Source organism: Corylus avellana, chromosome 11 (genome assembly GCF_965113065.1).
Source record: "Corylus avellana chromosome 11, dhCorAvel1.hap1.2, whole genome shotgun sequence".
Lineage (NCBI taxonomy): Eukaryota > Viridiplantae > Streptophyta > Magnoliopsida > Fagales > Betulaceae > Corylus > Corylus avellana.
In genome coordinates this window covers 666,456-807,150 of record NC_142500.1, presented here as the reverse complement: position 1 = coordinate 807,150, position 140,695 = coordinate 666,456, and the positions used below count along the sequence as shown (strand labels likewise).

The following is a 140,695-nucleotide window of genomic DNA, read 5'->3' as shown; positions in this document are numbered from 1 at the left end:
TGCGTTCTCCAGCCGGTGTAAGGAGAAGTGCCAGATCGGTGCGATCGCAAATTTTGTTGAAAAACATGATTCTTGTGTTTTTCAAAAATTGTTTATTACAAGTTTTGGGTATAATGTGCTGCAACAGTTCATGTGATACTTACTATGTCAACAGTAACCGATTCGATTTATGGACCCAATACGTTAAACAAAACACCTTTTAAATGTGGTCAAACTGCAAAGACAAATCTCCCTTTCATATACTTATATAAAAAAAAACAAAATATCACAAATTTCCCTTTGTGCTAGCAATATTCAATTACCTAGTCAACTTATTTGAGGATGGTTTAAGATATTCAACTCGGGCATAGTATCACAATGTTGAAAGTAACACAAATCTCCATCATTTAGATTAGATTAGTTTTCCTTTTCCTTTTCCTTTTCCTTTTCAAATAAGTGATACACTCAGATTGAATTAAACAAGCTTGAAGTTTAAGACAAAGAATTTTCCTCCTTTGTTTTTCCTTAAAATTTCGGAAACTTTGTTGGTTGAATAAAGATTGTGGTGGACTAAATGTTTGATTGTTGGTGGGCTAAAATGTCAACATCTACAACTACATCTACTTTGTGGACGGTGGCTTAAGCTTTTGCATTATTCGAGGTTGCATGGTGTTGAAATCAGAGGCCATAGCGACACTGTTACTCCTTTACTTTGCCGTGAATGCTTCTTGGTGAATTGTCCAAATTGAGTTGCTGGACAAACAACTCTAGAACCAATTTTAATAGGGATTGCAATTTGTTTTTGTTTTGATGGTGGCTTTGCTGTTGCAGGTTGAAATCTTTGCCTATCTTCAAAGTTTAAGTCAATAGAAATAAGTGAATTTGGAGTCCGTTTATTTAATAAAATTGTAATTTTGTAGGTGAAAAGTACGTTTTAAAATAAAATTGCAAAACAAATGTCTCATTTGAGAGTGCGTATTTAAAAAGAGACGGTTTGAAAAAAAATTTACGTGACTAAGGAGTGTTTTTAACTAGATATATTTTGAAGCTCCCCTATTGTTGTAAACTATCTTTAGGGGTCCTAATTCGCCTTAATTACCATTTTGGACGAGTTTGATGAGTTTTGGCCCAACATGACATCTATGGGGCACACAATGAAGTGGCCTAGACCCAATCACATCTGCGAAAGCCCGGCCCAAACTATTATTAGCGATTGGCATTTGGCACCAACACACGCACAAGGGAAACTATGAGAAGCCTAAACAACAAATTCTAAAGCTTGATGGTGATTGGGCCAACAAGATAACCTTATCCACGGCTCCCAACTGGAGAAGCTGCCACGTAGGACAGAGATAAAGATGACAAAACATTTCGACCTCTCATCCCCCTCCCTGCTCCACCACCTCTATCCAAGTCCACCCACCCATTCCCTCTCAAAACTCGTCCCAAAAACCTTCTCGATCAATTTAATCACATTAACAAGCAGTGGGTATAGAGAGGGAAAGAGAAGAAGAGTGAGATATGGCTTCTACATCTGCGGTCTCAATGGCAATGCCATTAAATTATGCCAGCCAAAAGAGGGTTCCAAGCTCGGAGGCTTTCCTCAGGCCACTTCCGGTGAGGCCCTCAAAGGCGGTGGCGGCATCAAAATCAAGTGGGAGGGTTCAAGTGAGGGCTTCTCTGAAGGAGAAGGCAGTCACAGGACTCACGGCAGCTGCGCTCACGGCTTCCATGGTGATACCGGAGGTGGCTGAAGCTGCTGGCTCTGGGATTTCTCCATCCCTCAAGAACTTCTTGCTCAGCATTGTGGCCGGTGGAGTCGTGCTTACTGTGATTGTTGGTGCCGTCGTTGGTGTCTCCAACTTTGACCCAGTCAAGAGGAGCTGAGATAGAACAATTCTGTGAATCCTGGAAATTTATTAATTTTCAGCTTCATTTATCTGTTTGATGTTTTTAGTAATGATCTGTGTATTATGTCTGTAATATGTGACTCTTTCAGCTGTAATTTAGCCAGAAACTGAATTGTGAAATTTTCATTTCCGTCTTTCATATTCTCTGCAGTGTTGGGAATCTAAGCAACCCACTCAGCAATTGGTTGTACAGAAGAGAGACACAAAGTTTAGTTATAAGATCTGATACAGGGCCTAAAACATTCCTATCTAATGTGGCAAAACCACCAAACAACCATTTGGTTGCCATCACGAATATATCCAAAGTTTCAAATTGCTTGTTGCATAGCATCCCAATTCGAATTTACTGTCCTATGGGATGTTTTCTTCCATCGATTTGGGGTGTTTTGGGTTATGCTTATACGAGTAGTCGACTTATATGTGTGTTAGTGGACTGTCGGTAGCGCTCTGAATGTTTTTGTGCAAAAAATGGTGTATTCGTGCCTTTTATGGTGTCTATTGAAGAAAATGAATAACAAAAGTTTTGAGTATGAGAGGCCTTTGAAGGAAATATTAAGTCATTATTTCTCTGTAAGTAAGAAGCAGTATGATGTATGAAATGAAATTATTATCCTACAGAATGAAGAAGTTGGAACACTAGCACAATCCCTATGTAAGGAATTCAACATGAATGCCAGTGTAAGTTTCAAAGGTCAATCAATACAAGATATGGACTTCTAAATCATCAAGTAAACTGGAAAAAGAATGCACCTCAATCCTGGAGTGTGTAGAATTACCGGTGCCCACCCTGGGTCTATGCTTTTGGGAGGGCATATATAAATTTGTATCTGCTGATAGTTATTTATAGAATAACTAACAAGTTCAGTGTCACCTTGCTCACTAAAGCGGTGTCAATCACCGTGGCAGGAAGAAAGCTTCTGCATCCTAACTCATTTATGTTGGTTTATAACTTTATTGCCTAGTAAACTTTGAAATCAGATCAAGCATGTATGTGGCCTCTGAAGAATGGTTCACATTATCGGCCTTAACTACAGTGATCTTCACCCTTTGTTCATCACCATACATTTCCTCTTTGATTTTAAGACGGAAAAGATACTGGTTGAAGAGTCTGCTCTGGATTATTCCTCCAAACCTACCATCGTCCTGCTCTTCATACTTCAACGAATACAACTCCTTGGCCGAGCAACCTAAGATCTCTTCCCCAGATTCCTGGAAAGCAGTCACCCAAGTCAATCCTGTATGGTCTTGAATTTGGGCTTGAAGAAGGTATCTATAGTCACACTCCTCAAACTCTTGATTGCACCTGTCACATTGCCAATTTGCGTTTCCTGACCTTGTCACTTTCTTATTACACTGTCTATCTCCAATCATCAATGGGCAGGCTGTGTAACAGAAAGTATCTGTCTTAATGAAAGATATGGTTGCCTTCACTGTTACCCAATCTGGCTTATCTGATCTTCCAAAACCATCATCCTTGATCTGAGACACTGTTTTACGTATCTCATTCTTAGATCCTCCTGGGATAATTTCTCTAGAAATTGATACAGACGAAGCAGTTTTTCCACCTCCATCAAACCAGTTTCTCAAACCATGGGCCTCAGGCAGATCAGGATTTATGAGAAGCTGTGTCACAGAAATCGTCCCTATTGATTTCCCACTGAAGTCATTAACCTTCCCAGATTTGACAGCTAAAACTGGAAAAACCCCAGAGTTGATCATTTCTTCCAGCTTTTGACCTTCCCTGTTGCAGAATTCCCCCCAAAGGGTTAGCTCAACACTCCTGCCAGATCCATCCTTCAGATTCAGGATTCTTCTCTGAGTTTCCATCCCATTCTTTCTCAAAATGGGCACTGAAGGGTTCACAGACATGACAACACCAATAACATCAAGTATGGAATTGTTTTCAGAATTCTCAATTTCACTGATAGGCCTGAAGGAGAATTGCTGCCTTGGTATAGAACCATCTTCATCTGGGCAAAGCTCCACCGTTGAAGTTGCCTCCAGAAATATCTCCCATTCATTCTTCAGATGGTTATAGTTCTTCTGAGCAGGTTTTAAGCTACCCTTTGAGATCATATAAACTTTACCAAGCTCAATAGCATCATAGAAGCGGTCAAGAACGGCATTGAAACAAGTGACACGTATTTCTCCACCATCAGAGTCGAGGAGGTCAAAAGAGAACACCTTCCCATCTCCCCGGGCGTTGTTGTAGCGACGGATATCGCCTTTTGCAGTAACTCTTGCCTTGATAGCCCATCGTCCCTGATAAGGATTCAAAGCAGCAATAGGAATTATCCGTGCCGGTGCATCATTCTTCAAAATTGGACCGTGACTTCTGTACTTTGGAGGTGGTTGGTATGGAGGTTGAACAGTTGGAGGGAAATTTTGCATGTTATGACCTGGTTTCTGGACACTGAAATTGTTATTGCTAACCGTTGCTGACTGCCCCAAATTGCTATTAATCAATGGTTTTTGAGCTGCGGAATCAGATTCAACCAGTGACTTCGGATTCCCAATTATCTCACAGTCTGGGATTATAGTTTCCAAGTTCAGCACAACAATTATCCTGTACAAATGGTGCCGTTCAAAATTCACTCCACTTTTAAATGAGAGAGAGAGAATAAAACAACCATCAATAAGCATGAAGCTAGAGCAACAAAGTAATCATTTAAAGAGTGTTCAAAAGGTTTTGCTAATTAAACTTACAAAAAAAAAAAAAGTTTGCTAATTACATAAATTTAAGTTTCTTTTTTTTCCTCTACAATGCAAAAATGTCCTTATCATGGCTTATGCTTCAGACATATTATCCAACTTCATATATCTTGAGAGCATGAATTTTTTTTTTCTTTTCTCCCCAGATTCACTGGCGCCAAGACGAAAGTAAGCAAAACGAGTCCAATCAAACAGTCCTCAAATTTTTATTCATACATAGTTTTAACCCTTTCTTTTTAATAATCAATTTTTCCGTAAAAAGACAACCAGTGATTGACTCCAATACATAAGATGGTACCTTAAAATAATCTTCTCAAAACTTTCTTCTTTTATTTTGAAAATAACTTCATCAAATGCCGACAACTTCTAGTTAATTCTCAAAATATAATTCACAACCCATAGCTACACAAGCCCAACAAATAACAATATCCTTCTTCTCAACTTAGAATTCTCCTCTTGATCTTTAAAATAAAGCTCCTCACTTCTTTGAGTAAAATACCAAGCCAAGCTGCAAATAAGTTCTTCCAAAATGAAATATTTTTCTTTTAAATCCTGAATATAGTCAAGCTTCAAAATTTTTTAATTAAACTTCTCAGAGGAGTCAGAGCCTTTCATAAGTATAGTTCACCTGCTCAAACTCACATCTCCAAAAAATCAAAAGCACAGACAACAACTTTTTCTAGCATACATAGACAGCCAATCTCAAACTATACCGTTTGATTATCAAAACAAGCTAATGGCATAGCGGAAAGGATGACAATTGAGTCAATGATCAATTAGCAAAGCAAAAGAAAACGACACCGTTCGATCATCAAAACAACCTCATTGTTATAGCAATAATGATGGCAATCAAGTCGACAATCAACAATCAACAAACATTAAGCTTGATGAAGCGAGCTCACTTGCGGTTCTGGACGGGGCTGCAAATGTACTCGATCAACTGGACGACGGAGCCTTTCCGGACCCGACCGGACTTGACCCGGTCGTTGAGCTGAGTCGCCAGCATAGCGTGCTGAGTCGAAATGGCGTCGGAGAGGAGCAACCGGTACCGCTCCTGCGTGCTCCCAATCAGCTTGATGTCCAGCACCTGCACCAGCGGCTTCGCGTTCACGTCGCCGGACTCTATTGCCGCGATCGCGTTCGGCGTCAGGTTCACCGCCATGGCTCTCGACCTCCGATCGAAGAGAGAGAGAGAAAGAGGAAAACCCTACCCGCAGCGACAGCCGGAGAGGTGGTGACACTGAAACCCTAGAAATGGAAATGAGAGGCAGAGAGGTGGCGGGGGATTGGAAAAGGAGAATAACTGACACGGTGGCGGCATAGATCTGATTTTGAAGGAGTTGAGGAAATTTAAAAAGAAAAGAAAAGAAGTTCGTTATCTCTTTTCTTTTTTTTTTTTTCTTTTTTTTTTTTTTTTCTAATTAGAAGTTCGTTATCTTGCTTTATCTTCTTTTATATCTTATATGTTGGGGGTAGTTGGAATTCAACCGTTGGGATTGAAACACAAGTAATGTTATAAGTCATCTTAAATGCGATGAGGCTTTTAAAATTACTGTTAAATTTAAAATGTGGTTTATTAAACTTTAATTTATTGGTGATTTTTTTTTTTAATAGAGATGATAAGTGATATAAAATTAAAATGAGAGATTAATGTAACTCTTCTTACTCATTTATCACACTTATTTGATTTTTTTTAGGCATTATGTGACGTGCTTTAAATAACTTCTCATGTCAGCTATTTAAATCACATCATATCAACTTATGCGAAATGGCGTTATAAATGGACAATGATTTTTTATATTTCAATTTCAAATAAAATGAATAGCATCTATTTCATATTTAAAATTTAAAATTGGTATACATGATTATTGTTAGATGCACCAACTTTAAATCAATTCTTATTCCATTATAAATAATGGAATGTGAAAGAATAGCGATACTAAATTTAATTCAACGAAAAGTTTATGAATTATAAAAACTTTTTTAAATGTTTAAGCAACATTTAGCTATTGTAACAGTGTCCCCTCTGACAAATATATTTGGCTACAAAGAAAATCCTATTACCAACCAAATCATTGCTCAAAAAAATCCAGTCTTGAAATTAAACCAGTCATAATAAACTAGTAACCCTCAAAACACCATTAGGTCCGCAAAGCCGCCACCAAATTTCCAACCAAGACTAAATGATCTGTGTCGCGATTTTACAATACAAAGAGGCCATATCTGTCAGTTCATTGCAGTGAAATTAAAGAAAAAATTGGTTGCAAGGACAATAAAATAAGAACAATGACAAAAACAAGATATCCGAGGATTATTAAACAATAATAGTGATTTAAGATATACCAAAATAAAGGAAACATCCTAAATGAAATTATATCAAACAACACTTTAACATGTCCTTAGTACCCAAAATTGGCAATAAGAAAACACCAGAGAATTTTGATATCCAAGATTAAACTCTAATAACACAGATGGCTCTAATTCAGAACATAAATTAAGCCACTGGGAGATCAATTTCAGTTGCAACCACCGGTGCACGGAACTGTTCCTCTTCCTCCTTGGGAGTGTGGATTGTAACAAGATCAGGTATGGGCTTGGTGGGGCCGACCTTTCCCTTAGGATCCCAATCAAGCATGATCTTGACCTTGATACCAAGCACCCCCTGTATGACAATTAGATACCTCGTAAGAACCAGAATCACAGAATAGAGAAAGAAATGTAGAGGCAAAAGTTCGGAATAAGTAATGCAAGCTTATTTGGCCAAAGAGAGCACAAACCACTACAAGCAACATGAATTTAGTCAAGCTAACCTGTCTCAGAAGAACATGTCTCACAGCTGAGTCGATATATTCTTTAACCGGCTGACCGGAAGAAATCATGTATCCATCCTTGAACTTCATGGACTTTGCACGTTGTGCCCTAAGTTTTCCACTCACAATAACCTGTTAACGTGCAAATAACATAAAAAATAAAAAATAAAAATCAAAAATTCCAAACAGAAAAATAAAAGTTAGCACTATAAGGGTTAAAAAGGCAGCCTACAAACCTCACATCCCTTTGCACCATTTTCCATGACAAATCTCAATACACCGTAGCAGGCCCTAAATGAAAATAACATCCATCAAGTTAGTTTAGTTCTCAAACCTTTAAGCAAAAAATGTAAGGATGAAGTCAATACATGAATCAAAGTTCAACAATATATGTAACTTATAATTTAAACCAACAACTATATCGCATGCTCAGGTTTGTGATGCAACACAATTCCCACCATTTTCCATTGACTAAAATGCAGTAGCTACCACATTCCAGGATGATATACTCAAATGCAGTAGCTATAACATTCTCAAACTATATTTATCGTTAAATATCTTGGTCCATTTATCGTTAAATACATTGGTCCTCTACACCAGCCAATAACTCACGCACAACCAGAAGGGCAGCATAGTGTCATCCTCCAACAAATACAACCCCAATACAGAAACCCACAATTAAACCACCGCTGGTTTCATATTTTTTATTACTGTGACAAAGAAAACGAAACTAGCAAACCAGCGTAGGGTGATGACTTCTTCAAGATGCAGCTTCTTAAAACCAGATTATTTCGTTGAGAATAACCATAATCTTCTTCAAATAGGGAATATAAAAACAGAAGTCAGACTTTTTTTGGGAAGGGAGGAGGGTTGCTTGGTCGTGAAAACATGTGAGACAGCAGCATGGGTACAAGTGAGTCAACAAAAGACTTGGATAAACTTGGGACAAAAATGAACAATTATGTAGCAACTCCAAGCACACAAATCTAAGCAAATTTTTTGTCATTGTTACAATAGCCTGAGTCGCATCGTCAATATAGTCATCTTCCGACACAAAGCTGGTATGGAATTATGACCTCTTTGCTTTATAGATGACTGGCCATATGGCACAGGACAAATAAAGGACAGAACAATTGATACATACAAGATTGTAAACAAAATTAGTAGTCCAAGCATAGGTATATGAGTTTCACTATGCAGAAAAAAAAAAAATACAGTTTCAGAAGAGTTGCAAAATAAGAGAACAAGAATCAATATATCATGTCCCCTTCCTGAGGTTACTACATGAAAACCAGAGCATTTCACTAGGATGATTGCACAAAGGGGACTTGAGTAATATTACTATAGTCACCTTCCGACACAAACTTGGTATATAACCACCAATATGCTTTGTAGATGACATAAAACCTGGAACAAATTACAACTGCCAGAAAGACACATCTCACAAGAACGAGAACCAGTACATTTCCAACAGAATGATTTTTCCAATTTGTTTACACAGCACAAACGAGGATTCCTAACAGAATTCCAAGGAATACACAAAAACATAAAATCCATTTCCACATACAGCAAAAGATCAACCATGCACATGATTTAAGCACATATTACACGCATCAGAATTGAAAATGAAATTTATAGAGCTTTATATCATATACAATCCACATCACAATCCTAAATTCCACTCACTTTTAACTTCCATTCTATTCAACTAAGAAATCCATATATACTAACAGACAGCAACAAAAAAACCAACCTCCGAACGGCGAGACCGCCGAGGAGCTTGTAGCGGAGAGACTCAGCCTGGGCAATAGCGCAGAGCCCTCTGTTGTTAACCTTCTCGGCGTAGAGCTCCACGGTGTTCTCAGGGAACTTGAACCGCTTCTGCACCAACGAGGTCAGCTCTCTGATCCTCCTTCCCTTCTCGCCTAGAAAATCAAACCCCAGTATACAAAACCCCAGAAAATCAACAGGTTGAAATCACACACAAAACCAAATAAAAAATGGAAACACAGAATAAATCAAGGAAATTCAGACCCAGAACGTTTTGGGTCCGCGTGGCTCTGATGATGATCTCGGTACGCATCGGAGTGACCCTAACCTCCACTCCGGAATAACCATCCTCGGCGAGTTCACGGGTCAGGACCTCGTTAAGCTCGGCGAAGAAGACTCCGTCAGCGACGAACTGAAACCAAAAACCAAAGCTTCAGAAAAAATTATGACTGCTAAAGAGGGAGTGATATTCTGTTTTATTCGTGCTTTTCTTGCGAATTTTTTTCCGGGGAAAACAAACGGAGAGTGAAAGAAAGAGCTGACCTTTCGCTTTTTGCTCATTTGGGTTGCCATTTTCGGGGATCTGAAGCGAGGGTGAGATCTGAGAGCAAGTCGGCTGGTAGCTCTGCTATTTGCAAACCCTAATCGCGCTAGGGCTTTTGGTGGAGAAAGGGGCTTATAAGAAAGATAGGGAAACAATCGGACGGCGGATGTGAAATTAGGGTTTTGTTTGAACGGATGGGATTGTTTTATAAGTTTATTATTAGGATAATTACATTTTACATTTTGGTCGAGTTTTATTTAATTTAAAATACACTTTAAGGCGGAATTTTAAAACTCAAATTTTTTTTACGTAAAATTTTAAGACCTGTGAATAACAAAAATAATCGTCTGATGTTGTTTTGTGGTTTTTTGTTGGTTTGAGGTGATTTCGTTTTTAATTTCATGTAATTTTTTTTTTACATAAAATTGTTTGTTGAGTTTATAATCAGAAATATAGATTAATCATAATATTTTAAATAAAACTTTTTTTTTTATTAAAAAAAAAAAAACCTTACTTATAATATGTTTTGTCCTTCAATTTCGTAGATCAAAAGTGTAATTTTAAATACAATAATAGAAAATATCTACTTCGAAAAAATAACCAGAGTCGAAAATGTGAAAAAGTAAGCGAGGGGTGGATTTTTTAAAACTCGTAATTTAAAAGATTGAACCATACTTTTATTAAACCTTTAATTACATTTTAATAATTGAGTTTTCAATAAAAGCATTTTAAAAATTGTTATTTTTTCAAATACGTTTTAAAATCGCTAAAACAAACCGATATTAAAATCGCTTATTAAATTTGAAAGACTCATTTTGAGAACCAAACAAATGAAATTTTAATCTTTAGAAAAATCATTTTCATTTCTCAAACATTTAGAACTTTTCTCAAATACTGATTAACCAAACAAATTTTTAGTTGTGACGTCTACCGTTAACACACTTTTCAAAACAAACTACACAACTTCAAAACCCAAAATACCTCTAAAAAAAACATAAAACACGACATTTCTCAAAAATTAACGTAGTACCATACGTTTTAAAGGTTGCAAATTGTCCATGTCCCATTTTTTTCTATCCAAAGTGTAGGGGTTGCTCTCATTTTTTTTTTTTTTTAATTGAAAAATGAAAAGGTTATAGGGAAGGATTGTTCCTACTTCTGATCAGAACGAAAGAAGAAGTGAGTGATCCTAAAAATGAAAATAGGGTGGGTTCCCCAACAATTAACCTAAAACAAATTAAAACAACGCATAAATAATTACAATAATTAAGAAATTTGACAAATAAATGACCCGATTTTTTCAGGGGGTCGCATAAGGTGGTTACAGAAGCCAAAGGGGAACAGATTAATGCAAGCCTATCTAAACCCCCATATGGAACCAACAACAACCACCACAAAGAGGTAAAAGTCGAAAATGCATTATCATAGTCCAATGTAGGGGTTGTTGGAAAGAGAGGAACCACGACAAATCCTAATACAAAATTCTCCACAAAATGATATAGAAAATAAACAATTAAGATTTTATAAAAACAAAAACAATTTAGTGTTGTGTTATGGCCACCTTATGGCTTGTGGGGGCAACCACCGTGGGGGTGGCCCTACCGTGGCCATCAACATAATTAGCTGCCCTGTGATGGTTGTTAGTTAGATTTGGGGGTTGGCGGCCACTGTCGTGACTGCCAAAGCACCACCATGATACTTCATTGCCATAGTGGTGCAACACTTTTTAAATTTTCGTTAACTTTATTATATATATATATATATATATATATATATATATATGTGTATAAAATATAAAAATAAAAATAAAACATAAATGCTACTCACACTTCATTCCTACACTCTCAACTACACATTCTTTGACGTGTTATTAAAAATATCATCATTGAATCTAAAATTCAATAATAATCTATCAAAAATTTAAGAGTCTTGCTATGCGGCTGCCCAGCGTAAGACAAATATTAAAAAAATAATAATAATAAGAAATTTTGTTTTTTGTTTTTTTGTTAAATTTTTATGAGTTAATATTTAATTTATAATGCCTCAAAACTTATTTTTGGATTTAAAACTAAAACTTATGGGTGAAAGGTTAACCCTTTGGGATGGTATCACCTAAAAAGAATTTTATCAGTATAAATTTGATGCTAATACTTCAAATTTAGTGTTAATATCTCTCTTCTTCAATTTAAAAAACAAATTAAAAAAAAAAAAAAAAAGCCAAAAATCTCTACTTAAAATTTAATAGTAATTTTATTGTTACATTAAAAAGTATGGAGGTGAGTGACTCACCGTGAGTCTATGTAATCAACAACTATAGGCTATAGCTCTTGGCCCATACAATATCCTAGGCGTAGGAGAGTAGAACACCTAGACAAGTCACTTCAAACTTCACATGATGAATTTTTAACACCACATATACATTGGGTTAAGTAGACCGACGGATGATACTTCCAATGACCAAAGTCAATAAAAATCTTGGAAAAAACTCTGTTTCCTTAATGAGAAGAAGCTCTAAATCAGCACATGCTTCAAATAAATTAGTAAAGTGTTTACCTTTTCTTTTGAACCTTATTCTTTCGAGTCGGAAGCCATGCTTTCCTCGTACAACATTGTCACGTGTCGTCCTTTAATTGAGTTTGTGTATAGTAGATTCATGGGAGTAGAACATCAGCTCTCTAATAACCTCTCATTTGTCACGGGTCATGCGACATTTAACGTTAACCATACCTCTAACAAAATAGAATAGTGTTCTCATGCCCTCTCCGTCATCTACCATTCAAAAAAAAATATGCCGACACATCATGAGTTATTCTCTTTTTAGGCCCTAAAAAAAATTGCGTGCTACGGGGCTATGACAATCTTGATGCAATAAGTTGATATGGTCTCAGCCAATGGTTGGTTGGAATGGACTTCTCAGCAAAGCCCAACAGGTGAAATCTTGAAGTGTATCAATATATAAGGATCACAGTTCACACAACTCAGTTGTCTTGTCAATGGATGGGCTTTTTATTTGTATTTTTGTTTCAACAATGAAACACCATTTTAATTGGATGTGACAATACAAGGATGTAGGTCCGTAGAACATGTCATGTAGCCAACATGTACTTCTACAGAAAATGACATAATCGAACGCATATTAATGCAACAATAATAATAAAAATAATAAATAAAAATAGAAGCCATATTGTATTGACAACACAGAGTAAAGCAAAAGGCCCGAATGTTGGGGCGCATGGCCGGCTGACCCAGATTGTAGGGCCATATCAGTGGCAGACTAAAGGCCTTAAACGCTCCACGAAGGTCGAAAGGGACTAACTGCATTCTGTGAATTATGTCCATGCCACGACTGGTGAGACTTAAAAGATAAGGTAAGTTCACTTTTTAAGTCAATGAATTATTACGTAATTTCATAAGTATTTTTTCAATTTTAAAATATTTTAATTTGAACTATTTAACTTTTAATTGCAGTCAATTTATCTCATTTGTCAATTTTTGCTGTTAAAATCCTTAAAAAGACAAAATTACCTTTTAATTTTCTTTTTATTAAAAAAAAAAATAGAAATTTTTTTTTTAAAAAAAATGGTCACAAGGTGACCCAAGGTTGCTCACCTTGTATTTTTTGTTATATATATATATTTTAATTTTTAATTTGAAATTTTATAAAAAAAGTCATGATATAAACGTCATTGTCTCACTTTTAACGTTTAAAATCTGACGTAGGGGTTCAAATTGACTGCAATTGAAAGTTCATAGTCATTGGTCCAAATTGTGAGGTTTTGAAGTTTCATGGGAGATTTGTCAAATCGCATAGTAATTTAGGGGTTTAAAGTGAAGTACACCTAAAAGATATGTTACACTTAAAAGATTCTTAAACTACTGTGCATTTTGAGAATACTTTCTCAAATCTTAAAAACTCTCAATTTCACCATCTGAACTTTTAATTTGATGCAATGTACCATTCTCGATCAAATTTTAAATGTTAAAACTGATAAAATGGCCTTGATACTCTTATCTTTTTTATAAAATTTCAAATTTGTCCTCAATTTCAAATTAAAAATTTAAATTTTTTTAAAGAAAAAAAAAATCAAAGGGTAATTTAGTTTTTTTAGTAATTTTCGTTAGGAGTTAGCAACTGAATATGACAGAGGAGGGTCATTTGAATCAAATTGAAAGTTAAGGAGATTAAATTGAGAGTTTTTTAAATTTAAGGGTATTCTCAAAACAGGTGATAGTTCGGAGTCTAAAGTGAAGTTTTTCTTCTTATATATATATATATATATATATATATATATATATATATATATATATATATATAATTAATGTAATAATTTGGGTATGTCACTAAACAATTAAATATGTATGTGGTTGATATGACAGTGTTATGTGGACTTTCGTATCAGTTTGTAAGTCCTTACAATTTTATCACAAATTACTTACAAGCTAACGTGTAATACTTCATTAATTTAAGCATCGGAAGTTTTATCAATCTCTCGAAACTAGAAGTTTTTGATGACTCTTTTTCTTATTTTACAAGAGCCCTGAACCGATTGTTAAAAAAATTAGTTGAACAATATGCAAACAAACATTGGGTTACATGTTTCAACAACAACAGCATGGTTTGACTGCCAATAACAACTACCTTAAGTGGAGTGGGGGTCATGGTTAAATTAGGAAGAGAGAAGAAACAAGAATATAATAATGATAGTAATCACTCAACAACCTCAAGGAGACTTCAAAACTAGTCCATCCAACTGATTCACAAGTTCCATCCATGGCAGCTTAGATTTCAAAAGCTTTGTTTGGTCGCAACTCACAATTCCTCAAGAAAGGCAATGATGGGTCAAAATGTTCTTCCACGACAAAATCTCAAAGGTTGAACTACTTTAAAACTTCTAATTAATTTTAGGATGAATTAGGTTTGATTTTGTTAATTTAGTCTATTAAATTAACATTTGTCTTTAGAGCACGTAATTCTCATATACAATTTTCGGAAGATTATCAATCACTTGAATTTTTATATGCATTTTGAAAATCAAGTGTTTTAAAACATATATCAGTTTAATAGACTAAGTAAAAAAACAATTGATAGGCTGACCGACCAAATTGCATCCCAATCACCCCACCTAATGAGCACGCTCACAATAATAATAATAAAAAATGTTTGAGATTAGTAAAGAGTAAAACATCCAAGTTGTATCGATAAACTTGCCAATCAAAAACTGTCATGGGCTACCTAACTAAGGATGTAGATATTAAGTTAAAAGGGCTAAAGGACAAAGTTTTTTATTTTTTTATTCTTATTTTTTCAAATAATAATAATAAAATAAAATAAAAGATTATATCATCTATTAAACTGACATGTGTCATTTATAACATGTAATTCTCACATGACATTTAATAAAATAAATAAAGCACATAGATGTCAATTTAATAGGCTAAATTAGGAGGATTTTCTGGGATTGAGATCCTCTCAGATTTTCATATTTTAAAAATTAAGTATTTCATTTCATCTAACAATCTAAAAAAATGCAAAAGTTTGTGTGTTATTGAGATAATTACTTTTAGTTTTTAACATGTCAAATCAACTTGCGTTGATAACACAAACTTCTGCATTTATTTAGACAGTTAGATGAAATAAATAACTAAAATTTTAGAATATGAGAATCTTATATTTTAGAAAATATGAAGAGATAAGAAAATTTGGAGAATTTTTTTTGTCCAATGTTAAAAGGGCAGTTATATGTCTTTTTGAAGATCAAAATGGATGTTTGTGTATGAGCAAAAATATATATTTTTTTTAAAAAAAAGGAGAAGGATGGTTGCTGAAAATGCAATAATTAATATTATCAGGATGATTATTAATATTGTAATTAGGCCATAATTTGATATTTGAAGCATGGGCATAGATTATTATTGTTGTTGGATCACTGTGTTGGGTCCAACTAATGATGTGGATACCTATAATATCCATTATTATTGTACAGGATAAAGGGGCAAACTAGACTTGGGTTCCTTTCCAACCTATTTGCTGGAAATGCAAGGAACAAAAGGAAAGAAAGGCAAAAAGTAGATTCCCACTTCACATGTTATGTTAAAGCAATGCTTCGTTTGTCTTGGCTTGGTTTAAGAACCAGCTGGTCTGGTCTTCTCCCACTTGATGATAACCTAAACAAAGCACATGATGTATTTTTAATAAAGATGGAGGCCCCTGTACGGTATATTTTTGTTTGATCCCGTTGATTCCACCCTCATTTCTTTATCTGCATTGGCGGCCGGCAGAAATGGATTTTAACTGATCATAAATTGTCTTTTAAAACATTAAATTATTATTATTATTATTTTTTTTTTTTTCAAACGATATGTGTGGTGATTTATCATAATATCATAATAGAAGTCTTGAATTTGAAGCGTTTGCTTTAGGGCCGGGACATTTCATTGTATTAACAACGACGGATTAAAAAGCTGATGGGCATTGTTAGTCGCGGACGAAGAAATGGGTGGTAGAGTGTACTCATATTTCAAAATCTAAACGAGAAACGAGCCATTTGAAGCAATCAATCATGTGGGCCTTTCTCCAAAGATCAGGAAATTAGGTTTCCAAAAGCTGGGTCCACCAAAAAAGACATGTACTCAATCAGAGAAAGAGAGAGACGCCGGGGGAATCATCAACTTGAAGGAAGTCATAAAGGATATTTATTGCATAATGAGAATCAAAAGGGGGAAAAAAAAATTGTAAAGTAAAAGAGAAAGAACCTATGTAGAGGAAGGGATAAGCATGGAGAAGCTCAGTTCCATCTCCAAAAAGAACCTTTGGGTCCCTTGTCATGTTGTTGGGGGTCACTGTTTATACATATCTGTCTGTCTCCAAGAACTGTAGTGCTTTGTTTTAAACCACCTGTAGAATACTTTATTTCCCTACCAATACCATCAGAGAGATTGTCATTGGTTACAAGAGAGATAAAATAATGGTCAAAAGCTCATCATCTCTTATCTGAGATTCTGTTCTTGTGGTGCTGTGTGACTTGGAACTAAAAAGATTATCTAAAGCTGCTTTTTTTCAATTCTTTCAGAGCATCTTCACAGAGATGTATTCTTGTTCACTTCTCCACATACATTTGAACAGAAAATCATGAACAGTAGCTTCTTGGCAAAGAGAAGGGGAAAAAAAGAAAGGACCTTTGCCAAGTGGGTAGATTGCTGAAAACAGTGTCTGAAACCTCTTCACTTCAGTCCTCAGCTAAGGTCTAAAAGAAACAGCCTTGTGTGTGGGGGGGGAGGGGGGAGGTCCAAAAGGGCATAATAAATGAGTCTTTATCAAAAGTAGATGATGATAATACAGGGAAAAGAGATAATATGGCAAATTTGAAAAGCCCCATATTAGATTTCAGCCTTTTCGACAAACAGAAAAAGTTAATGGAAGCTAAAAGCTCTTAAATATCTTTGAAAAGGAAATCAACAAACTGTACATATATATAAATAACAGATCAGCTGTGTGTTAAATCCCTGAGTTAGAAAAATGAATGGGGGTTGGGGGGAGAATAAAGAAAAAGTTCCAAAAAAATAAAAAAAAATAAATAAAAAGAAGAAGAAGAAGCTTTATTACCCATTGTCAAGAACAGGACCAGAAGAAGAAAATAGATGGCACATACAAGCTCGGTACTTTTAAATTAGATCCACAGTTACACTGAGTTACATCGAGGCCAAGTAGAACTTCTGGAAAATTCATTATTTCTCTACGAAATGTAAGTGAAGATGAACTAGACAGTTCACTGATACAAGAGAGTTACAAAATCTAATCATGCTCTACCACCTCAACACGAATTGTGAAATTCTTGTGTTTCCCACACTCAAATTTTCTATGCAGGCCTATTTCGTTTGTGGCCAGCTTTGCCATCTGATTTCAAAGCACCACTAGAATCCCCCTCGGAGGAAGCTTCCACGGATTTGGTAAAGGAACTGGAAAGGTCTGCATAGAGGTCAACCACCCTCCTGATATTGTTGTTGAGCTCCCTAATCAGACCCACATTCCTGCTGAGGTTGTCAGGGATCTTGGACTCATGATTCTGGTTTATCTCGTTGATGAGGAGCCTGTTCTGATCCAAGATATTCTGGACTTGAGAGAAGCTTTTCTGAAATGTCTGCAAGACCTTGCCATCAATCTGGGTGCCATTACCAAGTCCTGAAAATGTGTCACCCTCCATTCTTTTGAGAGTCAGAATTCTGTCGAATCAAAACCAGTCCTGCATCAACCAACAGAAAGAAGAAGAAGAAGAAGAAGATGAGGAGGGGGAGGAGGATAGAAGGAACAAAAGCTGATACAGTCTTTATTAAATTATATAAAAAATCCATTTCTATTAATACCCATAATCATATCTTCTTACCTGTACATGCTTATAGCTTACACAGCTACACAAACCAAAACCCCAGACAAAACATGAGAAGGTTTGGCATTTTTTTAAGGCATTTGTGCACATAAGACAAGGTCTGTGGTAGAAATCATGACCTCCATGGGTGCTTCTTTTTACAAGGGGATCAGATAACCAACATGAATTATTATTATTAGTATTGTTATTATTTATGATGAGATGTGGAAAAGCAGATCCCATTTCCATAAAAGGGAACCTTTTTTAATGTACACAGAAAATACCCACCTAAAGCTCAGAGTCCCAAAAAAGAATCTCTAAGACCCAAAAAAAAATTCCAGTCAATGATGCGGAGAAGATGAGGCCATGAGGGGGTACTACTGCACAGACAGCATTATTGATCTTTACAAGCAAAAATACAAAAAATAAAAATAAAAACCCAGGGAAAATAAGATAAAACAAAACTTAAAAAGAAGGTCCAAAATGTTGAAAACAAAATTAAAGTGAAAACCCATTTAATAATCGAAATGGGTATTACCTGAAATTCAGGAATACCAGAAAACAAGGACCAAATTGGGAATTCATACGTTCAAACCGTACAAGAAAACTTGCAGGTACAGAAGCATAAATTCCTGAAGTAGAAAAAACAATTACTCAGACAAAAATAAAAACAGAAACTCATAACATAATGCCCATAAACATTACCAAAAAGAAATCCCACACCCACTAGCACTACGAAAGATCTTACAAAAAAAAAAAAAAAATTAAAGAAAACCATACTCAATATAATACGTATAAGATTCATAAATATCTTCTTCACTTATTCCTGAAATCCATTGCTTTAGCAAATGAAAATTAACGAACCCATCAAAAGAACTACGAATGAAAACAAAGAAAGTGGAAAAGAACAAAGAAAGAAGACAGATATTTTCTGGGTTTTTTTTATTCCAACATGTTTCCTAACAAATGTTTATTTATATTAATATTTCGTACCTTGAAAATCTGGAACATTATATTCTGGGGGAAGACACAGATTGAAAGAGGGAGACGAGGGATTCCCGAGGAGCAGTGGGAAAGATCGCCGATTCAATCCGAATCTCCGGAACAAAAGCCCTCTGAATTCTGAGAGAGAGAGAGAGAAAGTTTCCAGTCTTTCAGAGAGAGAGAGAGAGAGAGAGAGAGAATATGTAGATTTGACAGTCACGCTCGGACCCCCCTGTGTGTCTAAATATTTTTTTAGCTCTATTCTATAATCCATATCCACCTGTTATTTCGTAATTATTAATGATTTTTTTTTTTTTTTTTTTTTGATTGATTCTGTGGGGGACTGCTTGTGTCTTTTGCTCAGATCCAAGTCCTTGTCTTCTCAAGCTAATTTGATTTATGGGCACGTGGCATTTGATGTATGATGTAGTTGCCATCATGACAAGGACCCACTTCCCGGGATTTCCTAACAAGGTGAGTATGTTAAAAGGTTTCTTCACCTCTTCGTCCACAAGAATTTTCCATGTTTTTTCCTTCTCTTTTCTCGGTACGACTTGATATTATTGTCAAAATTGTTGAAATGACTTGTTGTACAATAATGATCCATAATTTGATTCTGTAATGTTTCCAATTTACAATAACACTTTTATTTTCCATCGGTAGGTGAAACGAAGGGATCATTGAATAATTTGATTCCAACCAACCATATTTTTCATGTATACCCCTAAATAGTTTATCCTCATTTCGCTTGAAATTAAGAGGATTATATTGTCTTTATATTTATCCTTTTTTTTTTTTTTTTTACCTAGTTTGGGTTTTTTAATTGCATTGAAATTGAGTCGTTTTTTTGCATAATTCAAAAGATTAAATGAGTGAGAATCTGCTGTTAATTCAGTACTTATAAAACTTGAATTATTAATTCTTATGAGAATCTATCGAAATTACATTTGACCCTTCATTCATTTAATGGATCATAATCCTGATTTTGTCTTTGTTAGAGAGCTTCTTGTCATGATAGTATAAAGGAGTGTTTGAGAAATCATAATAAAAATAGATTTTATGAATAGTTCATCTCTCTTTCCAAATTCATATGGACCAAATTAATGATAGCTAACTTTGAAGATTCACATCCTATTGGATGCCCAAGTATAATGCCAACAAAAAAAAAAATGGATTGATTCTTAATTTATATTCTACTTTAAAGAGGTAGCAACATAATCAATCCACTAAAGTTTTATTCATTGGATGTCTATTATACATTATTTTATTAAAATTGGATATAAATCTAATCAATTCAAAGTCAAGCAAACTCCTTTTCTCGACACTAATTCACCATTAATTTAAACCAAATCTCCAAACATAGGGTACAAAAATCTCTTGTTCGATTCATACAGTCTAATTTAATTGCTTAAAACGTATTTTGTAATTTAATCTAACTAGCTATAGTATGTGTTTCAAATAAATACTACATAAGACTATGTTTAAATGCGCACACCACATATTTATTAAGTTCACTAAAAACACCTAGCAAGACTTGCAGATCAAATAAGTTAAGAGTGTCACGTCAATAATGAAAACGCATAACAACCCTGAATTTGCATGTATAAGTACATAACACAAATCAAAACCAAATGCATAATGTATAATAATGTTATACATCCCACCTTAATCACACTTTGTTAATATGACATTGCAATTAGTCATTGATTTAAAATAAAAATAAAAATTAACAATGGTTAATGTAATGACTGATTTGCAGTAAAGTAAGATAAAACTATGATTTATAATATTTCTTCATAATATATATATGTGATTAAGAAATGCTATACAACTTTATATCACTTTTATCCTTCTATATGCTCATGTGATAGGGTGTAGTAGTTATTCGATGATCATTTGTTAAAAAAAAAAAATGTTTAAACTACATTTTTATCTCACAATTATTATACAATGTTGACGTGACAATTACAATCAAGTATTTGATCAATCATTGATATATATATATATAGTTGAGACTGTTATATTAACATTGTAAGATGATTGTGAAATAGAAATAAATATTGAATATTTTTTTATAAAAAAAAATCAATAACTATTAAATCCCGTCACATTAACATGTTAAGATAAATATAAAATGAAAGTGTAGAATAAAACATGACTCTATGTGATATGCAGGAAACAAATCACGCTCCAACTCAATCAAAAATATATTATATACAAACCTTGTCCCACTACACAAAAATAACATTGAAAATCACCTTCCAAGGAGATAGAGGACGAATCGTGGGAAAATACCTTTTTTTTTTTTTTTTAGGGTGTCCTTTACCTATGTCACCACAAATGCTGACGTGTAACGAGGCCTAAAATAAATGTTACATTGGTTTCGGCCTGCCCCAAGTCCGCCCGCGGATCTTCGTTTTGGCCGAGAATGGTTAAAATTATTATCAAATCTACCGAACAGCTGTTTCCAGCCAATAATGTAGCACCACGTGCCAAGAGAGGCTCGGAAGATCTACAGCTTCGGGTCCGAGCCTATCCAGATTCCCGAGCCTCTCTGCTGCGATTCTCTTTTCTCCCCCCCAGAGTCGGGCCCACTCCCTATCACGCCCCTCAGTGCAGTGAAAATACACATTGAACAGAAACCCAGTGTGTAGGGGGGGGACACGCTGTCCAACGCTGATGATGTTTTTGGCTCCTGATGGTACCTACGGTTCTTCTGCTCATGTGTAATCTTTATAACCACTTTCATACTTTAATCTTATAACCTAGTACGACATTAAGGTGATTTTAAAATATATATATATATATAACAATTAATTTTGGACGAAATGAATGATTGACTAGTTTTGTTGATTTTTGTTGTTGATGGGTCAACCTCCTCAACAGGTCCATTTCAAAATGTAATATGAATAGTAAATAATTGTTTTCATGTTCTTAAAACTATTTTGTGTTTGAAATAAAATTAACAAACATAGCTTGAGATTTTAACAACATAAATCAAAGTCATCTCTATGTCTATTAAACTAATATCTAATTTAAAAAAATGTAATTTTTACACATTTTTAATATATATATATATATATATATATATATATATATATATATATATATTTTAAGAGTAATGCTAAATTCTATACTCTTATTTTTACTAGGCTGATGTGATAATGTCCATCAGCTCTTATTTATTTATTTATTTAACAAAATTAATGAGTACTGTCATATAAGTCTAGTGAGATGGAGATAGAATAACTGGGCAGTATCTTTTTTTTTTTTTTTTTTTTTTTTCTTTTTTGAAGAAAAACTCTAGGAAATCTCATTCAAGAAGAAATCAAAGTGAGGGGATTTATAGTTCCCTCTCAATAATATCACAGATATAGCTGGAGGTATTACCCACCCCAGTCCTATCTATGAAAGTGTCGATTGCCAATTTAGCCAACGTATGAGCTGCCATGTTTGCCTTTCGATCTACATGTTGACAACTGAAAAGACTTTAGCACCCTCTAGAGATCTTCAATTTTTAATCAAACATATAATTTTTACATGCATTTTTAAAAGTGCTTCTCACATTATCTAAAAACATATGTCAATTTGTAGAGTGTATTAAAAGTTTTTTTTTACTCAATTTGAAAGAAAACTATGTCCATATAGGAATGGCTTCTCGCTGTCACTTTGCTCTAAGAACATTTGTTAGTTTATAGTAATTATACAAGTCTTTTTTATGTCGCTAAAAAAATAAAGTGACTTTTAAAATCACCATTTAATCAAAATTCAATAGTGATTAATTATAAGTCAAATGGTGATTTTAAAAGCCATATTATTCTTGGAGGGATACAAGATAAACTTCTCACATTACTTGTTAGTTTAATAGACTCAATTAAACAATTTGTTTTCAATTTCCATTGGAAAGAAATCTTTATCCATGTAAGAATGGTACAAAGGAATAATTATTACATAAGAAATAAAAGACTCATTGAGCGGGGTTATTAACTAATAAAATAGAATAATTAAAAACAAAACAAAAAACATAGGTTGATAACTGTAGAAACATTATGCAAAAAAAAAGAAAAAAAAAAGAAGAAGAGTTTTGGACATATGCCACAAGTAAACCTTTTAATATTAAAGTGGATTAAGGGAAGGTTTAATTTAGTTCTGTTTCCGTCCTAATTCCGTATAAAACATTTTCTATTGTTGGAAAGTGACGTTATGAAGTGATTAGATTGGATATAAGTGGTGAGAAATAAATAGATAACCAACAAAAAAAAAAAAACAAAAACAAAAAAACAAAAAAACACTATATATATAATAAAATATGCGAATGGCCAATGAAAATAAAGCCTTTACTATCACACTATGTTTGTTTTGTCCAGTTTCGGCCAGAGCTAACTGAGCAGGTTTCATTGTTATTTATTAAATTATATCTCCAAAATCATCTTTAACTAATCTGGGTGTGCTTGTGTACGTAAATAAATAATCTCACCAAATCTCTTCTCTTCTGATTTGCAATTAATTAATTAATTAATTATATCAATTGCAAAGTCTTTTTGTTGTGTAGTCGTGTTAATTCCAACATACAAACCTGATTATGTTATTATTTTGAGAGAAATGCTATTCAGCATATTCCGTCCCATCTCATTCGATTACATCGATGTGTCACTGTTTAATTTGTCTTTTTTTTTTTTTTTACAATGATTGATTGGGTACTGTTACATTAGCTCAATGAAATAATGGTAATCCAATCTTAACTATGTGTATATAAGTTTTTGAGTACTCTCTCCTTATAAGCCAATTTTTAATGGTGAGTTATATCTAATGTTTATATCATTTGATATTAAAGCCAAACACTATGTCACAGGTTTGAGTTACGGAGATGGTGACTTATGGGTTTGATTAAAATACTGATATGTGAGTAGAGCTGCCAAAAGAGAAATAGCTACAATCGGATTAGTATCGATAAAATGGGCCGTCGTGGGTGTCGGCTACGGAAGTATGGTGATATGTTACAATTGTTGTGTCCCACATGGTTTAAATATAATCTTAATCATGCGTATATAAGCTCTCGGATACCTTCCTCTTGTAAGCCGGTTTTTAAAAGTGAATTATACTAAATGTTTGTATCACATTTCTTTATTGTTTTATGAGTAAAGTAATATTACTGTTTGAACTAGTAGCTCATATTAGAACACCAGTGGTTGGCCGAGTAGACAGAGCGGTGTGAATGGAGCGAAGTTATTCTTTGAACTAGTGGCTCATATTAGAACACCAGTGGTTGGCCGAGTAGACGGAGCGGTGTGAACGGAGCGAAGCGACCCTGGGTCATTATTAGTAAAATACAGTCGCAGTCTTAGTGGACGTAGGCACATTGCCGAACCACGTTAAATCTGTGTCTCGACTCTCTCTTAATCTTTCTCTTTTCAATTACATATTATTCATCATTGTTGTGCACGGCAACAACAATTATAAACTATATTTTTTTCACACCACCGTCCTACCCTCATGATATGACAGTCCCGATCAATCCTTGAATTTTATTTTTAATAAGAACTGATCTAAGGATCGATTGACACAAGAAGATAAAAAATGTGGTTTTTAGTATTACTCTTATTTTATATTTATATTGTTCCGGTATTATTGCATGTCCTATTCGTTAGAAAGATATTATTGCATGTCCTAAGTGAGATATTTTAATTAGATTCATTTACTGTGATTAACTATTATTTTCATAAGTTAAACTCGAGTCTCTTTCAAATGAAAAAGGTAAACTTAATTCAATATTAGTTCTTTCTCTATATTACTTTAGTACTTATTATATTGACCCAGCAACTTTATTTGTTTGACATTATTACTGTTATTTGGAGTAATATTATTTGGGAGCGCACTCCCTTAGGCTAAGTGGTTAGTTCGACTATCTCTAAAAGGAAAATGCTATGTGTTATTCTTGTGTTTTCTTGGTTATAGGTGTATATTATTTTATAAAAATTAGATGAGAGAAATAAGGACCATATTATTATTTTTATTTTTTTAGAAAATAATATCCACGTAAGATCGTGAGAACATGAGAAGAACACCAAATATCCTCCTCTAAAATTGTTTTTTGAGATAGCTAAACCATTCTTTTTGCTTGAGGGATGGTCTGGCCACCCTAGAGTCCTCTTAGGTGGGATGGTTCAGCCACTCTCTCTTTATCTTTATCTTTATCTTTTTTTTCTTTTTGTCTGCAAGTTCTTTTTTTTTTTTTTTTTTTTTAAAAAAAAAAAACTTCACTTTAGATCCCTGAACTACGGCGCGCTTTGAGAAGACCCCCAAATTTCAAAAACTTTTAATTTAACCTATTGAACTTTCAATTTGATTCAATTGACCTCACTCTGTCAGATTTTAAACGTTAAAAGTGATAAAAAGACCTCTATACGCCTGCCTCATTTTAGAAGAAGCTATTATTTATTGTGTCCTATACAAAATTAACAACAGTTGATTAAAAGTTAAAACCATCAATGGTTCAGCTATGGTTAGCGCCTCTGTTCCCTAAATTTGATATTTGGGTAATCATAACAACTTGTTAGATACATCTGTCAAGTTCTGATAGAACATTTTGATATTATTAATGCTTATCATAATCATATTAACTTAATTAAATCCCCGAGGGCCATGCCTATTAAATAAGAGTCACTATTAATGCATGTGGGGGCATCTTGATTAAGCAAAGGGAATCTATTGTGCATTGTTGTTTTCTGGGGGGTTTTGATGAAGAATATTAGAAAGAAAGAAAGAAGGCTGCAGTACACATAGTATTGTCCTGTTTTGATACTTCTTCAACTATTATTTAAACCCCCAATGATTTCAATGATTACCTGTAAACCCCCACGACTGGTTTTCTTGATGGGGGACAATCCAAAGACAGATGCTTCGGTTTCCCTCATTATACAAACCTCTCTGTGTGTGTATAGTTGAAATGTGAGTATCCCAGATCTCAAATCTCCTTAAAGTTTTTGATATATTCTTTGCCTCTTCCCAGGTTGTCTTCCATATACATGCATGAGGTTGATAAGCACTTTTTCTATGCTGTGGGTGAGTCCGTTTCACTTTGCGATTACAAAACGTAATGAACGGTTTTTAAAATTACAGTTAAGGGTTCGGTAAAATAAAATAGCAGTTTACCTTTTTTTTTTTGCGATGTGTAAGAAGATCGCGCTTTAGTAAAAAATCATAGTACTAACTGTACTAAGAAATATTGTTACTCTTCACACCATTTATCTAATCTATTTCACATCAAGTGATGTTGCATGTTTTAAATGATTTTCTTTTTGTTTTATTAAGTGATTGAAATGAAAGAAAATCACTTAAAACATGTTATGTCATTACGTCAGCATGTGTGAAAATAGTGTGAAGAGTATAATTACTCACGGTGATTTTATATCTACACCCAATCTACCAAAACATTTTTAGTTGATCAATCTTCATGAAAGCACTAATCCTAACAATGCTTTTAACATAATTATGAAGGCATAATAAAATAGAACATTTTTAATTATGTAGGCATAATAACATTATAAAACTTGTATAAAACCAGTTCTTTAGGTATTTATTGTTTTAAAATGTTTTTTTAATCTCACATGCTCACATGGAACATATATTGTAGTTGGTCTGGTCTTTCATTTAACGTAATATAAAACAATATTAAATGTGGCTTTTTAAGAATATAATGGGTACGATATCAAGGCATTATTGGAGCAAAGCATTTAAAAGTTGTCACACATGTAGAAAATATATTTTTTAATTGGTCTTACGTAAAGGCATCAATTTAAATACTGTTCTTAGCATGATTAAAGAAGCCACGTCTTTAGTGGCAATATATCCTAATAGTTACTATATATACTCATAAATATGCACATTTTTATATAGCATTGCATATCTATATATATATATATATATATATATATATATATTTTTTTTTTTTTGAAATAACTTCACTTAGGACTAATGAACTATCACGCGTTTTGAAAATACCTCCCAAATTATAAAAACTCTCAATTTTACTTTCTGAAATTTCAATTTGATGCAATTGATCATCTCTGTTAATTTTTTTGCCGTTAAGCCATAACAAAAACCACTAAAAAGACCAAATTACCCTTTAATTTTCAATTTTTTTTTCAATTTTCAATTAAAAGTTTTAAAGGTATAAATGTCATTTTATCACTTAACAACATCAATCGGTCAGCCCAATATTGTTCCTTGCAAATTTGCAATCATAGTTTCATACGCTACATAAAATATGTTCATTGTTAATCTCGACCCTCCCAATGCCTATCACCTTCAATTCTCAAGAAGGAAGAAAGAAAGAAAGAATCGCACAGCTCAAAATTAAGATCGAAGCGTCTCTCAATGCTCCTAATCAACCTCCATCGATATGGCTTTACAGGTTCTCTCTCTCTCTCTCTCTCTCATGTACACAGATCAATATGCATATTTTGTTTTTGTATGAAGATTTTGAGACCAAAAAAAAAAACCTTAAAAATATGTTAATTTGATAGATCAAACAATAATTATATAGCTGGTTTTGTTAAATGTGCTGTCTTTTTGAGGTTTTGATTCATTCCGATTGATTCAACCAGGAGGAATTCAAAGAATATGCAGAGAAAGCAAAGTTTTTGCCTCCAACAACAAAGGACTCAGATAAGTTAGCCCTGTATGGGCTTTACAAGCAAGCAACAGTGGGCGCCATTAACACAAGTGAGTAACTTAACTTAGACAATAACTCTTTTGCCGTTGACCTTTTGTCACCATGTTATATATAATTCTTGTCGTACAATGCAGATCGACCAGGGTTTTTTAGTCCCTCGGAGAGGGCTAAATGGGATGCATGGAAAGCAGTCGAAGGTATATAATATATATAGAAATTATAATAAAATAAAACCATATCATATGCTCTCATGAGCTTCAATATTTCTTGAAATAAGTAGAATGGGATTTATCATTTATTTATGTGATGCAGGGAAGACCAAAGAAGAAGCATTGGCTGATTACATCGCGAAGGTGAAGCAGCTGCAAGAAGTAGCTTCCACATAAATGGTTGATCGACCTCTCTCTCTCTCCACATAAATGGTTGATCTTTCTGCTGGGTATGCTTAATTTTACTGTGGTTGTACTTGAAGCTTCTTATATACTATATATAATAAGTACGTCAAGTGATATTGCAATATTTTCATGATTAATTTTAGGCCCATGAAGTCAAATAAGTAAGCTAGCATTGGGAGAGTTGGTCACGAGGACTACTAGATAAGCCCAAAAATCAGGTGCTAGTTATGTGCCCTAAAAAAAAAAAAAAAAAACAATAGCATAGCCCAATTTGGCTTGAGTTCTTATCATCAATCTTAAAGGGCTAGAGTAAACCGCTTTTTTGGTTGTTGTTCGATGCAATGTAAACCGCTTTTCCTTATTTGAATTAAAAAAAAAAAAAATACACACACATGGCATGATGCATCACCGTAGACCATTGTGCTGACAGGGCACCAACGTGATTAATTGTGTGGCATGTTGTCGTGGTATTCAACTTAACACGCGACATGATGATGCATTGTGTGCAATTTTACTAACATGGTATGTTGTCGTGGCATACGGCTTGACACGACGTGGTACCAGGCATGGTTTTGCTAATGCAATTTGATAACATGGTAATGCTGACATGGCATTCGACTTGACATGTAGTATGAGGTGGCACATCTTGCAATTGACGTAGCAATGCTAACATGGCATATCAGCCACTTAGTATCGCAACCATGGCAAGCTCGATCAACCGAGCTTTTTTTTTAACATTAAATTTTCTAAATTTAATTTTAAATCTTAAAAATCCTAGCCAGATTGCTTAAAAAATTGGAGTTTCTGCTTCTATAGATTTAATAATTCTTGGAGCAATTATATAGTTTTTAATGTCACACGGTGTGGTTGGGTTCAAAACTGGGCTAGGCCCATGAAGTCCAACGAGTAAGCACTGGGAGAGCTAGTCACGAGAACCACTAAATAAGCCCAAAGATGAGGCTCTTCTTCTGCGCCTCAAGTAAGTTAACATAGCCCAATTGCTTAAGTCAATTATTTTCGCCATTTTCTTATTAAAATTATAAACAATAATTAATTATGAGAATAATTAGATATTATATAACACCTAAGCTATTACCATTGAGTCATTATTGTTCGGATACTATAATGATTAAAAAAACATATCAAACTTAAAATTATTTAAAACTTGTTAATACGTATCAACGAATTGTAAATACTCTAATTATGTTTTCTAAACACCGAGTTAATAATTCCTAAGCACATGGTATCAACTTATGATATAATTAATTTTTGTGCAAGATTATTTGTATTTAATTAATTGTTTACTTGACCTCCCATCGCTATCAAAGCACCAACGACTCTCAGATGCTCAGTTGCGGATATCCAATACACACAGAATGCTATCTCTGAAAGCCCGCACACTCTTTGCCCCTCCATTTTCCCTCGCTTTCCCGCATCCCAAACACCTCTCCATCGTCAAACCCTCGTTTTCCTTCAAACTCGCCGCCAAGATGTCGTCGTCGTCGTCGTCCCAATCCGTTGTCGAACACGTGGTCCTCTTCAAGGTCAAGGAGAACACAGAGCCGTCCAAGGTCAACGCGATGGTCAGCAATCTCAACGGCCTGATCTCGCTCGACCAGGTCCTCCATATCACCGCAGGCCCTGTCCACCGCACCGCATCCTCCCCCATCGCCTTCACCCACGCGCTCCACAGCCGCTACAAAACCAAGGACGACCTCGCCGGCTACTCGGCGCACCCTCGCCATGTCAGCGTCGTCAAGGAATCGGTCCTCCCCATCGTTGACGACATCATGGCCGTTGATTGGATCGGCAACGGTGACGATCAAGATCTCCTCGTGGCCCCACCGCCGGGTTCCGCGGTGAAACTCACCTTCTTGAAGCTCAAGGAGGGCCTGGGCGAGGAGGTAAAATCTGAGATTCTCGGGGTTATTAAGGGTTTAAAGGGAAAATTCTCGCAGATCGATCAGATTACCTGCGGGGAAAACTTCTCGCCGGCGAGGGCCAAGGGGTACTCTCTGGCTTCGCTCGCGGTTTTCCCTGGAGTGAGCGAAATGGAGGCCGTGGATTCCAACGAGCAATTGGTGAACTCGCAGAAGGAGAAGGTTAGGGATTACTTGGACAGTGTGGTTGTCATTGACTATGTGATCCCGCCGCCACAATCCGCGAGTCTTTAGAATTTGGTATTTATGTTTCCCCGAAAATTTTAATTTGATTAATAAAAGCTTTACCCTTTTATTTACGAAGATCATCTAGAATTTCTCAAATACCCATCATTTTTTTCAAATCAAGTACATGAAATTTTATTAGTAATTACTGGCAGAGGAAAATAGAGGGGAAAAGAGTGCGCGGGCTTTCAGAGAGAGCATTGTGTGTATTGGAAACCATGGCGTCCAATCATAGATTACGGCTACTAGGCCGAGATTGTAATGCTAGTAATGGGAGGTTGGAAGTGGCTCTACTTGTCTAGAAAGGTAGGATTATCTTCATCAATAGCATTTTATCTAATTTGCCTATCTATTTCTTGTCGTTGTTTCTCATCCCGGCTAGCATTGCCAATCAAATTGAGAAGTTGCAGCGGGATTTTTTGTGGGGAGGTATGGTTGAAGAATTCAAATTCTACCTGGTGAGATGGCTTCAGGCCCACAGGTATGTTCTTCAATCATTGAAGGGGGTTTGGGAGTTCGGAAATTGCTTATGTTCAATTGACCTTCTAGGGAAATGGTTATGGCGTTATGCATACGGGGATAGGCTCTTTGGAGAAGGGTAGTGGCTATTGAATATGGCAGCCAGTGGGCGGGGTAGTGCTCTAATGAAGTCTCTGGATCTTATGGGGTGGGTCTTTGGAAGTTCACTAGGAGTGGATGGGAGGAGTTTTCTAGATTCAAGGTAGGTGATAGCTCTAAGATTAGTTGTTTGGCATGTCATGTGGTGTGAAGAACGGCCCTTCAAGGCAGCGTTTCTAAAGTTATATAGCATTGCTTGCCTTAGAAATGCTTTCATGGCTGATCATCTTCAATTCTCTAATGGCTCCTCTTCATTGGAACGTTAATTTTGTTAGAGCAGCAGATGATTGGGAGTTAAAATTCAAATTCTTTTTCTTGTTTTTTGATGAGTTGTGTTCCATTAAGCTGGAACATGATGATGCTGACACACTCTGTTTGAACCCCTCTAAGGGTTGTTTGATGTAAAATCGTTCTATAATGTCTTATGCCCAGATGACAGTAATCCCTTCCCTTGGAGGTGTATTTGGTAGAGCGGGCTTGGGGTTGGACCAATGCCGGTAGATATCAAACCCTGGTGCTCCCAATGGCTAAGCTCTCAGCTGCCAAATATTGGCAAGCTCTTTGTTATGAAGAAGCTACAAGTAAGGCTGTTTTAGGTTTATGATAAGTCTCGTGTTAGATGGAATTTGATCATGTTAATTCGAGAGCTGCAATACAATCCTTCATGGGGAGGCAAGGTTGTTTCGATTAGTCTGTGACCATTTGGTTCTCCAGTATAACCACAAAATTATTCTTTAATTATATTAGCAAAATGTCTTAAAATATCTTTTAAATTTAAAAAATTAGTCAGTAAAGCAGTTTTTTTGTTGCTTAGTGTATTCTGATTTTTTCCATCATTTCAATTACTTCAAGGTGTCTCCTTGAAATGTTGCAGTAAGATAGTTAAGGAATTTTTATTTTGTCCTTGTATTTTTGTTGTTGCTTATTATAATGGACAAAGATTGTGCCCAATCATCAATTACTTTTTGGAAGAAACTTTTTAAAAATTCTCTTTAAAGGTTAGGCATTGAATGATACTCAAACCATAAGACGATTTCATTTTCTCTCAAGGACAGGCAAAGTTTTTCTTCAAAGTAGGATGAAAGAATTTACATAAAAAAAAAAAAAAAAAAAAACAACGCAATACGCCTCTAAATACACAATGAGTATGCATAGGAAAATCCATGTTAACCCACAAAAAAATCCCCATATAAGGACCCTAAAACCCAAAAGAAGCCTAAAAAGACCTTGATACTCAAAACAACCTTAAGCTCACCTAAGCGCCCCCCCCCCCTCCCCGCGCGCCCTGATCCTACTAGAGCCACAATCTCTAGCCACAAAATTAATGGAGCATTCTGAGCTCCCTCTTCCCCTTAGTATTTGAAACAGAAACCCCCTCTTCACCGTACTAATCATCTTCAATGGTTAAAAAAAGATTCAAAAGGCTTTTCTTGTCACTCCCACCAGTCAATCTCAAATTGGGAGCAAATTTCATCGCGTTGAGCACCACCTCGGAAGAGCCCTCTAACCCCACCATCGGAGTATCCACTACAACCTCGGCCAGTAACTTCTTGTTCTTATTCAGTTGATTATCTATATTATTCTTCATTCTCCATGAATACTCCAGCTGAGACATGGATATAGAAGAATAAATAGGTGTTCCACTCTCCATCATTCCAGAATAAGAGAGGTAGAGTCTCATTCCTAGCTCAGTTGCTCCTGAGGAAGAACCACTAGAATAAGAACTAACCCCTATTAAATTGACACATGTTTTTAAAGTATGTGATTCTCGTATGCATTTTTTTAAAAACCTTTGTTTGAATCACATGCTCTAAGAATAGCTATCAATTTAATAGATTGGTTAACTCAACTCGAAGGGAAAGTAATTTTTCTTTTGGTCGAAGCTTATATAATAATGAAGATGAATGTTTCTGAACTTGCTTGTTTGGAGGAAAATGGGTTCACAGAAGTATGTTAGGCTTCATACCAGCAATCTATGAACTCCAACTAGAATTCTCCTTGACTCGTGCCATTTTAAATCTTTAAGCATTTCACCATGGGATTTTAAACAGGTTTCTGACATCAATTATAATGTAGGGTTGTTTAGCATATGAGTAATGTTATATATGAGACCACTATTTTATCAATATTTTCATTACATTGATGTGGCATTTTCAATTCATTCTTAGATCAATTATTATATGAGACCTCTATTTTATCAATATTTTCATTACGTTGATGTGGCATTTTCAATTCATTCTTAGATCAATTATTGTTAAAAAAAAAAAAAAAAAAAAATGAAGAAGAAGAAGAAGAAGAAGGTACTTGAGAATACCAAATCAACATAATGAGATAACGGTGTGACACTCAGAAAACGAAAATGATTGGTTGTGGTCTGTTGTTGGTCATGACTTGATAGGATGTGGATGTGGGAATGGAAGTTTTGTAAACTTATACTCCAATTTTTTATTTATTTTATTTATTTTTTATCTAAAATTCATCATTTTATTGAGGATAACTCTGAAAAGAGAACACAAATGACCAAGGCTCCCTACTACCACATATCACACAATGGAGTAAAATATCTACTTATTCCCTACGTTTTTAAAGGTTGTGATAGATCGAAAAGTCAAGTGTTACGTTGATTTCTTACTTGTCCTTTGATTGTCACAAAAGTATTAATATAAAAGAAAAAAAAAAAGAAAAAAAATAAGAGACTTACCGATTAACATCTAGGTCTGGTTTGTTAAACAACACCAACATTCCTGAATACTATTCATTTCATTCCCCAAAAAAATTAACATCAAAACATTCTCAATTTTATATTAAATCATTCACTTTTTATATCACATCATTTACTTTGGTTATTAAGTATCATGAACAATGCAGTGTTGTTTGCCAAATACACTCCTAGTGTCTAAGCAATCACCATCGAAAGAAAGCAATCACAAGTCTCTCAAAATGGCTTTAAAAGTTGCTAGGGGTTGGGGGTGGTAATTTATGTTCGTGCATTGAATTCGGGTCTAGGTATGAGTATAAGACTACTTAACCTAGTCCATTTAATTAAGCAGATTGGACCCTTCAATCTTAACATGTTAATTTCAAATTAGGTTCATGTCGAATTCACAAGTCATGCAAAAAATTGTTAGTTTTACATGTCACGTGTAGGGTCGTGTTGAGGAACATGTGTAAGATTATATAAATCAATCTTTACCTAGCTCCTTTAATTAAATGGGTTAAACTTATCAATTCTAATATGCTATATATATATATATATATATATATATACACACGAGTGGGAGAATGGGTCCTTGTTTTATAAACTAAAGAAATTTGGAAGTTTGATTAACAGAAGAAGCTATTAAAACCAATGTCCAGATATACAGGCCCAAAACACAACTAGACTGGAATACTAGCCGAATAAAACTCACTCATGGGCCACTGCTGCAGCCCCTGGATTCCCCTCGACAAATAAAAATATAAAATTGAATATTGTTATATTCGGCCCGACTCCACTAGACTAAAGTCCTACTTATAAATGATTAGTCAACGACCACTTGGCAAAGGCAAACCATAGGAAAAGGACAACTTGATTATTAATTTTGAATAATTGGTAAGTCCCATATTACTCCATTAAAACAGGAAGCTGTTGGGTGATAATTTAGGTTAATTAATCATTGATATTAATACTTGTATCAAAGGTGAGCCAGAGTCATCAGCCATCAGTCAACGACCACTTGGGTATTAGTCTGAAATTTGGCGCAGATCTTAATAAGAGACCTTGGCCAATACACTGCAAGTCTCTCTCTTCTCTCTTTTGAGATTAGTTGTGTTTTTGGTGTTTTTTTTTTAATTTTATTTAAAAAGAGTTTTTCATATTCTTTATATCAATACAACATTAAATTAATGAAAATTTGATCCCCAATAATTTGAGATTAGATTTGACAAGTCGACATGTATTATTATTATCACCCAACATGATCTATGATTTCTGACTTTGTTTGAACTTATAATTTGACAGATATTATCAGACTCAGATTCATGACTTCTTCGAATTGAGATTTTCTTCAATTGAAATGGAATTAGAAATTGTCTAATTGTTAATCGCGGTCATTCATTTTAAATTCAATAAACTATAAAATGTCAGCTGCTTTTATATAACTGAGACATTAAATGTTGACTTTTGTTTTACAGAGGTTTAAATGATTTTATAGACCATTAAATTTAAAATAAAGAGCCACAATTAATAATTAAAAAACTTTCAATTTCTCCCCAATTAAAGGGGATCCGGATCTGACATCTTCAAGTCTGATTCTGTTTCCCAACATATATTGCATGGGGAACATGTTTTTAGTTCCCATGAAGATTAAGTGGTCATGCCCCAACCTACCACCATTTGTTATTATTGGGAATTTAAAAAATAATATTTATTTATATATTTTACTTTGGTTGTATTCTTCAACTAAAATGTTGAATACGCATTCTATTTGTTTGGTACAGTAATTAAATCTTCTGAAACATCCTTAATTATAGTACAATTTTAATATAAATTTTAAGGAAAAAAAAAAAAACAGTTATATCATAATAATTATTTTTTAATTCATGTATGAAAATGTCTAAGCAATAATAGGGTGCATGTCTTAACATGTGTATGTGTATACTACTAGGAGTAGTATTGAATATTTAAGTCAATAAATAAATCAAAATGGCTAATGCAAGTAATATACATATTTCAACACTAATTTAATTCAAAAACCTAAGCTAACGGGCTTGGGTCTATTTAAGTATATTAACTATTATTTTTCTTTATACTTTTCAATATGAAACTTAATACTCATACTTTTTCTTTATACTTTTTGGCTCAAGCGTCTCCCAACAGTCGTTTCAATTTGACCTTCTTTAGTGTTATCCTTGCTACTCTGGAGGTTAAGGTAATGGTTGAGGGACAATTTGAAGTTTTTCCTATTTTTATGTTAGTCATTTTCGATTAACTAGGAAAATCATCTTCAATTTTCATGAAATTGGTTTTTTTGTTTTTTTTTTTTAAACGGTAAATCATTTTTCGAGTTTGAGTTTCTCATTCTCAAATCGTTGGGCCATCTCTGGAAGTTGGTAGAAGTCACCGACTATTTTCCACCATTGCCCATTTTTTGTATGAGCCAAACACCTAAAAATATTTTCAGAAAAACATTTTACTTCGAAGCAATGATTGAATCAATCATTTTATATCAGCTTCAGCTTTATTGATTTAACAATCACATGCAAATGATTCAATTCTCAAGTCTTTTCTAAATTAGCCTAAATGATATCTTTTTTAAATTTTTTTGAATGACATGTCAATATTTATCACGTGAAATCGTTTACACAAATAAATACAACAATATTAAATCTTGAAAATGAATGAGAACAATTTGTAGGGAATTATTTGTTTCAGATTTTTTGAAAGGTCGTGGCTTTAGGGCCCCAAAGGATTCAAGGATATCCCACATCTCCTGTCTATCAAGAATGGTATTACATTGTCCTTATCCTAGGATCGAATCTTGACTCTGTAAAATTACCCAAATTTAAATTAAATATTTCATGTGTTGGACCTCACCTATTAAAAGGAAGTTTGATCTTACACGTGAGGTAAAATGTTAAAGTAATGATTAAGTAATTAAATTTATCTCTTCTTATAAGCTTAAGTTTTTAGAAAAACTGGTAACTTAACAATTTATTATAATTTTTTAATTAAAAATAATAATAAATATGTTTTTTTTTTTCCACTTAATAATGGCCCATTCTTTTGATTTTTTATTTGGAGCTCCTGGTTCCGATGTATCCTGCCAATTCATGAAAACAATTGAATTCCTTTTAAAATAGGTAAGATTTATTACTCATTGCGTGTGAGCATGACTACAAGGGAGAAAACGACATGCAGTATAATCATTTAAGGGAAGACCAATTATCTGGCAAATCAAACGTCGTGTCCAAAATTGTTCAAGGAAAAAAGAAAAAAATGATTGCATTTGATGCCGTTTCAACTTTCAACCCAATTGCTCGGCTGGACACAGACTATGCTTTTGTGGTCATTTGAAATGGATCCTCTCACTTTCAAACTCATTTAAACTTAGCGTTTTTAATTTTTTTATCAAACGATCACTTTTTTCTTTAAAAGAATTTTTTGAGTGTTAGAAGCACTTTTAAGCTACTTAAACAAAATCTCAAAAAAATATAAAAATTGGAACAAAATTGTCATCATTTTTTAAAATTGAGATAATTTTGTCTTACTCTTTTGCCTAACAGTCTGAGTTTTTTTTTTTTTTTTTTTTTTCTTAATTTTTTGAAAGATGTTGAGCACCATAAAATGAACAGTCTAAGCACAAACGCTCAACATAATGGATAACATTAACAATACAGTGAAAAACTTCTTCCGTAAGAACTTGTTCCTCAATAAGAGAGGTCGCCTTTTTCGCTAGCGGATGTGCAGTCTTGTCAATAATATCCGTGCGATTATTGAATGCAATTATTAACCGCTATCCTCATATGAGGTAATTAAATGGATTTTGTTGTGTGTAATTAGGCTGCGTTATTCTATTTTTATGATCGAACTCAAAATTATTAATACCGCAACATGTTTATATATATATATATAATATTGGATGTTGAGGATCCAATCAAACAGGAAGCCATAATCTCTACGGAATGTGAGTTTGATTCCTCGTGCAATTCAAGAACATCTCATATATATATATAATATTGGATGTTGAGGATCCAATCAAACAGGAAGCCATAATCTCTACGGAATGTGAGTTTGATTCCTCGTGCAATTCAAGAACATCTCGAAGGAAAAAAAAACATGAAAAATATGAATATCTTTGATCGAAATTGGTCTGAAATGGAGGAGAGATTTGACCCCGATCTCCGGCAGAATCCTGGGAAGAAATTAAAAGACAAAGTGTTTGTCACATGCTATGCTTTTCATATGCTAAAAGATACATAACAATGGTTGTAAATTCGAAAAATAATTGGGGCATTACAAGTCAAGTCTCCATTATTGATTAACTAAACTGACAAGTCAAATATTTTGTTTAATCATTTCGTCAATTCTGGAATGTCACGTTAGTTTGTAAATAACTTACAGTAAAAACTATAATATCCACAGCAACACTCATTTGAAAAACAAGTTATAAAAAAATGTTTGAATCTTATAGTTTTTACTACAACCCTCTAGAAACTCACGTGACAATTCATATGATAAGAGTATTGAGTGAAAAAATTAAACAAATAAATTTAATTATTGTGTGATTGATGTACTACGTGACATGTACATTGGCATGTAATTAATTTGTAAAATAATATTGTTTCCTAATAACAGTTAAAAATAAATAAATAAAACATAATGAAATGAATGGTTTTCTACTCACACACATGATTTTACCTACAAGCTCTATTTTACCGTTACAAGTCAACCAAAGGACAACAATATATATATATGTTGGTTAAAAATAGTTACCTAAACTAGCGGTCCATTGTTCTTATTCAATCGAATTCAACAGCTATTTTTTTTTTAATTATTTTAAATTATGTGTATTGACTAAGAAAACTAAGCTAATCATATTGTAATGCAAACTGGACTTAAGAATCAACAAGATTGGGGAGAGGGGGTGAAGCTTTTGAGGCCCAAAGTCAAATGCCTTTCATGGAGAAACACATCCCTGTGAATGGACCATTTTTTTTTTTTTTTTTAAGATAACATATCTTAAAATATGAACATTTTTTATAAATGTCGCAAATATTTTTTTTAAAAATAAAATATAATATAAGAAATTAAAAATATAAAAATTCAATTTTGAAATTTTATATATTTTGATATACTAAAAAATTTATCGTATATAAAGATTTTGTTTTTTTGTTTTTTAATTTTTTTTTAAATTATGTTTATTTACTTGAAAGACTTTGGAAGACTTTTATTAGAGTAATTCTAGAAAAAAAAAATTTGTGTTATTTTAAAGCTTTTAAAATCATTATTTTATCATTATCACAAGTTCTAATATGATTTTAAAAGTCATATCATTTTTTAAAGACACAAAAATAATTTTTAATATTACTTATTTTATTATGAAAAATGATAAGTGCTTACCTGGGTTTTTTGGGTGTTCTCTTAGTCATAGATGAATATTATTTTTTAGAAATTAAATAAAAAAAATAAGAGCAATTTTTTTTTTTTGACCTTTTTAAAAAATAATATTTATTGTAGTTGTTTACAAATTACAAACATGTAATAAAAAGAAAGGGTCCAATCAAACCTGGGAGACACGTTCTGTACATATTTGCTCATGAAATCAGGTAAGAGTCCAATCAAAAAAGAAAGGGACCCTACTTATAAAAAAAAAAAAAAGAAGAAAGGGACCCTTGCAAAAAAGGAAGGGCCCAATCATTTAAATTCCGTAGAATATTTGCTCATATATAAATCAGACAATCATAGCTACTTTCATTTTTTATTTTTTATTTTTTTTTTTGTAAATTTGTATATGCTATGATGTACCCATATATAGTTAGTCATTTGTATCATTGTACGTACGTATGTACGTATGTATGTATGTATGTATTATTATTATTTTTAAGGAAATTTTTTCATATTCATTCATTGAAAAAGATAAAGAGCATAAAAACTTTACATCAAAGAGTATAAAGTTCTGATAAATTATAGCCAAAGCTATGAGATTATAACATCATTGAGACAAACATAAAAATTTTACAATCAAGTCTTATTTATGACTTCAACATTTGTTAACCCATGTCAAACTTCAGTTATAGAACAGATCTGCTACAGGTAGACTCAATTTAATACATAGGTAGCCCATATTTCTAACTTTTATTTTTCCGGTCATAAGAGCAAAACCCTTACACCGAAACTAATCTTCCTCGACCTAAAGGTCAGGACAAAAACATTCACCAAAAAATCGCTCATGAAAGCAGATTTAAGGAGAAATCAAACTCTTATTCAAAAAAAAAAAAAACAAAAACACAATAAAAAAAAACCAGCAAACGGCTACAACAACCGAGACAAGGGAGTCAGAGCGCACTGGCCGGAGCGTGGCTTAGCAAAACCAGTTTAGGAGACTAGATCTAGATTTGAAAAATTAGATCTAAAGTCTAACCGATTTCGGAGAGGCGAAGAGCGGCGCACCACGATGGCAGGCGGACGGTGGCAGCGTGTGCAATATAAGCAAATGGATGGCTGAAACAACTGGACCGGTCAAAAAAAAAAGAGAAAAACTATTAAAAGAAACAAAAAAAAAAAAACACGCACACACACATGTTCTAATAGAAATAATAAAATATTTAGTGATAAATTAATTATATATTTGAAATATACTGGATCTATCAAATAAACAAGCATGGTGGCTCTTCAAATCATGATCCCCTAGATCGAATGAAGGAATGCTAAGTTTGAAAACTGAGATTTTGGAATTAGGTGAGATGGAAATGCATGAAAATGGTAGGTGAAAGCATGCAGAAGCGGGAAGGATAGATGAGAAGAACCTCCGAAAGCAACTTGTACCCCCACCCCCGGCCCCCCCCCCCCCCCCCCCCCCCCCCCACCACCACCTTTTTTTTTTTTGTTTGGGTGTGTGTTTTAGCCTTGACACATGAATCACGTGCTGATCCCCCATTTCTGTTTATTATTATTATTATTATTATTTTTAATTTTTATTTTCTACTTGTTTTTGATAGCCGTTTGCTTCCAAAAGTAGTATGTTTTGGAAGCAAACGGCTATTAGAGGCCATGCTCGACATGATGTAGACACTTGCTTCTTTTCTTTTTCTTTTTTTAGACCTATTTTGGTATACTAATACTTTTAACAAGAGTCACGTGAGAGTTGTGATAAAGTTCATTCTCCCTTTTGTCTGTGTTAATTGTTAATTGTTAATTTCCACACAATCATTGCAGTGTAAAAGCACTTTGAAAAAGGGTTCTAACCTTAAAGCACATGGATCCAATCATATTCATCAGCCAATACCAAAAACAAAAACCTAGTTAAAAGCACATGGCCGTAGAAAAAACCACAGAGACATATAACGATAGGATTTTTCCATCAACGGTGTTTGCCATTCCCTTTCTGGGAAATAATTGACTGCTCCGTCTGGGACGATTTTCCTAGCACGTTGATTAATGCATGTTGACCTAGAAAAACCCTAACACTCGTGGGAGGAACTTACCGGAGAAAGGTCACATAAGCGCATTAATATTGCAACCGCTAGCTAGTGTTAAGGCAGACTCAAAGTGTTTGGTACTAAAATCGTGGTTCGGTCTTTAAAATCAAGACAAACACGACGTTTTTTGTGATTTTGTTGAAAAAGACGCATTTAGCCTACAAAATCGTAGCATCATCACATTTAGAATGTGTATAGCATTGTAATTTAATAGACTAAAAAGTGCGATTCTAAATCAAATCACATGCAAAAATGTGGATTTATAAAAACGTATGATGTAAAATGTTAAAATTGTGACCGTGTTTTTAAAAATAATAAGTTGTACAAAAAGAAGAATAGAAAGAGAAGACCCAAATGGGCCGACCAAGTAAATGAATAAATGATGGGCCTACAAACGAACAAAAAACCAAAAAAAATATAGTTGTGGGGGCATAATGATTCGAATTGAGGAGGAGGAGGAGAGATACGACAAGCCATTAATAATTTAAGAAGAGAAAGAAAAGAGAAATGGTATACTAAATTTGGTAGGAGGATGTTGCTACTTATGTATTAGATTGAGTTTGTCTGGAGTAAATATGTTGTTACAACTGAAAATTAGTCATGAGTTAGCGGATTTTTATGTCATAGATAAGTCTTAAATGTCAGATTGATATATATGTATCTACGACATATAACCTTGTAGTTTCGACTATGATTTTCTCAGACTTTTTGCTCTATAATGTAAGAGTTTTATGATCGTGATCTTTCATCAATTAATGAAACTAGAATGATTTTTCATTAAAAAAAAAAAAAGAATAATTAGAACATGTATTTTTTTAATGCCAAAAATCTTGATCTAATATGTACGTGCGTACGTTTATATATGGGTCATGTAAACGCTACAAATTAACATTTTATTCACTTCAGTTAAACTTTACCAATCAATATTTTCTTGCAAAAAATACGACCACCTTGCTGCTCGTATCGTGTCGACCGAAGACGGATCTAACCGGTGTCAAAAAATAAACATCCCGATTCCATCCTGGCATCTTGTCATCTACATATATATTGACATCATGCATGAAGTGTGAAACCCTAGTATAGAAGATTAAGAGATTGAAAAGAGTGGAGGTGAAATAATTAAAAAAATAAAAAATAAAAAATAAAAAGTCTCTTACACACGCAATGAGGTTAATTTTGTATGGTTAATAACTTAGAATGCACTTATAGTTGGTGTCTCCAAAACATGCGCGAAATTAAGTCTAGCCTTTCCACTTGTGTATAACAAATGTGAACCAGCTGAGACTGTAGACAAAGAGATTTAAAAGAGTGGAGGTGAAAACACGCAATGAGAGGTTTACTTATAATTAGTTTAATTTGTGATTAACTTTTGTATAGTGTAGGGTAATTAATGTTTCTTACAATGCACGCTGTTGGTCCCTCCCCAACATGTGCCAAGCTTTGTGTTCCTCGTTTATATAAGAAGCTTTCTCTACGACCAACAATAATACAAAGTGTAAGAAACAGAGCAAGCACAAGTGTTTCAACCCGCCTGCTGAGAGAGACAGTGAGAACAGAGCAGAGATGGGAAGGAGGCCATGCTGTGCCAAACAAGGTCTAAATCGGGGAGCATGGTCTGCTCGGGAAGATAAAATCCTTACCAATTACATTAAAATCCACGGCGAAGGGAAATGGAGAGACCTTCCTCAAAGAGCTGGTATGTATTCACACTACTCTGTTTCTGTTTCTGTCTCTGTCTCTGTCTCTGTGGTTTCATTTTGTTTCATCTTTTATAGTTGTTTCACATTCATGGCATGTTTGCAGGGCTGAAGAGATGCGGAAAGAGTTGCCGGCTCCGATGGTTGAATTATCTAAGGCCAGATATCAAGAGAGGCAACATTTCTCCGGAAGAAGAAGAGCTCATTATCAGACTACATAAGCTCCTTGGTAACAGGTACTATTGAAAATCTTCTTCTCCGACATGTTCTTCTTCTAATTTCATCGTTTTCACTCAAAATGTTCACAAAAGAGAAGGAATTCAAGCTAATTGTCCTCAATCGGGATCAAGAGCATCGAGGTACTAGTGTAGTAAGTAAGGGCCATAATTGAAGTCACCTTTTATTAATTAGAAAAGGGAAAAAAAAAAAAAAATTTATTTTTTCTTTTCCCGATTAAAAGAAACAATGGGTTGTGAGGTCAGATAGATTGAAAAAACTGATTTTCGGAATTCAATTATTCAGTGTCTTGGTTAGTAAGTAAATGCCAATTTCTACATGTGAGAAACAACAGGCCAGCCTTTGAAAGCTAAATCCGCCACCTGTCGGGACTCTTCTAGCTTTTGAACCGTAGGATACATCAATGTCCCCATCATGTGAATTGTCTTCTAGAATGGAAAGAAAATATGACTTAATTACAATATCAGAAGTGACAATAAAGTATAACAGTGACATGAATTATATATAAAAAATTTTGCACAAATAAAACGAGTTAATTAGTTTCAAGAAAAAGTTTGAATATGATAAATAATTAATTAATTATCACGCTGTTGTTGCAGGTGGTCACTCATAGCCGGGAGGCTACCGGGGAGAACAGACAATGAAATAAAGAATTATTGGAACACGAATTTAAGCAAGAGGGTGGTGGGTGACAAGAATCATGACATTAATAAACAATGTAGTATGGAGTCGAATCCAGGAACAAAACCAGAAACTCAGCAGCCGGTTATTCGGACAAAAGCAGTGAGGTGCACAAAGGTTATCATCCCATGGCAACTACATAATCATCAAATGGTGGATAAAAATATATTTCCAGTTTGGGATTGTGACAGCCCCTCCTGCTCAGCTCAGCAGGATGACAATTCCTGTGGGTTTCTTAAGGATTTTGATATTAATGATCTTTTGATATCAGGCGTGCTATATTCGGACCAGGATAAAGAAATCATTAATGAATGTGAGATTGTGGTGGATGGAGATCAGGTGCAGGTGCAGCCTAAGAGCATGTCTATCTCATGTCCTGATGATCATCAAGATTTTCCAGTTTCTAGAGATGATCATCGTGATCAAGCCAAGCATGAAGACTCCATAGATGGAGCTGCAGCTGCAAGGCCGGATAATTGGAGGGATAGTCAATGTAGCCATGACCCTTTTCTTCAACCAAATGATGCGTTGGATCTCACGACATTGGCATCTTTCCTAAATTCAGAGGATGAATGGATTAGTTGAAAACAAACCCCACTACAGAAATAATCCCACCAGTTCCATGAATAACTTGTTCCCATTTGTTGTCTTTGTCACCGAAAATTATGGTTTCCAATAATAATTGAACGGCTGGTTTAGGTTAATTAGGTTTTCATCAGTTATATGTCCTACTGTTTTAATGTTGTTCTTCTATGATTATTGCCTTATATAACTAGAAAGTAAAAGTAGCAGTTGAAACGTGTCCATGTACGAGGTTTTCATTAAAAAAAACTTGTTTATCTAGTGTTGTAGTCGTTTTGTAAATCATGCGCAGAGAATTTCCCTTCTCTGCGAGCTAGCACCTTACTCCAATGCTCAAACTTGTAGAGCTTCGCTACTCAAAATCTCACTCTCTAAGCCTCTCAATGTTCAAAATGAGATTCTTAAAACTTGTAAGCTTTACCTACACTTGCAACCTATTTGTAGATTGTGAAAGTCGATGCTACAATGCTTGATCGATTGAGCTTAAGGCTCGGTCGATCGAGTTTACCCATCTCAACTACAGTTTTCTTAACATGTCTCAGTCGATCGAGCTCCACTTTCAGTTGATTGAGGCATGCGTCATCATTAAATCTAAGTTAAACGCGGTCTCACTCAATCGTTCTACGCAAGCTCAGTCGATTGAGCACGTTATAGGTCAATCAAGCATGACTTTTTCTGCCTCAATTCTTTGTTGTGACATGTGACATGTGTCCCTTCTTCGGTCGACCGAGATTTGAACATTGCTGTGATAGAGTGTCTCGAATTTGGCTTCGTGATCATCACGTGCGAAGCTTTTGGCGACACTTTGTGAAACAATGTAATGGTGACATTATGTGAAACAATGTAATTCACTTTGCAATCGAACTTGGTGTGATTGTCCTTGGATCTAGTCTTTATTAAGGAACTTCAAGTTTGAAGCCTATAAGTCTTCCATTTGACTTGAACAACTTATGATCGTGACTGCGATCGAGTTAATTTAAAAATTGATTCTTGAGGCGCGTTGATCTTCTTGTTCGAACGTGCTTACGATTGAGGCATTCTATCCTGTATCTTTGAACATTGTAAAACTACCTCATTCGAACGCCATACAATTGAGGTTGTGAACGAGCTCTTTTGATCTTCAATTTGAGCCAAGTTTTGAACCTCATCTTAAGAACCAACTTCAACCGTATACTTACACAAGTTTTGACACTTAATTTGTCTACAACAAAATACTTAACTAAATATAAGAAATTGTCTAAAAATTATCGTCTTAGGCCTCAGAATTTATAAAACCGGTCTTTTGTCTCTATATCATCTCATTTTACAAATCAACTATTAGATATATGGACCCTACATAAGGCAATGGTGGACTCCACAAATCTAATGGTTAATCTATTGAGTTTGTAGGAGAATGTAGGTAAAATATAGAGAACTTATTGACCCCTAGCAATTTTATTTTTATTTTTATTTTTTTCCCTCTACTCTCATCATTCAGATGGGATATCTGTTTCTGTACTTTTGATGAGAAAATACATTTTCCTACACTTTTATGTAAATGAAATTTATATTATATGCTTGTATATATAAACATAAAATTTTGCATATTTCACCAAAGGTAGAGAGAGAGAGAGAGAGAGAGAGAGAGAGAGAGAGAGTGACATGGAACTGATGGAAGTGGCCCCCGGGCACCAAGCCACCCAACTTTCAAAAGCAAAAGAATGGAAGTTGGGAGAGAGTAAAATAAATGTTGGATAGCTATGTTAACGACCCCTGAATATTTGGACCCCATTTTCAATATATTAGCCTAGCTATTAGGGAGCTCCCTAATCCCAATTATCTTTTATGTACCACTTCATCTCCTCTCCTTTACTCTCAAGTACAGCTGCTCCCTCAACTACTGTACATGTTCCTCATCCAAAGACAAAAAAAATAAAAATTATGATTTGTATTATTCACCATAAACTACAATTTTTTTTTTTTTTAATCTACTAACTTATTATATTCATCCTACAATCTAATATTAGCATCAAAATTATGAGACTAATTTTAACGCTGATTTCGGATTATATATGGATTAATTCAAATTGTGTTGGAAATTAATTTGAAAATTCTATAATTTGGGAGGAACATAAGAATTGTCTTCAAACATCATCTTCCTGCTCAGTCCAACAACATCTACTCCTTTTATATTAAATTTCACGTGCCCTTTATGTTGAACTAGACATAGCCATACCAGTTTTGGGGTGGTCATGATCATGGACCACCTGTCAATTTCACATTCAATTTTGCTTTCTGAACTGTCTCAAGTATGTCAGTGACATGCAGCCACTCTTTGGCACTTGGATCGGTAGGGCTGGAAATGAATTAAACCGTTCGAATTAACTTGACTCGAAATCGAGTACGAGCCTTTTGAAGAAAACTTATAAGATCCTCATATGTCAGTGAAGAAGTGTAGCCGTGTAGGTAGGGCTAGCAAATTAATGGCTTAGGAAAAAAATAAACTAAACACAATCTATAGGGTCCAAGAAAAATGTATCATTGAGTATGAATTTTTTTTCCTAACAATTACCCAGAGCCCTAAATAGCAACAATGCTAAGAGATAAGAGTCGAGCCAAAGAATTTTGCAATTATAAATTAATAAACCATTTAACTTGTGATGTCAAAACAAATATTATAAACTTAAATGACTCAAAATAACTACTCAAAAAACTAATTGCTAGTAGTTAGAAGCCACTTAAAGAACCAAAACTATTTAACTTTGTCTTTCACATATTTGATAAGAGTCCCAAGCCAAATTACGTTTTTGATTATAAATGAACTAGAATAAAGTGGGAAACTAAATGAATTGGGTATTTTAGGTGTTTTTATGTTGAAAGAGGGGGCAAAATTAAAATAATAATAATAATAATAAATTAAAAAAATTAAAAGGGGACACAAGTAATTTTTTTTTTTGGGGGGGCAAAACTAAAAAATAATAATTAAAAGGGACACAAATATTATTTTGGGGGGAAAAACTAAAAAAAGAATTAAAAATGGACACAAATAATATTTTGGGGGGACAAATATATGGTTTTTGGGGTGACAAATTTATAAAATTAGTATATTTGAAGGACATTTATGAAAATTTGTAAAATCTTGAGGGGACATTCGTCCTCCCAACCCCAAGCATGGGTTCGCCTTTGAGGGTGTGTTTGGCAAAGGAGTGGGTCGAACCGAACCCAAAAATCTAAAAAATTCATCTCAATATTCTTACTTTTTACATCACATCAATAACTTTTTATTACTGTCCCCAAGATGTAGCTCGATCGGCTGGGACCACGCCTAATGAAGCGGACGTCAATAGTTCGAATCCCCCTCTTGTGCGAACATGTAAAAATAAAAATAAAATAAAATAACTTTTTATTACTATTCAAATAAAAAAAATCAATACAAAACCTTTTTTTTTTCTATATAAAATATTCTTATTTTTTTTTTTCTCACATCAATCAAATCTGTTACAGTTCTTTTTTTTTTTTTTTTTTTTTTTTTTCAAGCCCTTTACCAAATACAACCTGTTTAGGGTACTAAAGATGCTGGACCAGATGCCCATGGTATCTATTTAAAGGGAACCTCTTGGATGTTTTCTTAGCGCATGCATGTAGCAAACATATTATTATTAATTTATTTTTGGATGAATGATAATATAATTTTCAAAACATTTTATTTATCTCCGATGTCTTTGGAGACCGTCGTGAGTTGTCCTTCTTACTGTCAGTCTTTCTGAGCGACAAGATTGAGGATGGGACCCTTTTTGCATATTGGACGTACACCCAGAGTTTTTGTCAGTTTCACGTTGCATTGTAGGCAAATGTATGGCTCTCAGGACCCCTACGGTTTGATCTTTTCTTTTTCTGTTTGGAGAAATATCTATATACCGTTTAATAAAAACTCTTTTCCCTTCCCTCAAACCAGTGACAATACATTTTCTGTACTTCTGATGAGAAAATACATTTTCCTATACTTTTATGTAGATGAGATTTTTATTATATGCTCGTAAATCTAAACATAAAATTTTGTATATTTCACCAAAGGTAGAGAGAGAGAGAGAGAGAGAGATGGAACTGATGGAAGTGGCCCCCGGGCACCAAGCCGGCCACCCAACTTTCAAAAGCAAAAGAATGGAGGTTGGGAGAGAGTAAAATAAATGTTGGATAGCTATGTTAACGACCCCTGAATATTTGGACCCCATTTTCAATATATTAGGGAGGTCCCTAATACCAATTATCTTTTATGTACCACTTCATCTCCTCTCCTCCACTCTCAAGTACTTCTCCCTCGAGTAATATGGATTAAACTAATTTTAATGCTGATTTCGGATAATATATGGATTAATTCAAATTGTGTTGGAAATTAATTTGAAAATTCTATAATTTGGGATGAACATAAGAATTGTCTTCAAACATTATCTTCCTGCTTAGTCCAACAACATCTACTCTTTTTATATTAAATTTCACAAGCTTTTTATGTTAACCTAGAAATGTCCATACCAATTTTAAGGTGGTGTTCGCGGACCACTCGTCAATTTCACACTCAATTTTGCCTTTTGAATTGTCTCAATATTGTTAGTGACATGCACCAATCAACTCTTTAGCACTTGTATCGATAGGGCCATAAATGAGTTAATTCATTCGAATAAACTTGGCTAAAGAAAACTTAGGTCCTCATATGCCATTGAAGGAGTGTAGGATAGTAAAGATGCAGGACCGTACTGGCCATGGTATCTATTAATTAAAGGGACGCTCTTAATGTTTTCTCAGTGCATGCATGTGGCGAACATATTATTATTTATTTATTTTTGGATGAATGATTATATAATTTTCAAAACATTTTATTTATCTCCCATGTCTTTCGAGACTGTCGTGAGTTGTCTTTTTGCTAGTCAGTCTCTCACTCTGACAAGATTGAAGATGGGACCCTTTTTGCATATTGATGACTCTTGGACGTACACTCAGAGTGTTTTGCCAGTTTCTGTAACAAAAGGAACGTTGCATTGTAGGCCAAGTGGCCAAGTGTATGGCTCTCAAGACCCCTACAGTTTGATCATATTCTTTCAAAACGTCTTTTCTTTTTTCTTTTTGGAGAAATATCTTTATATGGCACCGTTTGTTAAATTCTTTGTCCTCCCCTCAAATACCGAATTTTAAGACCTTTTTTTTTTAAAAAAAATGTTCTCAAACGGGAGAGAGGGAGAGGGTGATTCAAATTAATAACTTCTGCTTCATAATGCGTAGTTTCTACACGTTTGAGTTACTCCTTTGAAACATTTCAAAAGTCATTTTAATCATAAATAATGCTAATTTTTATATTTATTTATTACATTTATTTTACATTGGTTGATGTAATATGTTTTAAGTAACTTTCGTTTTATTTTTTGGCAATGTTAAAAATTACATTTTTATCTCACAATGCTAATGTGATAATTTCAATTAAAAATGTAGTTTATAACATTATTTATATTTTTTTTAAGAGAGCCCATTTTATCAGAATGTGGTGTAAAATTCAATTTTACTGCCTGCAATAAAAATTTGACACATCACATAAAAATACAAAATACAGAAAATACCATAACTTTAATTTCAAATCAATCTCATGAACTTTTCCATTTGTTTTAACCCAACACCCACCACCCACCTACCTCCGAGCTCTCAACTCCAGAGTCTTCAAAACCAACTAAGACGGTAGCTCCGATGGTTTTATCGATGTGTATTTTGTTTATGAGGTATATTGTCAATAGAAGAAAAATTATTTCTTTTAGAATTGAGAAGAAAAATTATTTGATGTGAAAAGCTGTATTATTTTTTGGTGTTTCAAGTTGAAGTGTCTGCTCTTTATTGAAATATGCAAAATACCTAGTTTACACAATAACGTAATTGAAATTATTATATATTTTTTGTTAAAGTGATTAACACAATAAAAATTACTTAAAATACACCACCCCAATTCATATAAAATTAATATAATAAATAGAGGGTAAGAGTATAATTATCAGCATAGCACGCCTCAACAAAGATTTTGTTCTCTTGTTTTAATATTGTTTCCTCGGATTCACAATCTAATTAAAATATAGATTCACCAATCACCAACAACGATGGACAACTACATCATGCGATTGAGACGAATTAAAAACCCTTTTTTTTTTTAATATATATTTTCTGGTACGGAAAAATAGTAAAACTGTAAGGTGTACCTTATTCTCTATTGTAAGAAACGACAAAGGGATCTCACTTTCAGGTGAAAAGCTGAGCAAAGCACACAAAAACCCAATAGTCTAAATAATCCCCGTAAATCACACTTGAGGGGTGTTTGGTAAATAGGTTGGCCTAAACATTGTAGTTGATGTAGATTGATGTGAAAAAAATAAGAATGTTCGGTATAAAAAAGAAAAAAGAAAAAGTGGTATGAAAAAGTGAAAAAATTTTGTTTTGTAGTGATTTTTTTTATTTGAATAATAATAAAAAGTGAATGATTTGATATAAAAAGTGAAAAAGTTAAAATGTTTTGATGATGATTTTTTTGGGAAATGGCGATAAACAGTGTCTAGGTCAACTCCAACCCTTTTACCAAACAAGGCCTTGGCATAACTAGATCATATCTTCGGACCAGAAAAATAAAAAATAAAAAAAGTAAAAGAAAAAGAAAAATATCATGTCAATTGTCACATATAAACGTATTCTTTAACTCTTTCTAGACAACTTGAGGGATATATGATGATTCATGATTCATTACCTATAATTAAATTGAACCTTTTAATCGTGTAACATCACCAGCTGTCTTGCAAGGAGGGAAAAATAGCTATAATAGAAGCTCCCTCCCCCTCTCGCTCCTTCAAGATCAACTTTGATATGATGGTTTGTTAATTTTTCTGTGTTGTCTCAATTGTTCTTAATAACCATATCGGTTGGATAATGGCAGCTCATACCTAAACATTGCCGCGTCTTTTGGTGAAGTCACAGTTGCCCTCCTTGGTATTCGTATGGGCCTTGTCTTTTGGCTAGCTATTCGTCCATCATGCTTGAATGTGACTTTTTACTCTCGATCTTGGCTATCAACAAAGTGCATCTCTTCTCCGATTGGTCGAGTGCTCGGTGATTGCTGAATATCGGTGACAACAACTAAAGATATTTAATTTTTGGACCGATTTTAAGGTCTATAGATGTGCCAACTACCGTGTATATTCGGTTGCTAAATAAAATGCTTCTCACTTAGTGTGTATTGTCACCCACCGTAACCAAGGAATCACATTTCAATGGATCACTTGAACTTTCTCCTTTTTCCGGCCAAATTTTAGGCTAACAAATTCACTTCCAAGGCTAAATTAAGTTCATTTATGAAAAATTTCAGGTTAATTGGTTTGTCAAAACTTTTTAGATAATGGTTTTTGCTTTTTGGTTATCATGTGACATAAAGTAAGAATAGTTTTGAATATTTTATGTTTTGAGTTATTTGTTAATGCTTTTGTTTTTTTTTACTACAAAAAAAGAAGAAAAGAAAGCTACTTTAAAATGCATTGCCAAACAAGCCCAATCAACTTTCAAAAATATCACACTTTAGAAATCATTAATTATAGTTTATTTAATCAATTATCGAAACACCATTTTTTTTTTTTAATTATCGAAACACCATTGCTCTGGTGTAATTATAGACGGACAAAATCAGAATTTTTTTTTTTTTTTAATTTATTGGAAATTAAGTATGGATGAGATTGATCGAATTGCTAGCACTCTTGCTATATTTAGGTGCTCGAATTGCTAACAATTTGGACTCCTTCATAAAATCGATCTGCCTAAAATGTACAAGTGAATCACGTAACTCTCCTCTCAATAGAACTGCTAGAATTATTAATAATTAAAAAATTGCTCGCCTTTTCTTTCCTACCAAAGACATCACGTAACTCTCCTCTCAATAGAACTGCTAGAATTATTAATAATTAAAAAATTGCTCGCCTTTTCTTTCCTACCAAAGACTTCATGTATGTGTAGGTATGTGTAGGTATGTGCAGGTATGTGAAGTTACCTTTGATAGCTGGAATAGCTACCTTTGATTTATTGCTCTCATCACTACGTACCGCTCTCTAATCATGGTTCCATATTTCCAAAAGTTAGACACGACAGAATTGAGGTGCATGGTTGACACTGCAGTGTCAAATTCAATTTGATTGGCAGTGGGATCCTCAGAAGCTTCCTTTCATCTTTACCTGCCTTCGATATCGACTTAATTAATGCTTTTTAATAGGGGGTTTTTTGTTTTCCGTTTAAATGGCGTGAGTAATAAAAGTAATTTTGAATGTTTTATATTTTAAAGTATTTATTAATTTTTATTTTTTTTAAAAAAAACAAACAAACAAATAAACAAATGGAGCTTTTGAATTGCTTTGCTTCCAGTGAACCGTCAATTCATCACCGTTTGTACTTGATTTTCAAAGTGAAATTTGTGGAAACAACTAATAGAGGCTTCCGAAAATTACGGGACATCGTCGCATATACAAATTGGTAATGTGACGTGAAAGTTACGGATCGATATTTGTAATTAAAAAGGAATTAGTGTCTGGTTTCCATTATCATATCATCTCAACTATACGACAATCATATAATAATATATTAAATAACCCTACTCTTATAGTAATTAGAATTGAAAAGCCAATATTTGGCTTCGTAGTGATTTTGAAAACATTTTTTTTTTCTGTTTTCTACAAATTATAAACAAATAATTCAAAATATAAAAAAGAAAAAACTTTTCAAAACTATTATGATAACAATTTTGTCTTTGATGAAAAAGATATGGGAGGGAAAATATCTCCAATATCTAATTCTCAATATATTCATTTGTTTTTTTGTTTTTTGGATTAGGATAAGTCTAATCCAATGCTATCTTTCGTGGGAGCAGGTATTTGAGTGTAATTAGTCAAGTTTGAAAAGAAGGCTGGGAAGCAACATGTTAAAAAGGATAGCTATGTTTGGCATGGGAAGAGTCCCGCACTGTAGCTGGAACGGCACTATTCCAGCTACAGTGCCAACTGACACGTGGCTGACTTTTTCATCTAATTTTTTTTTTCTTTTTTTTAGAAGCAAAATATTAAAAAAAAAGAAAAAAAGAAAAAAGAAAAAGAAAAAAGCAGGAAAACGCTGGGGTGGTTCCGGCCAAAATGGGGTGGCCGGACCACCCCATTTTTGGCCAAGGGGGTGGCTCCAGCCACCCCCAGGCCGATCTGGGGGTGGTTCGACCACCCCCATGGTCAAGGGCCAAGGGGGTGGTCCGGCCACCGCCTTGGCCAAAAAAAAAAAAAAATGCCGTGTGGGGTGGCCGAAACCACCCCCAGCCCCTTCGGGGTGGTCCGGCCACCCCCAAATGCACCCGTTCCCTTTTTTTTTTTTTTTTTTTTTTTTTGGCCAATGGGGTGGCTGGAACCACCCCAGCGTTCTCCTGCTTTTTTTTTTTTTTTTTGCTTTAAAAAAAAAATTAAAATGAAAAAGTCAGCCACGTGTCAGTTGGCACTGTAGCTGGAACAGTGCCGTTCCAGCTACAGTGCGGGGCTTTTCCCTTGCCAAACATAGCTGATAGGATTTGGCATCTTCCCCAACTACCTAGTTTTTTACACCAATTCCAAAACCCACTCAATTATATGCTCCATCATATAGATTATATAATATCATACAATATTGTCCACGATGAGGTGATCGAGATAGCCATATTTGTGGCACTGCCAACTACAATGAAGTGATAGCCATATTTATGGTAGTGCCAACTGGTCTACATGTGACTGAAATATCAAATATGTCATCTTTTGTAAAAATATATATATAAAATATATATATATATATAAACTGCCAACTACAATGAAGTGATAGCCATATTTATGGTAGTGCCAACTGGTCTTATATATAAGACCAGTTGGCACTACCATAAATATGGCTATCACTTCATTGTAGTTGGCAGTGCCACAAATATGGCTATCACCTCATCGTGGACATATATATATATATATATATATATATATATATTTTTACAAAAGATGACATATTTGATATTTCAGTCACATGTAGACCAGTTGGCACTACCATAAATATGGCTATCACTTCATTGTAGTTGGCAGTGCCACAAATATGGCTATCACCTCATCGTGGACAATATTGTATGATATTATATAATCTATATGATGGAGCATATATATATATATATATAATATTATTTTGCACTAGGCTTGCTAAATTAACTTTTGTTCTTTAAAAAATGTGATATATTATTAGAAAACATGTACGTAAGAATAATATACTCTAAGAACAGACGTTAATTTAATAGACTGAATTAAAAGAAAACTTTGTCCACCGTTTTTATATTTTTTGTTTATTAGTTTAATATGTGAAAATATTTGTCAATTACATTCAAATATGATTGTAGATCAAGAAGAGTTATACAATATAAAAACAATTTCCCTCCAATTGATAACCCAGTGAAGATTATGACTTTGTAAAATTCTTTGGCATTTACTCTTTTTTTTTTTCTGGGGGGGGGGGACATTATTTTTAGTTTCTCAACTCATATATTTCGAAAAAATTTATACAAAAATAAAAGAAAAATCTCCTTAAACGGATAATCCAGTACAAATGATGGGTTTTCACTATTATTGATTTTTAAAATGTTTCTATATATCATAATATATGTCATGGCCAGAAATTTGAACTTTCTAACTTTGTGAAAGTGACGGATAGAATATGCATTATCTTAACAAAGCATATACCTACTCGTCGGGGTTGACCACAGTCCCCTAACAATATAGATGAGAAAGGATTCGGATCCCTTTGGAGATTCTCTAATTGTGATTTTTGCCCGTCTATTTTTATTTAACAGTCTACTTCTTGTTAGGTGTTCCACTTAAATTAAATAATAAAATATTAATTTTTAAATAGAAGATAAAAATTTTAAAAAAAATTAAAAATTAAAATCAAATAAAAAAAACTGGCCACCCCAGCTGAGTCTAGTGGTGGCTTCGAGCGGGAGGACAATTTGAAATTCTCAATCGATTGATCTACTCTTTGAGGACAAAGAATTTAAATCGATAGTAAACATGTAAAAGCCTGTTTAGGATTGTGTTTGAAGGTTTTAAAAGTACTTTTAATACTCAAAATATTCGTTTGAAGAAAAAAGTACTCGTTTGGTAAAAAAAATTAAAAACACTTGTAAGGGTCCAAAAGGCCTAAAAATTGTTAAAACTCACTTTTGGCAAAAATTTAAAAATAAAGCTTTTTTCCCGAAAACTCTTTTTGACTTAAAAGCTTTATTTTTCAAACACAATCTCAAACCAGCTCTAAATCAAATTTGTAGGAAGAATTTTTACTATATATATTTGAAAATTGTTGTACGTAGACTGTGTATACTCATAGTTCTACTGATATTTATAAACTTGCCAGTTGTAGTCTTGTCGTTCTCGGCAGGCTCATTGTGGCAGCCACCGCATCATCCACACACAAAAATTATCGATATTTTCTTAGAGCATCTTTAGCAGCAGAAGATTTATTTCAACTCTATACTTTATTTAAATATTATTTTTATTATTTTTTATCCTTAGCTTTTCTTTCCCTTCTCTCCCTCCTCTCTCTCTCTCCAGAGCAACACCAACACCAGACCCACCTTCCTTTTTTATTTTTATTTTATTTATATTAATCATTCTTTGTTTCTATTTTGAAATCATGTTTGAATTATTGTGGGTTTAAACATGATCTCTAGCTTTCTTGTGGGAATTCTTGTAGCTTTCTGTTTGGGTAGCGTACCAACAGGTCCAACACCAGACTCACTGTTTACGGAGAGCGAGAGAAGAGAGAGAGAGAAAAGTTTGAGCGTTGAGGGAGAGAGAAAAAATAAAAAAAAAAATCTTACAAGATCCTTTACTTTACTATAACACTAGTAGAAAAAACTTCTATTAGAACCAAAAAATAATTTAATTTAACTAAAAAAAACTAGTTTAGAGTTGCTGCCGAAGATGCTGGATGCTCGCTCGATCATTTTCGTTGATTCCATTACTTCTTACGTCAACTTTTGTTGCACTTATGACGTAATGTTCCCTCCACATGCATCAGGTGAGACCTCATCATGACCAAAAAAATAAAAAAAGCAGCCACACTCTTATTTTACTTTTTATCTCAATTATTATAATAATTTTACTAAATAATATATTACTCATGATTAAGTAAAAGTAGCTAGAGTTATATTTATAATGAGAAATGTTAAGGTTTTCATATTTAGCTCACATTTTTCTATAAATTAAATAGATTAACTATTTAATTTGTAGGGTCTACATATTTGTAAGATGAGATCAATAAAATATATAAAAAAAATATTAATCCATAATATTTCTCATTTATTATTAATTAAAGAGAAATGTTTGGTTTCATTAAAAAGTTCATCTTTTGACCATTTTAATCCTAGGTGACATGGTCCATTTTAAAATTAATAGATTTTAAACAATAAATTAATAGATTTCTGAAAAATTGGTCATACCACCTAAGATTAAAATAGTCAAAAAATAGACATTTTAATGAAGCCAAGCATTTCTCTCAATTAAAAGAATAATTATAAATTGCTCCCATTAATTCGTTAGATGAGTTCTCTCTCTAGCCCCCTCCTCTCGCTGCTAGGGTTTCATTTCTAGCAGCCGTCAGAGGGAGAGAACAAAGGTTCGCCCCCTCCGACCCTCCTCCCATCTCTCTCTTCTGTCTCCCCCCTCTCCTCCTATCGCCTTTTCGCCTAGCAAGTTAGTCTATTTACCTGATGCCCTTAGCTGTTTGGGCGATTTTTTTTTTCATTTTCCTTCCTCTCCGCCTATTCCCCTCCTTTGGTCCTAGTTGTTTTTGTTTCTTTTTGTATTTGTTTTTTTTTTTGCTTTTTTAGGTACACTTTGTGGGTGATGCTCTTGGGGTTTCACTCAAACTTCTCCCTCCATTTGAGTATGCTGTCGATCTCCTCCACGTACTCCGCCGCCCACTGTCCTCTGCTGGGCCTTTTCTCGTGCCCCCACCGCGATGAGCTTCCAACGCCGCTTCCGTTTTTGGTTTCCAACGAGCGCGCAATCAGCTCTTCTTTCCGGCTGCTGTCATCCTCTTGGTGTGCTTTTTATGTTGTTTATTTTCCTGTTTATTTCTCCGTAATTTTGTTTGGCTTTCTTTTTTTTTTGATCTTTCTGTCTTGTTTTGTTTCCCTATAGTCGTTTTTTGTTTTTGCTTGTAATAATGCTCGGTCCTCTCTCTCTCTCAATCTGCCCACCTGATGCACTTCGGGTTTGTTGCTTAGGTCCAAACTTTTGAGTTGTGGATGTGAACGTTGTCCTGGCTTTCGAGTTGAGGATGATGAGCTTTGACTTGGGGTTCTCTACCTTCAATGCCGAAAAATAAGGGCTACCTATGTATTGGTTTGAGTCTGTTTGGCGCACTGCTGTTTAATTTGAAAATTAGTCATAGGTTAGGGATTTTGTTTGAATCTGGAATGTAATACGTCATATTTGACGTTTATAACCTCATAACTTTGGCTATGGTTGTTTAAGAGCTTTTACTCTATATTATTTGAACTTTGTGCTTATTTATTAATGAATAAGACTGAAATGAATGATTCTTTTCAAAATAATAATGATAATAATAATTATAAGATGGCACGTGAAGGAAAAAGGGAGGAATCAATATGTGATTGACAAATGGACGACGCCAAGCGGCCGTGGCATGGGCCGGCCATAGAAGTGTGATGTGGAAATATTTTTGTCAGCAACAGAGAATGGTGCTACCGACGGACTGCATCTGATGGAAAATAATGCCAATTTGCATTAATTAATATATGCATGCATACAGACATACATATCAAATGCATGCACACATACATACATATCAAAGAGAGAGATGCCAAATTGCCAATGGGGGATGGATTGGATGGGGGTGATAGGGTAGGGGGGCTGCGTTCGTGCTTCAACAACCGTTCAAGCTAGAGGCTTGGCTAGAAAGTTAGTTCGGAGAAGATATGATCCTGCAATTATTTGCTAGTGAAGTTTTAATAGAGTAGATATAGAGATTTAATTAATTATTTATTTAATATTTATTTTGTACTTTTATGGGTAAGCCTTAGGGGCGGCTATCATGCTCTCAACTAATTCTCAATTTATTTTTATATATAAAATACAAAAGTGGGAGACCCATCACCTATATGGAATGATTTGAGATTCTGGTTTTACTTAAAAAATATTAATCGTAACAATGTCTTTTTGTCTACACTATTTCATTTGAAACCATTTTAAAAATAACTTAAAACTAACATCTTTGACCTAAATAACTACACATGCTTCCTAAAACTTTCAATACTAAGTATTATAATTAGAATAAATAATATTTCTATATTGTAAGTTGAGTAATTAAATCTTTATTTTCAAGTTCAATATATATATAACTGTATTTATTTGTGTATAGAGCTTTGATTCCTTAGTTTTAATTAAAGAAATTATTGCCGTCTATATTTTGGTCAAAATTTATACTATGTTAGTTCTTTGTCACCTATCATCTGTTCTTGTTATTAACTTCCATTAATGAATTAAATTTTCTTAATTCTTTCTTAACTTAATAAATTAAAGTTGCTAGGGTTGTGGTTGGTTGTGCATGGATCCCCATTATTGTTCAGTGATAAAAGCTTAATTATTAGTTTTTGTCAAACATTATTTGCATTCCAACGACTCTCAAAGACATGATTTTTTTTTTATTATTATTTTTTAAAATATAAAATATTAGTTATTTTTAGATTTTTTTTATGATATTAATTCAGTTAAATATATATATTTTTGTTGGGTTAGATTAACCATCATCACAAGGTATTGGACTAGTTGCAATCATGAAAGTCTCACACGAAATCATAAAGTCTTACACGAATGCGCACAAGATCGACTCTTGGGCACTCCCCAATTTTTTTTATTTTAGAGAACACAAATATATATATATATATACCACATAATTGTTTTTTTAATATTTTTAAAAGACTTGAAAAGCAATATTAGGGTTAAAGGGCATCGCATTAGTTAATTACAATGGTATTTTAGGCTTTTTTTTTTTAATTAACAGTAGACAAAAACTTGACTTACAGTCAAATTAATTAACTAAATAAATATCTTTAATTTAATCGATCCAGTGTATTTTTCTACTAGAGAAGATCTTGGAGAATCTAGAACTTACTAATTCAAGTAGAATTGCTGTGAGGAATAAAATTAATTATAGATGTGAAATTAAAGCATAAACTATTACCATGGACCACTGCACATAGGCAACAAAAAGTTTTTGTTACGTTGAATAGTCAGAGAGGACAAAATCATTGAAACACATGTGCCAATTTTGTGTACAGATGAATATATGGAAATTATTATTTGACAATAAATGGTGCTATATAAGTATGGCTCTCCCACACCCAATTAAGGGAGCATTCAATTGATAGAGCTAGGCTTTGATCAACCACAGATTCTTCAGAGAATAGCTAGTCCCAAATGGGTAGAAGCCCTTGCTGTGCTAAGGAGGGCTTGAATAGAGGTGCTTGGACTGCTCAAGAAGACAAAATTCTTTCAGAATACATCAGAGTTTATGGAGAAGGAAAATGGAGAAACATTCCCAAAAGAGCAGGAAATTAATTTACCATCTCTCTCTCTTTCTCTCTTGCTTATAAGTAAAAATGGTGCATGGCTTCATTTCTTTCCTTTTTTCTGCAGGATTGAAGAGGTGTGGGAAGAGCTGCAGGCTTCGCTGGTTGAATTATCTGAGACCAGACATTAAGAGAGGAAACATATCACCGGACGAGGAAGAGCTAATCATAAGGCTTCACAAGCTCTTGGGGAACAGGTTTTTGTCTTGTCCCTCTCTCACTCTCTAAAAAAAAAAAAAAAAAATTCTTAAACATATATTGAGGCACTTAGAGTTAAGCAGAGGTCGGTTCTTATCCGTTTAAGATTTTGAGATAAGTATGAATTAAAGATTTTGATCTTTTTAGATGGTCGCTGATAGCGGGAAGGCTTCCAGGGCGAACAGACAATGAAATAAAAAACTACTGGAACACAAATCTAGGCAGAAAAGTTGAAGATCCCAAGCTTTCAAATCACCAGTCTGGTAAGAAAATTTTGAAGAAGCCCAAGATCAACCCATCAGCAGCATCCAAGATGGATTTGCTTGTGGCTCGGCCTAAAGCAATTAAATGCTCTAAAGTTGTCATCACACAGCAGCCTTACTGTAAAGAATCAGGGCCGTCCGTGGATGGTGATCATAATCCCCTCGACAATTCGTTTGGTAGCAGAGAAAATAAGCAAACACCGGACTTCGTGGTGGATTTCAATATGTCGGAACTTTGCTTTCCTGATCTTCTCAGCTCCTGCTTTCCTGATCATCATAATGACAATGAAATATCTCCCTCTTCGGAACAATCCTTAAAGTTTTCCTATGAAATGATGCACGATTGGAACATCACCAATCGTGTTCAACCCAATGTTCTTCTCGACATCCACTCTCTGGCTTCATTTCTTGACTCTGAAGGGGAATGGCAGGCAGAATAGTTTAGAAAAATATAAAAATTAAGAAATAAATCTATTAATGTTATTATGACAGTGACTGTCTTTAGCTGCTCCTCACCTAGCTAGTAAAGTTTCATGTAAATAATTTCGGAGACTTTATAAAAATATAACTTAGTGCTGTATTTCCTTGGTGGTGATGTTAGCCCACTATTAAATAAATAATTTTTTTTTTTTCTTAAAAAGCACAAATAGTTGTACTTGGTGTGTGGCTAGTGTGGAGGTAGAGTGGCGTAAAGAAGAAGAACTTTTCTTTTGTCCAGTGTGGAGGTAGAGTGGTGTAAAGAAGAACTTTTCTTTTGTCCTCTTTGTGAAAACTTTTGTAAATGTATTTTGGTTCAACTTAACCAACACATGCAGAGTATTGCATTAATATTTATATTCTCTATACGTACAATTAGATTTTCTCAAGTATGTTATTATACAATTGTCATATAAATGAAATGACATAACAGTGAAAATTAACTTTTATATTTGTAAGTTTACCATAACAAATTATTGAAAATTTTTCATTTTAAAATGCTTGTTGGAGAACGAAAACAACATATAATAGCTAGCTTTAACTTAAAACACCTGTTTGAAGGCCCTTCTAAGATGCTCTTGGCCAGCTGTTTGGAATTGTGTTAAGGGAAGTCAAAGATATTTTTAATACCTAGAAAGTTGTGCCAAATAAAATGCTCGCATTTTGGTAAAAAATCTCAAAAGTGCTTTTGACCATTTTTAGAGTAACTTCCCAAAAAATCAAAACATACTTTTTGGGAAAAGCATAAAATTGAAGTTTTTTTCTTTCTAAAAAACTCTTTTTGACCTTAAAAACCATATTCCCCGCCTTATCAAACATACTCTAAATAGTATTACTCAAATGAAAATTACATTTTACCATCAACGGTGGTGGTTCAAATGGCCAAAGAAAATTTTCAAGTGATCAGGGCATGTACTAGGGCGTGAGTTCGAATCTCCGTAATGGAGAATCTCTACATATGCCAGATTAGTATTAGTCGCCTTGGATACCCATTGATGCCCTGGTGGGGCTGGGTCAGACTATGGCTCAGTCGGACTTAAGGGAGCGCCTGCGGTTCCTATCGTCTAGGCGTCTTATGTGCGGCTCCCAGCAAGTAGGTGTTACTATGGTTACGCCTAGGTAGAATAGCCACAATTGGTCTCCCCGACCTACTTTTTTGCTCATTAAAAAAAAAAAAAAAAAAAAAAATTACATTTTGAAATTCAAATTTCAATCTGAGTTGTAGTAGACACGTTATCTGCAGAATTTGGTGGTTCAGAATTCTCTGTTGCATGACGACTTTCGATCGGGACTTGCAAATTTCAATTTCTGCTGTCTTTTTTTCAATTGCTGCTGCCTGATTCAACACATGTTGGTTAACACTTTGTGAGGCACTTGTTAAGTCGTTATATGTCCAGCTACCATATTTGACCCTTTCCTCTTATTGATTTTTTCCTTTGAAAATAATAAATAGTCTTTTTTTTTTCTTCTTCATCTTTTTGCCTATTCAGAAATTTTAAGTTACCGTAACGTAACGACATAAATTTACTTCAAATTAGGTTAAAAGAATATTCTTCAGTGTATAAAATTATTATGCATGTGTCATTTAAAAATTATGTATTTCTCATGTATCAAGCTAAACATACTAGTTTTATACACCGAATTGAAAAGATTTTTCCAACTTCTGTCCTTGCTGTAAATAAGGGGAGAATATCCCGTCCTTGTCATTAAGAATATTAATCAAAAAAAAAAAAAAATGATGGATTTCGTTAGAAGAGAAGACAAATAAAGGACATCTCTGTTTCTTAACATATTTTGGAAAGTGTTGTTCTTTTTTTGATTGGAAAAAGCATTTTGATGTAATGTAATGGTAAAATTAATTTTTGCATTTTTCGGAATGTTTTGTGTTTAGGTTGATGGTTAATCACTAATCCCACTATTTAAATTAGAGAAAACCTTTTATCATGATCATCCTGATAATATCCCTTTTATTGCCCTCAAAATACATTAAATTTTAGGGTGACAAAATCCCTAAAGAGTTAACCTTCCACCTTTAGGTTTTAGTTTTGAATCCAAAAATGAGTTTTGAGGCATTAGAAACGGGTTTTGGGGCATTAGAAACGGGTTTTAAGGCATTAGAAACGGGTTTTGATGCATTAAAAATGAGTTTTGAGGCGGGTCATGGCCGACGGGATTTGAGGCGTTCACTACCGCATGGGTCTCACCGAACCCACATCGTGGGTCTTATCGGCTACAAGTTTTTTTTTTTTTTCTTGATTTGGTGTGATTGTTCCCACTTTTATTTTTTGCATTTTTTTTAAATTAATGATATGTCACATTGTAGTTGGAGGCTTCAAAAGGGGTGTGATTAGGATGAACTTGATAGTAGGGGCTCTCTTTAAATTAATATCTTTGAATCGAGACATATAGTTTGAGATCGGAAAAAATATTTTTCAACCTTCATTTTAGATATGGCTTGGATCCAGTTGGGACACGTATCTCTTTTATATATATATATATATATATATATATATTCAACTAATCTAATTCTAATTGAAACTCTACCTATCAAATTGGTATTAGGTTTTAAACGAAAGCATTAATTGGTGGACTTTTACTCTCTTTGTCGATTGTGAGTGATTTTTGTTAATGAGCAGGCAGATCTCATCGACATCATTCAAGTTTTGTCTTGTGGTCATGAAAGATGATGATGATGATGATGATATTTTAGCTTCAATTCCTGGCTCTAAAATTTGTTACTTTGGGATTGGAAGTGAGTTTCCACGGTTAAGAAAAGTGAGTTTAGACTTTTCAAACCAATAATTATACTTATTTGACATTGGATGACAAAACCGCTAATGGATTGAAATGCAAATTAATCATCCTTTGAAAAACTTGCTGCTAAATTTCAATAATTCATATATCACCCGTAAATTGTGCATATATATTGAAGAATTATATATATATATATATATATATATATATATATATATATATTCTCATCTCACATTTATTTTATTGGGTTAGTGTAACCGTGTTCCTCAGCTTTTTGATTAACTTTTGTCTAAAAATAAATAAAACAAAAAATAATAATGTTATACACTATACAACTATTTTACTATGTGGTATGTAGGATTTTTTTTTTGAAAAAAAAAATGCTAATGGCCCAATAAAATAGAAGTGAGATGGAATATATTATTTAACATTTTTCTTTAAATAATATAGTAACATATTTATTGATTTCATATATATATATATATATATATATATATGAAACCAATAAATTTTAAATTATACCATAGTCATTTAAAATGGAGAGTACCTTGATTCCTTGAAGGGGGGCATTTTGTCAATATGTCAACCCTAGGGAGAATTTAATTGCACGAGCCTAGCTAGTGGACCATTTCGTAAATTAAAGGCCATTTATTTTCCCTAGCAAACCATTTTCCACTGTTGCTCCTTTTTGAAGCAAAAAGCATACCACCCAACTTTCAACAGCAAAAGAAGGGAAGGTGGGAGAGATTATACTCTCTCTCTCTCTCTCTCTCTCTCTCTCTCGCTCTCGCTCTCTCTCGTTGTTTAGATTTGCGATTTTAAAAAGTATAATTTAAAAATATAAAATTTGAAAACGTGATTTTCAACAATGCAATTAAGTATTTGGTAAAAGAAAAAAAAAAATCATGTTTTAACCTTTAAAATTGTAGTTTAGTCTTAAAATTTTTTTTTTCTTCAAAGAATGATCAATGACAAGCTTAATGGTGATTTTAATAGCCACATCAGTCTTAGTAAGACACAAGTAGATTACCTAGAATTACTCTGCAAATAACACTACTTATTTTATTTACCCTCCACTATAATCCTCCATGCTTGCAAAAGGCCGTGCCGCGTAGTAGGGTGGCTACTAGCTAGCTGCATCCCTTGCCCACCTTTCATGGGGTTGATCTATATTTATGCACATTTGTTATTTTGTTAGTGTTTTTTAAAGGGGTAAAGTTATCATTTTAATTTTTTGAACAATTTTACTCCTCTAAAATACACTAATCAAAAACTCTCTATTTCAAATGAAATGAAAATGATATTTTTCATGTGCTCGCCTCAATTGGGATAGAGCTAGCTTAACACCTTATTTAATTACTATTTTGTTGCTACGTACACCAAATACCGGCCAATTCGCCTTTTACTATATGAGTGATTAATAAATATTGTTGGACCAAAACTCACAAGTTATAATTTTTTTGGGGGGTGGCAAAAGTGGGATAAATGTGAAAGAAACTATCAGCAGAGATAAAAATACATAAGTCAATGTGGACCCCATAAATCTAATGGTTGATGATAAGAGAATATGAGTCAAATATAGGAAACTTGTTGACCCCTATCATTTCATTTCTCTATGAGAAATACTAAAATCTAATTAAAACTCTATATTTTGTCCAGAAAAATCCATGTGACAAGATGCCACATCATCTTTTTATGGAGGGAAAAAAGACAACAAAAAGAAGATGGTGTGGCATCTTGCCACATGGACTTTTATGGGTAAAATATGAAGTTTTTATTATATTCTAGCATATCTCTTTCTCTATATATAATAGAAAGGGATATGTTAGGTGTTCTTCTAGTATTCTCTTGGTATCCTCCCAACTGTGATGTGGCTTTTAAAATTATCATTGAATTTGAGATTATTATTATTGACTTTTAATCTATTGGTGATTTTAAAAGCCACATCACAGTTGGGAGGACACTAAGAAAATACTAAAAAAACACCTAGCATTTCCGTAATAGAAACGTATGGTCACGAATTTATTTATTTTCTTAACAAATATTGAATAAGCGACATATATATATATATATACACTTGCAATAGAACATGTGCGTGTTCAAATTAAGGCAACAGTAATTAGGCATTGTCGGTTACCATATATTTTGAAAATTGGAACAACTATCACCACGGGCCATAATATAATTTTGCAGGTTTTTTTTTTTTTTTTTTATCAATATACAAATTCCTTCTCAAAATTATTTTTGCTCAGATTGTGACATAGTGGGAAATTAAGGAGATAGGTAGCTAACAGTTAGGTAAAACACGTGAAGTGGTAAAGCGACTATATAATAGAATCTCTGTAATAAGTCCAAACGACAAGTAGGCTGGTGGAAAATCAAGCTTACTTACAAGGGATGTAACTGGGGGTTTTATATGGTCCTCATATGACACGATTCCTTTAAGAGTTTTGGCTTCTTTTGTTTATAATAATCACAGTATACGGATTTGACGAAAAGAGAGGATCCACTTTAGGTGTTGACCCTATACATCAGTACTATCACCATATGCCATGATTCAAACAAAAATATCAACCATATAGTATAAACAAAAATACCACAAGCCCAATATTTGGGCATGTTCTCTGATGCATCGACCTGCATTAATAGGCCCACTTTGCCATTTTAGTCACGGCTACGTATGTATGTACGTACGTAATCGGGTTTGTACTTAATTAATTTATACAATTAGAATTTCGTTTTTTTTTTCTTTTTCTTTTTTTTTTCTCTTTTACTTTTTCCTTTGCATACATATACGTTTGGTGGGGATGGACAATTTAGTTTTATCACCTCATCCTCAAAGAAAGATGTAAACCGGCGTCGTCTAATGAATTATAATGAACCAAAAGGAAAAGCCCGGTGTACGTGAGTGATGACATGCATGGAGGCATCTCATCATCATCATCAGTCATCATGACTTCTTCCTCCTTCGTACATGAAATTATAATTCTCGATCTGTCTGCAAGTGCGGTGTCTTCTTAATTTGGAGCCGGGCGCTGTGGCCTGGCCTCCACACATCATGTGCGCGGGCCCAAAATGTTACTTAATCTTTTGAAATCATTATTAGCTCCAACAAAACATGTCACATGTTTTATATATATATATTATTTTTTTTAAGGTTGTGGGATTGTGGGCTAGCAAGCACACATAACCAAAGTTGATCGATCATCATAACCTACATGTACAATCAGGTAATTAATTAAATGAGACTTTTGTTGGTCTTTATTTCAAAACTTTGTCATGCTTTATTATGAAATATTCTCTAAACACTTTATTGGCTTAAGAATAAGAGTTTGTCGGCCTACGGCAAGCTCCCCTATTTTACAGGTATTTCCAATCGATTGATATCCCGGCATTAGTAAAAGAGGTGGTATGGGTTTTTTCTCTTTTATCTTAATTTTTGTGAGGTTAGAGATAGAGTATATATATGAAGGAGATCTTTTTGAGATATTTGTGAAGAGTTTTTAACTTTTAAGAAAAGAAATAAGGAATATTTTAAAATATTTGACACTATCTGTCAAGAGTTAATTTCTCACGTTTAAGGGACCAAGGTCCCCCGCTCCCCCGTCCCCTTTCACGTAGCCGTGCAAGTTGTGAGCTTTTTGTTTTTCTTGATGTCCAAACTCCATAGAAAGAAATTAAAAAAAAAAAAAAAGAACATGCCATTTAGGGGCAACAAAGGCAAATTACGTCCTTGACTGCAAAACAGATATATGGGCCATACACGTAGAGAGAGATGCGATGAAAAATTAAAATTCGTCAGCAACACTACGTACTTTGTCTCAAATTAAGATGTTGCTGCTGGGTACCTCTCATTCACACACACACACACGGTCTTGGCCGAAGCATAATTGTCGTTGTTTTCAGACACAGATAGAGAGAGAGAGAGAGAAGCATATAAAAGTTGCTGGCCTGCTACAACCAACTTTCAAAGGTCGTGGGAGAAAGTTAGTTCGAGATAAGATGCAATAATTGATGGCCGCCTAGCTACTATAGTGCTGATGGGTATGGAGATTTAATTTCTACACTTCTCTGCTAAAACACACCGTCCACTACTTCTCCCTCAATACCTGTGATCTATATAATTCTACACCTCTATATATATATATATATACAAGTAGATAATATATACTTATCACAAGAAGTGAAAAAACATGTTATTGGTCTTTTTTTTTTTTTTTTTTCATTTCTGTGTTTGTTTCTGCTACTGATTATTGAGTAGTGAGTATGGAAGTATATTTTCCCCCACCTCGGGTAATTTCTTGCATGATTTTCTAGAAGCAAGTAGTTTTTCTCTTGTGTGTATATATATATTAATTGGTCAGGACCATAAATAGGGAATTATCACAACAAATGGAAGAAAATTACATCTCCAGACTCCAATCTATTACTGTTTTGCATGAACAAATGAACCCGGCCAGATGATCAAGTAAAACTAGCCCTCCTGCATGTAAATTTTTTTTTTTTTTCCTAACATTTTTAAGGAATTAATCTAGCAATTAATTATTCAACAAAAAAAATTAGGTTGCTTAAATGGGATAGGACCACACGGCACGAGACAGATGGAAATATTACACACGTTGATTCAAAAGAGAGAGCCCCACCCCATGCGCAGACTTGTAATTTAAGATTTATGAATATATAATTAAGAAGCTATAAGAATCGGGATCTCCTAGACCAGAGGAGAAAATATTGAATCAAAGAAACACAATCCTATCAAGACTGAGAGACAGAGAGGAGACAGGGTCGAGAGAAAGACAGACAAATGGGAAGAAGCCCTTGTTGTTCTAAGGAGGGCTTGAACAGAGGAGCATGGACTGCTCAAGAAGACAAGATTCTCTCAGAATACATTACAGTCCATGGGGAAGGAAAATGGAGAAATTTACCCAAAAGAGCAGGTCTGAAAAGATGTGGTAAGAGCTGCAGGCTTCGCTGGCTCAATTATCTGAGACCAGACATTAAGAGAGGTAACATCTCACCCGACGAGGAAGAACTCATCATTAGGCTTCACAAGCTCTTGGGGAACAGGTTTAATAACTGATTTTTACCGTCACGTAATCAAATTATGTTGCGCGTTTGAGATTATTTAATAATGTTTTATCTTTTTTGGTCTTTTTTTAGATGGTCTCTAATAGCCGGGAGGCTTCCAGGGCGAACAGACAATGAAATAAAGAACTATTGGAATACAAATCTAGGAAGAAGAGTTGAAGAGCGACGAAGCACTACAGCTCAAACTTCTTCTAAGCATTCAAGCCACTCCAATGAAAAGAACTCGAAGCCACGTGCACAGGCCACCAGAGTGTCATCGTCGCCGGCAAACATGGCGCCGTATGCGATCCGGACCAAGGCATTCAGGTGCTCCAAGGTGCTTATCACCCCACACTCACAGCCAAACACCTGCGAGTATTCTGAAGCCAAAGTAGGGCCAGCAGGGCACCCATTAATGGACGTTCATAATTATCCCACAAATTATAAGCCCTCTACAGGCGATGAGCTTTTGTCGCTTCCTTGTGGAGAAGACAATAATATTCCCTCGTCGGATTTCATGATGAATTTCAACGTGGGAGACATCTGCTTGTCGGATCTTCTCAACTCAGACTTTTCAGATATGTGTGACTTCAATTACGGGGACGATCATATTAGTAATGAGAAAATGCTGCAAGATTGGAGTAGTGTCAGCAATGGCGTTCAAACCAATTTCCAGTCTTTCCCTTCACTTCTTGATTCTGGAGAGCAATGGCTGGGAGAATGATCGATTGAGTCAAATATCTGTTCATATCAATAAAAATAGTAGCAGTTTAATTAGTTCTAGCTTAATTTTGATCACCTCATTACACTGTAACATTTTATGGCTTCCATTTTTCAGTGACTCTGTAAGTGAGTGTACCAATAATTACTACTGTATTCTAATTCTCATCTGCTGATGTTCTATATATATATATATATATATATATATATATATATATATATACAGCGCTAATTATTAAACAAACAGTGGATTAGAATTCCTACAGTTTTTTTTACCTAAATTTTTGTCTTGTTGTGATTATTTGTTTTGCGTTATTCTTATTTTTTTCCAAGTTCTAAAAAAAAATGACAGATTTTCTACACATAAACAAATGATCATGAGAGATCCTTGTCCACAAATAACTCTATCTGACCCCATTTTGTCCCCGCACTCAACTTAATTTTACTTTCCCTTTAAAGAAAAGCTTACGTTTCATCTCCGCATTGTACTCATCAGAACCTTCCCCATTGGACTTTATAAACCTGCAGCTACGTACGCGCATACTGTGCATCAGAATCAGGTCCTTAATTTATAGACTATATTATATTTATATATATATTCACAATGAAATAATATCTACACTATTAAATCTAACCTGAGTTATAACATGATCATGATTTCTCTGGACTTTTGCTTGAAATGAAAACAATCCTAATGCATATATAATTTACTTTAATCAATTAATGACAAAAATTAATCCTTCACAATAAATAGTTGAATAAGTGTAGGATGACAATTTATGAATCCAATAAAAGCCCTATGGCCTACAGTACTATAAATTGCATGTTTCTACGGGTTAATGTATAAGAAAGATATAAAAAAGTTGGTGTAAATGAGTTTTTGTGATTTTTTTTTTTAAAAAAAAAAAAAAATTCCCATATATAGGAAACAGATCGAAGGCTTCACGAGTAAGCTTCTCATTCAAAGTTCTCGAGCCCAAACCAAAAGGCATTGTTTGGCGCAACTCGTTCCCCTTCCCTCGGCACTATTCACGCTTTATTTTCTCAAAAAAAATTAAATTAAAATATTTTCATTCTTTTCTTACTTGTTATATCACATTATTCAAATAAAAAAAAAATTACTATGAAACAAAATTTTTACTTTTCCCTAAGAAAAAAAAAAAATTCAAAACTACATACTACATCATCCATGTCAACCACAATAAAAGATAAAAAAAAATTTTGCCAACCACACCCAATTAGATGAATGGTGTCATTTCAATCCAAAAGTGGAATAGCGAAAGGGATATATCACTGTCCATGTCACTTTTCGGTAGTACTTCCAGATCTTTCATTTGTTGGGACCAAAAATATTATAACATAATTATGAGAGAAAATAATGATTTGCTAAAATAAGCTTCCAGGGCTCCACGCAGGTAGGGGTATAACCGTATAAACAAGTAGAAGTTGAGTAGGTATGCTTGCTCAAGCTTCGCTTGCCAGGGTGTATATCTTATTTGAGCTCAAGCTCAAATATTTGTGCCGTACTCGAGCTTGAGCTCAGCTTGTATCGAATTATTTAAATTGTGTTTAAATATAAAAAAAAAATTCAAAGAAATAGAATAAACAAAATTTATTAATGATACGACCATCAAATGTATTATTAAATATATGGTAAAGTCCTTTTTCAAACTATTATCCTAATAACAATCTTCCCTCCAAAAAAATTATCAATTGTGACAATGTAACCTCCAAACCACCAAAACAATGTACTCCTAATGCTAATAAAATGACACAATTACCCTTACTAAAATAAAAACAAAATACTAAAACTTATAAAAAATAAAACTAAACCAGGAGTGCCGGACCACCCCTAGGTAACTGAGGATGGTCCGACCACCCCCTTGGCCCATATGCCATCGCCATTTTGGCCATTTGGTCGGCCACCCCCAAACCCAAATGGGGGTGGTTTTTGGGGGGTCAAGGGGGTGGCTGGCCACCTCCATTTGGCCCGAGCCACCCCCATTTTCAACCATACTCAACCACCCCCTTAGCCCAAATACCACCCCCAAACCCTTTGAGGATGATTTCGACCACCCCCATTTGGGGCAAGGGGGGAGGCCGGCCACCCCCATTCCGGCCGTTGGCCAAATGGTCACTCCCAAACTTTTTTAATATTTTAATATTTTTTTCAAATTTTAAGGGATATGTTTGTCTTATTGAAAATTTTATAGGGGTAATTGTGTCATTTTACTAGCATTGAGAGGTATATTGTCACTGTTTTGGTAGTTTGTAGTGTAAATTGTCGCAATTGATAGTTTTAGGGGGAGATTGTCATTGGGGTGATAGTTTGAGAGGGTTAAGAGGACTTTACCCTTAAATATAATTTGGGATTTCTTTAATGTTTTAAATTTTTTTTTTAAGAAAAAAAAAATCTTTATTTTTAATTAGGTATATGAACACGTGTTAATTTCTTAATGATATTATCGTGACTTTTCGTCAAATTTTGAACAAAATTTAGACAGAAATATTTTCGTTTTTATGTAAACCCGAAGTACCTCTTATAAGAAAAGCTAAACCGTAAAAAAATAAAAAAAAAATAAAAAAAAATTACTAAACCTCGTAAAGCAAAAATATATTTAACCCTTTTAAGTTTACTTATCCAAACAAAGGGGCACGCTCTCGAATAGGTAATTTTCATAAAAGCTATTTATTGTCCATCAATTTGGGAGCAAAATTGGTGTTATTTTATCCCACAATTATTACTTTTATTTATTTTTTAACTCATAATTGCTTATTCTCAAAAAAAAAAAAACTCATAATTGGTTATACCCTTTTGGATGATATCATTGAATCTACATGATTTGTCTGTTTCTCTCCATGCATTTAGTCAGAGGTGCAATGCCATGTGGGCATCGCATGGTCGATGTCAACATTTCTTGCTATTATTTATTTGCACAACTCGGGTCCCAAATCCAAAATTCACGGTGCTCCGTTCAACGGGCCCGTTCTTGGTCATAAAAATCAGGTGTCCCTCTCTCCACTGGATGGACCTACTCATGCCCGCGTTATTCGTCATTTAACCCACAAAGTCAATACTCCTGGGTCAAGCTATTTAAATACTCATCTCCGAGAGCCCACTCTTTTATTTATGGAATATACTGCCAGTGGGACCCGTGCGGCCGTGCCACCTCAATTTTCGTGATTGGCTCGAGCAACAGCAAGCCTAACTCCGATCCCACGAATTACGTGAATAACAAGGCTCTTTGTTCTATACAAGGATTTTCAGCAACTTTCTTTTTTTAATTATTAGCAATTTGAGTATTATTATATTTGAGAGAGCCGATTTAAAACTTACATATTTGTGGATTTATTCAAGTTATTTAAAATTTATTTGGATAAATAAGTTTCTTTCACAATATATTAACAATTTAGGCAAAAAAACTGTAAGAGATATTAATCATTTTGTCTTAATAGAGTTCAAAAAATGAGTAATCCATATAGAGAAAGTGGATGGCTCATGGGTGCTAACTGCAACGTCTCACATTGCTTACTCGTTAGTTTAAACTGGTTAGAAAGAAGTTTCTGTCCATTTTAAGATAATAATACATATGTGGCTAGTACTTTACTCATCAGTGCTATATCCCGTATTACTTACTTACTAAATGAAACTAGGTTATTGTGTGTTTTTTTTTTTTAAGTAAATGACATGAAAATGCACATAAGACACATGTACATCAACCCATCTGAAGTTTGCTTGATAAACAAGTATAAAGAATAACATTTCTCGCCCGAATAAGAAATTCATCTGTCCGAAGAAGTTAGTCAAATAAAAAAAGAGTAAATCTAAAAACTTAACTCTTATACAACTGGATTGATGTAAAGTGTCCCATAAATCATTGAATTTATAAGACTTTTTAATAAAAGTTGATCCAATAATTTATTAGCACTCCATATTAACCCGAGGCACCCTCTTAGTGCCATATTAACCTTCTCACTGTTGGTCTTTGTTTCACATTATAGATATTTAAAACCTTCTCAATGTTGGTCTTTGTCTCACATTATAAATATTATTTAATTTTGTCAAGTCAATCGTTGTTTTGGCCCCAAAAAAAACCTTTACACATCTCCATTACGTTCAAGAAATGATTATAAATATAAAATAGTGAAGGAGAAAAATGTATCCAAAATATTATTAATTAACTCATTCGTAGTCCTATTTTTTTATATTAATTTAAAATATGAATTATTTAACCCAACTATGTCATTCTCGTAGTTATAAAATGGGCTGTACGCAAAAGATTATTAGGAGTTATGTTTGATTATTAATTAAGATTTAAGACGGGCATGAGAAGAGAATAATAATTATATATTAATTATCGTGATCTTTTTGCTTAACCTAATAAAGTCTAAGATTTTGGTCAAAAAAATAAATAAATAAAGTCTAAGATTTGGTCCATGCTGACGTTAATTAGATCCTCTTCATTTCATTTGAACCGGATAATATCCAGTTAATTATAGTGGAGGAGTATTTTTGTCCCATCAAAAAGTGAAAAGACAAAAATACCCCTCTACTTACTGACGAGACCTTTGTTAACTCTTAATTATTGCCCACAAAATTCCAGCCAGATCTTGATGTACCCTTTATAATTATTTTCTCCATAATTTGAGGCCTTCAAGGCTACTACTCCATTATATATGTTGCTAATTTTCACTTGAAAAGGTTGGTAATTCAAAATAAGAGAAATTTTATTTGTTTAATTTAGTATATTAAATTAACATCTATTCTTAAAACACGTAATTTTTAAATGTATTTTTAAAAATATATGTAATAATTATGTGTTCTATTAAGAAAGAATGCATGAAAAAAATTACATAAAAACATATGTAATTTAATAGACAAAATTAAAAGTTTTTTTTTTTTTTTTAACTCAATTTAGAGAAAAACTTGTTTGATAACACTTTTTTCTTTCTTCCTTTCGTGTTTTATTTTCAAACAACTCAAAATATAAAACACCGAAAACTATTTTCATTTTTATATCACATCGATCAAAACATTAAAAAAAACAAAACAAAAAAAGCAAAAAATATCATTAAAATGCATTAACAATCGGAGCTGTACATTGGATGACAATGTTTAATTATTTGGGATTACTTTACATTAGATCTTGTCGGCAAAGGCTCCTTCCACATAATTAAAAAAGTTGGGAAAGGTTATAAATGCAAATTATTTAATGAAATGAAAGGGCCATACAGTAAAAAAAAAAAACAAAGAGACTGATTAAATATTAATATAAAGAAAAGCAGAGGGGGACAATATCAAACAGCTATAAATTGTGGCACTCAAATTAATTAAACGGCTTAGTGGAGTAGGTAGTATCTCTAAATTGTTAACCTCCAAGCTTTAAGACATTATGTCACAAGGCATTTAAGATTAATAATTTGTTTACAAACTAATAATATCAATGAAAACACACGTCAGAATTTTCTGACGTGTTGCCTACTCACACGTCAGGAAATTTTTTTTCCTGACACCTACGTTTCTGACACTCGACACGCGTCAGAAACGACCCGTCAGAAAAATTTTCTGACGTGTCGGACACTATAACACGTCAGAAAACTCCTGTCATTAAAAAATGATTTTTTTGTAGTGGCACTATAAACGACAATTGTTGTTAATTAATTAGTATCCGCCGAAACTTTTCAACTACTACCACTCACGGCGGTTGAGAATCTCTCACACAACAAAGCCCATTTCCCACTATTTTCCCTGTAACTCCAACAGCATGCTGTCGGCTGAGTTAAGCAAAACAAAACACTAATCACTTCTAAACATTAATTAGTCAAAATTAATGGAACCCCACATACGTATAGCTTTCTGCCAGAAGACTCTTGTGTCTGGGCAGGTGGTATGTCAAAATCAATCAAATTTTTATTTACAAGTTCTATTGTTACTAATCACTTTGAACCATTATAATTGGTAAGTTATTTTGTCGGTTTATCCTCCGCTCGATCATCGAATCTAAAATAATTAACGGGTGATATTATAAGTAGTTAATATCGTCCTAAAAAACTTACATTAGTTTTTTTCTTTGCTCCAAACGAGCTGCAGACGAGCTTATGGCATACTGAAAAATAGTCAGAGTAGACATAATGTGTGTAAAATATTATTAGTTAACGTGAGTGGGACAGAAGACTACTGTAGGGATCCGATCATTATAATTTATTATCATATATGAAGTATGAATTATTTAGCCCAACTATATACATCAGCCTCGTGGTTGTAAGTGGGCTGTACGCAAAAGATAAGATTATTAGGGGTTACGTTTGATTAATAATAATAATATCTTAATTGTCGTAATCTTTGTGCTTAACCTAATAAAGCCTAAGATTTGGTCCATGCTAGCTGACGACGCCTCTCTCTGTTAACTCTTATTATTGCCCACCAAATTCTATTCACATCTTGATGCACCCTTTATAATTAATTATTTTCTCCATAATTTGACGCCTTCAAAGACTCAAAAGAAGACCACTCTTGAGTGTTTATATGGAATTACTTCACATTTAATTAACAAAAATGAAAGGATAAGATCTTTAATTACTAATTAAAAATGAGTAATGATATAAGGAGGATTAGAGTCATTTCAAATGTGATGTGGTATTTAAAATTAACATTGAATTTAATTCAATAGTGGTCATCTTAAATTTAATAATAATTTTAAATATCACATCACGTTTAAAATGATTCTAAGAGGATTAGAGTCCTCCTTATATCATTACTCATAAAAAATGATATAAAACAAAAGAGATTGATCAGATCTCTATATAAAGAAAAGTACATGGGGGAACAATATCAAAGAGATGTATGCCAAAACTAATATAATATCTTAATTGGTCCTTTTTAAATAATAATAATATCTTAATTGTCGTAATCTTTCTGCTTATAACCTAATAAAGTCTAAGATTTGGTCCTATGCTAGCTGACGACACCTCTCTCTGTTAACTCTTATTATTGCCCACCAAATTCTAGTCACATCTTGATGCACACTTTATAATTTTTTTCTCCATAATTTGACGCCTTAAAAGACTCTAAGAATTTGTTTGAAATTGTGTTTGAGGGGCTTACTCTAAGAGTCTATTTGAGATTCCAAATAAACACTCAAGGGTCTGTTTGGGATGACTCTAAGGGTCTGTTTGAGATTTGTTTGAGAAGTTTAAAAGTGCTTTTAAGACTCAAAAAACTTGTTTGAAAAAAAAAATACTCGTTTGGTAAAAAAATTAAAAGCATTTTTAAGGGTAAAAAAAACCTAAAAATAACAAAAAAAACACTTTTGACAAAAGCTTAAAAATGAAACTTTTGCCCAAAAATTCTTTTTTACTTAAAAATTTTATTTTTTTAAACGCAATCTCAAACGTACTCTAAAGACTAAAGCCCTCCTTATATCATTACTCTTAAAAACAGTATAAAACAAAAAGAGATTGATCAAATGTCTATATAAAGAAAGTACATGGGGGGAACAATATCAAAGAGATATATTGTATGCCAAAACTGTGGCGTTGATCGAATCAATTAATGGGTTGGCGGAGTAGGCAGAGTTAATTGTCAACCGTTGATGATAAAGACAGAATTAATCTATTTTTCATGAAGGTTATCATTATGAGTGCAATCTTTTCAGTAATTTTCAGATGTAGTTGGATATTTATAGTTTGTATTTAGTATCCCATTTTGAAGATAAATAATTAAATTGCATGCGAATTTTCAAATAAATTTTTATGTTTATTTAATACTGAGGAATATAAAATTTTAATAACGTCTATCTCAAACAATTTGGATGTGAGACCTATTTGCTCGAGCAGATAAACCTTACATTCTCTCTCTTGTAATCGAGCAATTATTCAAGCACTAAAAGGATCCCGGTTCCGCTCCATCTCAAGTGAAATAAATTATAAAAAATTGGGTCAATTTAATTTTTTGCTTACATTACAACTATCTAATCTGAGTTTAGCAAAACAAAACATTAATTACTTTTAGACTTAATGCTTTTAAAAGAATGAGTAATGGTAGGAACCATATTTTTATCATACTAAAGTTGATGTGACATTTAAAATTATTATTAGATCAAAATTTAAGTATGATTCATTTAAAATCTAATGATGATTCACTGATTTTAAATGCTACATCAACTTTAAGGGAATATGATCCTCTAGAGAATATCCAATTAATGGTCAAGATCTTTCTAGAGAGATCCCATTAATATAAATAATAATAAAATATTATTTATATTTTAAAATTAATTAAAAATTAAAAATTAATTAATTAATTAATTTTTGTTTTAAAAAAAAAGCAAGGCAGTTGGGCCTTGGGGTGGCTTCGGCCACCACCGAAGCCACCCCCATGGCCCCCAAGGGCCAAATAAAAAAAATAAAACTCCAAGGGCCATGGGGTGACTTCAGTCACTAGGGTGGTGGATTCAGTGGCCAAAGCCATCCCGAGGCTCAATTGCCTTGCTTTTTTTTTTTAATTATTTTTAATTTTTAATTATTTTTAAAATATAAATAATATTTTATTATTATTTATATTAATGGGACAAATGTCTCATTTATAGCCCTTAAGAGAGATCTTAATCATTAACTGAATATTCTTTTGTTCAAAATAAATGGAAGAGAATCCTATTTCAACTTTAAGAGAATAAAAAAATGATTCATAGTATTACTCCAAAAACAACACTCATTTCATAAATACTTCTGACATCTAGTTATTTTTGGGTCCCAATATTTATTGCTGCATTGGCAGTTGAGATTTTATGTCTTCTGACTCTTCTTCAATGAATAGTAAGTAATGCAGCTGGATTAATCAAGGCCTTTTTACTGCCTTTTAGTGTGTGGGAGTTTTGAGGATGGTGAAAGAACATTAGTAAATTTCAAAAGTAAAATAAGGTAGTTTTTTTAACAAAAAGTAAAGATTCACTCTTGTTGCCGGGTTTCCTCTACAAAAAGTAACAATATCTTTTGTTAGTATCCTCAAATCTAAAATAGGTAGAGTGTTGTATAATAAGTAGTAATTAGAGTGTCCTAAAGAACCAGCCTCCCTTTTTTAATTTTTAATTTTTAATTTTATTTTAAGACTAATTGTGGTTATCCTACTTAAACGTGACCATTATAGCATATACCTGCTGAGAGTCGCATAGGAAAGGCTTAGAACGGGAGAGCCGCAGGCGCTCGAACTTGGCATATGTGAAATTCTCCATTGTGGAGATTCGAACACACGCCTTAATACATGTCGTGACCACTTAAAAATTTCCTTTAGCCATTGAACCCCACACTTAAAGCTTAGTGCACAAAGAGCACTACTACTATGATTCCTAACTCTACCCTAGACCCCCCAATATGATAATTCTGGAGGCAGGCTGAAAAATAGTCATATTTCTCACAATGTGACATTTTCCAGAGTCATTGGTGTATGGGCTGTCCAATGGGTTTTGCAATTTTCATATGTTGCCCAACTCACTTTAACTTGTCGCGGGCAAAGGCCCATAATCTTGGCGTTTCCAATGCCCACAAATTGAAGGCCCAATCTGTGCACATCTATGAAATTTTGTTTGGACTGAATTTCCTGTCACCCTGGTATTTAGTATTTAGTATTTAGTGTTTGTTTAGTTTAAAAGTCTCTAGAGTTGTGGTTTTAAAAAATAGTGATTTTAAAATGAAATTAATAAAAAATATGATTCTTAAAAATATAATTAAATATTTAGTAAAATTGTTATTTAGCCTTTAAAATCATTTAGTTTTAAAAGAGTAATACTTCTTTCCATCCCCGATCTCCTTTCCCATCAAAAAATGCTATTTAATTTTTTTTATCATTTTTTTTTATAATTTTAAAAAAATTAACTATTAGATTTGTAGGATCTACATAAGTGATTATGTGAGTCCTACAAATTTAATAGTTAATATCAAAAAAAAAAAAAAGAAAAAAAAAAGGGAGAATACTAAATAACATTTATCTTTCCCATCTTCTCCTTAGTATGATAATTCATTACCAGCAAACATATGAAATTCCACAAGTGTAGGCTTATATTCTTTCTTAATAAATAATGGCTAACATATGAAATATTTAACTGAAATTGAAAGTGAATTATACTTGGAGTTAGAGTTACCTCACTACTCACCTTAAGAATTTAAAAAAATAATAAATTTAATCATTTAATTAATATTTTAATTAGTTCGTGCTTTCATTCCGTCCTCAAGAGACATGATAAATTAGGTATACAGCTAACCTCACTATTTGGATATTCCATGTTTGTTTCTTATATCTGCGCTAAACCTTGATCCTCACTCAAGCCACATATATAGGTCAACCAACCATACAACCCATCCATATATAAATCATTAGTATAAAACAAACTTTATAAATAATTCCATTTTTTTATCATACTACCATGTACCTTCTTCTCCAAGACAAAGAAAGTCGAAAGTTTTATAATTAAATTATTAATATAAAACAAATTCTTTGACAAGCATTTTGAAGTGCTCTACAGGATAAGAATTTGACTGAAAACTTGAAATGGAGTTATATCTATAGTGCATAAGTTTGAGTTTAGAGCTGTGAGTTATCCCATAACATCTCAGATTTGCATACAGAGAACATAAATATGTTATACTTTCTAGCTTTCTCTTCATCTTTTCTACTCCTCTATGGTGTTGTGAGAGTTTCCTACACAATTTGGTGGAAGCCCAAACTGCAAGAGAGACGCATAAAAAGCCAAGGAATAAGAGGCACTCCTTACAGGCTGCTGATTGGGGACATGAAAGAGTTTGTGAGGGCTATACAAGAAGCATGGTCCAAACCCATTAGCTTAACCCACCAGATCGTTCCACGAGTGGACCCATTCACCATAAATATTGTGCAAAAATATGGTATGTTTCTACGTGTCCGAATTTTCAATTGTTTGAATTGTTATTAATTTAGACAGTAAATATGAAAGAGTTTTTTATGGGGTTTACTTGCCCAAATAAATGTGTAGACAATCTAAAACTTGATTGGACAAGTAGCTAGCCCTCCTATTAGCTTTCTTATATTTTGTTGTATAGATTGCTAGCAAATTTGAATAGCAAACTTGCTTAGAACGGATCTCTATCATGTTTCTACATAATTAGAAAGAAAGAAAGAAAAAGTTAATTTCAATCTCATTGGTATACACAACAAAATATTCTCATGTAGGCGGTAGCAATTTCAAGTTTGTTACTTTGTCACAAAATTTAAATTTGATAAATTTTCTCCATTCCAGTTTATTAACTTGGCATGTATTTGAAATGCATGTAATTTTGACGTGCATTTTCAATTCTCACATGCATTTAAGTATGGGTTAGAAAAAATTCTTTCAATCCAATTTGAAAGAAAACTTTACTTCAACTTTGATTTAATTACAGGGAATATATCAATGTTTTGGGCTGGGACAACACCAAGGCTGGTTATCAAGGATCCAGAGACGATGAAAGAAATCTTGTTAAACAAGCTAGGTCACTTCCAAAAGCCACCATTAAACCCTCTTATTCTTATTCTGACAAAGGGACTGACAACTTTAGAGGGTGAACAATGGGGCAAACGCAGAAGGATAATCAACCCGGCTTTCAACTTGGAGAAATTGAAGGTTCCATTTTAACATCTCTTTCTGTTTGGCTTTGTGAGTTTGCAATTAAACGCGTGTTTTTAAACAAAATCATGGAAAGTCTCCCAATTAATCTGTTTTTACCTTTTGCTTTGTTACCGATTCCCTCCTGAAGGGGATGATACCAGCATTCACAACTAGCTGTAGAAAGATGGTTGAACGATGGCAGAAGATGGCTAATCCTCAAGGACCTTGCGAAGTTGATATTTGGCCTGAACTTCAAAAATTTACTGCAGATGTTATATCTAGAGCAGCATTTGGAAGCAACTATGAAGAAGGGAAACTTATGTTTGAGCTACAAAAAGAGCTGATCACACTAGTTCTTGAATCCATGCAGACAATATATATTCCTGGGTTTAGGTATTATTGGTATCACTACAACATTTCTAACTCTGATTTGTGTTTACTACAAAAGAAGATGAGATATAAATTACACAGGCATGCTTCCTTGTATTTGAAAAGATAAGAAGGGAAATTTAAATACTTATCCTTCTATCATTTTTTCACAGATTTGTGCCAACTAAGAAGAACCTTAGGAGAAGGGCACTAGACAAAGAGATCAAATCAATGCTGAGGAACTTGATTCAAAGGAAAGTTAATTCCATGAGAATTGGAGAATCCAGGGTTGATGACTTACTAGGCCTGCTCTTGCAATATAATAATCAAAGCAGTGCACCAGGAAATGCAAGTGGCACAGAAGATAATGGCTTGTCAATTGAAGAGATCATAGAGGAATGCAAACAGTTCTACCTTGCTGGCCAAGAGACAACTTCAAGCTGGTTGGCATGGACCATGATAGTCTTAGCTATGCACCCAGACTGGCAAGAAAAGGCAAGGGAAGAAGTCTTACTAATCTGTGCAAAGAAGGAACCCAATTTTGAAGCTGTAGGGCACCTCAAGATTGTGAGTAGTCTTCTCAATTTGACCACTTTCTGCATCCTTCAGTCCAAGTTCATAAAGGTCTTACAAACAATCACATAAAACTTTGATAAGGATTAAACTCTATAATTACTCTGAGTAATTGTTTGGTTGGAATGTTTGAAATTATTTTCTTGCTTTGAAGAGACAAGATCAGCACAATTTATGCTTTAGGAGACATGAAAATTAAGTACTATCTAAATGCTTGTTAATTGATACCTTAATTGGAAGACACCAAAAATACCCCATGCAATCAGTAGTTAGTTCCATTGCTACTGGCTAAATGTTGTCACCTATTAGGCCACAAATATGTATTTCATTCATTGACTACTTTAAGTTCTCCTGCAGGTCACCATGATACTTTATGAAGTCCTGAGGTTATACCCACCAGTGATCGCTCAATATCAGCATACTCACAAGGAAACCAAGATAGGAGATATCTCCCTTCCAGCTGGTGTCGATCTTGTACTACCTACACTGCTCATCCATCATGATTATGAACTTTGGGGTGATGAAGCAGAAGAATTCAAACCAGAGAGATTCTCTGAAGGAGTTTCAAAGGCTTCAAAGGATCAGTTAGCATTCTTTCCTTTTGGGTGGGGACCAAGGACCTGTATTGGCCAAAATTTTGCCATGATAGAAGCTAAGATTGCTTTGGCAATGATTCTCCAAAATTTCTCATTCGACCTCTCTCCTTCCTACACTCATGCCCCTTACACTGTTATGACACTCCAACCACAACATGGAGCTCAAATCACATTACACCAGCTTTAGTTGTAAGCTGGTCAGTGGCATGAAAGACTGCATATTAAAAAATAATGTGATTCTGCATCACAAATGAATAAGTAGTTTTCTGTTCTATTTCTATAGCCTCCAAAATATAAAGGTCTGGAAAATCAATTTTCACTTACTTGGGAGTAACTTTTCTTATGTAGCATCTGTTACCAGTGATCAATTTAATGGTCATATAATTCCATCAATATAATTTTTTTTTTCTTTGAATAATTCTAAAAACTTAAAAGATTCATATTATAATGATGTATTCCATCCATCAAACTGATCCATCTCTACATATCACCTTTGTTTCACATTTGTGACTAAAATGGCTTTATTTTCCTGCCCTGTATGCTACATTATGACCTGTTTAATGAAATAGACAAGTCTTGAATTGCAAAGCTTATGTACCCAATTGGTGTTTTAAGCTGAGAGATAATCAAGATGCTGTCCATCTCACAGTTTAATAGCGTTTCGGGTTGATACCAATATTAGGAACTGAAAACGAATGAGAAAGCAAGCGCCATGAACTATGTCAATAAAAGCATGACAGGCCACCCAAAGGGATCAAAGAGAATTCTGAAGAGCTTCCCATAAAATGAACATACAGCCAGGTCTTTGAACATCAACAACGTCATCGCATAATTAGCCACAAGATCCAGTGGCGGATCCACTGGGTTCCTTGGGGGTGCCACGGCACCCCCAAGGATTTAAAAAAAAAAATTTTTTTTTTTTTTTTTTTTTTATAACCCACGGCACCCTCAAAAAAAAAAAAAAAAATTATCAAGTTATCAACCCCTTCAGCGCACTCAGCAATCTCCACTCTCCCGCAGGCCGCACCGGATTTCTAATTTTTTTTTTTTTTTTTTTTACACACGGCACCCTTAAAAAAAAAAAAAAAATTACCAACCCTTCAGGCTTCAGAAGTCGCCCGCACGCGCATGACACACCAAGGATTTGTAAAATTTTTTCTGTTTTTTTAACCCACGGGCCACGGCACCCTTAAAAAAAAACAAAAAATTTTTTTTTACAATTTTACTTTGGCATCTCCCGCGCCCCAGTTGCCCACTGCCCAACACCCCAGGCCCCATTCCTTCTCCAGTTCGGCTGTTCTCCAGTTCTCCCGCAACTCCGCAAGACCCAGTCATTGCCAAGGATTGGCAAAGGCGAAAAAATCAAAGACATATGATCTTATTGATAGATTGATTCGTCTTGTTTTGACTCTTCCAGTGTCTACAGCAACTACCGAACGAGCATTTTCAGCAATGAAAATTGTTAAAACACGACTTCGTAACAAAATGGAGGATGATTTTCTTGCAAATAGTTTAGTTCTCTATATTGAAAGGGAAATTGCTGAGAGTTTCGATTTAGATTCGATACTTGATGATTTTGTACTTCTAAAAGACCGTAAAGTGCAGTTCTAGACACTTTTTTGTATTTCTATCTTTTTGATGTAGTGTCGACATGTTACATTTATAATATATCAATTTCAGCACATATTTATAAACTTTTATAGATATTTTTTGTGATGCAAATATTGTGTGAATTACCAAATTTTTAGGGTGAAAAAAAAATTTAGGACGTCAAAAAAATTTTAGCGGCACCCCCAATGTTAAATAGCTGGATCCGCCATTGAGTCAAGATCATAAACGAAATCTAATATATCCAATATCACACATAAAACATGGGTTCCAAAGATGAGGAACCAAAACATAAGGTAGTAGAATGGAACTATTATGATTTACATATCGTAATGCCAGCTGTATTTGAAAACTTTCTACTATTATCTGCAATCATGCTTAGAAACACAACCTATATTTTCTTCCTAGGAGTAATCTATAGCTCTCCTTGCAACTTGCTATCTTATTCTCCTACTTTTTTCAAATGGAAAAAGTTGGATAAATGTGAACTTAAACCCTTGTAAAATTTTATGGAAAACAAAAATTTATTGTCGTTCATAAGAACCAAATACATGTTTGCCAATGAGCAAGAATTATCATAAATCAGACAAACTATTCAAAATGGAGTCGACATCTGGGGTTACAGTGTTGTATAATAAGTAGTAATTAGAGTGTCCTAAAGAACCAGCCTCCCTTTTTTTTATTTTTTATTTTAAGACCAATTGCGATTATCCTATTTAAACGTGACCATTGTAGCATATACCTGCTGAGAGTCGCATGAAAAATGCTTAGAACATAAAAACTGCAAGCGCTTGAACGTGGCATATGTGAAATTCTCCATTGCAAAAATTCGAACACACGCCTTAATACATATCGTGACCACTTGAAAATTTCCTTTAGCCATTGAACCACCACACTTAAGCTTAGTGCACAAAGAGCACTACTACTATGATTCCTAACTCTACCCTAGACCCCCCAATATGATAATTCTGGAGGCAGACTGAAAAATAGTCATATTTCTCACAATGTCACATTTTCCAGAGTCATTGGTGTATGGGCTGTCCAATGGGTTTTGCAATTTTCACATGTTGCCCAACTCACTTTAACTTGTCGCGGGCAAAGGCCCATAATCTTGGTGTTTCCAATACCCACAAATTGAAGGCCCAATCTGTGCACACTTATGAAATTTTGGTACTAATATTGTTTGGACTGAATTTCCTGTCACCCTGGTATTTAGTGTTTGTTTAGTTTAAAAGTCTCTAGGGTTGTGGTTTTAAAAAATAGTGATTTTAAAATGAAATTAATAAAAAAATATGATTCTTAAAAATATAATTAAATATTTAGTAAAATTGTTATTTAGCCTTTAAAATCATTTAGTTTTAAAAGAGTAATACTTCTTTCCATCCCCGATCTCCTTTCCCATCAAAAAATGCTATTTAATTTTTTTTTTTATCATTTTTTTTATAATTATAAAAAAATTAACTATTAGATTTGTAGGATCTATATAAGTGATTATGTGAGTCCTACAAATTTCATAGTTAATATCAAAAAAAAAAAAAAAAAAAAGAGATAGAATACTAAATAACATTTATCTTTCCCATCTTCTCCTTAGTATGATAATTCATTACCAGCAAACATATGAAATTCCCCAAGTGTAGGCTTATATTCTTTCTTAATAAATAATGGCTAACATATGAAATATTTAACTGAAATTGAAAGTGAATTATACTTGGAGTTAGAGTTACCTCACTACTCACCTTAAGAATTTAAAAAAATAATAAATTTAATCATTTAATTAATATTTTAATTAGTTCGTGCTTTCATTCCGTCCTCAAGAGACATGGTAAATTAGGTATACAGCTAACCTCACTATTTGGATATTCCATGTTTGTTTCTTATATCTGCGCTAAATCTTGATCCTCACTCAAGCCACATATATAGGTCAACCAACCATACAACCCATCCATATGTAAATCATTAGTATAAAACAAACTTTATAAATAATTCCATTTTTTTATCATACTACCATGTACCTTCTTCTCCAAGACAAAGAAAGTCAAAAGTTTTATAATTAAATTATTAATATAAAACAAATTCTTTGACAAGCATTTTGAAGTGCTCTACAGGATAAGAATTTGACTGAAAACTTGAAATGGAGTTATATCGATAGTGCATAAGTTTGAGTTTTGAGCTGTGAGTTATCCCATAACATCTCAGATTTGCATACAGAGAACATAAACATGTTATACTTTCTAGCTTTCTCTTCATCTTTTCTACTCCTCTATGGTGTTGTGAGAGTTTCCTACACAATTTGGTGGAAGCCCAAACTGCAAGAGAGACGCATAAAAAGCCAAGGAATAAGAGGCACTCCTTACAAGCTGCTGATTGGGGACGCGAAAGAGTTTGTGAGGGCGATACAAGAAGCATGGTCCAAACCCACTAGCTTAACTCACCAGATCGTTCCACGAGTGAACCCATTCACCACAAAAATTGTGCAGAAATATGGTATGTTTCTACTTATCCGAATTTTCAGTTGTTTGAATTATTATTAATTTAGGCAGTAAATATGAAAGAGTTTTTTATGGGGTTTACTTGCCCAAATAAATATGCAAACAATCTAAAACTTGATTGGGCAAGTAGCCCTCCTATTAGCTTTCTTATATTTTGTTGTATAGATTGCTAGCAAATTTGAATAGCAAACTTGCTTAGAATGGATCTCTATCTTGTTTCTACATAATTAGAAAGGAAGAAAGAAAAAGTTAAATTCAATCTCATTAGTATACACAACAAAATATTCTCATGTAGGTGGTAGCAATTTCAAGTTTGTTACTTTGTCACAAAATTCAATTTGATAAATTTTCTCCAATCCAGTCTATTAACTTGGCATGTATTTGAAATGCATGTAATTTTGACGAGCATTTCCAATTCTCACATGCATTTTAAGTATGGGTTAGAAAAAATTCTTTCAATCCAATTTGAAAGAAAACTTTGCTTATTCAACTTTGATTTAATTACAGGGAATATATCAATGTTTTGGATTGGGACAACACCAAAGCTGGTTATCAAGGATCCAAAGACGATGAAAGAAATCTTGTCAAACAAGCTAGGTCACTTCCAAAAGCCACCATTAAACCCTCTTATTCTTATTTTGACAAAGGGAACGGCAACTTTAGAGGGTGAACAATGGGACAAACGCAGAAGGATAATCAACCCCGCTTTCAACCTGGAGAAATTGAAGGTTCCATTTTAACATCTCTTTGTGTTTGGCTCCGTGATTTTGCAATTAAACGCGTGTTTTTAAACAAAATCATGGAAAGTCTCCCAATTAATCTGTTTTTACCTTTTGCTTTGTTACTGATTCCCTCCTGAAGGGGATGATACCAGCATTCACAACTAGCTGTAGCAAGATGGTTGAACGATGGCAGAAGATGGCTAATCCTCAAGGACCTTGCGAAGTTGATATTTGGCCTGAACTTCAAAAACTTACTGCAGATGTTATTTCTCGAGCAGCATTTGGAAGCAATTATGAAGAAGGGAAGCATATGTTTGAGCTTCAAAAAGAGCTGATCACACTAGTCCTTGAATCCATGCAGACCACATATATTCCTGGGTTTAGGTATTATTGGTATCACTACAACATTTCTTACTCTGATTTGTGTTTACTACAAAGAAGATGAGATATAAATTACACAGGCATGCTTCCTTGTATTTGAAAAGATAAGAAGGGAAATTTAAATACTTATCCTTCTAACATTTTTTCACAGATTTATGCCAACTAAGAAGAACCTTAGGAGAAGGGCACTAGACAAAGAGATCAAATCAATGCTGAGGAACTTGATTCAAAGGAAAGTGAATTCCATGAGAATTGGAGAATCCAGGGTTGATGACTTACTAGGCCTGCTCTTGCAATATAATAATCAAAGCAGTGCACCAGGAAATGCAAGTGGCACAGAAGATAATGGCTTGTCAATTGAAGAGATCATAGAGGAATGCAAACAGTTCTACCTTGCTGGCCAAGAGACAACTTCAAGCTGGTTGGTATGGACTATGATAGTCTTAGCTATGCACCCAGACTGGCAAGAAAAGGCAAGGGAAGAAGTCTTACTAATCTGTGCAAAGAAGGAACCCAATTTTGAAGCTGTAGGGCACCTCAAGATTGTGAGTAGTCTTCTCAATTTGACCACTTTCTGCATCCTTCAGTCCAAGTTCATAAAGGTCTTACAAACAATCACATAAAACTTTGATAAGGATTAAACTCTATAATTACTCTGAGTAATTGTTTGGTTGGAATGTTTGTAATTATTTTCTTGCTTTGAAGAGACAAGATCAGCACAATCTATGCTTTAAGAGACATGAAAAGTACTATCTAAATGCTTGTTAAATGAAACCTTAATTGGAAGACATGAAAAAAACCCCATGCAATCAGTAGTTAGTTCCATTGCTACTGGCTAAATGTTGTCACCAAGTAGGCCACAAATATGTATTTCATTCATTGACTACTTTAAGTTCTCCTGCAGGTCACCATGATACTTTATGAAGTCCTGAGGTTATACCCACCAGTGATTGCTCAATATCAGCATACTCACAAGGAAACCAAGATAGGAGATATCTCCCTTCCAGCTGGTGTCGATCTTGTACTACCTACACTGCTCATCCATCATGATCATGAACTTTGGGGTGATGATGCAGAAGAATTCAAACCAGAGAGATTCTCTGAAGGAGTTTCAAAGGCTTCAAAGGATCAGTTAGCATTCTTTCCTTTTGGGTGGGGACCAAGGACCTGTATTGGCCAAAATTTTGCCATGATAGAAGCTAAGATTGCTTTGGCAATGATTCTCCAAAATTTCTCATTCGACCTCTCTCCTTCCTACACTCATGCCCCTTATTCTGTTTTGACACTCCGACCACAACATGGAGCTCAAATCACATTACACCAGCTTTAGTTGTAAGCTGGCCAGTGGCATGAAAGACTGTATATTAAAAAATAATGTGATTCTGCATCACAAATGAATAAGTAGTTTTCTGTTCTATTTCTATAGCCTCCAAAATATAAAGGTCTGGAAAATCAATTTTCACTTACTTGGGAGTAACTTTTCTAATGTAGCATCTGTTATCACTGATCAATTTAATGGTCATATAATTCCATCAATATAATTTTTTTCCTTTGAATAATTCTAAAAACTTACAAGATTCATATTATAATGATGTATTTCATCCATCAAACTGATCCATCTCTACATATCACCTTTGTTTCACATTTGTGACTAAAATGGCTTTATTTTCCTGCCCTGTATGCTAAAATATGATCTGTTTAATGAAATAGACAAGTCTTGAATTGCAAAGTTTATGTACCCAATTGGTGTTTTAAGCTGAGAGATAATCAAGATGCTGTCCATCTCACAGTTTAATAGCGTTTTGGGTTGATACCAATATTAGGAACTGAAAACGAATGAGAAAGCAAGCATCATGAACTGTCAATAAAAGCATGACAGGCCACCCAAAGGGATCAAAGAGAATTCTGAAGAGCTTCCCATAAAATGAACATACAGCCTGGTCTTTGAACATCAACAACGTCATCGCATAATTAGCCACAAGATCACAATGAAATCTAATATATCCAATATCACACATAAAACATGGGTTCCAAAGATGAGGAACCAAAACATAAGGTAGTAGAATGGAACTATTATGATTTACATATCGTAATGCCAGCTGTATTTGAAAACTTTCTAATATTATCTGCAATCATGTTTAGAAACACAACCTATATTTTCTTCCTAGGAGTAATCTATAGTTTTCCTTGCAACTTGCTATCTTATTCTCCAACTTTTTTCAAATGGAAAAAGTTGGATAAATGTGAACTTAGACCCTTGCAAAATTTTATGGAAAACAAAAATTTATCGTCATTCATAAGAACCAAATACATGTTTGCCAATGAGCAAGAATTATCATAAATCAGACAAACTATTCAAAATGGAGTCGACATCTGGGCTTACAGTGGCATGCTTATTGAGCTCCCCAACTACGCAACAATGCTTCTCTTCAGTATTTATAGCTACAACATCCTGACCAAACATACAATCCATACCTGGGGAAACCTGATTCCATTTCAAAAAAAGAAAAACTTAGATGTAGGATGGCAAACCAATATTCCTTTCATTTTTCTGTTTGTTATTAATCAGAAAATTCACAAGTTCAGGATCTTATTACAAGGATATAAGTAATGATTTTTGCATAAATGGCTAACTTAAAAGTTAATATGTAATATAACAAATTGTGTGTAATTGACATGTAGTTTCGTTTTTTAGCAATAAGACAAAAGTCTCCACAATGATTTTTATAATGATATGCATAGGCAAGCTATTGCAAATTTTATGTAGTTGATGCATAAAGAGTAATAAAATGACTTCCCATTCTGCATTCTTAGTTTTATTATAAGACCTACTCACATCATAAAGGGTATCACCAAGCTTCAGCTTAATAGCACCACTCTTGTAGACTAGCATTTTACCCATGAAACCCGCTGGTATCTCATCCAAAGCACAGGTCTTCTTGACAGTATGTGAAACCCCAGGAGGCCTCGAGCTGTCAGTTACCTCTGGGCCATCTGCAGTAGCCGATCGCTTTACTGTAGGAATAGTTGGTGGAAACTGAAGAAGGAGCATACTCGCTTCCTGATTCTCCTCCTGCAAACCAACCCTTAAATGTATAATAAAGGATTTAAGAACGAAATACTATTTGATATTTAATTTTCAGGTTACCAACCATTAGACCAAGCTCTACTGCTGGATTAGCTGCATTTTCATCATAAGTTGTGGTTTCTGAATTCTCCCTAAATTCCTCCTCATTAAGAAGTTCTACAAGTAAACAAGAAAGTTACACGCATCTTCTAGTGCAGTAACACAAACCAAGTTTTGTCATGACAATGAATGAACCAAAGATTTAACTCTAAAACACACCTGGATTTCCTGAATATGGCCTCCTCACAGGAAGAGTTACAGGATAATAACTGTAGTAGTCCTGCACCAGCACCCAACAAAACGAATAACTAAGTAGACACAAACACAAACACACACAGAAGAAAAACATATTACAACAGGAAACCAGTAACCAAGCATAGTCATGCGGGCGGGTAACTTGAGTGACAGTTTTACCTACCCACGGTTCTATATATTCTTTCTCTCTCAAGCCAGAGTCAAAAGCACCACCTGCAGAAACATCATGTGTAATGCACTGGAAGCATCTTATTAGCAGCTAATCAGAAAGAGAGAGGGAGCATACTCTTAAAGGCTGATCCTTGATTGCTGTTATTACTACTCCCAGCCTTAGGACCATATGATCTTATGGAAGGAGATGCACCTCCAATACCAAATGCAACTTGAGTTGGTGCCACTGCAAATTTAAACAAGAAAATAATTAAGGAAAGAAGATTCTTATACTAGAAGTGACGAAAGGAATTTTCTCACTTGAAATGTAAGTAGGATGAGCCAAAAATTCCATAATCATCAGTAATATAGACCTCCTAATAGTCCAAAATAGAATAACATTATTTATCCTAGCAACTGTAATAGATTTAAGTGGAACTAGAAACTAGTAAAGCTACATACTACAAATCAAAAGTATTCACATGCACCAACCTCAAACCATGAACAGTCAATAATCTAGTCTACGAGTTATTTGGCTTTTTGATAGATAAACAACTCAAGAAGTCGTTTAGGAACCATGACTATCCCTTGTTTATGGGGAAATGTGATGTCAATTGGTCTAAGTACCATTGGTTTTCATGAATCCATTACCATGAAAAACAAGATTGTTTAACTAGTTCCAGCTAGAAGATAACAGACAGAAAAAAAAAAAAAAAAAAAATGGTACTGAACAAATCACTACTACTATACTTATTAAAAACCAGCTAATTTGAAACAGAATAAACAAAGAAAAATGTCAAATTTGTAGAGGCAAATAGGATAACCGAAATAATAGTTCAAATTTAAATACAAGAGTGGGAGAGAAGAATGAATCACAAAGAACTTACCTTTCTTTTCAACCTTAGGCTTTGCCCTAATGGTACCTTCCTATGAAAAAGAGAAAACATAAATTAAAAAAATGGGAGCTCAAGTTTATTGAACCTAGATATATTGCACATCCGTAATGAAGAATAACAATATTTGATAAGAACATATACATTGAAACGCCGTAGTAGTTCCCTGGCCTGTTTAGCATTAGCATCAGCATCCTCGACCACTTCACTGCAAACAGAAAAATATGGATGACAAAAATTTAAAGGAAGCAAAATAAAGCATAGGCACATACATTTCTATTTAGCCAAATGATAACATACGTTTTGACTTCAGTCTTTGGCACTCTACGAGGAGGAGCTTTGGGAGCGAATCTCATCTGCAGCAGCTCATAGCAATTCATAAGAAAACACAGTTTCAATAATCATGCAGCCATATCTATTGAACAAACATTGAAAGTATCAAGGCAAACCTTCCTGGGGGCAGCAGTTTTATTGGACTTTTCTGCCTCCATTGGAATTGAATGGTAATCTTCAAGTAAGAAAAGGAACATAACATAATCATTAGTCAACCCACTACTTGATTAACAGTAAAAAAAAAAAAAAGGCAGGTGTTAGCCAGAACCACAGATACCAATAGGCTGCAAATAGTAGATGGGAAATCCAAAGTTCAGCCAAGTAGAGGCCATGGCCATTGTTCATGCTGCTTTTCAAGGCTCAATGCACATGCCCAAAACATAATTGGTGTGCACTAAAAATGTTTATTACCAACAGACCTTCCATTAAGTCATCATAACAAAATCTAAGATTATGTGAGAATGCAAGTAATTCTATAATTCAAACCTACTATCTTAGCTTTTAGTTGATGTTTGATCCATATAATCTAAGCAACGAATCGTCCTGTCGAAGGACAAACCATTCATAAATCACCCGGCTGATTGAAATCACCATTCCAAAATACTACGTATCATCCACTAACAGATTACAACCAATAGACCGGAAACTCAGCCAGCGGCAAGTCCCACGTCAATCAAACATCCCATATCGGTCGGCACCGATTGCATTAACCACACAAGTTTCAAAATCACAGCGTCAATAACCATTTTAACGATGCACATAGACGCACATAATCAAAATGCAATTTTGTTTCTTTTTACTTCTAGACGCCACCATATTCAATCAAAAGGTTGATTTCAATAGCTGATGAATACCCAGCATTCCACCCAAAACCAGGTGCAAATGCAAATATGTAATCCAATACAGTCCAGAAGGATTCATCAAACAGAGCCACAGGATCATACACTACGTGGAGGTTCAACTCTGATACAATGTCTATCCGATATTGTTGGCCAACCATGAATCAAAAGAAACACAAGAACAACATTAAAGAGGGCGTAGAAAGGTGGCGGGAGCTTACCGGTACGGAGATTGTGTCTTTTTTCTGAGAAGCAGAGCAGCGAATAGTAGAGATACAGAGAGGACTTCAAAGCGGCCAAACTTGTGTCCGAATAGTTATGTCTTACGAAACCTAAACCCACATTGTTACCAACGGGTCCCCGCGTGCGTTTCATTAGTTTTGGGCCTCTCCATGGTGCACCACTGCACGTGTACGAGGATCTATTCTTGTGTATATATATATATATATATATAAACTTTATTAATCCTATTAAAAATATACATGAGAATTACATTATTTAAGAAAAGGTACGTGGATTAACAGGTATCTTGATTGAAGAAATTTCTCTTAACCAATTTGGAAGAAAATATTGTCCATATACTCATATTTTATAGTAACATTTTTTTATTTATTTGTTTTGTATGTATGATCATTCGTTAAATATGAATAAGCTACTTGACATAGATTTTGTTAGAATAGTTGACTGCGTGTTAAGATAACAATCGAAAGTATCTACATGGAAAGAAAAACTTAGAACTTGATGTATGCCACTCTTTATTGTAGATTATGTTGTAACCGTCAACATTGGAGATTTTCTTTTGTTGTAAATATTCTTGACATCCTACAATCCTTATCATGTGTTTGGCTCATGCCAAGAATCAAGGGGACGATTATTGATGAGGCAAAGGAGGGGATCCAGTGTGGTGCCATGCAGGTGTTCTCAGGTTGGTTGGTTGATGGACCCAGTATCAAGTCCACACGCCCAACATATTTTATGTCCAAAGTAGCATGCATCCATTTTTCTGTAAGGCGTTTTGTTAGAATACTTGTAAATTAATGAAAAAGAGTTAAATCCCAAGTTGGAAAAATACCTAAATAATTAATATAACATAATTGGATTTCTTTTTCTTTTTCTTTTTTGTAACCTAACATAATTGGATCTAAACCCATTAGTTTAAACTTTTAAATTTGATAGTGTTCCAACATGTCATGTATACACTTGAATGTTTCTCTATTACAATAAAGTTTATTTCTAGAAAAAAAATTATATAAACCACACTTTTATTCTACTTTTATCTCACTTTGCTAACATTACATTGCAAATTAATATTTGGATCAACCCTTTTTTATTTTATTTTATTTTTTAAATTAAGGACTAATTAATAGTGCCACATTAGCAAAATAAAATAAAAATAAAATATATAACATTATTTTTCCTAGGCGCCGGCAGAGATGCGCTCATAGCTACATCATGTACCATATTTGCTCAATTGTCTTTTCTGAAAATTGGAATTGCTTCTTTCTATTATATTTGGTAAGGAAAAGATGAAGTTGTTATAGTTCTTACTTCTTAGGTTGGCACCATTATAATGCTTCACATCGAGTTGCAACCAAGGCCCTGATTCTACATTAACCTATAGCACCACAAGTTCCCTTCCATGTACGTCACATGTACGTCACAAGAGAAAGAGAGTACTTAGAAATTTGCTACAATCTAATAAAATGACATGTGTCCCATAGCTATTAAAAAAACATGTGAAAAACACATGCTATTGAAAAAATATGTAATTCTCACATGTTAAAGAACACGTCACTTTATTAGATTGGTTTGTATGAATTAACTACAAACTAATTTGTAGCAAATTTTTGTCCAGTTGCGAGGGGGGCCGAATAGGATCCTTTCCAATGTTTCTATTTCAAATGAAATTGATAATATCTATGTTAACATGACTTTTAAAAATTTCAAATAATATGACAGGTTAGATACACTAACTTCAAATATTAACCATGAAACTTGTCTAAGGATAAGCCCCTCTCCCAAGGGCCCTAGAATTTTCCCTGCCCTTGGACTTTAAGCAGGAAATTGTAAGAAATCCCAATCCTCAAGAAGGTGGAAGCCCGTGTCTTGAAGCATTCCATCTAAAGCAACTTTTAGTTATTCTGCAATCTAGTCATGCATTTTACTCGTCTCTGTCGTATTGCATATCTTTACAGAAAATCTAGTCCCAAAGCAAGTAGGATTCTAAGTGGTGCATCAATTAAAGCTTCAGATACTGGATTTAAACTTAAAATGAGAAAGGTAAAATGAAAAGGAGCCAGTTATACCATATCACATACATGACACAAATCTTTCACCCTTTGCTAATTTCTCACTGATTGCACTGCTTGCACTGTTGCAATGAGTTGAGCCATTACCGTAGCATATTGAACAGCAGTGTGTTGGGAAGTATAGTGGTCTGTGAGGCCATACTCTGCAAAATTTGGTTCCATATGCATAAAATGTCCTGGTAATGATCTTTTTGATACAGCTTCTTGCCATATATCCAGGAACTCTTCCATGATTTGCCTCGCTTTCTCCACAGAGGAAATTGGAACATACTCTACCTGCAAAAGAAGAATCGAATATAATAAGAATAGATTACAGTTCACCAACACACACAAAAACTCCTTAAGTTCCACTATTAATTTATTTTAGCTGGACAAAGGCATCTATAGCACACCACAAAACAATAGTCAACAAATATTTAGAATTGCAAGACCATAATGGATACTTTACAGCAGACCAACACACACACACAGCACTTTCATATCTACAGAACAAAAATGCGAAAATGTTTGCAACATCCATAATCTTGGATGATGTAGGAGTTTGTAAAAGAGCCCAAAAAAAAAAAAAATCAGTAAAAACTTTTCCTCAAGGCAATGAACAATCACCTCAAGCTCCTGTTGATTCAGGGAAGTCTGGAAATGGAATTATTTAAGCAAAGATCCATTTGAAAGATTCAGAGACTAATCATTCAGCAGAAGTGAATTGGTAAGGCATCATACCACACACTTCGTAGTGTCACAAAACGTCAAACCCCACATATTCATGGTTCAACATCAGCTTGTACCCCAAATCTCTAAAACATTCTCAAGCAAAGGTTACTAAATCAAATCTCACCAACTCATTACTAACAAACACTACTTGACACAGCCTCAAATTTCCTTTCCATGTGCTGAAAGTGAGAAGAGCCTGAAACACGATATCTAGATGTCCTAACCCTAAATCTCTCTTTACATAAGCATTGAAATCAAGTCAAAATGCACTTTCCACATCAACAAACTCCATAAATTTCCAAAACATAAAAGAAATTTCATCATTCAAAACCCTAATGCATCTTAATCAAATACACCCCACCAAACTTCCCTGAGATAAAACAAAATTCAAAATTTACTCAAGTTGGAAATGTAACACGAAATTGATTCAATACCTCCATGACTATCCCTCTCAAATTCTCGGAGTGAGTAGGAACAACTTTTCCCACTCTCAGCTGAAAGTCACCCAGTTGGTACTGAAAGCCCTACACATCAATCACAAACATATAACCCAATAAGCCATCAAACACACACACACACACAAAACAAATTGAAAATCTCTTAACATCGAAATGAAGCGCGACACGGGTCTTGTAAGACTGAAGCTTCTCCATGAGAGTCTGAATCGACGAGTCCGCCTCAAGCACAATGCGCTGCCCTCGGATTATGAAGTAGTACTTGTTCGGCTGCTCCGGTAGCAAAATCCCTAGAAAATCGCGCGGGAACTCGGCCACCATTGACTGTTCTGGTAAAAGCCAATTATTGTACAAATTTTCACACAAATCATGTATACAAATTCCACACAATGACAAATTCAACAGAAAAAATTAAAAAAAAAAAAAAAAAAAAAAAAGGTTTTGAGGGAGTAAGAATGAAAAATGACCTCGGGTGTGGGGTTTGTAGAAGGTGAGGGTGGCTCTCCAGCGGCCTTCTTTGACGCCATTGATGCTCTCGACGCACTGCGAGACTTCGCTCAGGATTTGACTGTTCACAGTGCTTCCTGCGTTTGGCTGCCAGTGCAAAACCCTACAGAAAAAATTTTGATTTTCAATTTTTTTTTTTTTTACTTTCAAAAATAAAATTTTCTCGAGCTTGAAAGAAAAATAATTTTTTTTTTTTTGTTTCGTTATTTTTACCATTTGAGTGTCATCTTCGTCTTGTGGAGACTCTGACTGACACAGAGAGGTTCCTAAGAGAACTCACGGAAGAACAAGACCAGGTTCCTGTGACGTCGCAGGCGAGGTTTTTCTCAATTCATTGCTCAATTTGCTCTCCATACAAAAACATTTTCCTGAATATGAATCACATCGTAATACACTTTTAAATATACTTTTCTGCCTCAGGACAATATAGTATATATATATATATTCAAGAAATAGTTCAATTAGTTGGGACCACGCCTAATAAAGCAGAGATCACTAGTCTTCTTCTCCCCTCATGTACGAACATATAAAAAAAATCCTTTTTTTTAAGTCCGTCAATGCTATGATTGAAATAACATTTTGATAATAATCAAGGGTAAAATGTATAATAAGTTCTTGAATCAATTTTCCAAAATTTAAAAATCTTTTTTTTTTTTTTTTTTTTTTTTTCGAAAATTTACTCCTTAGGTGAATCAAAATGACAATAAAATTCCTACTATCAAATTTTTTTAACAACCATTAGTTCTAAATAAAACGCCTTATTTCATCTCATTAAAATATTAATTTTTTATTAATTTAATTTTAAAATTTAAATCTAAAAATAAAAAAAAAAAAATAGAAAGGGTGGTGCTGCCACCCCTGGCCACCCCCCAACCCCTATGGGGTGGCCGCAAGCCACTCCAGGGGTGGTTTAGTTTTGGGTGGGTCGCGGCCACCCCTAACCATGGGTGGTTTGGGGTGCTTGCGGCCACCTTAGTCACCCCTTCTATTTTTTTTATTTTAAAATTAAATTAATAACAAATTTTAAAATTTATATATACGTGTATGTGTGTGTTTTTTTATTTAAGGGTAAAGTTATAAATTTATAATAAACTTATGGTTCGTTTGGGAGTGCATTTTTTAAAAAATGGGAAAAATGTATAATAAGTGTTAACCCTTCAAAATTTAAATCTTTTAAGTTTTTTTTTTTTTTCGAAAATTTAGTCATTGGGTCAATTGAAATGACAATAAAATTTTTGCCGTCAAAATTTTTTAACAATCGTTAGAATAACTCAAAACGCACTGTTTTACCTAATTAAAATATTAATTTTTTATTAATTTAATTTAAAAAATTAAATCTAAAAAAAAAAAAAAATTGAAAGCTGTCACTCCTGACTACCACCCAACCTCTATGGGGTGGCTCACCCCTGCAAGCCACCCCATGGGTGGTTTCCCCCCAGGGTGGCTGGCTGGCTTGTGGCCACCCTCAGGGGGTTTGGGGTGGCCCTCAAACCCCCCCATGGGGTGGCGGCGAGCCACCCCATGGGTGGAGGAGGCCACCCCAAATCCCCCTGGGGGTGGGGTGGCTTGCGGACCCCATAGGGGCAAGGTGGTCTGTTACCCCTAGCTACCCTTCAATTTTTTTAAAAAATTAAATTAATAAAAATTTAATATGTTAATCAGGTAAAATGATGCGTTTTGAATAGCCCTAACGATTGTTAAAAAATTTTTACGGCAGAAATTTTATTGTCATTTCAATTGATCCAGGGACTAAATTTTTGAAAGAAAAAAACTTAGGGAGGGTTAACTCAAGGATTTATTATACATTTACCCTAAAAAATAATTTACATTTTAAAACCAAATCGCAATTTTTGAGTGTTTGGAATTGCGATTTTAAAAACGCAAATTTTAAAATTATGGAAAAATCCGCGATTTCTATAAGCTGATTAGGAGTGCTTATTTGAAAAAAGTGCGAATTCAAACCAAAATCACAATTTCGCTTAAAACAATATTTGGCTCGATATTTACTTATTTTATTTTATCAAACGCCTATATGATTTTTAAAAATAATAATTTCAAAAACTCAATTGTAATTTTTGAAATCACACTTCTTCGTCTACCTACCATGTCATATGACTACCACTAATTAATTGTGACATACATTCACGTGTGTATTTAACAGATTTGGTCAAACAATTGAGCATATTGATCATTTTACATAAGAATAATGTTATTTAGGGATATGTAATAAGACTTATTATACAAATAGGATGATATAGTAGTAAAAATTAACATTTATTTTTTAATTAATAATAATTCAAAGACTAATTTTGACAATTATATCATTAAATTTTATGGCGATTATATAGTAGCAATTAATAACATTATTACTGTCCCCAAGAGGTAGCTCAATCAGCTAGGACCACACTTAATGAAGTGGAGGTCACTAGTTCGAATCCCTCTCTCTCCCTCTTGTGCAGACATGTAAAAAAAAAAAAAAAAAATTTATGACATGTCCACATAAGAGGGGAAGAGGGAATTTGAACTAGTGAAGGACTAATAACATTACTACTAATAATAATAAAAAAAAGCTAATAACATTACTCTTTACATAAAATAGCTAATCCAAGCATCAATTTGGTGCTTTTAATATCTCAGGGGTTAATTTAGTACAACTGCAAAACATAGGGACTAAACTAGTAATTTGCTCCTTTATAAAATTGTCCACAAAAGAGTAAATTTGCTAACGAATCCTCCAACGGAACAAGAAACTCTGTTTGTGACGCAAACTCCCTTCCTGGTTGCAATAGGTTTCTCCTCCTTTAGTCCTTACGAAGTACGAACCCAGAGAAAACCAGTGAGAGCTTAAGCAGAGTGCTAGGGAGGGTTTTCGCAAGCCCTAACTATAGGCGCATCCCAAACAGTCACAGGCATTCGAGGCCAATGGCATGCTTGTACATACCGGTGCAGAACTCAGAGGAGGAGGTCAGGGTCGCGCTCGATCAGCTCCCTCGCGACGCGGCCGATATCCTCGACATCCTCAAGGCCGAGCAAGCCCCGCTCGATCTCTGGCTAATCATCGCGGTTCGTTCTATTTGTTGATTTTTATTTTCTTATTGTTTTTCCACGAATTGTTGCGATTATGGTTGCACTTTTTTTTTAAAAAAATTAATTAATTAATTATTTTTAAAATTCAATTCATGGCACAAGTTAGAGTACAGTTGTGCTGAATTCACGTAGTAAACGACGTAGTATTTAGTCGAATTAGCTCGATTACCCGAATTCAGCCCGAACCGTATAGTTTTACTTAGCGCGTGAGCTACTCATTGGAAAAACTCCACTATACCGTTGATCTTGATCAGTGAACATGCTTCAACAATGAGTGAGTGGTAATGCATGCATAAATGGATTACTAGTATGACTGCCACAGGAATTTCTTAATATTGTGTGCGTGTGTGTATATATATATGTGTGTGTGTGTGTGTGTATGTATGTTTGTATATTGTTCAATTATTGCTATGTTGCAGAGGGAGTACTTCAAGCAAGGAAAAGTTGAACAATTCAGACAAATTTTGGAGGAAGGGTCAGGCCCTGGTAACTCTTTTTATTTTTGTTTTTGTTTTTGTCTTCGTTTTCGTTTATATTGTTGGTGTAGTTCAATCTTCTAATTTCCTCACAAGATAAGGGCCTGGCATGAATTGGTAGGAAACTCTGTTGGGTTTATGACGTCGTGTTTTTTTTTTTTTTGGTGCAGAAATTGATGAGTATTATTCCGATGTTAGATATGAGAGGATTGCCATCTTAAATGCTTTAGGAGCTTATTATAGCTACCTTGGGAAAATCGAGACAAAACAAAGGGAAAAGGAGGATCATTTCATTCTCGCTACTCAATACTATAACAAAGCATCTAGGATTGACATGCACGAACCTTCTACTTGGGTTGGAAAAGGTGAATGTTTGGAGCTTCTTTGTGCTATCGAATAGGAAAGATTCAATTGGCTGGCCCTGGATATCATCTTGGACTGGACTTGGGATTGGAAAACGTGTTATGTATGAACTCTTAGAACAAAGTTAATAGTTGATGTATATATGGGCATCTAAAATGCATGTGTTTATTGAATAGCCTTATTCGTTCTGTTTGGTGGGAACCTCTTTTTTAAATACAATGGTCTTGTCTTGCCTTGTCTTCTCCACCATCACTGACTTTCTTCACTAAATTTATATTCATGCTTCAAATTAGACTGTGATCAGGAAGTTTCATGGTGTATATGAACTATGAAATGTAAATAATTCCTTTGTAGGATTCATTTCATCTGTAACTTACCATTCTTGAATGATTGTCTCGGGATCTCAATTCTTAAAACTATCGTGTATGGTGGTATGTTGCTTATCACTAAAAGAGTGAGACATGTTGTAGATTAATCACTGCAGGAATACTTAAAAATTCAGTACATATGTGCTGCTTACAGGTCAGCTTTTACTGGCCAAGGGTGATGTAGAGCAGGCATCTGCTGCTTTTAAGATCGTATTAGATGGAGATCGTGATAATGTTCCAGCTCTTCTGGGTCAGGTATGTCAAATCTTCTGCATGGAAAGAGTAATTATGCTATTCCTTAATTATTTGAACATTTGAGGATCACCTAAGTGAAGATATGATTAATAATTTGGAAACTGCCCTCAACTGCAATTTTGTAACTGTATTGTCCTCTATTGACCAATTGTTGGTCAACTGAAATTTTTTTTGTTTCCATGCATTGAAAGTTTTTTTCCCTCATACAAATCTTTAACTTTTTTCCTAACTTGGAATGTTATAATGCATGTGATTCAAACTTTGCTCAACAAACCTTATCTTTATTGCTTGTGGTTGGTACGTAGTTCAATTTTCTTTACACCATTTTAGTATGTCTAGGAATTTATTTACTTTTGAATAATTCTTTAAAAAGATATCAATTACAGGCATAACGTATAGCTAATCTAGTTAGTTGGACTTGAGGCTTGCTTGACTTGAGTATAGACATAGTATGTACCATACCTCTCCACATCTGGTGTAATTGAGGGGTTTATGTGTGTGCATGGGACTGTCACTAGCAAAAAAGATGAGTTTAAAATTGAAATGAGAAAAATGTGTTGGCGCAATGGCAGAGCTTGCCCTTTTTTTCCTTTCCCCCTGGGGGAATTGGATGGCAGGGGAACTTTCTTGCCCCCTCTGGCTACGCCATTGGGTTGGTTGTTTCTTCAAATATTTATAAGGAAGGACCTGGTCAGCCTGGAGACTGAATTGGGGCATGGCTTCATATGTTTTTGTAAATAACTAGCCTGGGATGTTTGCAGGCCTGCGTTGAGTTCAATCGTGGACGCTACAGCGAGTCTTTGGAGTTGTACAAGGTTTGTTATTTTCATTTTATATTTCCAGTGGGAAGCAATGTGCACCTTCTCAACAGGCTTTGATTTTAAGTACGCGCATGGATACATATATGCACATGAAGATATATGCATATGTACATAGTTACAAACATACATATACACATGCAACACACAAGGAGATGTGCATATATACATACACAGATACACACAAATTGGCAGGGGTCATCACTGGCCCTCTTCATGACATTATATTAGTGGTATTTGGAGATATGTTCTCAGCCATGTACATGAGTTAGATGTTGCTTTTGACTTGTAATTTTTGAACTCTTGTAAGAGGGCCTTGCAAGTGCATCCCAATTGTCCTGCAGCTGTAAGACTTGGCATAGGTCTCTGTCGCTACAAGTTAGGTCAATTTGATAAAGCTCGGCAGGCATTTGAGAGGGTTTTACAGGCAAGTTTTTGTCTTTGATATATAAATGAATTGATTATACAAAAACCTACTGCACATGCTGCAAGTTTTCACTAATTCTGTTATCCTTATATGTTTCTTGATTATATATGTTCAGTTAGATCCAGAAAATGTTGAGGCTCTTGTGGCACTTGCAATTATGGATTTACATACAAATGAAGGTAAGCTATTTCAGCAAATATTGTTTTCCTTATGACAGATATGGTTTGGTCATTGTCTAGCAGTCTACACTAGTTTCTCATTTTGAATTGACTAATTCAGTTGCCCTATATTATATCCACAGCTATTGGAATTAGGAAAGGAATGGAAAAAATGCAAAGAGCTTTTGAGATATACCCTTTCTTTGCAATGGCGCTGAATTATCTAGCAAATCACTTCTTCTTCACTGGTCAACATTTTCTAGTTGAGCAACTGACTGAAACTGCACTTGCTGTTACCAATCATGGACCGACAAAGTCACATTCTTACTACAATTTAGCACGGTCTTATCATAGCAAGGTTGGGAACAACACCTTTTTTTCTTGAAATCATTTTATTGAGGTTTGTAAAGTTTTTACTTATTAAATTAAAAGAAAAAGGTGGAAAGAGATGGGACATAAAGCAAACTGTTTTGCTTGTTTAAGTGATTCTTTATCTCCTTTTTGTATTTAACCATCCTTATCTATCATGTATTGAGAACCACTTCTTTAGCTGCTTGATTACCCGGTGACCTACCTTGACTACTAAGAAGTTCCCTCTCTCTTTCCTTGACTTTCATTCTTTCCCCTCTTTTCCAGTTGTTAAGCGTAGGTCTGAAATTAAATATTTTGATTAATCAGCTTATTTTACTGTCCTCTGTGGTCTTTCTGACTATGATGTTTTGTATATGAACTGTAGGGGGACTATGAAAAAGCTGGGCTGTACTACATGGCATCTGTGAAGGAAATCAATAAGCCATACGAGTTTATTTTTCCTTATTATGGTCAGTAACTGTATGCTATTGTCATATCATTGTGGTTTCAAGCCATTTATAAGCATTTTTATATGTTGTAATATTATCATGCTTTAGTTTTAAAATTCCTCTATAGCATAATTTCTGGATGTTTTGTTTGGGAGGTAATTCCTACATTTTGTTGGCTCTTTTTTGTTTTTGTCATTGTTGTTATCTTCATTTATGATTTGATCTGCATGGAATGAGTGAAAAGGGTTAAGGGGAGACGGAAAATGACACAAGTCAAAGTATTGAGTAACAACATGGTCATAAAAACTTTACATATTGAATTGTCTTGGATTGGGTAGATTGGCCAAAAAAGATTCCTGCAGCCAACTCCAAGTAGTTTGAATTAAGACTTTTCTGTGTTGAGCTAATTTATTATTATTATTATTATTAAATGTTTGTAATAGATTGGAGAAATGCTGATGTATTTGCAACTAGAAGCATGCTTAATTGTGTTCATAGAATTGCATGGATACATATTTAATGGTTCAAATGCATTTGCGTTTTATTTACCACTACTCAAACACACAAATTGCAATGACCACTATACTGTTCAACATAGTACTCAAGTGGAAGCATTTTTTGCAGAATTGTTATAACTGGGTTTCATGTTGATTTTCTGTTGGGTTGTGGCCTCTTGTTCACCTTTTTTATTACGTTGGCAATTTAATGATAGGTTTGGGACAAGTACAATTGAAGTTGGGAGATTTTAGAAGTGCACAATCGAACTTCGAAAAGGTTTTGGAGATTTACCCTGATAATTGCGAGACAATGAAAGTAAGTGAGTTAAATGAAAGTGTATTGGCATGGTTGTTTCATGATCTTTAGGCTTGTTCTTGCGAATAGAGCTTGCCTGAAAATATTTTCCGTGTCTTTCTATATTGTTGCCAATTGCCTTTGCTAACAATGTCATGACTCAGGGAAGTGTTAGCCACGTCTGTGTTATACCTGAAAAAGACTAGTCAAAGTTATAATTAAAATTACCTGGAATTACTATATAGTACAGTTTGACCTAGTAAGGAACTAAGGTGGGTTTTTGGCACCCAATGTAACACCATTACAATCTATCTACCAATGTAGGACTTTACTTTCCAGGGTATCACAATTTTCTGCACTCAAATCTCTGACATCCTCGTTAAAGCCCATGTGACTATGTAGTGCCCAGATGTCGCATTGTGCCACTAGATTATTCTAATACCATTTGTCACGATCTGGAGAAACATTAGCCACATCTACGTTATACCCCAAAAGGACTAGTCAAACTTACAATGGAAGCTTTTTGGAATTACTTATATAGTTCAATTTCACGTAATAAGGAACCAATGTGGGACTTGACTCTCATGTAACACCATCATAATCCCCCCATCTAATGTGAGACTTAACTTTTCATGGTATTACAAGCAGTCTCACCATCACTAGCTACCAATGCCACCACCTCATATAACAAAATATGTAGATTATTTCCGTGTATGCCAAGCAAGAAAATTGCAAGAAAATTAATCAATTTTACTGCAAATATCTTCTGAGATATTTTAGATGCAAAGTATTTTAAGTCTAAAGCAATCACAGATCTATTTTAGTCCTCCAATGTTGTTATTATGATTCACGTTGAATTGATGTTTCTCTTTTGCTTTAGGCTCTTGGGCACATATATGTTCAGCTAGGCCAGACTGAGAAGGCTCAAGAATTTATGAGGAAGGCTACGAAAATTGACCCACGTGATTCCCAGGTAATAGATCTTGTTATCTATAATTTTTTGATATTTTATAGAACTAGTCTCCTTACTAAGGACTGGTTTGTTGCACCTATGTCCACATGGCATCCATGTTTACTTGTATCTTACATTTGTTTGGACATATGGAGGAGTCCAGCTTTATTTTCTGAAAGAATGTATAAAAGGTATATGTGCTTTTGGCTACAGGAATAGCCAATATGTCATCATTTTAAAAGGAGAAATGATAGAATTCATTATTTTTCAATCATCTTCGTAGTGAAGGGATGAATCCACATTTTGAATTTGCGTGGAGTCCACAAATCTAATGGTTGATCTATTAAATTTGATAAAAAAAGATTGTTGTGTAACATGCCTCTTTCAAAAATGAAAAATAGTTAAACTTTCTATTTGTAAGATTGTATAGGGCGTTCTCTGTACCTCTTCTTTTGTTTTTACTGTAAGTTACTAAATCCTCCAAGTTGCATGCTTTCGAGTACAAATAACCAAAGTTAATTCAGTTGGCTTTGTCTTATCTTACCTTCTAGATTCACATGTTAACATTCATCTAACTATGATATAGGCCTTTGTTGAGCTGGGGGACTTGTTAATTTCGTCTGATGCAGGGGCGGCTCTGGATGCCTTCAAAACTGTAAGGGCTTCCTATTTGTTACTCTTTTGGGGAAATCAAGTGTTAATTCCTTGTATTAAAGGGAACATTGTGTCTCATTAAGTTCTGGAAAATTTCTTGCATAATTTAGACTTAAATTAATGTTACAGGCACGTGGTCTTTTGAAAAAGGGAGGTGAAGAAGTACCAGTTGAATTGCTCAATAATATTGGAGTTCTTCATTTTGAAAGGGGAGAGTTTGAGGTTTGTGCATTTCCTTGAAGATTGGATGAGTAATTGCAATTGGTTTTGTTGAAGAATCTTTTTATAGTGCTGTTCACAATTTGCACTTTCATCGTTATTATGCGGGTTAAGACCTTTATTTTATTTATTTTTTATTTTTTATTTTTTTTATCCTTTTCCTTGGATAGTAAATGTATTGGTGCAATCAGCAAATAGCTCTGTTGTCTTCTTATTTGCTAGCTTGCTGAACAAAGTTTCAAGGAGGCTCTAGGCGATGGAATTTGGCTTTCTTTCATTGAGGGTAAAGAGAACTTCCAAGAGATTGATGCTAGTGACTCTATTATTCAATACAAGGATTTGCGATTATTTCAACAACTCGAGGAAAGTGGTCGCCATGTGGAACTACCCTGGAATAAAATCACACCGCTATTTAATCTTGCTAGATTACAAGAGCAGTTATATAACCCCGAAACTGCAAGCATCATGTACCGTCTAATCTTGTTTAAGGTGTGTGGTGTTTCTGTTTGCGTGCATGCATACTTGAATCTCGACTATTCTGTTTTATACCTAAAATACCACTAATTTGTTACTAGAACCTCATGTATAGCAATTAGTCAAGATCTTCATGAGAGTGCTTGGTTCTTTGTGACTACTCATCTAACAGGACCAATGTACATATACATCTCAATATATATAAATACTCTGTTGATTTGGAGAATTTTTTTTGTAGTATGCCATCAAAAATTTTCAAGTTGGTACATATCAGGTGGTTCTTTTTTCCTTCTTCAAAAAGATTTCATTTAATCGCAATACATTCGAGTTGTCCTTCTCCTAGTAGTTGGATCAGCCAATTTTTTTCTGAATTGACCTGGACCATCGTTTTTTAGATGAAAAAAGGTGCTGTAATTAGCTATGCTTTGCTCAACCACACTCATGTGACCACAACTCTAGAGTAAGAGCACATTAGAGCTGATTTTTTAGGAGCCCCTTGTGGTTGGGAAGGCCTTGTGGTAAATATGTTGTAGTGTACGCATATACTGAAAACAAATTGTAATTACAGAATGTTTTCATCATGAATATTTCACTTTTGCCTTCTTTAATGTGGTCCATTATTTTCATCCTTTTTTTATTTTATTTTATTTTATGCTTTATGGTTTTTTTCAAATGCTTCCTTTAATATTTGTCTAATGTTTCACGACATTGTCTTCTACTATTTCATTTTGTGGGTTTTGCTTAACTCCTTTATTCGTTCTTTGCAGTTTCCAGAGTACATAGATGCTTATCTGAGACTCGCTTCCATTGCAAAAGCACGAAACAATATTCAATTAAGCATTGAACTGGTTGTTAACTTGTAACCCCTACAACACCCCTGCTTCTATTTCTTAGTTATGTATAAACCTTTTGATATATGTATATATTTTCATATAATGATGCCTTTCCATAGGTTCACGATGCTTTGAAGGTGAATGACAAATGCCCCAATGCGTTGTCTATGCTTGGTGAATTGGAGTTGAAAAATGATGACTGGGTTAAGGCAAAAGAAACCTTCCGGGCTGCTAGTGATGCAACTGATGGGAAGGATTCCTATGCCACTCTTTCTCTGGTTTGTATATTGTTCACCTTGCATGCTTTTATTGTCATCAGATTTCTTGTATTACTTCATTAAGCATTCTCTTAAAAATTTTCAAGACCTTGACAAAGTGCATTCCTAGGGGACCATGTTTTTAACCATATATGCATCTTATAACTTTAATGAAAATGGTTGTTAGTATTCTGATTGTGTTTTCTATTCTTGTTATATACATTATCATTTCCATTATCATCATTCTTACACCATTCTCATCTCATATGCTTGTTTCACATTGGCAAGGGAAACTGGAACTACTTTGCTGCAATTCGCAATGAGAAAAGAAATCCCAAGTTGGAAGCTACCCATTTGGAAAAAGCCAAGGAACTCTATACAAGAGTATGATTTTTCTGTTTTTCCTTGTTTCTTTTGAGTGCCACTCTTTGCAATGTTTCTTTAGTCATTCCTTATTAGTTCCCTTTGAGTGCCTCCTTCTTAGTGTATAATGTGATTGTGAAATTTCCATTAGTAATTTTTGCACTTGGTCAATGGTGGTTCCAGAGTGAAGTTGTTAGATTGTATAACTAAATTGTTGGTAGTGCTGATTGTATCACTTATCATTGGTTGGGTGATGTGGTATGTTCAATTGAAAAGAAAACAGAAATTATAGACAATGGATTTTAGCACAAATAGCACCTTCTTCTCCCTAAAGGATTGGGGTGGAGGGTGTGATTGTGGGTTCAAAACCCATTGGGTCCATATGTAACTTAGCAATGAAAAATGAAAAAAAAAAAAAAAAAAAAAAGTTAAAAGCATAGAAGAAAATTTAGAAATTACAAAAGAGTGCAGATTGGTAAATATATGGTGCTTTAGCGGTTAAATACACATGGAATGAGAAGACTGAAATATTTATTTATCTCAACTCACAAATGAGATCAAGCAAATATTTTCTTCTTATTTCATGAAGAGAGAGGGAGATAAAGGAAATGATAGTAAGCACAGGGTAAAAAAGAAAAGAAAGAAAAGAACATAGAAAAAAGGGTAAAACAGAAATACAATGATGTTCTTTATTACAAACTTTTTAAGCAGCATATTTGGATCAATGTTCTTTATTATCATTCATCCTAATTTTTTTTTTTTAATCAAGTAATCAAGATGTATATAAAAAGCGTAAGGCATCTTTAGATACATAGGAAATATACAAAAGAAAGCACCTAACTAGAAGGAGAAAAAAGAACAAGAAAATTATGAAAACTAAGCACAAAAGGGGCTACAAAAGCCCTTGTCCAAAGATAAAAGAGTATAGAAGAAAAAAGATATAAGCTCCTTTAACGTCCTCTCAAACTCCTCAAAACTCCTATCATTCCCTTCCCTCCAAATACTCCACAAGATGAACGACACTTTGAGTGCTACCAGCAATCCACCAATAAGCAAATCAACAACTCGTCTAGGAATAACCCAAGATAACCCGGAGCGGCTGAAAAAGGCATTCCATAAGGCGCAAGCAACCTCACAATGGAGAAGAAGATTGTGCACGGACTCCTCATTCTTCTTACACATACAACACCAATGGACCGTTGCTTTCTAAGGTTGTCCATGGTGAGGATCTTTTCTAGGGCCGCCAACCAAACAAAAAAAGCCACCTTCAAGGGAGCCTTAGTTCGCCAAATAATTTTCCAAGGTAAAGGAGAGCCTTCACTACGACCCAGGATACTATAGAAGGATCTAATATTGAACAACTCTCTTTGGAAGAGGCCCACCAAATCTTATCTTCACCTTCCCGCCTCTCTAGCTGAATACAACAAACTATATAACAACGTGAAGACATCTACATCCGAATCATGAGCCACTCTAGCAAAGCTTACGTTCCACTCCTTGGAACTACCATAAATCTCCAAGTGAGCCCACTACCAATGCATCTTTCGCGCAAGCGATACCACATAAAACTGGAAAGCCTTCCTTTAGGGTCCTGTCTCCACACCATATATCATGCCAGAAACTGACCTTGGATTCATTCCCCACCTCAAATTTGGTATGACTGGAAAACTTACCCTACTCCTAATATTTTTCCATGACCCCACCCATGTGCCTTAAGAGGCTCATTAGAATGCCACCCATCCCACGAATTGCCAAATTTGGAGTTCACCACAACTCTCGACCGAGTCTCTCTCATGGCCATAGTGCTATAGTCATTTACCTAAGAGAGCACGATTGAACAACATCAAGTACTAGACCCCCAAACCTCCTTCAATGATCGAAGAGCGAACCTTGGACCAATTTACCAGGTGAAATTTGAATCCTTCGCCCAGCCTACCTCATAAGAAATCTCGTTGGATCTTCTCAATACAGTTTGCAACACCCACTGGGAGAGGGACATGAAGTATATGGGCAAGTAGGAAAGTGTGTTTTAAATAAGGGTAACCCTACCACCTTTTGACAATAAATTCTTTTCCAACTAGTCAACCGACACTCTATCTTTTTAAACAACTTATTTGATTGACTTGTATGCATTAGCCTGGATTTAGTTTTAATAGACTGTTTTCTAATCTAATGCTTCAGCTTGATGTTTTTAGAGTTCATCCTCAATGTTTTTTTAATGCTTTGCTGTCATGAATAGTGAATTCTGATCTTTAGGATGTACTTTTCTATATCAATACCTACAGGTTCTGCTTCAGCATCCTGCTAATCTGTATGCTGCCAATGGTGCGGGAGTGGTCTTGGCAGAAAAAGGCCACTTTGATGTTTCTAAAGATATTTTCACTCAGGTATGCCAAATATTTTACTGTTTTTTTGGGGACATGTATAATATAAAATTTCAAACTTGCCGTTTTCATTTTGGGATTATCATAGGTTCAAGAAGCTGCAAGTGGAAACATTTTTGTCCAGATGCCAGATGTTTGGATAAATTTGGCCCATGTTTATTTTGCTCAAGGCAATTTTGCATTGGCTGTGAAAATGGTGAGTTGATCTCATTTTATGCTTTATGTATCTTTCATTTATTTATTTATTTATTTTTTGGATGAATAATTTTTTCATTCCACACAAAGAAGGAAAATTTAAATTTCTTTCTCATTATTGCTTGCGTTGATGACACGTGTTATCTTGCAGTATCAAAATTGCTTGCGGAAGTTTTACCATAACACAGACTCTCAAATTCTCCTCTATTTAGCTCGTACTCATTATGAAGCTGAACAGTGGCAAGACTGCAAAAAAACTTTACTGAGAGCCATCCACTTGACACCTTCAAATTACACACTTAGGTTTGATGCAGGTGTTACAATGCAGAAGTTCTCAGCGTCAACACTACAAAAGGAAAAGAAGACTGCTGATGAGGTTTTTTGTTAAAACCATTTGTCAAAGTTTTTCGTGCCATTTAAATTTTTATTGAACGCTTTTCATTTCTTTACTTGCATTGATGCCTTTGGCACTAATGTCCTATAAGAATTGTTTAAACCTTTTCATCTGATTAGGAAATGTGATAAGCATATTGATTGTATGTTTTTTTGTGAGGATGACACTGTTTAAAGTGGAGAAGTGAGTATGGAATGTTCTGTGATTGACATGCACCTATTCAATTATGGGAATTTGTAGTGCCAATATAAGGTCACAACGGTTAAATTGACCATTGGGAAAAAGTGCAGCGTAAATGGACTTGGTTAGAAGGATGGGTGGGAAGGCAGAATATAAAACTGAAGGATTTCATGAGAAGTTAGATATTGTGTACATTGCAAAAGAGATAAGGGAGATTGTGTGATGCATCAGTGAGCAGGGGTAACATGTTCTGAGGTGAAGGGGCTTTGAGAAGAAGAATGTGGATTGAGATTGTCAGAAAATGATCATGGTGTGTGATTTATCAGAAGGATATAAAAGCCAAGTGGTGAAGTGGAATTTTTATTTTATTATTATTATTTTTTAATACATTGGTTACCCATGGGCTTGAACCAATGACCTAATCCACAACCTATTCCCATGGAGCGGATGTGCCATTTGACTCTCATATAGTGGGTTGGCCTTTTTGGGTTGAATTTTAGATACATTATTGTTCACCTGGTCTTGGTTAAAAAAAAATAGTCGAATCATGCTTATTTATGATGTGTTATACTCGTAGATAGCGGAATCTGTTACAATTACTATTAAGATGGCTGTGTTATACACACATGTTACTGGCTATATGATCAATCTCTATGGAGAAAATTGCAGACCCTGGAAGAGAGTTGTACTTGTTGCATCACCTTACTTACGATGCAGTTGTTTTATGTCAATGGGCTCTATTTGTCATATAAGGTGGCTATTACATGTGTGCATATGTGTGAAGTCTTGTTTTGCGATAATTTTTTCGCTCACCAACACATTTTGGAGTAATGACTGCATTGATAAGTGTCATTTAAGGCGGCTATTAACGTATGTAGTCATTTGTTTGAGTTGCCCTCATTTACGCTGGAAGTAGCATGGCATTTATCAAACTTCTCTAAAGCGTTTAGCATACTCAATGCAATATAGCGTCTCTCTTTATTGACTCATGCATAGCTTTTTCATTGGAATCCAATTAGGTGCGCTCAACAATTGCAGAGCTAGAAAATGCTGTTCGTCTGTTTAGTCATTTGTCTGCTGCTTCCAACCTTCACTTTCACGGGTTTGATGAGAAGAAAATTGACACCCATGTTGAGTATTGCAAGAATGTACTTGACGCAGCCAAACCTCACCTTGAAGCAGCTATTCGTGAAGAACAGCAGATCCGGCAGAGACAAGAAGTTGCTCGGCAGGTTGCATTGGCCGAGGAAGCTCGTCGTAAGGCTGAAGAACATAGGAAATTTCAGGTCTGCTTGTTTTAGACCCTGGACATCTATGATTGTTGTGTGTGAACACATTTCTTTGAGCCATATATTGCAATTTCTCTCATACTGTATGTGAAAACAGTTGGAGAGGAGAAAGCAAGAGGATGAGCTAAAGCGGGTGAGGCAACAGGAAGAACATTTTCAGCGTGTAAAGGTAAGGATTGCCAACTAAGGATTGCCAACTATGTCTTATGAACTAAAGTATATTTTCTTATTAGCAACCACTGAACTAGAGGTATGCAAAATCCTTAAACATAAAATGATTAAGAATGGAAGTCTCATATTTATACCCTTTCTAAAGTCAGTTATTTGTAATATTGTAATAAGGTGAAGAAAGGAGCCTGTTGACATTAAATGCAATGCCACATGAAATATGCTCTTGATTGCATATCAATAAGTGACACTATATTGTTACAATACTTTAACCATAAGTGATTTAATATGAACAGGCTATATTTGCTGCTATTTGGCATCACAGTTCACTATAATACAGTCACTTCCGGGTGTATGTGTTTTGCTCGTGGGTGCCCATACAAGACCATATATAAAATCTAAAGATATATAAATTTACAAGCCTTTATAAATTACAAATGAAATGGTATATACCACTATAGGTCGCATATCATCAAGTCAAACGCTGCCAAGGTTTCAGATTTGAACTGCATGACAAATGGGGTCATGCATGACAAATGGGTTGGTCGTTATCATGCCAATGCCTAATGGGCTGTTCATAAGCAAACCCATAAATCTTGTAGTGTGGGAATGGACTTTGATCTATTTAGTATTGCATGGGGAGCAAAATGATGCTTATAGATGTTTACTGTTTTAGTTTACAGTGTTCTTCTTTGATTTTAGTACACTAGCTAGTCATTTATGACAATAAAACATGCTCTCAAAATTTGGGTTTGTTGTACATATTCCTTGTATCATCAGGAGCAATGGAAGAGCAGTACACCTGGTTCCAAGCGGAGGGAAAGGTCAGATCTTGACGATGAGGAAGGTGGGAATAGTGAGAGGAGGAGGAGAAAAGGTGGAAAGAGGAGAAAGAAGGACAAGAGCTCTAAGACGAGATATGAGACAGAGGAAGCAGAAGCTGACATGATGGATGATCAGGAGTATCCGGAAGATGAAGACGCAAACTTGAACTATAGGGAGCCTACAAGTCAGAATGATCAGGATGAAGCAGAAGAGAATGTTGCGGATCCTCTTGCAGCTGCTGGGCTTGAAGATTCCGATGCTGAAGATGAGGAGGTAAAATTACTTTTTGTTTTTGACTTTGTAGTTCTGATTTTGAGAAGCAACTGGTATCTCAGCTTGGATTCTCACTGAACTTTCTGAACAACCAGCACTCTTGTGACATAAATTTGTGGCTGGAAACCTTGAGACGGGATGTGCAGCAGTGTTAAATGCAATGTTCTGCATAATACTTGGCAAAATTAATTAGTTCATAACAGTGATCTGGTATCATGTAGATAAGATATCGTTTTCCATTTATCCCTTGGAAAGGTTCATTTGGTAGTGGTAGATATATTCTACATTGGTAAAAAGTCAGCTTCTTGTTTTTAAGTGAAAGATCAACAGGAGTTATGTCACTATCATAATTGCTTGGTTCTTTTGCTAATTAGTACTTCTTTTTTTTTAACGGGGGGGTTGGGCGGGGAGGCCCATTTGCGTTCTGAAGTACTAATTTTCTTTTCAACGTTTCTGAAACCTCTCTATCAACTGATATCATTTTTTTATATTCTTCCATCTTGTTGAAGGCTGCCCCTTCATCAACTGCAGGTCGACGAAGGCGGGCGTGGTCAGAATCTGATGACGATGAGCCGCTGCAGAGGCCATTGTCTAGAGAGAATTCTACAGAGCCGCAACAGAGCGACGAAGAAGTCAGAGAAGACGGTCATAAGCCAAATGGAAATGCTGTTTCTGACGATGAGGATTGAGATTGAATTTCTTCAACTCTGTAGGGTCAATGTGAGAAGCCTTTTGTTTTTTACTCGGGGATCACTAAACATTGTACATTCTTAACGCCCGTTTGTGCTCCCCAAAGTTCTGACATATATTTAAAAGTTCCACATACATTTTATTCTTCACAACTTATTATCAAGCAAAACGATCCAAGGTAAATCATCTTAGCGGTCCATAACCACAAAACGGCAGCGTTTAGGATGGGTTACTTTTTCTTCGGCATGTTGGGTGGTGTTTATCAGACCCGTTTTCAGTGGGTGACTGACAGAGACAGAGAGTCAGATGGTTTCAATGTGGAGGATTGAAAATTGTACGTTTAGTTCTGGGACCGGCTCGTTGGTTTGGTAGTCCTTTTTTTTAAGTCTGCAACTCTGCGCAAGTCTGCAAGCTCTTGTTTCCTACTCTTTTTGGACCGATGCACAGCAGGCCCACTCACTCATCAGATTTCAGCACAATGCTGCAGCTTTGTAAGTTTTACTTAAAAGACTTTCCCTGGCTGTGGCAGTGGGGGTCTGACCGACTCCATTATCAAAATGATCATTCTTGTCACAACAAACTAACTTTCTTCATGCCCAACTAGTGCTCTTCCTTTTTATGTGTATAGGACTTATCGAGAGGGTCCGGGAACAATGAGGATTTACTGTTATTAGGCTGATGAGGGTTTGTTTGATTAATTACACTTAATTTTCTTTATATTAACAAACAATTTAAAATACAAAACTCTAAAATGTACTTAAGTTTTTATCTTAGGCAGTTTGAACGTATGTGAAATTTGGGTAACTTATTATTAATAGGAAATGATGGGAACCAATGGGAACAGAAGAAAAGATCAATAACAAAGTTGAAAGTTTCAGTCTAGAACCAACCTTAAATTTGCTTAAACGTCCGGCAAATGAATAATATAAAAAGGTATAATGCCCCTTCCCCTTTTTCCTTCTGTTTTGCAAAACGTGGGGAGGATCTGCCAAACCTGAGGGTGACAGAAGGTAAAAGATTGACATTCAATTATTGGGTTAAACCCAAACCTACATTTATTTCCAAGAACATTCTTGCTCAAAAATCGGAATCGATTACTGTTAATTTCCAAGGAATGATTTCCTACGGGCCTGGATCATTCTATAATGTGACGTAAAAAAGACCTGGTTAAGGTTAGCACTTTTTTGGTTAGATTTAAAACCAAGTACCCCCTTTGCCTACGAGTTGGGAAGGGGGAGGGGGGAAGAGATATCTCATTTTTAGGCAGCATCAGTCAAGGCATTATTACAGTAGTGCTCAAGAATGTATTCCTTAAAAGCATCTTCTCAAAAACACAAAATGGGATTTTTTTTTTTTACCTTTTCTTGTGTGTGTGTGTGAGTGTGTGTGTAGCTAACTTCAAACAAGTTGCTCAAAGACGTGTTGTTGAATGTCTTCTTCCCATTTTATGGCATGCAGGTAGGTATGGGTAATCAATGAATTTGGCTTAGTTTGATGGAATGCAGAAGCGGGGTCTATATCTGTACTGAGTAACTTAGCCAGAAGCGACAAAGCATAGCAAATCTTGGTGCCATTGGTCCCTCCATCATAATTACGACAAGCAGAGAAGATTTGAATGAACCCCGAAAGATGCATTTCAATCAAGATGTAAGCGTAGCAATAACACAGATTTGGCCTACTCATTCAAACTATTTTGTAAGTGAAGTGGAAAGGAGCAGAACTAAGAAAGCAAAACACATAGGACCCTTCAATCAAAACACACATACCCAAAGCCAAAAACTTTCTGAAAACAAAAATAATTGCTAAAAGACCCGCAGTTCTTGGACCTCACACAAAAAATAAGTACATTTTTGGCCTTTGATTCAGAAACCCAGTACTGAAAAACTCAACCATCTGCAAAACAAAAACAAAAAAATTTAAAAAAAGGGAGTGTTTTAGACAGGAGGAAACAAAGGGTTCATGAATAAGGATGGATAAAGCAGTGGGGGTAATTCAATTACCATTATGGGATCTGGAATTGAAGATGGGAAAGTCATGAAAGGAAGTGGGAACGGAAATTGATAGCCGGGTTGTTGATACTGATGAGCTGTTTGACGATTTGTCATCCAAGTCAAGCCATGAATTATCTCTCTCTTTAGGCGGCCACTCGTCGAAGAAGCGATGAACGGTCTTCTGGGGTTGTTGTTCTTTCTCGATTTCGATAGGCATTTCATTCTTTATATTACTACCCAGAACAAAGCAATGCTGGTGGTCTTGCTCTGGTTGTTTTGTGGAATCACTGAGGCTCTGAAGCTGCAGGTAAGAGTACTCACTCTGTAAACCAGAGCAACCCCTTTGTTTTGAACAAGATGTGCTCATTGTCAATGGTGTGAGTTGCCAAGAATCATCCATAGATGGACCGGATAAGCTCCTCATAGACCCAGAAGGCTCTGAGAAGAAAGCATGCTCATCCACCTCCTCTTTCAGCCCATTAATATACCTGTTTCTTCTTCCCAAGAACAAAGAAAATCACAATCATTACCAAATACGTATACAAGAAACTAGTAAGTACCATATTTTGCTTTTATAGACTTCTTTTTTGTTGAGACAGACCTGTAATCTGTGTTGGTCTGGGAGGAGTAAGAAGCAGACTCCAACAGGTAGGGGCTATTGTTGTCTTGAGGTGGCAAACCAATCCCAGAAGGCCTTGAAGAAGATGTGGGATGATAAATGAAGGGGTGGTGAAAGTGGGTACTGTAGTAAGAATGGTGAGGGTGGTGGTGGGGCTCTGAGGACACTGTAGAAAGTGAAGAAAGAGAATGAGAGGTTGGGGTTAGTGCAGAGTGGTTCTTGGTGATTGATGATGAGATTGTTGGAGTTGACGGATTTGTGTTTGTTGATGTTGTTTTCAGGACTTCCACAGGCTTTCTTGAACGGTTTTTCCCTCTGTGCATGTGTCTCTCGCAGTACTTCGAATCTGGGAATGCCTCTTTTGAGCACCTCCATTTTTTCCCATCTGTTCTTCTGCACCTGCCTGGCTCTGGGTCTATTTTCCTCCCCAAACCCATCTGCAAGTAGTTCCAGCCAACTGCACCCAAAAACACCTCAAATCCCATTTGTCACCAAAGGCACAAACTTTCATTCAAAAGCTCAAAATAAAAATATGTGGAGATACACACACGCGCCAAGAGAGAGAGAGAGAGACAGAAGAGAGTCTAGTTGGCTTACTATGTTGAGGTTGGTGAGGTAAATACTTTGACGAGAGAGGAGAGTCCAGGCAACTTCGTTTGATAGTGAAGAGGAGATCAGGTGGGATAGGGATGCCTGATGCCATGTACTTGAAGATTAGAGCTTGGTGTTCAAGCTCTTGCCACTGAGAAGCAGTGAAGGGAAACCTGGTTCTTCCACTCATCATTGAAGAAAGAAAGAAGGAAGGAAGGAAAGAAAGAAGGAAATATGAAACAAAGCACCTCTTCAGACTTCACAGGTGCAGTGAAAGGAGGACAGGTTCAGAGAGAGAAATATGAGAAGCATCAGAGGTGTGTGTGTATGTGTGTGGGTTATCACTTATTACTGAGCCCCGAAGTAGAGTGGGTATATTTATTTCAGGGACCATTGAGCTGCAGAATCTTCTGTACATGGATAAAAACTAATGGTTCTGATTACAGTGCTGCATGCCACCTCTTTCTTTCTCTCTCTCTCTCCTGCTCCTAATATTATGACTGCACCTCTCTCTTGCTTCTGGTTCTGCAGCTAAGCTGCCTCTGTGGCAGCTCTTGTCTCTGACATCTCTACGGAAACCCATAAACTAAAGCAGAGTAACATTAAAGAATTGGAAAAAACAAAAGAGAAAATAATTATTATTGGCCTTATTATATATAAGACTGTAAGAGAGTTGGTATCTGAAGCCAATGCCTGTCCAAGCAGATTGTACGGTTTAAGCTTTTACTGCTACTAACTCTTTTACTTTTGCTGTTCCTTTACCTCAGAGTCTCAGGCCCCAGTACACCCCACTTACTATTTGACCTTTTTCAATTTGGGAAATTTGGAAAACGAAAGATTAAGGCCGGGGGCTTTTTGGGGTTCTGATAAAACTGGAACCCACCTTTACTTTTTCCTCTTTTTTAACTACTGATATTTTACTTGTTTCTTTTGTTCTAAATGCTCAGATAACTGAAAGATGTGCAGGTTTAGTCCCCACTTACTAGTCTTTTTTTTTTTTTTTTTTTTTTTTCTTTTTTTTTTAAGGCTTCTTTGCATACCCATCCTCTATAGGTGCTTCAACATTCAGTTCAAACCCCCAGCAAAAAATAAAACCAACTAATAATTCTTAGTCATTTCATTACTCATACAGGAAAGAGCATTGCTTAAACATTACAAATGTGACCATTTCACTCATATTTTCATTATAGTTGATTTTAGAACTTAAAAATAGTCTAGACATTCAACCTTGCTGCTTTTTGCACTTTCTCCTATTCTTAAATGGGTTCTCCAGGATCTGAGACAATGACACAACATTGCATTTAAAAGGCATTTGTTCAGTGGAAGCATGCACCGGAAAGTTCATCTCTGGTTAAGATCTAGCATTTTTCATTTTCATAAACCAGTATCTTGTTACATGCTATTATATATAAACTATAAATGGAACAATAGGCCATTTATGCATTTTCAGTAACCATTGTTTTTCCGACTATTAGATATTTTAGTGTTGGCAATTTCAACGTCAAAACTTATATGGTAAATCTGGTGATTGGCGTATTAAGTAACACACTATCAAATCAATATGTAAAGAAAAAAACTAAAATGCCCCTCACAACACTCACAATATATGGTATTATATATTAATTAAGGATTGAGAATTCAGACAGGTACAGGGCTGTTTTAATGTGTAGTATGAGAATTAATTATGGGGTATCGATGTTGTTTGGTTGCATTAAATTCCCTGGAAACTATTTTTGTAGTGCAAGTTTAGCAGGAACTGTACAACTCTTGGGCACTGTTCTCATGCCTGATGCACTGTTCCTATCCTCTGCCAGGCTCCAACACATGCAAATCGCCTTGTTTTTTGGGCATGACCCCACTTGACAAACATATCCCTCTTACTCTCACCTGCATCCCCTCTTGCATAAATGTTCCTCTTTCAAGGTTGGAGAGTTCTCGGAAGGAAAACCCCAATTTCACCTTAAATGCCAAATTCAAATTGAACAGCCATACTTGCGATAGGTCACCTGCAAAATTTTTTTTTAAAAAAAAAATTACGAAATTACTGGTTCCAGAGGATCGAGAGAGCCTTCGATACTTAGATTAATAAATAATTCTTCGAGAAAAAAACTGAATAGAGAGAATGGAAAAAAAGAGTGTGTACCCGATGATATGTGCCCCTTGTTATGCAAGGCTCCATTAGCCTCCATAGGGTAGTTTTTGTCATCCTTGAGATACTTTGCACTTTCGGGCTTATAACCCTATGATTTATTTTTAAATTAATGCTACATTTTACACTATCATTCCACCCTCATCTCATTGGTAGTGCTTTTCAACGATTGTTACATAAAACAAAGAAACATCAAAAATCAAAAGTTGATGAACATTGCTACATGAGCCCAATAAAATGAGAATGAAATGTAGGTATAATATATAAGATTAGTCTTATTTTTATATAAAGGCTTCTTGAGTGGGCCTAGGACGATTATTAATGGTATCACCAGTCATGGCAGACTCGAGCATTCAACTTCAGGATTCACTGCTGCGAATGTACAAATATGTGATGTAATCTTTGTCCAGAAAATTCTGAAAGTAGAGGTGACCTATGATGAGAACCTTTGATGGATGAGGAACTCTCATCAATTGGACTAGCTGGTATCATGGGAGAGTGCAGTGCACCCCACATATTTCCCATGCTCTAGCAGACTAGCACTGCCATTAATAGACTTGAAAGACCACTGCCCATATATATACATGCACACGGATTACTCATGTTTCCGCAGTTTTTCCAAATGTTGTGGTTGAGAGGATGACTCCCTGCTCACCCAAAGAAGAAGAGCGTCTCCCATTGAATAAAGACCATTACTTACGCCGAGCAAGATGGGCACTGATGGTCCCAGCCCAAAAGCATTTAAAGGACAATTTTCTTCTAAATTAGAGATAGTTAAACCGATGAAAAATGTTATTTAAGAGACTGTTATATGACTTCCATACAACTTGATGATATAGTAGTAAAAATCAGCATTTGTTAAAAGAAGAAAACAATGGTTAATTTTCATTGCCACATCATCCAAATTATATAACAATCATAGATCCGTCCACTAAATAGTATTACTCCAAACTAACATGTCCCTAGATCATGTGATTTTCACGTAGATTCATATGCTTCATTAAAAATGCATGTAAAAAGCACACGTTCCAGAGTCGGTGGTCAATTTAATAGATTAGGTTAGAAATTTGTCTTTTTGATGAAAAATTGTCCCTTAAAAGAAGAGTAATACTACACACCTACTCCCGCACTCTCTAACTTATAAAATCATTACTAATAATAATTTTAAAAACCACGACAGAAAGTGTGTAACATTACTCTTGAATGTGACCGTTCAAGGGAGGATACTGATGGGTCAATACACTATGCTGCTTGGAAAGTGAATGTACACGAGCTTGCTTTGACAAATGGTCTGCAGGAGAAATAAATGCATGACACTCAGTGTGCAATATTTGACAACTTCGACCCTCATAATTAACTAAATACCTCCAATACTTTTTGACAACAATATGAGAATCTTATTCTACTTTTAATCCTTTTCAAAATCTAAACTCAAGAAGCAACATTTATGACATCAAGGTTCACCGGCTAACGTGAAGAATAATGCCATATACCACACCAATATCCTATTCTATCGAAGTGGCAAGGTCTAATACTAATAACTTTTGAATCGGCCATTGAGAAGCATAAAAAAGGACGTAGAATGAATTGCAGTATATAAAATAGAATGGAGATATTCACAATTGGCAGAACACCTTTCTATATATATATCTGCAGTCCTAACTTCTGTTTGCAATGGCTCTCATGACATATTTATCACTAAGCACGACTTCATTTAATTATACATTTAAGATGAGAGAATCAGAATGAGACTCGAGAATAAGAAAATACAGCAACATTTCATGCCGCGAAGATTTCAACTCATTATAATTGAAAAATTACACATTACAGAACTTGCCTTCAATTTACAACAAAATGCTACAAACTCCAGGCCAATCTAGCATGGCAGCATTATTCCTTCTGGAAGAATGAGAGAACGAGATCTGTATGTACAGAAAAGAGTTGCGTGTCCACGAAAAGCTGCTTGGGATGATAGAGAGAGTGGAAGAAAAAAGTTAGCATGATTCCATAATACAGAGCATTAAGAGCATCCCAAACGAGTAATTCGACTAAACCCTTGCAGGGTTTTAATATGACATCCTAAAATAAAGATAAACCAATATCATGGTTGTTAATCAAAGCTGGGGCACCTAGAAGGAAAAGAAGCGGTTTTGAGAATTATTCTTGAACCCATGACCTCACCTACCACCCTCTTCAGACCTATTATTGTTTTGATAAGTAAACACAATTTACTAAAAAAGCGCAAAAGGTGCAATTAAAGTATGTAGGAAATATATAAGGGAAACGCCTAATTAGCAGAAGAAAAAGGCCGAAAGCTAAAAATATTAAAGTCAAAGACAGTTGTCCAGTGATAAAGAGTCTTGAAGAAAAAATCCCCTTGGTTCCGCTGTCGGTCCTTCGCAGCCTTCAAAACTTCTATCATTTTTTTTTTTTGCCAAATACACCACATACAGCAAGAGAGAACCATCTTTCACATAATAGCATTCTGAAGCCTACCAAAATACCCTTTCCAGAAAGCGAAAAGGTTTACCACACGACTAGGCATAGCCCACACCAACCTACAAGGTTGAAGATGGTATTCCATAGGACGCTAGCCATCTCACAATTAAGTAAAAGTAGGTCCATTGACTCTCATTCTCTCTCCTCTTAGGGCCAATAACTTAATAAAAAAAATTGCCTTGCATAAACAAATGAAAATCATGTTGGATGGTAGGGAAACACACCTTCATAAATGGACGATCACGACTAGGGAATGAGTCGATGAAACTCTCCTTCAAAAGCAATGATACCTATAAAGTAGAAGGGATTTAGTTTTAGATTTCCAGCAATATTTTATAGATTGTTAAAACAAGTCAATGTTATCAAATGATTATTTGCCCTTCCACATCCAAAGTCAAATCATCATGTAGTTGTGCATCTATGTTTGCACACTTGTTGGGTATGAAAGTCTTTGAGCACAAAGTTATCATTTTCTCCATCCATTAAGTAAAGTGAAAAAATGAATCTTCACTTTCCTGATAAACAAAAGGGACTTTAAATAATAATCTGATCCCTATGCTAACTTCTACATGATAGTGAAGATTCATTTTTTCACTATACTTGATGGATGGAGAAAATGATAACGTTTTTGCACATGTCTGCATAAATTTCTAATTCCCATCCCTTTAATCTTAGTGATGTTTGTATCTACCACTTAAATATCAGATCTGGATTAAAAGAATATAGTGAAACTTTTTCATGATAGGTAAAAGGAGGTCTAATTTAAAAGAATATAGTGAAACTTTAATCAACGCTATTTCATCAAGCAAATCCTTTTTTCTAAAAACTTGGTTTTTGATACATTAATATTTATCCTAAACACTAAAAGCAAATAGAAAAATGGTGAATTTAATGAAGATTCTAACATTTTTCCTTGCTTTGGGCCCAAACTCCTGCTCAATTAATAAGACCCAACACATAGAATATTAAACTTAAATGAGAGGTATTTGTATTCAAACTAAAAAACCACCTACATTGATATCATGATGAATTACCATTTATCTCAAAGGCCGATAGAAAAGTGTGAATTTAATTATTTAGTCAATATTCTAAAAGTTACCATAAAAAAATAAAAAAAGAGAAACTTCACTCCCCCCGGGGGAAAGCATCAATTGTTCTGCAATCATAACCTCAAACTTTCAATTTTTGCAAAGTCAGTATTCCAAGAATTTCCCTCTTTTAATTTCACCATTCTTTTGTTAAAATGCCCCCCTTTTTAAATAAAAAAGGTGAGCTGTGGGTGACCATAATTTTATTTTCTTATTATTATTTTGAAAAAAACGGGGCATTTGAACAAAAAAATGGTGAAATTAAAAGGGAGAAATTCTTGGGACACTGACGTTGCATAAATTAAAAGTTCGAGGTTATAAGTGCAAAACCATTGATATAGGGGCAAGTGAAGTTTCCCCAAAAAATAAAAATAAAAGTTGATTTTAGCATTCACAACCAACTATTAGAAACCAGTCAAATCAAGATTGCCTAACATTCAAGTTGGAAAAAAAAAAAAAAAAATACAAACCTTATCATCATTGGACTGTACATTTGTAATTGTATGTGAACGGAGCTTAGAGCAAAGAGAATCCAAGTAAGACCTTAGTACTGCTAGGAAACCCTTGGCTGCTTCGACCTACATGTCACAAAAACATCAGAACAACAGGGAAGCTACCACTGAAATTACAGTTTGCCACATCATTACTAGGTAAGAATCATTTCAAATAGAAAATATATGGCAGATTGGACATCACTGATACTTGATAAAGTTGATATAATTAGCTTAATTGATGTGTCTATTACTTGTCCAGGCTTAATAATTGTTCCTGCCAAAACTAAGATGGTCAAATCAAGATAAGAAACTAAAGAAGGCAGTGAACCTAGGTTCTGCACTAAAAAATAATAAAATATAGATCATTTCCTACAATTAATCAATTAAGATAATACGGGAACAAATATGTATTACGAAAGGCAAAAGCTACAAAACAATGGCATATCTTATCAACAATGAGTAATCACACAGACTGCTCGCCAGCATTCTTTGAGGCTTGTGACAACATAAGAAGTTCAATTTGCACAAGAGCATAAAAGGTCATATTAGCAAGGGTGCAGATCTGCAAACAAAGGATACTGACAACCATCTTGTATGGATGTGGCCAGCAGAAAAAAACACTAGCAAGCACAAACCAACCCAATCTTAGTATTAAAGGTAAAGGCAAAAAACCATGCTGGAACCATGATGAAGTGGTCGCAACAAGAAAGCAAACTACAGAATCAGCTTTACCAAATACAACAACAGTACTCAACTAAACTCCCAATGCCTCAGGTTCTCAAGGAAAAGATCACAAACAAAAGCTGCTACTAATACAATCGTTCTAAGGATTTTTACTATAATGACAAACAATCATAACCACAATGTAACTATTACCAAGGTCTAACAATATGTTATTTCAAATAAAAACAGAGGAAGCCTCTCAAGAATATTACAAACAAGGGCTTCCTGCTAGCCTGAACATTCATCAATAGCATTAACAGCTTGTGAGAATTGAGAAAAGGGAGACTTAACGCAGGGGGTGGAGGTTATAAAGGAAGGAACAATGGGGACAAAACAGTAAGGCAGAAGGGCACACCTGCACATCTGTGCATTCGTACACTGGCCGTTTCCTCCCCAAATAACTTTCTCCTACAAGTTTTGCATGATAAGGACGTAAGGAGGAAAATAACTCCTTTTGTTGTGGCAGTTGAGGTATTGACGGTGACTTCACCTGATTAATCATGCAATAAATAAGGTTTAGATAACTTGCTACAAAGTTTAAGCTGAACAATGGGTCCAAATAATAATGGAACTAAACAATATTAAGAAGTTACATAAAGTAGGCAGCAAGAGAACATCACCAAATGTAATAGACAAATAATATGATGCAAAAGAAAATCATGCATTTAAACTGAATTTTGCCCTTTATATTTGCTGGCCAAGATTACAGCGTCCTTTCCCTTGTATCAGCTTCCATGAGTACTCACCCCCATCAAACCACTTTACATTATTTTCAAACTTAGAACCACAATAAAGTCTCCTCCATGTCCGTAAATACTCTAGGATCCATGGGCCTCAAACCCTCATGACCCATAAAAAGGATGCTATCCAAGTCTCAACCAATTGCCAATCACGGATGAGAAGAAAATAAACATTTGATATGGCACATCATAAGTAGGTTGGTTTCTTATGGTTAAACCCATTTAAGGAGAAATTGTCTGAACCCTAAAATTGTTTTGCAAGAAACAACTGCTATCATTTAAAGAAAAAATGTTAACAGTGATTACTCAAATATCTATGATCTTCAATAAGTTTCTGCTTTGTTTAAGGGGTCATAAATTTTTTAAAAAAGGACAATAAGTTTGGATAATGCATCAGTCAACCACCAGTCAAAACTTGCTCGAGTCAAAATTAGTTATCCAAATCAAATTTCTAAAGGAAAAAAAGTATACACCTGGTTCTTGTTGACATCAACCAAAATGACATTAGTCAACTTTGACTGTACTTCATTGGTTTTGTTCTTCACACCCACCTGTACATGAAAATTACTTTTAGTAATCAACCAGATGTCAGAAGTAGTACTACCTAGAGATGACAATGACTGTAAGCCAAATTTGGACTCATCTACATCATAAGGACCCTTAAACTTTCCAACAGTATGCATTTGACAAAGGAAATTCTGGACCCAAACAACCTAACTTGCATGCATTTATTGTCTATAGGCCCATTTCTAGTTATGTGCCGAGTGAAATATGGTAAGATACACAAAGCACAACTAATGAGCACTTACAATGTACGGGACAGGTGCATCCAAAAAGTCCAGCATGTCATTTGGTAAAACCTGGATGTTTATGCACATGATTAAGACCCAAAGAATAGTTGAAAAATAATAAGTACTAAAATAATCCTAAAATTCACAGTTGATATTGGCCAGAAGAAAACTATACCGGCATTAGCAGGCTTTGCCACTGGTAGGGACGGATTAGAGGGATAATGGACAAAACTGAGGCTGATAAGATTCCCTGTACATCAAGAATTCCAAATCCAATATAATCTCAAAGGCTGTATTGTATTTCTGAGACTACTGTTAAATTAAGATAAATTATATTTTACTGTTGGTTATTTGATTTAGAAGATATGGTTAAGTTTGTCTTGTTAGTATATGTATTTGAATTGAAGTGTGTAACTTTCCTTTATAAACAATAACAGTGTGTGAGGGGGATTATTATGAAAAATATCCTACCCCTTATTTTTAGTAACTACTAAAAGCAAATGACAAAACGTAAATAATTCAAATAGATTCACATACCAGATTGGAACAAACAACCACAATATGCTTCTCCAGTAGAGCTCCTGCAACCAATGTCAAGACCTACAAAGTGCAAAGACAATCAATATCTATGTTTCAGCCATCATGTAAACCTTGCATACAAGCAAGACATAACCTCTCACATCCAAATTACCGCTGATTACGGGAAGAAACCACCATATTCACCCTGATCAGCATAATTCATATTAAAGATACATGATATCTGTAACATAGTGACAACATTCTAACAGAGACTAGAAATACATATAGGAGGCTACAACATTTGATGATATATCAACTGTAAGGCCCTGGTTTTTACGTAAGTCATAAAGCAGAATTATTGCTATTCCACGTGGCGCTACTACTAAACTTTTACACTTGCAATGGAAGATTTGAGTATAATTTTTTTCAAATTTAGAATGTTTATCCAAAAGATGGCACAACGGATATTTTATTCATTTCATAATTTTAGGGTAAGCGATAAAATGCACAACTACTAGCCAAGCGTACAACAGCTAGCCACAGAGACAAGGATTCCAAGTGCAGGTGCACCCCTTTTTCCTATCAGCTAGTAGCCCTATTCTGGGTAAGGGCATGAAGCCACCCCCTCTATAGACCTAGCCTCCTTGTGGTTGCTTTCCTTGTTACATACATCTCTATGGGAATGTGGACATTTTCTGTAGTAAGACGATTGTTAGTCTAGTCCTACGAAAATTTCACAAACCATCGCTCATGATCTGCAACCCTTTGCTAGACTTTTCAAAAGTGACTGTACAACTTACTACAAGACCTATCGAACCTATTTTATATTGTTCGTAGCCTATGCTCAGGTATTCTTTTCCTGGATTTTATTCCTAAAAGGAATTACCTCTCATGGGTCCTCAAAGCCGATTACTCTGATACCATCCTATAACACCCCAACTTTTATACAAGTTGTAAAGCGGAATTATCGCAATTCCACGTGGCACTATTACTAAACTTTTATACTCAAATCTTCCGTTGCGAGTGTAAAATTTTAGTAGTAGCGCCACATGGAATTGTGATAATTCTGCTTTACGACTTATATAAAAGTCAGGTGGTTACATTAATCTTGCAATTTAGTCATATGAGTGTAAACACACACGGATATGCCTATATAGTCTCTTCGTAACAGTGATGAAAAAAATCCAAACATAAAGTTTATCCTCGAAAAGATGAGCAGGATGTTACTACTAGCCAAGCTCCAGACAACACTATAATAAAGTGTCCAGCAAAAAATAAATATATAAATTCATAGAAAACAACAAAAATCAATGGCAATTAATTTGAGAGCACCATTAATAAAACACAAAGCTGGGCATCAACTTACATTCTCAAGTCGTAAGGAGCCACATATGCATGCAACAGCCCAAACTGATAATGCAGTTGCTTCCTCCTCCACCAAAAGCGCACTGTGAGCCTGATAAAAACCAACAACAATAAGATGCCAACGACCAACAATGCCTGAAATAACGAGTAACATTTTTTTTTTCCTGGGCCATTGGAAAGAGAGTTAAATTTCTAGCAAAAATATTGCCAAATAACAAGGTAAGCCAAAATCATCCACCGATGAAAAAGGTCAGGTTAATTCATCTGATCCTACAAAGTTATCATCAGAATCTACCTCAGCAAACTCCAGACTTGTACTGCATGATCTCAAATCAATAGTTGAGCCACCAATATGTAAAACTGTTTCATCTGGTCTGTGATATTCCAAAGGATGCAGGTGCTCCAAAGGCCAAAACCTTAGTGTTGAACCCCTTGCAGGGAACTGTAACCGATAATACTCGCATATTATCTGTAATGATCCATGGTTGTTTGCCTGGAAACCAGGAAAAATTTGTCAATTGTTAATAGTAGATCCAGGGTACATGATTATGAGGCAAACAGCTTAAAAACATTTAAATAGGCATATCTGAAAAATGACTCATTCAAACCTTAGCCCATTCAAGAATATCAATGAGGTCACTGGGATCCTCCTGGCCAGAGAAAGACGCCTCTTCTGTCTCTGTATCATCAACATCACTTCTAAAATTTCTTTCGTCACTAGGAGAACCCTGAAAACTGCATAAACCAATATATATATGGCATCTATAAGCTGCTTACGATCATACAACAGTGTTTTCTAATTAAGGCATACACAGCTTACAATCAAATAACACTACTTTCTTTCTTTTTTTATAAGTAATCAGAAGTTTTATAAAAAGCATAACTTTCTAATTTCCATCTCCATAGTATTGAAAAGGCATACACATAAAACAGTGTTTTTTACCTACACTTGTTATGAATTAGAGAAGCAACTTTATAAAACAACTAGACATTTACATGTCCTCCATTCACTTGCAAATCATTGGATAATACTTTACCTTCATTCCTTCTCAATCTACCAGTACCCTTCAGCCAATATAATTCGGAACCAAACAAATGCATTCATGGGCATATGGAGGGAAGGTGATATATATATATACTGTCCCCTAAAGGAAAGAAAACGTGAACCCTGAATGTGCTGTTGTCCCTATCACATAATACACTGAACAAGAGAGATTTACCTAGAGGAAGATTCAGAGCTTTCAGACTGATAATGCCGCAGGAGTGGCAGGACAGCATTTGGTAAACGCTTTTCTACCACTTGCTTGTTTGTTGAGCAATCATCAGCGTTGATATAACAATCTTCAGAATTTGCAGCACTAGATTCTCTTTTCACTGTCACCATCTCAGAATCAGGATCTACAGGAACACCATTATCATTGACACCTTTCTTCAGCAAACAAAGGTCCCCATCAAGCATTTGACGATCTTCGTGACTCCCATCATCTGAAACTCTTTCAGGCTTAGACTCTCTTAAACTTAATTCGGAAGTTTCAGCAGTTCCATTCAGCATGTCCTCTGCAACTCTATGATTCGGTGATACACCATCTGAATTTTCATCTGTATTTTCTTCAAAGTTTTCTTCCTTCCTACAATCCTCAGGGGACTCAAAATTCAAAATACCAATATCTTTTGTTAACCGTTCCAACCTTTCTTCTGTGAATATGCTGCAGGAAAATTTCAAAAAATGACAATATGACCAACGACATGAACAAAGAAAAGAAGTATGTTGCTGGCATTGAATAGTAAATACAAAGTACTATATCAAATAGAACCTTCCTCTAAAACATGAATTTACACCCAATGTTACCCATCAACATGAGAGAGAGAGAGAGAGAGCGAGAGAGAGAGAAAGAGAGATTTTGCAGCCTAACCTTATATTTATTTTATAACTAAAAACTTGAGTTCTCCCATAAGAAAAATCCATTTTAAGGAATCACGTGAAATTTTCTTTAAAAGTTGTTGCTCGGGTCAGGAAAATGCACATCCTAAGTTCTATTACACATTCTCTTTCCTCCATTTTGTAGTGATCAAATGGAGAACAGAATGCTCTTGGGTGTCTTTCCAGTTGTGCACCTTAGGAATATAGCAAATAAGATCCAGGTTAAACATTAATAATTATATTCCACATGTGCCTACACAAAGAAAAGCCATCACCCTCTATTCCCATTGTAACTCCCACCTACTGCAATTCAAAACCAAAAGTAAATTGATCAAACATAAATTTACACACCTATTCAATACACCAAAATGCAATTCAAAGAATGGAAGCCTTGAGAGAATGCAATAACATCTCCGTGTGGTTAATATATGACGGCTTAAAGATGGGCAGGAAGGTGGTTTATCTGAAATCATGGAAAGCAATCCAGAGGGCTTTTGTACTAGTTCTTCAACTAACACACAGCATCCGTACATTGTTGAATCATCAGCAACCTATGAAACAAATAAAAAAATTGCATAGGTTTGTATCATACAGAAAAATAAATAAATAAGGATCCCAAATAATTAACTTGGAGAAAAAGAAAGCAAACAAATTAAATCTATTCAAGTAAAAGGAGAAAATAGCTCAAATGGGGCACACCAGTACAAAGTTAAGCAAGTGTCTTAAATTTCAATGCATATCAATTAGAGCTAATAAAAATTAGAAAGCTAACAGTCCATAACTCAATTATGTTAATCCCCTTGGGCCTTGCATGCCTTCAAGAAGAAGGTTTCTCCTCCTTGAGCATTAAAATACAACTCCAAACAATCACTGAACGGCATGACTCAATAAACTGGTTCATTGCAAAACCAGCAACTCCGAACATACTTCCCCAGTAATATTAACAGTATATACCACAATAATGGATTTCCATGAGTCTAGCAATATGTTATGCTTAGTGTGTGTTTAACTGGAGCACACAAGATCTTGGCATAGGAAAAACTAATTCAAACTCCAACCATTCCTATTTAGATTAAATGCTCCTCCGATGATCACATCGTTTCTCCAAATTGAGCTGTAGCTCCTTTTGAACCTTCATACCCATTTCAGTAATCATTAGATAGATCATTTCTCAAACAATATAGCCATTAATAGGGAATGATTCTGAGACATTATGAACAATAACAGCCAATGTGTTAGGTTGCTCATGGAATTTTTGTTAAGAAAAGAGCAAATGATACAAATGCAAGAAAACAAAAGCAATGCAACATAACATCCTGTAGCTTACCTGTAACCGGAATACAAAGGAGAGATCACTTTGTTTGAAGTGTTCCTGTAATATAAGCAATGAACTAGAGGATCAAAAATTTCGGAAATTATACTGGAAGCTACTCAAACTGTAAATTTGAAGGAAAACAAACCAAACTAGGCAAATATAACTCATCAAAGGCTACAGTAACATAAGCATTAACTAGCTGGTGATAAAAAAGGTTTTCATGATAACACAATGGAGCATAATATGTCAAAGTACCTGCCCAAGAAGAATTTCATTCAACTCACTCATGGAAGGACTTCTCTCAACGGAATGAACCTGAAATTACACATCACCAAGTTTTAGAAACACCTGTGTAAAAGCTCACGCCTACTTTAAGAACAAACAAAAACAAAAATCTACTTTGAGTGCTAAAATACATAAGCAAGAAATAAAATAAAGACTAAAGTCTCAAACCAGTTAGGCGCATAAGCGTTCAGACATTTAACTTCTCGAAAAGTAGAAAGAAACATGCTCACATGAATATCAGTTGTGCCAAACTTTCTATTCTTACATAAACTGCATGAGTGATGTAGTTGCACCATAGTTTGACAAATTCTGTTACTTTTTTAATCCCGTTTTTTATATCAGAGAGCGATAACAGGCTAGCGCTTCCCCTCCCAAATACCTCCTTCCCATTGTTGGACCAAAGACCAAGAACTTCCCCTTATTAAAGGGCTAGAGGTATCAGATGGCTACAAGGGCCAGTTATGTCTTCACTTAACCGTTGGATTAGTGATATTACACAGTGGACCCCCCCACTTTCCCTGAAGGTACAAATGTCTCCTGCTAAAAACAATTGATATCATATGATAAATTACCCCGAGTTTCCGGTTATTTCTTGTTTATCTTTTGTCGCAGTTGCGAGCATTATTAGAGAAATATCTTAAAAGTGGTTTTTTTGTGGATAAATCAAATTATATCGAAAAAATACAAGACACTACCCTTAGTAAACAGGCACTGTGCAAGAGAATGGCACTAAAAAATTAGCATCCAAAGCTTAAAAAGTCTTAAAAATCTATAAAGGAAGAAAACCAATAACAGCTCAAAGATTTCATCCAATTAAAAGGGGTAAAGAAAAGGAGGGTATCTGAAGGCTTAATTATCATAGTTTTTACTCTTATTAACTTATGTAGATTTCTATGAACAGACTCGAACATTAAAAGCGGAAGAGATTTGGAAGGCATCAACTTCTCTAAAGTTTCAAACTTTAATGAGCATTTTTCTAGCGCCAGTAAGATGGTAACTAAATAAACTTCAAGCATAAGTTACATTTTATGATTCCACAGCAGCTGAACAACTAGAAGTCATGAGCAATAAGAAATATAGCTCCTAACATTCAAATACACAAACTGATCATTCCAAAAATTGACCCAAAAAGCATACACCCAACCTCCAAGCCTCCAGGGAAGCAAAATGAAAGAAGATCTTTGTATTTAAGAGGCAGCTGCTTTTCTGGAGGGTAAACAAATAAGACCTGAAAATAGAACAACAACCAATCAAATCAAATGTGTAACAAACATCTAAATGCAAATGAACTCAACATTTTCTTAAGAATAATACCCACCTGAGGTTCAATGTTGGGTTCTACACGCGATTGATTCTGAGAACTTAGCGCACTTCGCAATCTTCCAGAACCTTCAGACTTTCTGGCAATGTATTGCCTATGAAGTGCTTGAATATCACAGTTAGGATGAAGCCCTACAACTACCATGCTCTCAAAAAGTTTTGTTGGCTCCTTTAAAGACCTATGATCCTGCACACTTAAATAGGATAGATGTTATTCAAAACACTATAGACAAAACTGTCATTTTATGAGAAAAAAGCCACGACAAAAATTGTAATCACCAACTGCGGCCAGTATCAGCCATCATATTGCCATAATGAACTAACTGAATGAAACAAGCAGGATGGTATGGCTATATAAAATCAAACTTGGAAAACCTTTCAGCAACAGCTTGCTGAATTTCCTCCATTGAGAAAAATTAGCAACATGAACATGGAAGAGTCCACTGAAACACCATAGCATACCAAGTATTGCAACTGAAAGCTTGCCCATTGGCGTTTTTGGCTAGTCAGAACTTCTGGATTGTATGTTGCACTTTTCACTTCAGATGGCTGTGAGAATCCTTTTAGCACTCTAGCAACTTGGCGCTGCAGTTTTTGTATTGGGCTACCACCATTATCATCTTTCGACGAAAATACCACAGATGGCCGTGGTGAACGAGCAGCAGTGGCAGCAGCAGCCGCAGCAGCAACAGCTCTTGCAACATCTTCAAACGAAGCACCCCAACCTGGGCTACCTGTCTCTTCATTATTAGCCATCCTAAAAAATATCCCTCCTGCACACAATAATACAAGTATGAGATACACAAAATTATTACAAAATCACTAGCTAAATTATAATACATATTCCGGCAGAAACACAAAGCTTGATACTCAAGACCTCACACTATATCTGACACCCAGAACTAGAAACGACCAGTCAATAGTTAGCTTAGCAGCAAACAACTGTTGTTAACAACTACAAATAAAGCAACTTTTAGATTGTCCTCAAATCCAAGACAACATAGCGCATAAAAAATGAACGATAATACACAATCCCCTACTCACGAAGACACTTCAAAACTGTTAAAAGAAATACTTTTTACGCTTTTACACTATATTTGGAACCTTCCCAGCAATTTCCAATACCCATGGCAGTATGGCACGCTCTCAATTTGTAAGCTGATTAGCAGAAATTGTCCAAAACCCTTTTTTCTTAAAGTGAAATCATCCAAAAACTAATCTTGTGAATAATTCCTTCTAGTTCCACTGCAAACGCGCGCGCGTCTGGGTGTCTTTACGTGTGTGTATATACACAGATACAAACACACACAAGTATATGGAAATTTTCCTCAAATAAATCGGATTAAGCTAGTACTCAAGGCGCATGCTTGTACACCAAATTATGAGATTTTAGGCTCAAAATTTATTTATTTTTTAAAAAAATAAACGTTAGTATAAAACAAGTTAATTTTCCTTCTATCCAACTCTGGCAGTTACGCAAGTTCAGGCAAATCCAAAGGCAAAAGAAAAAAAAACAACAAATTTGACCTTGTAGTGAAAATGAATTTCACAACTGAACGAATTCAATAACTCTGAATCTAATAAACAAGCATAAACAAACAACCACGAAATTAACACCACCATCACAAAACCAAGAACAAAAAAAGGAAACTTCAGTATCTGTGCTTGTAAATGAAACGATCATTCAGAAATGGATTGAATGAAACACATAACAACAAGAACTATCACTGAAGAGCTCACCTTTCTGCAGCCGAAATTTCACCAATTCTAGAGAGAGAGAGAGAGATAAGAAGAATAAGAAGAAGTTCAGGCGGCCATAATAAAGCTCTGCCTCTGGAAACGGTTCTCAAAGAGACAGAGAGAAAAGGGAGATTTTTGTGAAATTAATTAGGGTAAATTAATATATTAATAGAGATATTAAAAATGGTTAGAAAGAGAGGAAAGAGGACCCTCATGTGCGTCGAAACTGCAATAAGAGGAAGGAGGAAAGGAGAGAGAGAGAGAAGCGACGGTCAGTTTCTTCTTCGTTGTGTTGTGTCCATGTGTACTCTTGTGCTCCTGTTTCCGATTGAGAGCTCTTGTTTGGTAACAATAATAGGCATCCAATGAACTACTTTTCTTTTCTTTTTTTAAATAAAATAAAATAAAATTATTACAGGGTTAAATTTTTAGAGTAAATTAAACTTTTCTCTAATAAATTATTACCGGTGTCTTAACCCTCTTTTTTTTTTTTTTTTTTTTTTTTTTTGCACCCAAAAGAGAGAGATTCGAATTAGTTACCTTCGTTTTATTAGACGTGAACCGTGGTCTAACTTCTCCTTATAAACTTTAATTAAGTGCAATTTAAACTTTATTATAAAAATTTGGGTCTACTTGTCTCCTCTATATCTATTTCACTTAAGTCCATAGATGAATGGAAATATGTGTAAAATAATTAAATTATTCATTCATATAAAATGAGAGTTTTAAACGTTAAAAAATCATTAAATTTATTCTTAAATTTTCTTTTGATTAATTTTTAATATAAAATCTGTAATATTTATTAAATAACCATTAATTCTAAAAATTTAAGCTGCTAAAAAATGATAAAATTAATTATTTAATTTCATGTATTTAAGGTATAAGTTAGTACCTTTATGTTAATATTATATTAAATTATCAATTATTTGAAAAAATAAAATTATAAATTTAGTATTTTAATTAATATTCTAGCAATTTTTTTTTATGTGAACAAAATATAAAAGAAGGACCTTTGTTAATAGTAGTTTATACTTTTTCTCTAATTTAATGGTTACTTTTAATAATGACTTAAATTTTACACGTGTAAACACCGTGTTGGTGATAGTTTACTAATGAAAACGTTATTTACCCCAATTTTTATTAAAGTAATGTTATATATCGCACTAATATTTTATAAGTATCCTACTATTTTTACAAAAGCAATGTTAAAAACTACAGTTTTACTGTCCCCAAGAAGTAGCTCAATCGGCTGGGACCACACTTAATGAAATTGAGGTCACTAGTTCGAATCCCCCTCCCCCTCTTATGCGGACATGTAAAAAAAAAACTACAATTTTACTTCAAACCTACCCTAAAATAATTGACACGGCAGATTTCCATGCTTTTTTTGGGGGAGGATTTGTAAGTGATTTTTAAAATTATTATTAAATTTATGATAAATTCTCATTAGATTTTAATTTAATTATAATTGTAAAAACCATTTAAAAAAATAGATGTAAAGAATATGGGACTGTCTAGTGTAACTCATTTAACATACTCTATTTATTATTTTATTTATTTGGGATCGGCTTTTTGCCCGGAAACTCAGGGCGTGCCATGCGCCGCTCATTGACATAAAAGTTAAAACGATTCAACGAAACAAGTTGGTGGGGGGGGGGATGTTTAAGGAGTGGGATATTCACACGGTGGCCAAAGCTTTCACCAGCTTCCATGATCCTGACACGTGGTGTAAATGTTTTGAAGGGTAACTGTTTTGAATTTAGTCAATGCCACGTGGCATATACAAGATTCTGTTCAGAGACGGGATTGGTCTTTTGGTCAAAGGATGATGAGAGAGCAATTTCCACGACGCTTTTTAATTAGGACTTTCTTTTTTCGAATTATTTAATGGGTTTTTTTTTTTTTGTAAGGATGGTATGATGGGGTATGATGAGGGAGACAAAAGATGTGCCCTTTAATCTTTATGCTCGTGTTGTGGGAGAGGGACCAAGAGGAAATTGGATGGAGTTCATGGCTAACATCATTGTAGGACAATAGGACCATGTGGGGTACCCCTTATCAGAACTGTTCGACCGTCTGGGTATCCTAACTTACCTACCAAAAAAACACAAAACAAACCATAATAGCATGGGGATGCTGCTTAGAGGCAAAATGGGTCTGCGAGTTGACCTGTTTACAATTCATTATGACTTGCAACTCGTTTAGGGTAAACTCAAACATAACTTGTTTAACTAATGGGTCGACCCTACCAAACCCAAATACGACACGACAATTTCAATGATCACCCAACACGACCCGCTTAATCCCTTTAGCTTATAATTTTTATTTTTTTTTTAAAAAAAAAATGAAAGTGATGAATCGGGTCATAAACAAGTCAAATGACCCATTTATCAACATAAACGGGTCACTTGACCCGTTTATCAAAATAAACGGGGTCAACCAATTTATGACCCAAACCCGTTCAAGATAAACAAATAAAATAAAATAAATGTGTCTGGCGGGTCAACTCACAAAATAAATGGAACTCGTTAAGGGCAAACCCAAACCCATAAATTTTGTGTCAGGTTTGCGGGTCGTATCAAAATTGTCAACCATAACAATGCTGATCTATAAAGAGTACTGTGACGTATCAATACATGCAATACTTTTGATGTCAAATTACTAAAATATGAACCGTGACATGCAATTTATGCGACACTTATCACTTTTATAAATTCGTCAAGGAGAGGATCTGTAAGAGAGCAAAGAGGTTAGAAAGGTTCATCAGTGCTAAATTCGGCCATACGACTCAAGAGAGTATATGAGTAAATGTTATCTTCTTATATAAGTTAGCGTCCTCCACCCTTCCTCTTGGAGTCTTACGAACTCTTGCCAATATTTGTTACCGATGTGGGAATTCCTTCCTTAGGTTCATTGAGCAAGCAGTTGGCTAATATGGCAAAGTAAAGAATCAGATGTTAAGTGTTACATCTTGACAATAGTGTACTCAAATCGTTGCTGGCTGTTTGGACTGTAGGCCATCAAGCTTTATAGGCCCCTTGGTTGTGGGTCATCTGCCTTCTACTATCCTTTGGGGAATGATATTGAATAAGATATCATTGTACACTTATAATTATCTCCATCCCCTAATATGTTGTGATCAACAAATTTTTTTTAAATTATATCAGTGGGTTGCTTATAAAGTATACCTTAAAATTGTCATGATTATGACAGATTATATAACCATATATAGTTATCACTAGTCCTTATGAATTGATAGGGTGAACATTATTAGTCTACCCTATATAATATACCTCCATTTGTTTCTCCATCCGCCAACAAAGAAAACTTGGTGTGAAGGGGTTGATGGGGCATATATATATTCCTTAAACTCCCACATAATTGCCTTTTTAATTAATTAATTATTTTTTTCAAGGAAGTTATCAATGGCAATTTGACCATGAACTTTCCAACCTGCTGTCTTTGTGGAGCTTGACCGATTCGTAGCCTTGGACGACGATAAGGATGTACCGGAAATTTGTTAATTATCATAGAATTAAGTCGTTCTTGACGTTTATACGGTTACTTTCACGCACTGTATGAGTTAATTATAACTCATTTTGACGTTCAAAGCAAGTGGTTCAGATAATTCACTAGTCATTTATTGGTAAATATTGCACTCTGAAGATCTTAAGGAAGAAAAAAGAAAAAAAAAAGAAAAAAAAAAAAAACTACTTTTGACAATTAAGAATAATGTTATTCTTTGTATTCATTTTATATTATTCTCCGGGTTTTAATTAGTGATCGATATAAAAAGTTATTTAAAACACAACATATCTACCCGCAATATATAATGGGCAAAAAGAATAACATTTATTAGACAATTAATACCCCGCAAGCAATCGGGAAGGATTGAAAGGTGTTTTCATGGTCATGTTCCTATATGTGTCTCCTGTTTTGGTGGGTAGGATTGAAGGGTTTCGAGATAGTCATGCTTTTTCCTGTCCTCTGTTAGTTTGTAGTTTGTTCTGTTAACTGTCTTCTTTGATGGTATCTATTTTTTTGATGGATCAAATTATTTATTTGACAAATTTTCAATTGTTTTAAGGAAGGTTATGTCCCCTTTATTTTTTATATTTTTGTACCCTGCATTGAAAAAAAAAAAAAAAAAAAGACCTTATACGTGGCCGGCAGAAGGTAGTTGATGGGCACATATAACAAACCGATTAACCAAATCCGTATGCCAAAAGTCCAACTTAGAGTGGACTTGGAACCGGAAAAAAGGTAGGAATAGCAGTCGTCTGCTACCTTCATCTTTCCTTTGTAGACGCCAAGCCACCCAACTACCACTACGACTGCAAAACCAACCTAGTGGCAAAATAACCTTAATAGGAGGGCCCAGTTGAGGGCCAGTTGGCTGAAAAGCAAGCCTAATCCGAGCTCCAGACTCGGGCTCATTAAGCGGTTTACACACCGAAACCATTTTATTAACTTGCTAATTAAATAACGAATATACACCACATTCAACATGGGCTCCCGTGCTCGTGGGTACTTGTCTCACCAAGCTCATTTAATCACTTACCAACTATAAGGACAGGTAGCCTTTACAAAAGGTAAAAAAAACCATGTCAAGGTATGCGTTTACTTGCTCATACAAATGATCAAATTCACATTCACTAACTTAAACATCAGAGATAATTTTGTTGTTGTTACCGAGTTGCCACTCTTACCTTAAACCTTTTTACGTAAATCTCCAACATTCAAGCCAGTAGACCAAGTCCTACGCCCACCTTCTTTCCCACTTGCTGAGTGCAAATACTTTTATGGAATTTATAAATTTTATATAAACTAATAATTCATTTTATCTGTCAAATTTTTCTCATGTTTGGTATTATGTTCTAAAGAAATATCAGCCTTTGTCCCCTGAGAACGTTGACCAAAAATGTAAATTCTATAAAGTTTATATTTTCTTCAATTAGGCTATATATTGTATTTATTAAGACTCTAAATAGTCTTGTGTTAGATTCAATCTTCATCGGATATGTGAATGGTTGGTTGCTTCTGCAATTGGATGATGATCATTCATCGCAATCTTCTGCAATTGTTGTGGATTACGTCAAGTGGGCCAAGCCCAACTGGACAGAGCCAGTACGAGGTTACCTGGTGGCCCAACATAGTCATTCCTGTTTTTCCTGAGTCCCCAAGGAAACTTCTCATGATTTTATATAGATAACCAATAAACACATTACTCCCATCCAACCTTAACCTAAAAAATTTATAAATTTTTAGAGTTACTCACTTCTATTTCTGTGCTTATTGAGTTTATAATCCAATACCAGTTACTTTTTTAAAAAAATAATAATTTGTTAATGAAAAATTATGTGTAAACCATAAACACAATTTAAAATTGACAATAAATGAAAAAAAAAAACTTGGGGTATTATAAATTTCCTATAAATTTACATGATAATTCATATGAATGTCACGTGACACA

The 140,695-nt window shown here is 34.7% G+C and overlaps 17 protein-coding genes across 25 annotated transcripts in view; 10 read left to right on the top strand and 7 right to left on the bottom strand.

The window, feature by feature from the left end:
- The window catches only part of LOC132166500 (mechanosensitive ion channel protein 10), a gene marked incomplete in the record, with an annotated part of 3,914 nt that extends 3,776 nt beyond the window's left edge, over positions 1–138 (top strand). Inside the window, 1 exon segment of the mRNA XM_088511749.1 lies at positions 1–138. This exon segment is cut by the window's left edge and continues 436 nt beyond it.
- A 1,217-nt stretch (positions 139–1,355) lies between these two features.
- On the top strand, positions 1,356–2,032 carry PSBX (photosystem II subunit X). Its single transcript, XM_059576917.2, has one exon. The coding sequence runs from the start codon at positions 1,501–1,503 to the stop codon at positions 1,864–1,866; it is 366 nt and encodes a 121-aa protein (XP_059432900.2). The 5' UTR covers positions 1,356–1,500; the 3' UTR covers positions 1,867–2,032.
- A 426-nt stretch (positions 2,033–2,458) lies between these two features.
- RPA1A (replication protein A 1A) lies at positions 2,459–5,938 on the bottom strand. Its single transcript, XM_059576212.2, has 2 exons — positions 5,504–5,938; positions 2,459–4,455 (listed from the first exon to the last, which is right to left on the bottom strand). Exons 1-2 carry the CDS (start codon positions 5,761–5,763, stop codon positions 2,841–2,843), a joined length of 1,875 nt encoding a protein of 624 aa, XP_059432195.2. The 5' UTR covers positions 5,764–5,938; the 3' UTR covers positions 2,459–2,840.
- Positions 5,939–6,949: 1,011 nt separating this feature from the next.
- LOC132166275 (small ribosomal subunit protein uS3x) lies at positions 6,950–9,850 on the bottom strand. The gene is made up of 6 exons (XM_059577068.2): positions 9,725–9,850; positions 9,446–9,593; positions 9,165–9,336; positions 7,648–7,702; positions 7,412–7,543; positions 6,950–7,263 (listed from the first exon to the last, which is right to left on the bottom strand). Exons 1-6 carry the CDS (start codon positions 9,752–9,754, stop codon positions 7,096–7,098), a joined length of 705 nt encoding a protein of 234 aa, XP_059433051.1. The 5' UTR covers positions 9,755–9,850; the 3' UTR covers positions 6,950–7,095.
- A 7,450-nt stretch (positions 9,851–17,300) lies between these two features.
- LOC132166050 (protein ELF4-LIKE 4) lies at positions 17,301–19,292 on the bottom strand. 3 transcript variants are annotated; one of them, XM_059576798.2, is made up of 2 exons: positions 19,082–19,292; positions 17,301–17,965 (listed from the first exon to the last, which is right to left on the bottom strand). In XM_059576798.2, exon 2 carries the CDS (start codon positions 17,924–17,926, stop codon positions 17,582–17,584), a length of 345 nt encoding a protein of 114 aa, XP_059432781.1. In that variant the 5' UTR covers positions 17,927–17,965; positions 19,082–19,292; the 3' UTR covers positions 17,301–17,581. The 3 variants fall into 3 exon arrangements, with proteins under 3 accessions (XP_059432781.1, XP_088367945.1, XP_059432782.1); XM_088511819.1 differs by lacking the exon at positions 19,082–19,292 and adding an exon at positions 18,377–18,754; XM_059576799.2 differs by lacking the exon at positions 19,082–19,292 and adding an exon at positions 18,107–18,320.
- Positions 19,293–27,473: 8,181 nt separating this feature from the next.
- LOC132165225 (acyl-CoA-binding domain-containing protein 3-like) lies at positions 27,474–28,132 on the top strand. The gene is made up of 4 exons (XM_088511906.1): positions 27,474–27,485; positions 27,679–27,796; positions 27,881–27,943; positions 28,059–28,132. The coding sequence occupies exons 1-4, from the start codon at positions 27,474–27,476 to the stop codon at positions 28,130–28,132; spliced, it is 267 nt and encodes an 88-aa protein (XP_088368032.1).
- Positions 28,133–29,480: 1,348 nt separating this feature from the next.
- Positions 29,481–30,384, top strand: LOC132165765 (Stress responsive alpha-beta barrel domain protein). Its single transcript, XM_059576445.2, has one exon. It carries the CDS (start codon positions 29,518–29,520, stop codon positions 30,313–30,315), a length of 798 nt encoding a protein of 265 aa, XP_059432428.1. The 5' UTR covers positions 29,481–29,517; the 3' UTR covers positions 30,316–30,384.
- Positions 30,385–42,610: 12,226 nt separating this feature from the next.
- Positions 42,611–44,561, top strand: LOC132165534 (transcription factor MYB1). The gene is made up of 3 exons (XM_059576144.2): positions 42,611–42,799; positions 42,907–43,036; positions 43,637–44,561. The coding sequence occupies exons 1-3, from the start codon at positions 42,667–42,669 to the stop codon at positions 44,301–44,303; spliced, it is 930 nt and encodes a 309-aa protein (XP_059432127.1). The 5' UTR covers positions 42,611–42,666; the 3' UTR covers positions 44,304–44,561.
- A 15,179-nt stretch (positions 44,562–59,740) lies between these two features.
- On the top strand, positions 59,741–61,021 carry LOC132165506 (transcription factor MYB1). Its single transcript, XM_059576103.2, has 3 exons — positions 59,741–59,953; positions 60,040–60,167; positions 60,316–61,021. The coding sequence occupies exons 1-3, from the start codon at positions 59,819–59,821 to the stop codon at positions 60,869–60,871; spliced, it is 819 nt and encodes a 272-aa protein (XP_059432086.2). The 5' UTR covers positions 59,741–59,818; the 3' UTR covers positions 60,872–61,021.
- A 6,928-nt stretch (positions 61,022–67,949) lies between these two features.
- LOC132166606 (transcription factor MYB1) lies at positions 67,950–69,656 on the top strand. The gene is made up of 2 exons (XM_059577453.2): positions 67,950–68,729; positions 68,823–69,656. Exons 1-2 carry the CDS (start codon positions 68,467–68,469, stop codon positions 69,451–69,453), a joined length of 894 nt encoding a protein of 297 aa, XP_059433436.1. The 5' UTR covers positions 67,950–68,466; the 3' UTR covers positions 69,454–69,656.
- Positions 69,657–80,006: 10,350 nt separating this feature from the next.
- LOC132166600 (cytochrome P450 CYP72A616-like) lies at positions 80,007–82,786 on the top strand. 2 transcript variants are annotated; one of them, XM_088511901.1, is made up of 6 exons: positions 80,007–80,342; positions 80,856–81,076; positions 81,210–81,454; positions 81,604–81,764; positions 81,795–81,997; positions 82,361–82,786. In XM_088511901.1, the coding sequence occupies exons 1-6, from the start codon at positions 80,078–80,080 to the stop codon at positions 82,784–82,786; spliced, it is 1,521 nt and encodes a 506-aa protein (XP_088368027.1). In that variant the 5' UTR covers positions 80,007–80,077. The 2 variants fall into 2 exon arrangements, with proteins under 2 accessions (XP_088368027.1, XP_059433432.1); XM_059577449.2 differs by having other exon boundaries at positions 81,604–81,997.
- A 3,563-nt stretch (positions 82,787–86,349) lies between these two features.
- Positions 86,350–89,220, top strand: LOC132166249 (cytochrome P450 CYP72A616). Its single transcript, XM_059577031.2, has 5 exons — positions 86,350–86,691; positions 87,204–87,424; positions 87,558–87,802; positions 87,951–88,344; positions 88,704–89,220. The coding sequence occupies exons 1-5, from the start codon at positions 86,427–86,429 to the stop codon at positions 89,127–89,129; spliced, it is 1,551 nt and encodes a 516-aa protein (XP_059433014.2). The 5' UTR covers positions 86,350–86,426; the 3' UTR covers positions 89,130–89,220.
- Positions 89,221–89,899: 679 nt separating this feature from the next.
- Positions 89,900–94,620, bottom strand: LOC132166221 (RNA polymerase III RPC4). Its single transcript, XM_059577001.2, has 11 exons — positions 93,618–94,620; positions 92,674–92,732; positions 92,525–92,580; positions 92,369–92,432; positions 92,219–92,258; positions 91,468–91,578; positions 91,345–91,394; positions 91,146–91,206; positions 90,952–91,043; positions 90,636–90,872; positions 89,900–90,284 (listed from the first exon to the last, which is right to left on the bottom strand). Exons 1-11 carry the CDS (start codon positions 93,769–93,771, stop codon positions 90,135–90,137), a joined length of 1,074 nt encoding a protein of 357 aa, XP_059432984.1. The 5' UTR covers positions 93,772–94,620; the 3' UTR covers positions 89,900–90,134.
- Positions 94,621–95,612: 992 nt separating this feature from the next.
- LOC132166682 (mediator of RNA polymerase II transcription subunit 20a-like) lies at positions 95,613–97,746 on the bottom strand. Of its 2 annotated transcripts, XM_059577543.2 has the most exons (5): positions 97,592–97,746; positions 97,339–97,481; positions 97,022–97,200; positions 96,851–96,940; positions 95,613–95,981 (listed from the first exon to the last, which is right to left on the bottom strand). In XM_059577543.2, exons 1-5 carry the CDS (start codon positions 97,603–97,605, stop codon positions 95,739–95,741), a joined length of 669 nt encoding a protein of 222 aa, XP_059433526.1. In that variant the 5' UTR covers positions 97,606–97,746; the 3' UTR covers positions 95,613–95,738. The 2 variants fall into 2 exon arrangements, with proteins under 2 accessions (XP_059433526.1, XP_059433527.1); XM_059577544.2 differs by lacking the exon at positions 97,592–97,746 and having other exon boundaries at positions 97,022–97,195; positions 97,339–97,480.
- A 2,373-nt stretch (positions 97,747–100,119) lies between these two features.
- ELF8 (binding protein) lies at positions 100,120–115,255 on the top strand. Its single transcript, XM_059575783.2, has 24 exons — positions 100,120–100,441; positions 100,885–100,951; positions 101,112–101,306; positions 101,827–101,927; positions 102,689–102,742; positions 103,056–103,172; positions 103,288–103,351; positions 103,474–103,688; positions 104,067–104,151; positions 104,843–104,943; positions 105,803–105,895; positions 106,461–106,529; positions 106,658–106,750; positions 106,970–107,236; positions 107,989–108,069; positions 108,174–108,332; positions 108,600–108,695; positions 110,960–111,061; positions 111,147–111,254; positions 111,405–111,629; positions 112,847–113,113; positions 113,214–113,285; positions 114,065–114,382; positions 114,892–115,255. Exons 1-24 carry the CDS (start codon positions 100,301–100,303, stop codon positions 115,069–115,071), a joined length of 3,270 nt encoding a protein of 1,089 aa, XP_059431766.1. The 5' UTR covers positions 100,120–100,300; the 3' UTR covers positions 115,072–115,255.
- Positions 115,256–116,726: 1,471 nt separating this feature from the next.
- LOC132165796 (growth-regulating factor 6) lies at positions 116,727–118,812 on the bottom strand. 3 transcript variants are annotated; one of them, XM_059576478.2, is made up of 4 exons: positions 118,280–118,812; positions 117,665–118,139; positions 117,073–117,560; positions 116,727–116,965 (listed from the first exon to the last, which is right to left on the bottom strand). In XM_059576478.2, the coding sequence occupies exons 1-4, from the start codon at positions 118,464–118,466 to the stop codon at positions 116,958–116,960; spliced, it is 1,158 nt and encodes a 385-aa protein (XP_059432461.2). In that variant the 5' UTR covers positions 118,467–118,812; the 3' UTR covers positions 116,727–116,957. The 3 variants fall into 3 exon arrangements, with proteins under 3 accessions (XP_059432461.2, XP_059432463.2, XP_059432464.2); XM_059576480.2 differs by having other exon boundaries at positions 116,727–117,557; positions 118,280–118,811; XM_059576481.2 differs by having other exon boundaries at positions 116,727–117,551; positions 118,280–118,811.
- A 2,505-nt stretch (positions 118,813–121,317) lies between these two features.
- Positions 121,318–135,543, bottom strand: LOC132165344 (DENN (AEX-3) domain-containing protein). Of its 3 annotated transcripts, none has more exons than XR_009438487.2 (20): positions 135,223–135,543; positions 133,945–134,255; positions 133,481–133,669; positions 133,307–133,390; positions 132,133–132,192; positions 131,890–131,934; positions 130,914–131,113; positions 129,862–130,347; positions 129,250–129,376; positions 128,937–129,134; positions 128,643–128,732; positions 127,295–127,357; positions 126,933–127,007; positions 126,776–126,826; positions 126,440–126,517; positions 125,582–125,716; positions 124,480–124,587; positions 123,146–123,211; positions 122,260–122,381; positions 121,318–121,713 (listed from the first exon to the last, which is right to left on the bottom strand). XR_009438487.2 is itself a non-coding variant. In XM_059575865.2 (20 exons), exons 3-20 carry the CDS (start codon positions 134,236–134,238, stop codon positions 122,313–122,315), a joined length of 2,418 nt encoding a protein of 805 aa, XP_059431848.2. In that variant the 5' UTR covers positions 134,239–134,255; positions 135,223–135,249; positions 135,432–135,543; the 3' UTR covers positions 122,036–122,312. The 3 variants fall into 3 exon arrangements, 2 of the variants coding, with proteins under 2 accessions (XP_059431848.2, XP_088367783.1); XM_059575865.2 differs by lacking the exon at positions 121,318–121,713 and having other exon boundaries at positions 122,036–122,381; positions 135,223–135,249; positions 135,432–135,543; XM_088511657.1 differs by lacking the exons at positions 121,318–121,713; positions 135,223–135,543 and having other exon boundaries at positions 122,036–122,381; positions 133,481–133,676; positions 133,945–134,036.
- Positions 135,544–140,695: the final 5,152 nt, after the last annotated feature.

Bases quoted from the DNA above. Each gene is read 5' to 3' on its own strand.
- PSBX (XM_059576917.2), top strand. From the start codon at position 1,501: ATGGCTTCTACATCTGCGGTCTCAATGGCAATGCCATTAAATTATGCC.
- RPA1A (XM_059576212.2), bottom strand. From the start codon at position 5,763: ATGGCGGTGAACCTGACGCCGAACGCGATCGCGGCAATAGAGTCCGGC. The intron at 4,456-5,503 runs GTGAGCTCGCTT...CCATTTGTACAG, and splicing joins AGCCCCGTCCAGAACCGCAA to GATAATTGTTGTGCTGAACT.
- LOC132166275 (XM_059577068.2), bottom strand. From the start codon at position 9,754: ATGGCAACCCAAATGAGCAAAAAGCGAAAG. The intron at 9,337-9,445 runs GTCTGAATTTCC...TTGATTTTCTAG, and splicing joins GCGGACCCAAAACGTTCTGG to GCGAGAAGGGAAGGAGGATC. The intron at 7,544-7,647 runs GTTTGTAGGCTG...GCACGTTAACAG, and splicing joins ATGGTGCAAAGGGATGTGAG to GTTATTGTGAGTGGAAAACT.
- LOC132166050 (XM_059576798.2), bottom strand. From the start codon at position 17,926: ATGGAGGGTGACACATTTTCAGGACTTGGTAATGGCACCCAGATTGAT.
- LOC132165225 (XM_088511906.1), top strand. The intron at 27,797-27,880 runs GTGAGTAACTTA...CGTACAATGCAG, and splicing joins AGTGGGCGCCATTAACACAA to ATCGACCAGGGTTTTTTAGT. The intron at 27,944-28,058 runs GTATATAATATA...TATGTGATGCAG, and splicing joins TGCATGGAAAGCAGTCGAAG to GGAAGACCAAAGAAGAAGCA.
- LOC132165765 (XM_059576445.2), top strand. From the start codon at position 29,518: ATGCTATCTCTGAAAGCCCGCACACTCTTTGCCCCTCCATTTTCCCTC.
- LOC132165534 (XM_059576144.2), top strand. From the start codon at position 42,667: ATGGGAAGGAGGCCATGCTGTGCCAAACAAGGTCTAAATCGGGGAGCA. The intron at 42,800-42,906 runs GTATGTATTCAC...GCATGTTTGCAG, and splicing joins AGACCTTCCTCAAAGAGCTG to GGCTGAAGAGATGCGGAAAG. The intron at 43,037-43,636 runs GTACTATTGAAA...CTGTTGTTGCAG, and splicing joins CATAAGCTCCTTGGTAACAG to GTGGTCACTCATAGCCGGGA.
- LOC132165506 (XM_059576103.2), top strand. From the start codon at position 59,819: ATGGGTAGAAGCCCTTGCTGTGCTAAGGAGGGCTTGAATAGAGGTGCT. The intron at 59,954-60,039 runs AATTAATTTACC...TTTTCTGCAGGA, and splicing joins ACATTCCCAAAAGAGCAGGA to TTGAAGAGGTGTGGGAAGAG. The intron at 60,168-60,315 runs GTTTTTGTCTTG...TGATCTTTTTAG, and splicing joins CACAAGCTCTTGGGGAACAG to ATGGTCGCTGATAGCGGGAA.
- LOC132166606 (XM_059577453.2), top strand. From the start codon at position 68,467: ATGGGAAGAAGCCCTTGTTGTTCTAAGGAGGGCTTGAACAGAGGAGCA. The intron at 68,730-68,822 runs GTTTAATAACTG...GTCTTTTTTTAG, and splicing joins CACAAGCTCTTGGGGAACAG to ATGGTCTCTAATAGCCGGGA.
- LOC132166600 (XM_059577449.2), top strand. From the start codon at position 80,078: ATGTTATACTTTCTAGCTTTCTCTTCATCTTTTCTACTCCTCTATGGT. The intron at 81,077-81,209 runs GTTCCATTTTAA...TCCCTCCTGAAG, and splicing joins TCAACTTGGAGAAATTGAAG to GGGATGATACCAGCATTCAC. The intron at 81,998-82,360 runs GTGAGTAGTCTT...GTTCTCCTGCAG, and splicing joins CTGTAGGGCACCTCAAGATT to GTCACCATGATACTTTATGA.
- LOC132166249 (XM_059577031.2), top strand. From the start codon at position 86,427: ATGTTATACTTTCTAGCTTTCTCTTCATCTTTTCTACTCCTCTATGGT. The intron at 87,425-87,557 runs GTTCCATTTTAA...TCCCTCCTGAAG, and splicing joins TCAACCTGGAGAAATTGAAG to GGGATGATACCAGCATTCAC. The intron at 88,345-88,703 runs GTGAGTAGTCTT...GTTCTCCTGCAG, and splicing joins CTGTAGGGCACCTCAAGATT to GTCACCATGATACTTTATGA.
- LOC132166221 (XM_059577001.2), bottom strand. From the start codon at position 93,771: ATGAAACGCACGCGGGGACCCGTTGGTAACAATGTGGGTTTAGGTTTC. The intron at 92,581-92,673 runs GTTTGCCTTGAT...GAGCTGCTGCAG, and splicing joins AAACTGCTGCCCCCAGGAAG to ATGAGATTCGCTCCCAAAGC. The intron at 92,433-92,524 runs GTATGTTATCAT...TTCTGTTTGCAG, and splicing joins CCAAAGACTGAAGTCAAAAC to TGAAGTGGTCGAGGATGCTG.
- LOC132166682 (XM_059577543.2), bottom strand. The intron at 97,201-97,338 runs GTCATTTTTCAT...GGCTTTTACCAG, and splicing joins CTACAAACCCCACACCCGAG to AACAGTCAATGGTGGCCGAG. The intron at 95,982-96,850 runs GTATTGAATCAA...CTTCTTTTGCAG, and splicing joins TGAGAGGGATAGTCATGGAG to GTAGAGTATGTTCCAATTTC.
- ELF8 (XM_059575783.2), top strand. From the start codon at position 100,301: ATGGCATGCTTGTACATACCGGTGCAGAACTCAGAGGAGGAGGTCAGG. The intron at 103,689-104,066 runs GTTGGGAACAAC...TATGAACTGTAG, and splicing joins CACGGTCTTATCATAGCAAG to GGGGACTATGAAAAAGCTGG. The intron at 111,255-111,404 runs GTGAGTTGATCT...GTTATCTTGCAG, and splicing joins TTGCATTGGCTGTGAAAATG to TATCAAAATTGCTTGCGGAA.
- LOC132165796 (XM_059576478.2), bottom strand. From the start codon at position 118,466: ATGATGAGTGGAAGAACCAGGTTTCCCTTCACTGCTTCTCAGTGGCAA. The intron at 118,140-118,279 runs GTAAGCCAACTA...TTTTGGGTGCAG, and splicing joins ACCTCACCAACCTCAACATA to TTGGCTGGAACTACTTGCAG. The intron at 117,561-117,664 runs GTCTGTCTCAAC...GTTCTTGGGAAG, and splicing joins CAGACCAACACAGATTACAG to AAGAAACAGGTATATTAATG.
- LOC132165344 (XM_059575865.2), bottom strand. From the start codon at position 134,238: ATGGCTAATAATGAAGAGACAGGTAGCCCAGGTTGGGGTGCTTCGTTT. The intron at 129,377-129,861 runs GTAAATCTCTCT...TGGTTTATGCAG, and splicing joins AGCTCTGAATCTTCCTCTAG to TTTTCAGGGTTCTCCTAGTG. The intron at 126,518-126,775 runs GTAAGTGCTCAT...TTTCATGTACAG, and splicing joins ATGCACCTGTCCCGTACATT to GTGGGTGTGAAGAACAAAAC.